We start from the raw sequence: 142,360 nt of genomic DNA, 5'->3' as shown, positions 1-142,360 counted from the left end.
GACGGGTCTTGCTTCAAATTGGAGAATGGTGATGTGACTGCTGCTTATGCAGTAACAACTTTGAGTACGATTGTGGAGACTGCAAGAGTGAGTCAGAATTCTGCCCAGGCTGCAGAATTGATCGCGCTAACAAGAGCGTGCGTTTTAGCTAAGGGAAAGAGAGTGAATGTGTTCACAGATAGTCAGTACGCGTTCGGCGTGGCCCATAGTTTTGGCCGTTTGTGGAAAGAAAGAGGTTTCATTACGTCCCATGGGACTAAGATTCAACATGGTCAGCTAGTTAATGACTTGTTGGAATCTCTAACCTTGCCGACTGAAGTTGCGATTGTGAAATGCAGTGCTCATAAAGCAATCACGGATGATGTTGGTCGTGGGAATGCTTTTGCTGATGAGATCGCAAAACAGACAGCTAGAAATATGATGAGTAGAATGTATGTTGCAACGTCTGCAAGATGGATTTCTGAGTCTGGAATGTGTGAGAACACAGTGGAAAGCGTGAAGGAAATTCAGAAAGAGGCGACTGAGGAGGAAAAACTTGCATGGAGAGAGAGCACGGGTAAATTGGACTCGAGTGGGTGTTGGATTGACTTGTCGGAACAACAGCGTTGGATGTTGCCTGATGCGTATGTGCTTGCAGTAGTAACGATGGCACATGGAACAGCGCACATCAGTTCAAAAGGGATTTGTAAGATGTTGGCCCCGGTCTGGAAGAATGACGGGATTAGTAAGTGTGCAGAGAGAGTGGTGAGAAATTGTATGGTATGCTTGATGCATAATCCTGGCAAGGGAATCCCCACACCTGCAGGTCACTTCGCTCCTCCTTCCTGCCCCTTTGAGGTGATCCAGCTAGACTTCATTCACATGGATCGTTGCAATAATCTGAAATACGTCCTAGTGGTAGTTTGTGCTTTCTCCAGATGGATCGAAGCATACCCACTGAAGGACAATACTGCCTTATCCACTGCCAAAATTCTTCTTAAAGAATACTTCCCCAGATACGGAATGCCACGGATTGTATGGTCAGACAACGGAAGTGAGTTCGTAGGGAAAGTTATGCAGAGTGTGTGTGCCGGCCTAGGGATTAGACAGAAATTTCATAGTGCGAATCATCCCCAGTCCGCGGGTTTAGTCGAGGGTTACAATGGCACCCTTAAACTGAAACTCGCTAAGATACAAGCATCCACGGGTTTGTCCTGGCCAGACGCATTGCCTCTGGCTTTGCTATCAACAAGAGCAACTGTACATTCTAGAGTAGGGCTTAGTCCTTACGAAATAGTTTTTGGCCGTCCTGCAAATGTTTGGGGGGTACCTAGACCGAAAGAATTTAAGCAGCTGGAATACCCAATGTTAATTGATTACCTTTTCGACTTGACTGCTAAATTGAGTCTTATTCACCAACAGGTTTTCGATGCATTGCCAAAGCCACCGGAGAGTCCAGGCCATCAGCTGAAACCGGGTGATCAGGTGGTCATCAGAAATTTTGCAAGAACAAAAAATCTTCAGCCCAGATTCATTGGCCCTTTCCAAGTCCTGCTAGCAACGAGAACTGCTATTCGTGTGGCCGGAAGGAAAAATTGGATCCATACGACACATGCTAAACGTGTGCCTCTGCCACTTCCTTACGACAACTGGGTAAAGAAAGGAATCGGTGCCTCTGAAACGGAACAAGTCCCCAGGTTCATACCTTTCAGCGATGCAGAACTGATCACGGATTCACCAAATTCTGACTCTCCTCCTGAAACTGCTCTTTTGAACCCTGAACATTTGTCATCCACACCCAATGAACATTTGCCATCTGCACCAAAAGAACATTTGCCATCTGCGAACGTGAACATTGCAACGTTAGCTGAAAATACATTGTTTCCAGATCAGACAGCTCCTGCAAAACTGAGATACAACTTACGTTCTCGCAATATGGACAAATAAAGCAGGAAACTGCCTATTTTCAGATTTGAATTTGCTATACATTGCCTCCAGCCGGGAAGTTTGCTAATACTTTGTATTGTTTCTTTTTGTTTTAAAATTGCCTTGCCGTCTGGGTAGCCGTAGGGTCGTGGCTGTGTGCCTAGTTGAATCTGCGGGGGTCAGACACAAGGTCGATCTTTCTGTTAGTTCTGGGAACTCCCAGGGCTGATAGAGGCATTTTCATCTACGTACACATCATCAGTGGTCGCGAACGGTCGTAGAAGATGGAGCTTCCTGAGCTACAACGAGAAAATGTAATTTATGTTCGCAGAAATAGACTGTACAGAATACTACACAGCAAATGCTTTCTAATGCAATGTGCAGTTACATTTTTAATTGTTTTGATAACGTTGGTGGGTGGAATCGTCTTTGGTGTACATTTGATTTTTATGCCAGTAACTACAGTACCTTCCCTTGATCCTACTACTTCTACGGTTTCTTCTATGCATTCTTTTCACTCATTTCCTGAACACGAACAAGCTCGACGCTCAGAATTTATTAACAATACATTTGTACAGCTCTTGCATCAACACCAACTGATAGTTAATACTACAGACTGCTGGGTGTGTGGCTTGATACCTCACACTATGGATAAAGGCATTCCCTATCTAGTCTTGCCTTTCAGCTATAATGGATCATTTCAGGCCTTTCAGACCATTTTTTCATATGCCCTTGAGACCTATCCTCCGCGTCCACCACGGTCCACTAAATACAACTCAGCCAACAAAGCTTTAGTCCAGGGAATTATTGATATGATTAAAGACGTCAATAATACTCCATCTTATCCTAGAGATGAATTACTGGTGTATTTGAGTTGGAACTCTACAGAGTATCGCCTTAGTTTGGGAGAAAGCAAGCGTAAAAGCTCCATTTCAGTTTGGGTCGTGCCTCACCGAGGTCAGGTCTGTTTGCAAGGAAATGGGAGAAATCCGAGAGCTCAGCTAGGGAGGAGTGAGTGCGTTGAGACTTACGTATTTCCGTCTAACTCCTCCCCTGCCTTTCTGACTGCTAGGGGTACCTACTTCATTTGTCAGGACAGAGCATATACATGGCTGCCTGCTGACTTTTCAGGTTCATGTTATATTGCTCGATTGTTACCCCCGACATACACTGCTTCTTCAGATTATCACAAAACCAGAGTAGCAAGAGGTGTCTTCAGCAAGGAAGATACCGCTGGTCAAGAAGCTGGAGACTTCTTCAAAGGTTTTCTTCCGTTTTGGGGGCCTATGGCCAATAGTAGAAACCTTCGTCAACTAACACGGGTAGTTGAATCTACAATTACAGAAACTGCTGGTGCCCTTAGTAACTTAACAGCTGAGCTTCAGGCGGATCGTCTCATGACGTTGCAGAACCGTATGGTTCTAGACGTAATACTTGCAGATCGAGGTGGGGTATGCAGAATGATCCAATCAAGCTGCTGTGTCTTTATTCCAAATAATGCTCCAACAGTCTATGAAGCAATCTCTAAGCTACATAAGATTTCCGACTCTATACACGTAGATAAGGGAAACTGGTCCTTCATGGAGTGGTTTTGGACTCTGGTATCAGCGTGGGGATGGAAGGTTCTGATGGTCATTGGTGTCATCCTAGTATTGCTGTTCTCGTGCTGTCTTATTATCCAATGTGGTCCCGCTCTGTGTAGCCTCTGTGCTGCAACCTGTTTCAGAAAACCACCTGCATTAGGAGAAAAGGCACGAGACAGGATGATGATACAACAACATGTCACTAACCTAATGAGCATAGAATTAGACTCTGGCTCTGATATAGACTGAGTAATTGCCTATGTAAGGGCAAAAGGAGGGTCTGAGGTTCCGTGACGATTTTACTCGTGTTTGTAACATTGTCGTAAATACATAATTTTGGTATCAGTGAACCGCAAATGATCCATTTAGTATATCCTGGTGTTTTCGCTATGCTACGAGCAAGAGCACTCCAGTTACAAACACATTTCTGTCTACCCGTGGCATCCATCTTAGAACACGGAAGCCATTTTGTATTCCTTGCCCTCACATAGTCAATAGGACACGCAATGACCTCTTTCTTTTGTTCATTTAAAGGACACGTAGGCTTTAACCGGCGATTCACCTTGCTAGTGACACGTGCACCTTAGGCCAGCAACGCTGTAGCAGCATGACTCGGCAGGAACTGCCTCCCCAGCCTGAGGCCAGTCCTGCTATTCTGGTTCTTGTGTTCGTTGGCCTGATCATGATTAGGCGGCCGAAGCTGGTAACCGTACCCATTTACGACCCACAAACATTTCTTATCCTGTCTTTCTTTCTTCTGCACCTGGCTCTGCTCCTTTCCTTCTGGGCCTTTATTAGGGGGAGGTAACGAAATTTACGATGAGGCGGTCCGGGTCTTGAATGAAGAATTGACATGGGATTATGATGGACTAGTGGGAACCCCTCATTTGTAATGTTTTGACATCAGATACTGTTGACGATCCCTGTGCAACGCCAAATATTTATTGTTTAAGACACGAATGTTTAGAACTGTGGTAACATGTAAAGAATTTGCCTGAAGCCCAATATTTAGTATATAAGGAGCAACCCTCTTTGTACAAATCGAACAGGCTCCTAGATACTGCCCATGTGTAGTTTCTGCGACTTCTGTGTCCCTGCAGTAATAAACCTTTGGTCTTTGACGCCACCATCGAGAAGTCCGTGTTTCTGTTTGTTTGTGCACCGAGACAGGTGGAACTCCGGGGTCTTCGGGTGTTATCCCTGACACCTCTGGACGGAACCAAAAAGTCCAGAACTCCATGAGGCGCTGGGACCCTTGCCGCACACGCAAGTCTGAGGGCTGGGTCATCCATGGATTCTCCAGTCTGAGGCGCTGGGACCCTTGCCGCACATGCAAGTCTGAGGGCTGGGTCATTCATGTATTCTCCAGTCTGAGGCGCTGGGGCCCTTTTCGCATACGCAAGTCTGAGGGCTGGGTCATTCATGTGTTCTCCAGTCTGAGGCGCTGGGGCCCTTGCCGCACACCCAAGTCTGGGTGCTTGTGTCATTCAAGGGTTCTCCAGTCTGAGGCGCTGGGGCCCTTGCCGCACACGCAAGTCTGAGGGCTTGGGTCATTCATGTGTTCTCCAGTCTGAGGCGCTGTGACTCTTGCTGCACACGCAAGTCTGAGGGCTTGGGTCATTCATGTGTTCTCCAATCTGAGGCGCTGTGACCCTTGCCGCACACGCAAGTCTGAGGGCTTGGGTCATTCATGTATTCTCCAGTATGAGGCGCTCTGACCATTGCCGCACACGTAAGTCTGAGGGCTTGGGTCATTCATGTATTCTCCAGTCTTAGGCGCTGTGACCCTTGCCGCACACGCAAATTTGAGGGCTTGGGTCATTCATGTATTCTCCAGTCTGAGGCGCTGTAACCCTTGCCACACACGCAAGTCTGAGGGCTTGGGTCATTCATGTATTCTCCAGTCTGAGGGGCTGTGACCCTTGCCGGACACGCAAGTCTGAGGGCTGGGTCATTCATGTATTCTCCAGTCTGAGGCGCTGTGACCCTTGCCGCACACGCAAGTCTGAGGGCTGGGTCATTCATGTATTCTCCCTTCTGAGGCGTTGTGACCCTTGCCGCACACGCAAGTCTGAGGGCTGGGTCATTCATGTATTCTCCCGTCTGAGGCACTGTGACCCTTGCCGCACATGCAAGTCTGAGGGCTTGGGTCATTCATGTATTATCCAGTCTGAGGCGCTGTGACCCTTGCCGCACACGCAAGTCTAAGGGCTGGGTCATTCATGTATTCTCCAGTCTGAGGCGCTGGGACCCTTGCAGCACAAGCAAGTCTGAGGGCTGGGTCATTCATGTATTCTCCAGTCTGAGGCGCTGGGACCCTTGCCGCATACGCAAGTCCGAGGGCTGGGTCATTCATGTAATCTCCCTTCTGAGGCGCTGTGACCCTTGCCGCACACGCAAGTCTGAGGGCTGGGTCATTCATGTATTATCCAGTCTGAGGCACTGTGACCCTTGCCGCGCGCGCAAGTCTGAGGGCTTGGGTTATTCATGTATTATCCAGTCTGAGGCGCTGTGACCCTTGCCGCACACGCAAGTCTGAGGGCTGGGTCATTCATGTATTCTCCCGTCTGAGGCGCTGTGAACCTTGCCGCACACGCAAGTCTGAGGGCTGGGTCATTCATGTATTCTCCCGTCTGAGGCGCTGTGACACTTGCCGCACACGCAAGTCTGAGGGCTGGGTCATTCATGCATTCTCCAGTCTGTGGCGCTGTGACCCTTGCCGCACACGCAAATCTGAGGGCTGCGTCATTCATGTATTCTCCCGTCTGAGGCGCTGTGACCCTTGCCGCACACGCAAGTCTGAGGGCTGGGTCATTCATGTATTCTCCTGTCTGAGGCGCTGGGCCCTTGCCGCACACGCAAGTCTGAGGGCTGGGTCATTCATGTATTCTCCTATCTGAGGCGCTGGGCCCTTGCCGCACACGCAAGTCTGAGGGCTGGGTCATTCATGTATTCTCCAGTCTGAGGCGCTGGGACCCTTGCCGCACGCAGGTCTGAGGGCTGGGTCATTCATGTATTCTCCAGTCTGAGGCGCTGGGACCCTTGCCGCACACGCAAGTCTGAGGGCTGAGTCATTCATGTATTCTCCAGTCTGAGGCGCTGGGACCCTTGCAGCACACGCAAGTCGGAGGGCTGGGTCATTCTTGTATTCTCCAGTCTGAGGCGCTGGGACCCTTGCCGCACACGCAAGTCTGAGGTCTGGGTCATTCATGTATTCTCCAGTCTGAGGCGCTGGGACCCTTGCCACACACGCAAGTCTGAGGGCTGGGTCATTCATGTGTTCTCCAGTCTGAGGCGCTGGGGCCCTTGCTGCACACGCAAGTCTGAGGGCTTGGGTCATTCATGTATTCTCCAGTCTTAGGCGCTGTGACCCTTGCCACACACGCAAATTTGAGGGCTTGGGTCATTCATGTATTCTCCAGTCTGAGGCGCTGTAACCCTTGCCGCACTTGCAAGTCTGAGGGCTTGGGTCATTCATGTATTCTCCAGTCTGAGGGGCTGTGACCCTTGCCGGACACGCAAGTCTGAGGGCTGGGTCATTCATGTATTCTCCAGTCTGAGGCACTGTGACCCTTGCCGCACACACAAGTCTGAGGGCTTGGGTCATTCATGTGTTCTCCAATCTGAGGCGCTGTGACCCTTGCCGCACACGCAAGTCTGAGGGCTTGGGTCATTCATGTATTCTCCAGTATGAGGCGCTCTGACCATTGCCGCACACGTAAGTCTGAGGGCTTGGGTCATTCATGTATTCTCCAGTCTTAGGCGCTGTGACCCTTGCCGCACACGCAAATTTGAGGGCTTGGGTCATTCATGTATTCTCCAGTCTGAGGCGCTGTAACCCTTGCCACACACGCAAGTCTGAGGGCTTGGGTCATTCATGTATTCTCCAGTCTGAGGGGCTGTGACCCTTGCCGGACACGCAAGTCTGAGGGCTGGGTCATTCATGTATTCTCCAGTCTGAGGCGCTGTGACCCTTGCCGCACACGCAAGTCTGAGGGCTGGGTCATTCATGTATTCTCCCTTCTGAGGCGTTGTGACCCTTGCCGCACACGCAAGTCTGAGGGCTGGGTCATTCATGTATTCTCCCGTCTGAGGCACTGTGACCCTTGCCGCACATGCAAGTCTGAGGGCTTGGGTCATTCATGTATTATCCAGTCTGAGGCGCTGTGACCCTTGCCGCACACGCAAGTCTAAGGGCTGGGTCATTCATGTATTCTCCAGTCTGAGGCGCTGGGACCCTTGCAGCACAAGCAAGTCTGAGGGCTGGGTCATTCATGTATTCTCCAGTCTGAGGCGCTGGGACCCTTGCCGCATACGCAAGTCCGAGGGCTGGGTCATTCATGTAATCTCCCTTCTGAGGCGCTGTGACCCTTGCCGCACACGCAAGTCTGAGGGCTGGGTCATTCATGTATTATCCAGTCTGAGGCACTGTGACCCTTGCCGCTCGCGCAAGTCTGAGGGCTTGGGTTATTCATGTATTATCCAGTCTGAGGCGCTGTGACCCTTGCCGCACACGCAAGTCTGAGGGCTGAGTCATTCATGTATTCTCCCGTCTGAGGCGCTGTGAACCTTGCCGCACACGCAAGTCTGAGGGCTGGGTCATTCATGTATTCTCCCGTCTGAGGCGCTGTGACACTTGCCGCACACGCAAGTCTGAGGGCTGGGTCATTCATGCATTCTCCAGTCTGTGGCGCTGTGACCCTTGCCGCACACGCAAATCTGAGGGCTGCGTCATTCATGTATTCTCCCGTCTGAGGCGCTGTGACCCTTGCCGCACACGCAAGTCTGAGGGCTGGGTCATTCATGTATTCTCCTGTCTGAGGCGCTGGGCCCTTGCCGCACACGCAAGTCTGAGGGCTGGGTCATTCATGTATTCTCCTATCTGAGGCGCTGGGCCCTTGCCGCACACGCAAGTCTGAGGGCTGGGTCATTCATGTATTCTCCAGTCTGAGGCGCTGGGACCCTTGCCGCACGCAGGTCTGAGGGCTGGGTCATTCATGTATTCTCCAGTCTGAGGCGCTGGGACCCTTGCCGCACACGCAAGTCTGAGGGCTGAGTCATTCATGTATTCTCCAGTCTGAGGCGCTGGGACCCTTGCAGCACACGCAAGTCGGAGGGCTGGGTCATTCTTGTATTCTCCAGTCTGAGGCGCTGGGACCCTTGCCGCACACGCAAGTCTGAGGTCTGGGTCATTCATGTATTCTCCAGTCTGAGGCGCTGGGACCCTTGCCACACACGCAAGTCTGAGGGCTGGGTCATTCATGTGTTCTCCAGTCTGAGGCGCTGGGGCCCTTGCTGCACACGCAAGTCTGAGGGCTTGGGTCATTCATGTATTCTCCAGTCTTAGGCGCTGTGACCCTTGCCACACACGCAAATTTGAGGGCTTGGGTCATTCATGTATTCTCCAGTCTGAGGCGCTGTAACCCTTGCCGCACTTGCAAGTCTGAGGGCTTGGGTCATTCATGTATTCTCCAGTCTGAGGGGCTGTGACCCTTGCCGGACACGCAAGTCTGAGGGCTGGGTCATTCATGTATTCTCCAGTCTGAGGCGCTGTGACCCTTGCCGCACACACAAGTCTGAGGGCTGGGACATTCATGTATTCTCCCTTCTGAGGCGTTGTGACCCTTGCCGCACACGCAAGTCTTAGGGCTGGGTAATTCATGTATTCTCCCGTCTGAGGCGCTGTGACCCTTGCCGCACACGCAAGTCTGAGGGCTGGGTCAATCATGTATTCTCCCGTCTGAGGCGCTGTGAACCTTGCCGCACACGCAAGTCTGAGGGCTGGGACATTCATGTATTCTCCCGTCTGAGGCGCTGTGACCCTTGCCGCACACGCAAGTCTGAGGGCTGGGTCATTCATGTATTCTCCCTTCTGAGGCTCTGTGACCCTTGCCGCACATGCAAGTCTGAGGGCTGGGTCATTCATGTATTCTCCCGTCTGAGGCACTGTGACCCTTGCACACATGCAAGTCTGAGGGCTGGGTCATTCATGTCTTCTCCAGTCTGAGGCGCTGTGACCCTTGCCGCACACGCAAGTCTGAGGGCTGTGTCATTCATGTATTCTCCAGTCTGAGGCGCTGGGACCCTTGCCGCACACGCAAGTCTGAGGGCTGGGTCATTCATGTATTCTCCAGTCTGAGGCGCTGGGACCCTTGCCGCACACGCAAGTCTGAGGGCTGGGTCATTCATGTATTCTCCAGTCTGAGGCGCTGGGACCCTTGCCGCACACGCAAGTCTGAGGGCTGGGTCGTTCATGTATTCTCCAGTCTGAGGCGCTGGGACCCTTGCCGCACACGCAAGTCTGAGGGCTGGGTCATCCATGGATTCTCCAGTCTGAGGCGCTGGGACCCTTGCCGCACACGCAAGTCTGAGGGCTGGGTCATTCATGTATTCTCCAGTCTGAGGCGCTGGGGCCCTTTTCGCATACGCAAGTCTGAGGGCTGGGTCATTCATGTGTTCTCCAGTCTGAGGCGCTGGGGCCCTTGCCGCACACCCAAGTCTGGGTGCTTGTGTCATTCAAGGGTTCTCCAGTCTGAGGCGCTGGGGCCCTTGCCGCACACGCAAGTCTGAGGGCTTGGGTCATTCATGTGTTCTCCAGTCTGAGGCGCTGTGACTCTTGCTGCACACGCAAGTCTGAGGGCTTGGGTCATTCATGTGTTCTCCAATCTGAGGCGCTGTGACCCTTGCCGCACACGCAAGTCTGAGGGCTTGGGTCATTCATGTATTCTCCAGTATGAGGCGCTGTGACCATTGCCGCACACGTAAGTCTGAGGGCTTGGGTCATTCATGTATTCTCCAGTCTTAGGCGCTGTGACCCTTGCCGCACACGCAAATTTGAGGGCTTGGGTCATTCATGTATTCTCCAGTCTGAGGCGCTGTAACCCTTGCCGCACACGCAAGTCTGAGGGCTTGGGTCATTCATGTATTCTCCAGTCTGAGGGGCTGTGACCCTTGCCGGACACGCAAGTCTGAGGGCTGGGTCATTCATGTATTCTCCAGTCTGAGGCGCTGTGACCCTTGCCGCACACGCAAGTCTGAGGGCTGGGTCATTCATGTATTCTCCCTTCTGAGGCGTTGTGACCCTTGCCGCACACGCAAGTCTGAGGGCTGGGTCATTCATTTATTCTCCCGTCTGAGGCACTGTGACCCTTGCCGCACATGCATGTCTGAGGGCTTGGGTCATTCATGTATTATCCAGTCTGAGGCGCTGTGACCCTTGCCGCACACGCAAGTCTGAGGGCTGGGTCATTCATGTATTCTCCAGTCTGAGGCGCTGGGACCCTTGCAGCACAAGCAAGTCTGAGGGCTGGGTCATTCATGTATTCTCCAGTCTGAGGCGCTGGGACCCTTGCCGCATACGCAAGTCCGAGGGCTGGGTCATTCATGTAATCTCCCTTCTGAGGCGCTGTGACCCTTGCCGCACACGCAAGTCTGAGGGCTGGGTCATTCATGTATTATCCAGTCTGAGGCACTGTGACCCTTGCCGTGCACGCAAGTCTGAGGGCTTGGGTCATTCATGTATTATCCAGTCTGAGGCGCTGTGACCCTTGCCGCACACGCAAGTCTGAGGGCTGGGTCATTCATGTATTCTCCCGTCTGAGGAGCTGTGAACCTTGCCGCACACGCAAGTCTGAGGGCTGGGTCATTCATGTATTCTTCCGTCTGAGGCGCTGTGACACTTGCCGCACACGCAAGTCTGAGGGCTGGGTCATTCATGCATTCTCCAGTCTGTGGCGCTGTGACCCTTGCCGCACACGCAAGTCTGAGGGCTGCGTCATTCATGTATTCTCCCGTCTGAGGCGCTGTGACCCTTGCCGCACACGCAAGTCTGAGGGCTGGGTCATTCATGTATTCTCCTGTCTGAGGCGCTGGGCCCTTGCCGCACACGCAAGTCTGAGGGCTGGGTCATTCATGTATTCTCCTATCTGAGGCGCTGGGCCCTTGCCGCACACGCAAGTCTGAGGGCTGGGTCATTCATGTATTCTCCAGTCTGAGGCGCTGGGACCCTTGCCGCACGCAGGTCTGAGGGCTGGGTCATTCATGTATTCTCCAGTCTGAGGCGCTGGGACCCTTGCCGCACACGCAAGTCTGAGGGCTGAGTCATTCATGTATTCTCCAGTCTGAGGCGCTGGGACCCTTGCAGCACACGCAAGTCGGAGGGCTGGGTCATTCTTGTATTCTCCAGTCTGAGGCGCTGGGACCCTTGCCGCACACGCAAGTCTGAGGTCTGGGTCATTCATGTATTCTCCAGTCTGAGGCGCTGGGACCCTTGCCACACACGCAAGTCTGAGGGCTGGGTCATTCATGTGTTCTCCAGTCTGAGGCGCTGGGGCCCTTGCTACACACGCAAGTCTGAGGGCTTGGGTCATTCATGTATTCTCCAGTCTTAGGCGCTGTGACCCTTGCCGCACACGCAAATTTGAGGGCTTGGGTCATTCATGTATTCTCCAGTCTGAGGCGCTGTAACCCTTGCCGCACACGCAAGTCTGAGGGCTTGGGTCATTCATGTATTCTCCAGTCTGAGGGGCTGTGACCCTTGCCGGACACGCAAGTCTGAGGGCTGGGTCATTCATGTATTCTCCAGTCTGAGGCACTGTGACCCTTGCCGCACACACAAGTCTGAGGGCTGGGACATTCATGTATTCTCCCTTCTGAGGCGTTGTGACCCTTGCCGCACATGCATGTCTGAGGGCTGGGTAATTCATGTATTCTCCCGTCTGAGGCGCTGTGACCCTTGCCGCACACGCAAGTCTGAGGGCTGGGTCAATCATGTATTCTCCCATCTGAGGCGCTGTGAACCTTGCCGCACACGCAAGTCTGAGGGCTGGGACATTCATGTATTCTCCTGTCTGAGGCGCTGTGACCCTTGCCGCACACGCAAGTCTGAGGGCTGGGTCATTCATGTATTCTCCCTTCTGAGGCTCTGTGACCCTTGCCGCACATGCAAGTCTGAGGGGTGGGTCATTCATGTTTTCTCCCGTCTGAGGCACTGTGACCCTTGCGCACATGCAAGTCTGAGGGCTGGGTCGTTCATGTATTCTCCAGTCTGAGGCGCTGGGACCCTTGCCGCACACGCAAGTCTGAGGGCTGGGTCATCCATGGATTCTCCAGTCTGAGGCGCTGGGACCCTTGCCGCACACGCAAGTCTGAGGGCTGGGTCATTCATGTATTCTCCAGTCTGAGGCGCTGGGGCCCTTTTCGCATACGCAAGTCTGAGGGCTGGGTCATTCATGTGTTCTCCAGTCTGAGGCGCTGGGGCCCTTGCCGCACACCCAAGTCTGGGTGCTTGTGTCATTCAAGGGTTCTCCAGTCTGAGGCGCTGGGGCCCTTGCCGCACACGCAAGTCTAAGGGCTTGGGTCATTCATGTGTTCTCCAGTCTGAGGCGCTGTGACTCTTGCTGCACACGCAAGTCTGAGGGCTTGGGTCATTCATGTGTTCTCCAATCTGAGGCGCTGTGACCCTTGCCGCACACGCAAGTCTGAGGGCTTGGGTCATTCATGTATTCTCCAGTATGAGGCGCTGTGACCATTGCCGCACACGTAAGTCTGAGGGCTTGGGTCATTCATGTATTCTCCAGTCTTAGGCGCTGTGACCCTTGCCGCACACGCAAATTTGAGGGCTTGGGTCATTCATGTATTCTCCAGTCTGAGGCGCTGTAACCCTTGCCGCACACGCAAGTCTGAGGGCTTGGGTCATTCATGTATTCTCCAGTCTGAGGGGCTGTGACCCTTGCCGGACACGCAAGTCTGAGGGCTGGGTCATTCATGTATTCTCCAGTCTGAGGCGCTGTGACCCTTGCCGCACACGCAAGTCTGAGGGCTGGGTCATTCATGTATTCTCCCTTCTGAGGCGTTGTGACCCTTGCCGCACACGCAAGTCTGAGGGCTGGGTCATTCATTTATTCTCCCGTCTGAGGCACTGTGACCCTTGCCGCACATGCATGTCTGAGGGCTTGGGTCATTCATGTATTATCCAGTCTGAGGCGCTGTGACCCTTGCCGCACACGCAAGTCTGAGGGCTGGGTCATTCATGTATTCTCCAGTCTGAGGCGCTGGGACCCTTGCAGCACAAGCAAGTCTGAGGGCTGGGTCATTCATGTATTCTCCAGTCTGAGGCGCTGGGACCCTTGCCGCATACGCAAGTCCGAGGGCTGGGTCATTCATGTAATCTCCCTTCTGAGGCGCTGTGACCCTTGCCGCACACGCAAGTCTGAGGGCTGGGTCATTCATGTATTATCCAGTCTGAGGCACTGTGACCCTTGCCGTGCACGCAAGTCTGAGGGCTTGGGTCATTCATGTATTATCCAGTCTGAGGCGCTGTGACCCTTGCCGCACACGCAAGTCTGAGGGCTGGGTCATTCATGTATTCTCCCGTCTGAGGCGCTGTGAACCTTGCCGCACACGCAAGTCTGAGGGCTGGGTCATTCATGTATTCTTCCGTCTGAGGCGCTGTGACACTTGCCGCACACGCAAGTCTGAGGGCTGGGTCATTCATGCATTCTCCAGTCTGTGGCGCTGTGACCCTTGCCGCACACGCAAGTCTGAGGGCTGCGTCATTCATGTATTCTCCCGTCTGAGGCGCTGTGACCCTTGCCGCACACGCAAGTCTGAGGGCTGGGTCATTCATGTATTCTCCTGTCTGAGGCGCTGGGCCCTTGCCGCACACGCAAGTCTGAGGGCTGGGTCATTCATGTATTCTCCTATCTGAGGCGCTGGGCCCTTGCCGCACACGCAAGTCTGAGGGCTGGGTCATTCATGTATTCTCCAGTCTGAGGCGCTGGGACCCTTGCCGCACGCAGGTCTGAGGGCTGGGTCATTCATGTATTCTCCAGTCTGAGGCGCTGGGACCCTTGCCGCACACGCAAGTCTGAGGGCTGAGTCATTCATGTATTCTCCAGTCTGAGGCGCTGGGACCCTTGCAGCACACGCAAGTCGGAGGGCTGGGTCATTCTTGTATTCTCCAGTCTGAGGCGCTGGGACCCTTGCCGCACACGCAAGTCTGAGGTCTGGGTCATTCATGTATTCTCCAGTCTGAGGCGCTGGGACCCTTGCCACACACGCAAGTCTGAGGGCTGGGTCATTCATGTGTTCTCCAGTCTGAGGCGCTGGGGCCCTTGCTACACACGCAAGTCTGAGGGCTTGGGTCATTCATGTATTCTCCAGTCTTAGGCGCTGTGACCCTTGCCGCACACGCAAATTTGAGGGCTTGGGTCATTCATGTATTCTCCAGTCTGAGGCGCTGTAACCCTTGCCGCACACGCAAGTCTGAGGGCTTGGGTCATTCATGTATTCTCCAGTCTGAGGGGCTGTGACCCTTGCCGGACACGCAAGTCTGAGGGCTGGGTCATTCATGTATTCTCCAGTCTGAGGCACTGTGACCCTTGCTGCACACACAAGTCTGAGGGCTGGGACATTCATGTATTCTCCCTTCTGAGGCGTTGTGACCCTTGCCGCACATGCATGTCTGAGGGCTGGGTAATTCATGTATTCTCCCGTCTGAGGCGCTGTGACCCTTGCCGCACACGCAAGTCTGAGGGCTGGGTCAATCATGTATTCTCCCATCTGAGGCGCTGTGAACCTTGCCGCACACGCAAGTCTGAGGGCTGGGACATTCATGTATTCTCCTGTCTGAGGCGCTGTGACCCTTGCCGCACACGCAAGTCTGAGGGCTGGGTCATTCATGTATTCTCCCTTCTGAGGCTCTGTGACCCTTGCCGCACATGCAAGTCTGAGGGCTGGGTCATTCATGTATTCTCCCGTCTGAGGCACTGTGACCCTTGCGCACATGCAAGTCTGAGGGCTGTGTCATTCATGTATTCTCCAGTCTGAGGCGCTGGGACCCTTGCCGCACACGCAAGTCTGAGGGCTGGGTCATTCATGTATTCTCCAGTCTGAGGCACTGGGACCCTTGCCGCACACGCAAGTCTGAGGGCTGGGTCATTCATGTATTCTCCAGTCTGAGGCGCTGGGACCCTTGCCGCACACGCAAGTCTGAGGGCTGGGTCGTTCATGTATTCTCCAGTCTGAGGCGCTGGGACCCTTGCCGCACACGCAAGTCTGAGGGCGGGGTCATCCATGGATTCTCCAGTCTGAGGCGCTGTGACCCTTGCCGCACACGCAAGTCTGAGGGCTGGGTCATTCATGTATTCTCCAGTCTCAGGCACTGGGGCCCTTTTCGCATACGCAAGTCTGAGGGCTGGGTCATTCATGTGTTCTCCAGTCTGAGGCGCTGGGGCCCTTGCCGCACACCCAAGTCTGGGTGCTTGTGTCATTCAAGGGTTCTCCAGTCTGAGGCGCTGGGGCCCTTGCCGCACACGCAAGTCTGAGGGCTTGGGTCATTCATGTGTTCTCCAGTCTGAGGCGCTGTGACTCTTGCTGCACACGCAAGTCTGAGGGCTTGGGTCATTCATGTGTTCTCCAATCTGAGGCGCTGTGACCCTTGCCGCATACGCAAGTCTGAGGGCTTGGGTCATTCATGTATTCTCCAGTATGAGGCGCTGTGACCATTGCCGCACACGTAAGTCTGAGGGCTTGGGTCATTCATGTATTCTCCAGTCTTAGGCGCTGTGACCCTTGCCGCACACGCAAATTTGAGGGCTTGGGTCATTCATGTATTCTCCAGTCTGAGGCGCTGTAACCCTTGCCGCACACGCAAGTCTGAGGGCTTGGGTTATTCATGTATTCTCCAGTCTGAGGGGCTGTGACCCTTGCCGGACACGCAAGTCTGAGGGCTGGGTCATTCATGTATTCTCCAGTCTGAGGCGCTGTGACCCTTGCCGCACACGCAAGTCTGAGGGCTGGGTCATTCATGTATTCTCCCTTCTGAGGCGTTGTGACCCTTGCCGCACACGCAAGTCTGAGGGCTGGGTCATTCATGTATTCTCCCGTCTGAGGCACTGTGACCCTTGCCGCACACGCAAGTCTGAGGGCTGGGTCATTCATGTATTCTCCCTTCTGAGGCTCTGTGACCCTTGCCGCACATGCAAGTCTGAGGGGTGGGTCATTCATGTTTTCTCCCGTCTGAGGCACTGTGACCCTTGCGCACATGCAAGTCTGAGGGCTGGGTCGTTCATGTATTCTCCAGTCTGAGGCGCTGGGACCCTTGCCGCACACGCAAGTCTGAGGGCTGGGTCATCCATGGATTCTCCAGTCTGAGGCGCTGGGACCCTTGCCGCACACGCAAGTCTGAGGGCTGGGTCATTCATGTATTCTCCAGTCTGAGGCGCTGGGGCCCTTTTCGCATACGCAAGTCTGAGGGCTGGGTCATTCATGTGTTCTCCAGTCTGAGGCGCTGGGGCCCTTGCCGCACACCCAAGTCTGGGTGCTTGTGTCATTCAAGGGTTCTCCAGTCTGAGGCGCTGGGGCCCTTGCCGCACACGCAAGTCTGAGGGCTTGGGTCATTCATGTGTTCTCCAGTCTGAGGCGCTGTGACTCTTGCTGCACACGCAAGTCTGAGGGCTTGGGTCATTCATGTGTTCTCCAATCTGAGGCGCTGTGACCCTTGCCGCACACGCAAGTCTGAGGGCTTGGGTCATTCATGTATTCTCCAGTATGAGGCGCTGTGACCATTGCCGCACACGTAAGTCTGAGGGCTTGGGTCATTCATGTATTCTCCAGTCTTAGGCGCTGTGACCCTTGCCGCACACGCAAATTTGAGGGCTTGGGTCATTCATGTATTCTCCAGTCTGAGGCGCTGTAACCCTTGCCGCACACGCAAGTCTGAGGGCTTGGGTCATTCATGTATTCTCCAGTCTGAGGGGCTGTGACCCTTGCCGGACACGCAAGTCTGAGGGCTGGGTCATTCATGTATTCTCCAGTCTGAGGCGCTGTGACCCTTGCCGCACACGCAAGTCTGAGGGCTGGGTCATTCATGTATTCTCCCTTCTGAGGCGTTGTGACCCTTGCCGCACACGCAAGTCTGAGGGCTGGGTCATTCATTTATTCTCCCGTCTGAGGCACTGTGACCCTTGCCGCACATGCATGTCTGAGGGCTTGGGTCATTCATGTATTATCCAGTCTGAGGCGCTGTGACCCTTGCCGCACACGCAAGTCTGAGGGCTGGGTCATTCATGTATTCTCCAGTCTGAGGCGCTGGGACCCTTGCAGCACAAGCAAGTCTGAGGGCTGGGTCATTCATGTATTCTCCAGTCTGAGGCGCTGGGACCCTTGCCGCATACGCAAGTCCGAGGGCTGGGTCATTCATGTAATCTCCCTTCTGAGGCGCTGTGACCCTTGCCGCACACGCAAGTCTGAGGGCTGGGTCATTCATGTATTATCCAGTCTGAGGCACTGTGACCCTTGCCGTGCACGCAAGTCTGAGGGCTTGGGTCATTCATGTATTATCCAGTCTGAGGCGCTGTGACCCTTGCCGCACACGCAAGTCTGAGGGCTGGGTCATTCATGTATTCTCCCGTCTGAGGCGCTGTGAACCTTGCCGCACACGCAAGTCTGAGGGCTGGGTCATTCATGTATTCTTCCGTCTGAGGCGCTGTGACACTTGCCGCACACGCAAGTCTGAGGGCTGGGTCATTCATGCATTCTCCAGTCTGTGGCGCTGTGACCCTTGCCGCACACGCAAGTCTGAGGGCTGCGTCATTCATGTATTCTCCCGTCTGAGGCACTGTGACCCTTGCCGCACACGCAAGTCTGAGGGCTGGGTCATTCATGTATTCTCCTGTCTGAGGCGCTGGGCCCTTGCCGCACACGCAAGTCTGAGGGCTGGGTCATTCATGTATTCTCCTATCTGAGGCGCTGGGCCCTTGCCGCACACGCAAGTCTGAGGGCTGGGTCATTCATGTATTCTCCAGTCTGAGGCGCTGGGACCCTTGCCGCACGCAGGTCTGAGGGCTGGGTCATTCATGTATTCTCCAGTCTGAGGCGCTGGGACCCTTGCCGCACACGCAAGTCTGAGGGCTGAGTCATTCATGTATTCTCCAGTCTGAGGCGCTGGGACCCTTGCAGCACACGCAAGTCGGAGGGCTGGGTCATTCTTGTATTCTCCAGTCTGAGGCGCTGGGACCCTTGCCGCACACGCAAGTCTGAGGTCTGGGTCATTCATGTATTCTCCAGTCTGAGGCGCTGGGACCCTTGCCACACACGCAAGTCTGAGGGCTGGGTCATTCATGTGTTCTCCAGTCTGAGGCGCTGGGGCCCTTGCTACACACGCAAGTCTGAGGGCTTGGGTCATTCATGTATTCTCCAGTCTTAGGCGCTGTGACCCTTGCCGCACACGCAAATTTGAGGGCTTGGGTCATTCATGTATTCTCCAGTCTGAGGCGCTGTAACCCTTGCCGCACACGCAAGTCTGAGGGCTTGGGTCATTCATGTATTCTCCAGTCTGAGGGGCTGTGACCCTTGCCGGACACGCAAGTCTGAGGGCTGGGTCATTCATGTATTCTCCAGTCTGAGGCACTGTGACCCTTGCTGCACACACAAGTCTGAGGGCTGGGACATTCATGTATTCTCCCTTCTGAGGCGTTGTGACCCTTGCCGCACATGCATGTCTGAGGGCTGGGTAATTCATGTATTCTCCCGTCTGAGGCGCTGTGACCCTTGCCGCACACGCAAGTCTGAGGGCTGGGTCAATCATGTATTCTCCCATCTGAGGCGCTGTGAACCTTGCCGCACACGCAAGTCTGAGGGCTGGGACATTCATGTATTCTCCTGTCTGAGGCGCTGTGACCCTTGCCGCACACGCAAGTCTGAGGGCTGGGTCATTCATGTATTCTCCCTTCTGAGGCTCTGTGACCCTTGCCGCACATGCAAGTCTGAGGGCTGGGTCATTCATGTATTCTCCCGTCTGAGGCACTGTGACCCTTGCGCACATGCAAGTCTGAGGGCTGGGTCATTCATGACTTCTCCAGTCTGAGGCGCTGTGACCCTTGCCGCACACGCAAGTCTGAGGGCTGTGTCATTCATGTATTCTCCAGTCTGAGGCGCTGGGACCCTTGCCGCACACGCAAGTCTGAGGGCTGGGTCATTCATGTATTCTCCAGTCTGAGGCGCTGGGACCCTTGCCGCACACGCAAGTCTGAGGGCTGGGTCATTCATGTATTCTCCAGTCTGAGGCGCTGGGACCCTTGCCGCACACGCAAGTCTGAGGGCTGGGTCGTTCATGTATTCTCCAGTCTGAGGCGCTGGGACCCTTGCCGCACACGCAAGTCTGAGGGCTGGGTCATCCATGGATTCTCCAGTCTGAGGCGCTGGGACCCTTGCCGCACACGCAAGTCTGAGGGCTGGGTCATTCATGTATTCTCCAGTCTGAGGCACTGGGGCCCTTTTCGCATACGCAAGTCTGAGGGCTGGGTCATTCATGTGTTCTCCAGTCTGAGGCGCTGGGGCCCTTGCCGCACACCCAAGTCTGGGTGCTTGTGTCATTCAAGGGTTCTCCAGTCTGAGGCGCTGGGGCCCTTGCCGCACACGCAAGTCTGAGGGCTTGGGTCATTCATGTGTTCTCCAGTCTGAGGCGCTGTGACTCTTGCTGCACACGCAAGTCTGAGGGCTTGGGTCATTCATGTGTTCTCCAATCTGAGGCGCTGTGACCCTTGCCGCACACGCAAGTCTGAGGGCTTGGGTCATTCATGTATTCTCCAGTATGAGGCGCTGTGACCATTGCCGCACACGTAAGTCTGAGGGCTTGGGTCATTCATGTATTCTCCAGTCTTAGGCGCTGTGACCCTTGCCGCACACGCAAATTTGAGGGCTTGGGTCATTCATGTATTCTCCAGTCTGAGGCGCTGTAACCCTTGCCGCACACGCAAGTCTGAGGGCTTGGGTTATTCATGTATTCTCCAGTCTGAGGGGCTGTGACCCTTGCCGGACACGCAAGTCTGAGGGCTGGGTCATTCATGTATTCTCCAGTCTGAGGCGCTGTGACCCTTGCCGCACACGCAAGTCTGAGGGCTGGGTCATTCATGTATTCTCCCTTCTGAGGCGTTGTGACCCTTGCCGCACACGCAAGTCTGAGGGCTGGGTCATTCATGTATTCTCCCGTCTGAGGCACTGTGACCCTTGCCGCACATGCAAGTCTGAGGGCTTGGGTCATTCATGTATTATCCAGTCTGAGGCGCTGTGACCCTTGCCGCACACGCAAGTCTGAGGGCTGGGTCATTCATGTATTCTCCAGTCTGAGGCGCTGGGACCCTTGCAGCACAAGCAAGTCTGAGGGCTGGGTCATTCATGTATTCTCCAGTCTGAGGCGCTGGGACCCTTGCCGCATACGCAAGTCCGAGGGCTGGGTCATTCATGTAATCTCCCTTCTGAGGCGCTGTGACCCTTGCCGCACACGCAAGTCTGAGGGCTGGGTCATTCATGTATTATCCAGTCTGAGGCACTGTGACCCTTGCCGCGCACGCAAGTCTGAGGGCTTGGGTCATTCCTGTATTATCCAGTCTGAGGCGCGGTGACCCTTGCCGCACACGCAAGTCTGAGGGCTGGGTCATTCATGTATTCTCCCGTCTGAGGCGCTGTGAACCTTGCCGCACACGCAAGTCTGAGGGCTGGGTCATTCATGTATTCTCCCGTCTGAGGCGCTGTGACACTTGCCGCACACGCAAGTCTGAGGGATGGGTCATTCATGCATTCTCCAGTCTGTGGCGCTGTGACCCTTGCCGCACACGCAAGTCTGAAGGCTGCGTCATTCATGTATTCTCCCGTCTGAGGCGCTGTGACCCTTGCCGCACACGCAAGTCTGAGGGATGGGTCATTCATGTATTCTCCTGTCTGAGGCGCTGGGCCCTTGCCGCACACGCAAGTCTGAGGGCTGGGTCATTCATGTATTCTCCTATCTGAGGCGCTGGGCCCTTGCCGCACACGCAAGTCTGAGGGCTGGGTCATTCATGTATTCTCCAGTCTGAGGCGCTGGGACCCTTGCCGCACGCAGGTCTGAGGGCTGGGTCATTCATGTATTCTCCAGTCTGAGGCGCTGGGACCCTTGCCGCACACGCAAGTCTGAGGGCTGAGTCATTCATGTATTCTCCAGTCTGAGGCGCTGGGACCCTTGCAGCACACGCAAGTCGGAGGGCTGGGTCATTCTTGTATTCTCCAGTCTGAGGCGCTGGGACCCTTGCCGCACACGCAAGTCTGAGGTCTGGGTCATTCATATATTCTCCAGTCTGAGGCGCTGGGACCCTTGCCACACACGCAAGTCTGAGGGCTGGGTCATTCATGTGTTCTCCAGTCTGAGGCGCTGGGGCCCTTGCTGCTCACGCAAGTCTGAGGGCTTGGGTCATTCATGTATTCTCCAGTCTTAGGCGCTGTGACCCTTGCCGCACACGCAAATTTGAGGGCTTGGGTCATTCATGTATTCTCCAGTCTGAGGCGCTGTAACCCTTGCCGCACACGCAAGTCTGAGGGCTTGGGTCATTCATGTATTCTCCAGTCTGAGGGGCTGTGACCCTTGCCGGACACGCAAGTCTGAGGGCTGGGTCATTCATGTATTCTCCAGTCTGAGGCGCTGTGACCCTTGCCGCACACACAAGTCTGAGGGCTGGGACATTCATGTATTCTCCCTTCTGAGGCGTTGTGACCCTTGCCGCACACGCAAGTCTGAGGGCTGGGTCATTCATGTATTCTCCCGTCTGAGGCACTGTGACCCTTGCCGCACATGCAAGTCTGAGGGCTTGGGTCATTCATGTATTATCCAGTCTGAGGCGCTGTGACCCTTGCCGCACACGCAAGTCTGAGGGCTGGGTCGATCATGTATTCTCCAGTCTGAGGCGCTGTGACCCTTGCCGCACACGCAAGTCTGAGGGCTGGGTCATTCATGTATTCTCCCGTCTGAGGCGCTGTGACCCTTGCCGCACACGCAAGTCTGAGGGCTGGGTCATTCATGTATTCTCCAGTCTGAGGCGCTGGGACCCTTGCCGCACACGCAAGTCTGAGGGCTGGGTCATTCATGTATTCTCCTGTCTGAGGCGCTGGACCCTTGCCGCACACGCAAGTCTGAGGGCTGGGTCATTCATGTATTCTCCAGTCTGAGGCACTGGGACCCTTGCCGCACACGCAGGTCTGAGGGCTGGGTCATTCATGTATTCTCCAGTCTGAGGCGCTGGGACCCTTGCCGCACACGCAAGTCTGAGGGCTGGGTCATTCATGTATTCTCCAGTCTGAGGCGCTGGGACCCTTGCCGCACACGCAAGTCTGAGGGCTGGGTCGTTCATGTATTCTCCAGTCTGAGGCGCTGGGACCCTTGCCGCACACGCAAGTCTGAGGGCTGGGTCATCCATGGATTCTCCAGTCTGAGGCGCTGGGACCCTTGCCGCACACGCAAGTCTGAGGGCTGGGTCATTCATGTATTCTCCAGTCTGAGGCACTGGGGCCCTTTTCGCATACGCAAGTCTGAGGGCTGGGTCATTCATGTGTTCTCCAGTCTGAGGCGCTGGGGCCCTTGCCGCACACCCAAGTCTGGGTGCTTGTGTCATTCAAGGGTTCTCCAGTCTGAGGCGCTGGGGCCCTTGCCGCACACGCAAGTCTGAGGGCTTGGGTCATTCATGTGTTCTCCAGTCTGAGGCGCTGTGACTCTTGCTGCACACGCAAGTCTGAGGGCTTGGGTCATTCATGTGTTCTCCAATCTGAGGCGCTGTGACCCTTGCCGCATACGCAAGTCTGAGGGCTTGGGTCATTCATGTATTCTCCAGTATGAGGCGCTGTGACCATTGCCGCACACGTAAGTCTGAGGGCTTGGGTCATTCATGTATTCTCCAGTCTTAGGCGCTGTGACCCTTGCCGCACACGCAAATTTGAGGGCTTGGGTCATTCATGTATTCTCCAGTCTGAGGCGCTGTAACCCTTGCCGCACACGCAAGTCTGAGGGCTTGGGTTATTCATGTATTCTCCAGTCTGAGGGGCTGTGACCCTTGCCGGACACGCAAGTCTGAGGGCTGGGTCATTCATGTATTCTCCAGTCTGAGGCGCTGTGACCCTTGCCGCACACGCAAGTCTGAGGGCTGGGTCATTCATGTATTCTCCCTTCTGAGGCGTTGTGACCCTTGCCGCACACGCAAGTCTGAGGGCTGGGTCATTCATGTATTCTCCCGTCTGAGGCACTGTGACCCTTGCCGCACATGCAAGTCTGAGGGCTTGGGTCATTCATGTATTATCCAGTCTGAGGCGCTGTGACCCTTGCCGCACACGCAAGTCTGAGGGCTGGGTCATTCATGTATTCTCCAGTCTGAGGCGCTGGGACCCTTGCAGCACAAGCAAGTCTGAGGGCTGGGTCATTCATGTATTCTCCAGTCTGAGGCGCTGGGACCCTTGCCGCATACGCAAGTCCGAGGGCTGGGTCATTCATGTAATCTCCCTTCTGAGGCGCTGTGACCCTTGCCGCACACGCAAGTCTGAGGGCTGGGTCATTCATGTATTATCCAGTCTGAGGCACTGTGACCCTTGCCGCGCACGCAAGTCTGAGGGCTTGGGTCATTCCTGTATTATCCAGTCTGAGGCGCGGTGACCCTTGCCGCACACGCAAGTCTGAGGGCTGGGTCATTCATGTATTCTCCCGTCTGAGGCGCTGTGAACCTTGCCGCACACGCAAGTCTGAGGGCTGGGTCATTCATGTATTCTCCCGTCTGAGGCGCTGTGACACTTGCCGCACACGCAAGTCTGAGGGATGGGTCATTCATGCATTCTCCAGTCTGTGGCGCTGTGACCCTTGCCGCACACGCAAGTCTGAAGGCTGCGTCATTCATGTATTCTCCCGTCTGAGGCGCTGTGACCCTTGCCGCACACGCAAGTCTGAGGGATGGGTCATTCATGTATTCTCCTGTCTGAGGCGCTGGGCCCTTGCCGCACACGCAAGTCTGAGGGCTGGGTCATTCATGTATTCTCCTATCTGAGGCGCTGGGCCCTTGCCGCACACGCAAGTCTGAGGGCTGGGTCATTCATGTATTCTCCAGTCTGAGGCGCTGGGACCCTTGCCGCACGCAGGTCTGAGGGCTGGGTCATTCATGTATTCTCCAGTCTGAGGCGCTGGGACCCTTGCCGCACACGCAAGTCTGAGGGCTGAGTCATTCATGTATTCTCCAGTCTGAGGCGCTGGGACCCTTGCAGCACACGCAAGTCGGAGGGCTGGGTCATTCTTGTATTCTCCAGTCTGAGGCGCTGGGACCCTTGCCGCACACGCAAGTCTGAGGTCTGGGTCATTCATATATTCTCCAGTCTGAGGCGCTGGGACCCTTGCCACACACGCAAGTCTGAGGGCTGGGTCATTCATGTGTTCTCCAGTCTGAGGCGCTGGGGCCCTTGCTGCTCACGCAAGTCTGAGGGCTTGGGTCATTCATGTATTCTCCAGTCTTAGGCGCTGTGACCCTTGCCGCACACGCAAATTTGAGGGCTTGGGTCATTCATGTATTCTCCAGTCTGAGGCGCTGTAACCCTTGCCGCACACGCAAGTCTGAGGGCTTGGGTCATTCATGTATTCTCCAGTCTGAGGGGCTGTGACCCTTGCCGGACACGCAAGTCTGAGGGCTGGGTCATTCATGTATTCTCCAGTCTGAGGCGCTGTGACCCTTGCCGCACACACAAGTCTGAGGGCTGGGACATTCATGTATTCTCCCTTCTGAGGCGTTGTGACCCTTGCCGCACACGCAAGTCTGAGGGCTGGGTCATTCATGTATTCTCCCGTCTGAGGCACTGTGACCCTTGCCGCACATGCAAGTCTGAGGGCTTGGGTCATTCATGTATTATCCAGTCTGAGGCGCTGTGACCCTTGCCGCACACGCAAGTCTGAGGGCTGGGTCGATCATGTATTCTCCAGTCTGAGGCGCTGTGACCCTTGCCGCACACGCAAGTCTGAGGGCTGGGTCATTCATGTATTCTCCCGTCTGAGGCGCTGTGACCCTTGCCGCACACGCAAGTCTGAGGGCTGGGTCATTCATGTATTCTCCAGTCTGAGGCGCTGGGACCCTTGCCGCACACGCAAGTCTGAGGGCTGGGTCATTCATGTATTCTCCTGTCTGAGGCGCTGGACCCTTGCCGCACACGCAAGTCTGAGGGCTGGGTCATTCATGTATTCTCCAGTCTGAGGCACTGGGACCCTTGCCGCACACGCAGGTCTGAGGGCTGGGTCATTCATGTATTCTCCAGTCTGAGGCGCTGGGACCCTTGCCGCACACGCAAGTCTGAGGGCTGAGTCATTCATGTATTCTCCAGTCTGAGGCGCTGGGACCCTTGCAGCACACGCAAGTCTGAGGGCTGGGTCATTCTTGTATTCTCCAGTCTGAGGCGCTGGGACCCTTGCCGCACACGTAAGTCTGAGGTCTGGGTCATTCATGTATTCTCCAGTCTGAGGCGCTGGGACCCTTGCCACACACGCAAGTCTGAGGGCTGGGTCATTCATGTGTTCTCCAGTCTGAGGCGCTGGGGCCCTTGCAGCACACGCAAGTCTGAGGGCTTGGGTCATTCATGTATTCTCCAGTCTGAGGCGCTGTGACCCTTGCCGCACACGCAAGTCTGAGGGCTGGGTCATTCATGTATTCTCCAGTCTGAGGCGCTGTGACCCTTGCCGCACACGCAAGTCTGAGGGCTGGGTCATTCATGTATTCTCCCGTCTGAGGCGCTGTGACCCTTGCCGCACACGCAAGTCTGAGGGCTGGGTCAATCATGTATTCTCCCGTCCGAGGCGCTGTTAGCCTTGCCGCACACGCAAGTCTGAGGGCTGGGACACTCATGTATTCTCCCGTCTGAGGCGCTGTGACCCTTGCCGCACACGCAAGTCTGAGGGCTGGGTCATTCATGTATTCTCCCTTCTGAGGCGCTGGGCCCTTGCCGCACACGCAAGTCTGAGGGCTGGGTCATTCATGTATTCTCCTATCTGAGGCGCTGGGACCCTTGCCGCACACGCAGGTCTGAGGGCTGGGTCATTCATGTATTCTCCAGTCTGAGGCGCTGGGACCCTTGCCGCACACGCAAGTCTGAGGGCTGAGTCATTCATGTATTCTCCAGTCTGAGGCGCTGGGACCCTTGCAGCACACGCAAGTCTGAGGGCTGGGTCATTCTTGTATTCTCCAGTCTGAGGCGCTGGGACCCTTGCCGCACACGTAAGTCTGAGGTCTGGGTCATTCATGTATTCTCCAGTCTGAGGCGCTGGGACCCTTGCCACACACGCAAGTCTGAGGGCTGGGTCATTCATGTGTTCTCCAGTCTGAGGCGCTGGGGCCCTTGCAGCACACGCAAGTCTGAGGGCTTGGGTCATTCATGTAGTCTCCAGTCTGAGGCGCTGTGACCCTTGCCGCACACGCAAGTCTGAGGGCTGGGTCATTCATGTATTCTTCAGTCTGAGGCGCTGTGACCCTTGCCGCACACGCAAGTCTGAGGGCTGGGTCATTCATGTATTCTCCCGTCTGAGGCGCTGTGACCCTTGCCGCACACGCAAGTCTGAGGGCTGGGTCAATCATGTATTCTCCAGTCTGAGGCGCTGTGAACCTTGCCGCACACGCAAGTCTGAGGGCTGGGACATTCATGTATTCTCCCGTCTGAGGCGCTGTGACCCTTGCCGCACACGCAAGTCTGAGGGCTGAGTCATTCATGTATTCTCCCTTCTGAGGCGCTGGGCCCTTGCCGCACACGCAAGTCTGAGGGCTGGGTCATTCATGTATTCTCCTATCTGAGGTGCTGGGCCCTTGCCGCACACGCAAGTCTGAGGGCTGGGTCATTCATGTATTCTCCAGTCTGAGGCGCTGGGACCCTTGCCGCACACGCAAGTCTGAGGGCTGAGTCATTCATGTATTCTCCAGTCTGAGGCGCTGGGACCCTTGCAGCACACGCAAGTCGGAGGGCTGGGTCATTCTTGTATTCTCCAGTCTGAGGCGCAGGGACCCTTGCCGCACACGCAAGTCTGAGGTCTGGGTCATTCATGTATTCTCCAGTCTGAGGCGCTGGGACCCTTGCCACACACGCAAGTCTGAGGGCTGGGTCATTCATGTGTTCTCCAGTCTGAGGCGCTGGGGCCCTTGCTGCACACGCAAGTCTGAGGGCTTGGGTCATTCATGTATTCTCCAGTCTTAGGCGCTGTGACCCTTGCCGCACACGCAAATTTGAGGGCTTGGGTCATTCATGTATTCTCCAGTCTGAGGCGCTGTAACCCTTGCCGCACACGCAAGTCTGAGGGCTTGGGTCATTCATGTATTCTCCAGTCTGAGGGGCTTTGACCCTTGCCGGACACGCAAGTCTGAGGGCTGGGTCATTCATGTATTCTCCAGTCTGAGGCGCTGTGACCCTTGCCGCACACGCAAGTCTGAGGGCTGGGACATTCATGTATTCTCCCTTCTGAGGCGTTGTGACCCTTGCCGCACACGCAAGTCTGAGGGCTGGGTCATTCATGTATTCTCCCGTCTGAGGCACTGTGACCCTTGCCGCACATGCAAGTCTGAGGGCTTGGGTCATTCATGTATTATCCAGTCTGAGGCGCTGTGACCCTTGCCGCACACGCAAGTCTGAGGGCTGGGTCATTCATGTATTCTCCAGTCTGAGGTGCTGGGACCCTTGCAGCACAAGCAAGTCTGAGGGCTGGGTCATTCATGTATTCTCCAGTCTGAGGCGCTGGGACCCTTGCCGCATACGCAAGTCTGAGTGCTGGGTCATTCATGTATTCTCCCTTCTGAGGCGCTGTGACCCTTGCCGCACACGCAAGTCTAAGGGCTGGGTCATTCATGTATTATCCAGTGTGAGGCACTGTGACCCTTGCCGCGCACGCAAGTCTGAGGGCTTGGGTCATTCATGTATTATCCAGTCTGAGGCGCTGTGACCCTTGCCGCACACGCAAGTCTGAGGGCTGGGTCATTCATGTATTCTCCCGTCTGAGGCGCTGTGAACCTTGCCGCACACGCAAGTCTGAGGCTGGGTCATTCATGTATTCTCCCGTCTGAGGCGCTGTGACACTTGCCGCACACGCAAGTCTGAGGGCTGGGTCATTCATGCATTCTCCAGTCTGTGGCGCTGTGACCCTTGCCGCACACGCAAGTCTGAGGGCTGCGTCATTCATGTATTCTCCCGTCTGAGGCACTGTGACCCTTGCCGCACACGCAAGTCTGAGGGCTGGGTCATTCATGTATTCTCCAGTCTGAGGCGCTGGGACCCTTGCCGCACACGCAGGTCTGAGGGCTGGGTCATTCATGTATTCTCCAGTCTGAGGCGCTGGGACCCTTGCCGCACACGCAAGTCTGAGGGCTGAGTCATTCATGTATTCTCCAGTCTGAGGCGCTGGGACCCTTGCAGCACACGCAAGTCTGAGGACTGGGTCATTCTTGTATTCTCCAGTCTGAGGCGCTGGGACCCTTGCCGCACAAGTACGTCTGAGGTCTGGGTCATTCATGTATTCTCCAGTCTGAGGCTCTGGGACCCTTGCCACACACGCAAGTCTGAGGGCTGGGTCATTCATGTGTTCTCCAGTCTGAGGTGCTGGGGCCCTTGCAGCACACGCAAGTCTGAGGGCTTGGGTCATTCATGTATTCTCCAGTCTGAGGCGCTGTGACCCTTGCCGCACACGCAAGTCTGAGGTCTGGGTCAATCATGTATTCTCCCGTCTGAGGCGCTGTGAACCTTGCCGCACACGCAAGTCTGAGGGCTGGGACATTCATGTATTCTCCCGTCTGAGGCGCTGTGACCCTTGCCGCACACACGCAAGTCTGAGGGCTGGGTCATTCATGTATTCTCCCTTCCGAGGCGCTGGGCCCTTGCCGCACACGCAAGTCTGAGGGCTGGGTCATTCATGTATTCTCCTATCTGAGGCGCTGGGCCCTTGCCGCACACGCAAGTCTGAGGGCTGGGTCATTCATGTATTCTCCAGTCTGAGGCACTGGGACCCTTGCCGCACGCAGGTCTGAGGGCTGGGTCATTCATGTATTCTCCAGTCTGAGGCGCTGGGACCCTTGCCGCACACGCAAGTCTGAGGGCTGAGTCATTCATGTATTCTCCCTTCTGAGGCGTTGTGACCCTTGCCGCACACGCAAGTCTGAGGGCTGGGTCATTCATGTATTCTCCCGTCTGAGGCACTGTGACCCTTGCCGCACATGCAAGTCTGAGGGCTTGGGTAATTCATGTATTATCCAGTCTGAGGCGCTGTGACCCTTGCCGCACCCGCAAGTCTGAGGGCTGGGTCGATCATGTATTCTCCAGTCTGAGGCGCTGTGACCCTTGCCGCACACGCAAGTCTGAGGGCTGGGTCATTCATGTATTCTCCCGTCTGAGGCGCTGTGACCCTTCCCGCACACGCAAGTCTGAGGGCTGGGTCATTCATGTATTCTCCAGTCTGAGGCGCTGGGACCCTTGCCGCACACGCAAGTCTGAGGGCTGGGTCATTCATGTATTCTCCTGTCTGAGGCACTGGACCCTTGCCGCACACGCAAGTCTGAGGGCTGGGTCATTCATGTATTCTCCAGTCTGAGGCGCTGGGACCCTTGCCGCACACGCAGGTCTGAGGGCTGGGTCATTCATGTATTCTCCAGTCTGAGGCGCTGGGACCCTTGCCGCACACGCAAGTCTGAGGGCTGAGTCATTCATGTATTCTCCAGTCTGAGGCGCTGGGACCCTTGCAGCACACGCAAGTCTGAGGGCTGGGTCATTCTTGTATTCTCCAGTCTGAGGCGCTGGGACCCTTGCCGCACATGTAAGTCTGAGGTCTGGGTCATTCATGTATTCTCCAGTCTGAGGCGCTGGGACCCTTGCCACACACGCAAGTCTGAGGGCTGGGTCATTCATGTGTTCTCCAATCTGAGGCGCTGGGGCCCTTGCAGCACACGCAAGTCTGAGGGCTTGGGTCATTCATGTATTCTCCAGTCTGAGGCGCTGTGACCCTTGCCGCACACGCAAGTCTGAGGGCTGGGTCATTCATGTATTCTCCAGTCTGAGGCGCTGTGACCCTTGCCGCACACGCAAGTCTGAGGGCTGGGTCATTCATGTATTCTCCCGTCTGAGGCGCTGTGAACCTTGCCGCACACGCAAGTCTGAGGGCTGGGACACTCATGTATTCTCCCGTCTGAGGCGCTGTGACCCTTGCCGCACACGCAAGTCTGAGGGCTGGGTCATTCATGTATTCTCCCTTCTGAGGCGCTGGGCCCTTGCCGCACACGCAAGTCTGAGGGCTGGGTCATTCATGTATTCTCCTATCTGAGGTGCTGGGACCCTTGCCGCACACGCAGGTCTGAGGGCTGGGTCATTCATGTATTCTCCAGTCTGAGGCGCTGGGACCCTTGCCGCACACGCAAGTCTGAGGGCTGAGTCATTCATGTATTCTCCAGTCTGAGGCGCTGGGACCCTTGCAGCACACGCAAGTCTGAGGGCTGGGTCATTCTTGTATTCTCCAGTCTGAGGCGCTGGGACCCTTGCCGCACACGTAAGTCTGAGGTCTGGGTCATTCATGTATTCTCCAGTCTGAGGCGCTGGGACCCTTGCCACACACGCAAGTCTGAGGGCTGGGTCATTCATGTGTTCTCCAGTCTGAGGCGCTGGGGCCCTTGCAGCACACGCAAGTCTGAGGGCTTGGGTCATTCATGTATTCTCCAGTCTGAGGCGCTGTGACCCTTGCCGCACACGCAAGTCTGAGGGCTGGGTCATTCATGTATTCTTCAGTCTGAGGCGCTGTGACCCTTGCCGCACACGCAAGTCTGAGGGCTGGGTCATTCATGTATTCTCCCGTCTGAGGCGCTGTGACCCTTGCCGCACACGCAAGTCTGAGGGCTGGGTCAATCATGTATTCTCCAGTCTGAGGCGCTGTGAACCTTGCCGCACACGCAAGTCTGAGGGCTGGGACATTCATGTATTCTCCCGTCTGAGGCGCTGTGACCCTTGCCGCACACGCAAGTCTGAGGGCTGAGTCATTCATGTATTCTCCCTTCTGAGGCGCTGGGCCCTTGCCGCACACGCAAGTCTGAGGGCTGGGTCATTCATGTATTCTCCTATCTGAGGCGCTGGGCCCTTGCCGCACACGCAAGTCTGAGGGCTGGGTCATTCATGTATTCTCCAGTCTGAGGCGCTGGGACCCTTGCCGCACACGCAAGTCTGAGGGCTGAGTCATTCATGTATTCTCCAGTCTGAGGCGCTGGGACCCTTGCAGCACACGCAAGTCGGAGGGCTGGGTCATTCTTGTATTCTCCAGTCTGAGGCGCAGGGACCCTTGCCGCACACGCAAGTCTGAGGTCTGGGTCATTCATGTATTCTCCAGTCTGAGGCGCTGGGACCCTTGCCACACACGCAAGTCTGAGGGCTGGGTCATTCATGTGTTCTCCAGTCTGAGGCGCTGGGGCCCTTGCTGCACACGCAAGTCTGAGGGCTTGGGTCATTCATGTATTCTCCAGTCTTAGGCGCTGTGACCCTTGCCGCACACGCAAATTTGAGGGCTTGGGTCATTCATGTATTCTCCAGTCTGAGGCGCTGTAACCCTTGCCGCACACGCAAGTCTGAGGGCTTGGGTCATTCATGTATTCTCCAGTCTGAGGGGCTTTGACCCTTGCCGGACACGCAAGTCTGAGGGCTGGGTCATTCATGTATTCTCCAGTCTGAGGCGCTGTGACCCTTGCCGCACACGCAAGTCTGAGGGCTGGGACATTCATGTATTCTCCCTTCTGAGGCGTTGTGACCCTTGCCGCACACGCAAGTCTGAGGGCTGGGTCATTCATGTATTCTCCCGTCTGAGGCACTGTGACCCTTGCCGCACATGCAAGTCTGAGGGCTTGGGTCATTCATGTATTATCCAGTCTGAGGCGCTGTGACCCTTGCCGCACACGCAAGTCTGAGGGCTGGGTCATTCATGTATTCTCCAGTCTGAGGTGCTGGGACCCTTGCAGCACAAGCAAGTCTGAGGGCTGGGTCATTCATGTATTCTCCAGTCTGAGGCGCTGGGACCCTTGCCGCATACGCAAGTCTGAGGGCTGGGTCATTCATGTATTCTCCCTTCTGAGGCGCTGTGACCCTTGCCGCACACGCAAGTCTGAGGGCTGGGTCATTCATGTATTATCCAGTGTGAGGCACTGTGACACTTGCCGCGCACGCAAGTCTGAGGGCTTGGGTCATTCATGTATTATCCAGTCGGAGGCGCTGTGACCCTTGCCGCACACGCAAGTCTGAGGGCTGGGTCATTCATGTATTCTCCCATCTGAGGCGCTGTGAACCTTGCCGCACACGCAAGTCTGAGGCTGGGTCATTCATGTATTCTCCCGTCTGAGGCGCTGTGACACTTGCCGCACACGCAAGTCTGAGGGCTGGGTCATTCATGCATTCTCCAGTCTGTGGCGCTGTGACCCTTGCCGCACACGCAAGTCTGAGGGCTGCGTCATTCATGTATTCTCCCGTCTGAGGCACTGTGACCCTTGCCGCACACGCAAGTCTGAGGGCTGGGTCATTCATGTATTCTCCAGTCTGAGGCGCTGGGACCCTTGCCGCACACGCAGGTCTGAGGGCTGGGTCATTCATGTATTCTCCAGTCTGAGGCGCTGGGACCCTTGCCGCACACGCAAGTCTGAGGGCTGAGTCATTCATGTATTCTCCAATCTGAGGCGCTGGGACCCTTGCAGCACACGCAAGTCTGAGGACTGGGTCATTCTTGTATTCTCCAGTCTGAGGCGCTGGGACCCTTGCCGCACACGTACGTCTGAGGTCTGGGTCATTCATGTATTCTCCAGTCTGAGGCTCTGGGACCCTTGCCACACACGCAAGTCTGAGGGCTGGGTCATTCATGTTTTCTCCAGTCTGAGGCGCTGGGGCCCTTGCAGCACACGCAAGTCTGAGGGCTTGGGTCATTCATGTATTCTCCAGTCTGAGGCGCTGTGACCCTTGCCGCACACGCAAGTCTGAGGGCTGGGTCATTCATGTATTCTCCAGTCTGAGGCGCTGTGACCCTTGCCGCACACGCAAGTCTGAGGGCTAGGTCATTCATGTATTCTCCCGTCTGAGGCGCTGTGACCCTTGCCGCACACGCAAGTCTGAGGGCTGGGTCAATCATGTATTCTCCCGTCTGAGGCGCTGTGAACCTTGCCGCACACGCAAGTCTGAGGGCTGGGACATTCATGTATTCTCCCGTCTGAGGCGCTGTGACCCTTGCCGCACACACGCAAGTCTGAGGGCTGGGTCATTCATGTATTCTCCCTTCCGAGGCGCTGGGCCCTTGCCGCACACGCAAGTCTGAGGGCTGGGTCATTCATGTATTCTCCTATCTGAGGCGCTGGGCCCTTGCCGCACACGCAAGTCTGAGGGCTGGGTCATTCATGTATTCTCCAGTCTGAGGCGCTGGGACCCTTGCCGCACGCAGGTCTGAGGGCTGGGTCATTCATGTATTCTCCAGTCTGAGGCGCTGGGACCCTTGCCGCACACGCAAGTCTGAGGGCTGAATCATTCATGTATTCTCCAGTCTGAGGTGCTGGGACCCTTGCAGCACACGCAAGTCGGAGGGCTGGGTCATTCTTGTATTCTCCAGTCTGAGGCGCTGGGACCCTTGCCGCACACGCAAGTCTGAGGTCTGGGTCATTCATGTATTCTCCAGTCTGAGGCGCTGGGACCCTTGCCACACACACAAGTCTGAGGGCTGGGTCATTCATGTGTTCTCCAGTCTGAGGCGCTGGGTACCTTGCTGCACACGCAAGTCTGAGGGCTTGGGTCATTCATGTATTCTCCAGTCTTAGGCGCTGTGACCCTTGCCGCACACGCAAATTTGAGGGCTTGGGTCATTCATGTATTCTCCAGTCTGAGGCGCTGTAACCCTTGCCGCACACGCAAGTCTGAGGGCTTGGGTCATTCATGTATTCTCCAGTCTGAGGGGCTGTGACCCTTGCCGGACACGCAAGTCTGAGGGCTGGGTCATTCATTTATTCTCCAGTCTGAGGCGCTGTGACCCTTGCCGCACACGCAAGTCTGAGGGCTGGGACATTCATGTATTCTCCCTTCTGAGGCGTTGTGACCCTTGCCGCACACGCAAGTCTGAGGGCTGGGTCATTCATGTATTCTCCCGTCTGAGGCACTGTGACCCTTGCCGCACATGCAAGTCTGAGGGCTTGGGTCATTCATGTATTATCCAGTCTGAGGCGCTGTGACCCTTGCCGCACACGCAAGTCTGAGGGCTGGGTCATTCATGTATTCTCCAGTCTGAGGCGCTGGGACCCTTGCAGCACAAGCAAGTCTGAGGGCTGGGTCATTCATGTATTCTCCAGTCTGAGGCGCTGGGACCCTTGCCGCATACGCAAGTCTGAGGGCTGGGTCATTCATGTATTCTCCCTTCTGAGGCGCTGTGACCCTTGCCGCACACGCAAGTCTGAGGGCTGGGTCATTCATGTATTATCCAGTCTGAGGCACTGTGACCCTTGCCGCGCACGCAAGTCTGAGGGCTTGGGTCATTCATGTATTATCCAGTCTGAGGCGCTGTGACCCTTGCCGCACACGCAAGTCTGAGGGCTGGGTCATTCATGTATTCTCCCGTCTGAGGCGCTGTGAACCTTGCCGCACACGCAAGTCTGAGGCTGGGTCATTCATGTATTCTCCCGTCTGAGGCGCTGTGACACTTGCCGCACACGCAAGTCTGAGGGCTGGGTCATTCATGCATTCTCCAGTCTGTGGCGCTGTGACCCTTGCCGCACACGCAAGTCTGAGGGCTGCGTCATTCATGTATTCTCCCGTCTGAGGCGCTGTGACCCTTGCCGCACACGCAAGTCTGAGGGCTGGGTCATTCTTGTATTCTCCAGTCTGAGGCGCTGGGACCCTTGCCGCACACGCAAGTCTGAGGTCTGGGTCATTCATGTATTCTCCAGTCTGAGGCGCTGGGACCCTTGCCACACACGCAAGTCTGAGGGCTGGGTCATTCATGTGTTCTCCAGTCTGAGGCGCTGGGGCCCTTGCTGCACACGCAAGTCTGAGGGCTTGGGTCATTCATGTATTCTCCAGTCTGAGGCGCTGTGACCCTTGCCGCACACGCAAGTCTGAGGGCTGGGTCATTCATGTATTCTCCCGTCTGAGGCGCTGTGACCCTTGCCGCACACGCAAGTCTGAGGGCTGGATCATTCATGTATTCTCCCTTCTGAGGCGCTGTGACCCTTGCCGCACACGGAAGTCTGAGGGCTGGGTCATTCATGTATTCTCCGGTCTGAGGCACTGTGACCCTTGCCGCACATGCAAGTCTGAGGGCTGGGTCATTCATGTCTTCTCCAGTCTGAGGCGCTGTGACCCATGCCGCACACGCAAGTCTGAGGGCTGTGTCATTCATGTATTCTCCAGTCTGAGGCGCTGGGACCCTTGCCGCACACGCAAGTCTGAGGGCTGGGTCATTCATGTATTCTCCAGTCTGAGGCGCTGGGACCCTTGCCGCACACGCAAGTCTGAGGACTGGGTCGTTCATGTATTCTCCAGTCTGAGGCGCTGGGACCCTTGCAGCACACGCAAGTCTGAGGGCTGGGTCATTCATGTGTTCTCCAGTCTGAAGCGCTGGGGCCCTTGCTGCACACGCAAGTCTGAGGGCTTGGGTCATTCATGTATTCTCCAGTCTGAGGCGCTGTGACCCTTGCCGCACACGCAAGTCTGAGGGCTGGGTCATTCATGTATTCTCCAGTCTGAGGCACTGTGACCCTTGCCGCGCACGCAAGTCTGAGGGCTTGGGTCATTCCTGTATTATCCAGTCTGAGGCGCTGTGACCCTTGCCGCACACGCAAGTCTGAGGGCTGGGTCATTCATGTATTCTCCCGTCTGAGGCGCTGTGAACCTTGCCGCACACGCAAGTCTGAGGGCTGGGTCATTCATGTATTCTCCCGTCTGAGGCGCTGTGACACTTGCCGCACACGCAAGTCTGAGGGCTGGGTCATTCATGCATTCTCCAGTCTGTGGCGCTGTGACCCTTGCCGCACACGCAAGTCTGAAGGCTGCGTCATTCATGTATTCTCCCGTCTGAGGCGCTGTGACCCTTGCCGCACACGCAAGTCTGAGGGTTGGGTCATTCATGTATTCTCCTGTCTGAGGCGCTGGGCCCTTGCCGCACACGCAAGTCTGAGGGCTGGGTCATTCATGTATTCTCCTATCTGAGGCGCTGGGCCCTTGCCGCACACGCAAGTCTGAGGGCTGGGTCATTCATGTATTCTCGAGTCTGAGGCGCTGGGACCCTTGCCGCACACGCAAGTCTGAGGGCTGGGTCATTCATGTATTCTCCAGTCTGAGGCGCTGGGACCCTTGCCGCACACGCAAGTCTGAGGGCTGGGTAGTTCATGTATTCTCCAGTCTGAGGCGCTGTGACTCTTGCTGCACACGCAAGTCTGAGGGCTTGGGTCATTCATGTGTTCTCCAATCTGAGGCGCTGTGACCCTTGCCGCACACGCAAGTCGGAGGGCTTGGGTCATTCATGTATTCTCCAGTATGAGGCGCTGTGACCATTGCCGCACACATAAGTCTGAGGGCTTGGGTCATTCATGTATTCTCCAGTCTGAATCGCTGTGACCCTTGCCGCACATGCAAGTCTGAGGGCTTGGGTCATTGATGTATTCTCCAGTCTGAGGCGCTGTAACCCTTGCCGCACACGCAAGACTGAGGGCTTGGGTCATTCATGTATTCTCCAGTCTGAGGGGCTGTGACCCTTGCCGGACACGCAAGTCTGAGGGCTGGGTCATTCATGTATTCTCCCATCTGAGGCGCTGTGACCCTTGCCGCACACGCAAGTCTGAGGGCTGGGTCATTCATGTATTCTCCAGTCTGAGGCGCTGTGACCCTTGCCGCACACCCAAGTCTGAGGGCTGGGTCATTCATGTATTCTCCAGTCTGAGGCGCTGGGACCTTTGCCGCACACGCAAGTCTGAGGGCTGGGTCATTCATGTATTCTCGAGTCTGAGGCGCTGGGACCCTTGCCGCACACGCAAGTCTGAGGGCTGGGTCATTCATGTATTCTCCAGTCTGAGGCGCTGGGACCCTTGCCGCACACGCAAGTCTGAGGGCTGGGTCGTTCATGTATTCTCCAGTCTGAGGCGCTGGGACCCTTGCCGCACACGCAAGTCTGAGGGCTGGGTCATTCATGTGTTCTCCAGTCTGAGGCGCTGGGGCCCTTGCCGCACATGCAAGTCTGAGGGCTGGGTCATTCATGTATTCTCCAGTCTGAGGCGCTGGGACCCTTGCCGCACGCGCAAGTCTTTGGGCTGGGTCATTCATGTATTCTCCAGTCTGAGGCGCTGGGACCCTTGCCGCACACGCAAGTCTGAGGGCTGGGTCATTCATGTGTTCTCCAGTCTGAGGCGCTGGGACCCTTGCCGTAAACGCAATTCTGAGGGCTGGGTTATTCATGTATTCTCCAGTCTGAGGCGCTGGGACCCTTGCCGCACACGCAAGTCTGAGGGCTGGGTCATTCATGTATTCTACAGTCTGAGGCGCTGGGACCCTTGCCACACACGCAAGTCTGAGGGCTGGGTCATTCATGTATACTCCAGTCTGAGGCGCTGGGGCCCTTTCCGCATATGCAAGTCTGAGGGCTGGGTCATTCATGTGTTCTCCAGTCTGAGGCGCTGGGGCCCTTGCCGCACACCCAAGTCTGAGTGTTTGTGTCATTCAAGGGTTCTCCAGTCTGAGGCGCTGGGGCCCTTGCCGCACACGCAAGTCTGAGGGCTGGGTCATTCATGTATTCTCCAGTCTGAGGCGCTGGGACCCTTGCCGCACACGCATGTCTGAGGGCTGGGTCGTTCATGTATTTTCCAGTCTGAGGCGCTGGGACCCTTGCCGCACACGCAAGTCTGAGGGCTGGGTCATCCATGGATTCTCCAGTCTGAGGCGCTGGGACCCTTGCCGCACACGCAAGTCTGAGGGCGGGTCATTCATGTATTCTCCAGTCTGAGGCGCTGGGGCCCTTTCCGCATACGCAAGTCTGAGGGCTGGGTCATTCATGTGTTCTCCAGTCTGAGGCGCTGGGGCCCTTGCCGCACACCCAAGTCTGGGTTCTTGTGTCATTCAAGGGTTTTCCAGTCTGAGGCGCTGGGGCCCTTGCCGCACACGCAAGTCTGAGGGCTTGGGTCATTCATGTATTCTCAAGTATGAGGAGCTGTGACCATTGCCGCACACGTAAGTCTGAGGGCTTGGGTCATTCATGTATTCTCCAGTCTGAGGCGCTGAGACCCTTGCCTCACACGCAAGTCTGAGGGCTTGGGTCATTCATGTATTCTCCAGTCTGAGGCGCTGTAACCCTTGCCGCACACGCAAGTCTGAGGGCTTGGGTCATTCATGTATTCTCCAGTCTGAGGGGCTGTGACCCTTGCTGGACACGCAAGTCTGAGGGCTGGGTCATTCATGTATTCTCCAGTCTGAGGCGCTGTGACCCTTGCCGCACACGCAAGTCTGAGGGCTGGGTCATTCATGTATTCTACCTTCTGAGGCATTGTGACCGTTGCCGCACACACAAGTCTGAGGGCTGGGTCATTCATGTATTCTCCCATCTGAGGCACTGTGACCCTTGCCGCACATGCAAGTCTGAGGGCTTGGGTCATTCATGTATTATCCAGTCTGAGGCGCTATGACCCTTGCCGCACACGCAAATCTGAGGGCTGGGTCATTCATGTATTCTCCAGTTTAAGGTGCTGGGACCCTTGCAGCACAAGCAAGTCTGAGGGCTGGGTCATTCATGTATTCTCCAGTCTGAGGCGCTGGGACCCTTGCCGCATACGCAAGTCTGAGGGCTGGGTCATTCATGTATTCTCCCTTCTGAGGCGCTGTGACCCTTGCCGCACACGCAAGTCTGAGGGCTGGGTAATTCATGTATTATCCAGTCTGAGGCACTGTGACCCTTGCCGCGCACGCAAGTCTGAGGGCTTGGGTCATTCATGTATTATCCAGTCTGAGGCGCTGTGACCCTTGCCGCACACGCAAGTCTGAGGGCTGGGTCATTCATGTATTCTCCCGTCTGAGGCGCTGTGATTCTTGCCGCAAACGCAAGTCTGAGGGCTGGGTCATTCATGTATTCTCCCGTCTGAGGCGCTGTGACACTTGCCGCACATGCAAGTCTGAGGGCTGGGTCATTCATGTCTTCTCCAGTCTGAGGCGCTGTGACCCTTGCCGCACACGCAAGTCTGAGGGCTGTGTCATTCATGTATTCTCCAGTCTGAGGCGCTGGGACCCTTGCCGCACACGCAAGTCTGAGGGCTGGGTCATTCATGTATTCTCCAGTCTGAGGCGCTGGGACCCTTGCCGCACACGCAAGTCTGAGGGCTGGGTCATTCATGTATTCTCCAGTCTGAGGCGCTGGGACCCTTGCCGCACACGCAAGTCTGAGGGCTGGGTCGTTCATGTATTCTCCAGTCTGAGGCGCTGGGACCCTTGCCGCACACGCAAGTCTGAGGGCTGGGTCATCCATGGATTCTCCAGTCTGAGGCGCTGGGACCCTTGCCGCACACGCAAGTCTGAGGGCTGGGTCATTCATGTATTCTCCAGTCTGAGGCGCTGGGGCCCTTTTCGCATACGCAAGTCTGAGGGCTGGGTCATTCATGTGTTCTCCAGTCTGAGGCGCTGGGGCCCTTGCCGCACACCCAAGTCTGGGTGCTACTGTCATTCAAGGGTTCTCCAGTCTGAGGCGCTGGGGCCCTTGCCGCACACGCAAGTCTGAGGGCTTGGGTCATTCATGTGTTCTCCAGTCTGAGGCGCTGTGACTCTTGCTGCACACGCAAGTCTGAGGGCTTGGGTCATTCATGTATTCTCCAGTCTGAGGCGCTGTGACCCTTGCCGCACACGCAAGTCTGAGGGCTGGGTCATTCATGTATTCTCCCGTCTGAGGCGCTGTGACCCTTGCCGCACACGCAAGTCTGAGGGCTGGATCATTCATGTATTCTCCCTTCTGAGGCGCTGTGACCCTTGCCGCACACGGAAGTCTGAGGGCTGGGTCATTCATGTATTCTCCGGTCTGAGGCACTGTGACCCTTGCCGCACATGCAAGTCTGAGGGCTGGGTCATTCATGTCTTCTCCAGTCTGAGGCGCTGTGACCCTTGCCGCACACGCAAGTCTGAGGGCTGTGTCATTCATGTATTCTCCAGTCTGAGGCGCTGGGACCCTTGCCGCACACGCAAGTCTGAGGGCTGGGTCATTCATGTATTCTCCAGTCTGAGGCGCTGGGACCCTTGCCGCACACGCAAGTCTGAGGGCTGGGTCGTTCATGTATTCTCCAGTCTGAGGCGCTGGGACCCTTGCAGCACACGCAAGTCTGAGGGCTGGGTCATTCATGTGTTCTCCAGTCTGAAGCGCTGGGGCCCTTGCTGCACACGCAAGTCTGAGGGCTTGGGTCATTCATGTATTCTCCAGTCTGAGGCGCTGTGACCCTTGCCGCACACGCAAGTCTGAGGGCTGGGTCATTCATGTATTCTCCAGTCTGAGGCACTGTGACCCTTGCCGCGCACGCAAGTCTGAGGGCTTGGGTCATTCCTGTATTATCCAGTCTGAGGCGCTGTGACCCTTGCCGCACACGCAAGTCTGAGGGCTGGGTCATTCATGTATTCTCCCGTCTGAGGCGCTGTGAACCTTGCCGCACACGCAAGTCTGAGGGCTGGGTCATTCATGTATTCTCCCGTCTGAGGCGCTGTGACACTTGCCGCACACGCAAGTCTGAGGGCTGGGTCATTCATGCATTCTCCAGTCTGTGGCGCTGTGACCCTTGCCGCACACGCAAGTCTGAAGGCTGCGTCATTCATGTATTCTCCCGTCTGAGGCGCTGTGACCCTTGCCGCACACGCAAGTCTGAGGGCTGGGTCATTCATGTATTCTCCTGTCTGAGGCGCTGGGCCCTTGCCGCACACGCAAGTCTGAGGGCTGGGTCATTCATGTATTCTCCTATCTGAGGCGCTGGGCCCTTGCCGCACACGCAAGTCTGAGGGCTGGGTCATTCATGTATTCTCGAGTCTGAGGCGCTGGGACCCTTGCCGCACACGCAAGTCTGAGGGCTGGGTCATTCATGTATTCTCCAGTCTGAGGCGCTGGGACCCTTGCCGCACACGCAAGTCTGAGGGCTGGGTAGTTCATGTATTCTCCAGTCTGAGGCGCTGTGACTCTTGCTGCACACGCAAGTCTGAGGGCTTGGGTCATTCATGTGTTCTCCAATCTGAGGCGCTGTGACCCTTGCCGCACACGCAAGTCGGAGGGCTTGGGTCATTCATGTATTCTCCAGTATGAGGCGCTGTGACCATTGCCGCACACATAAGTCTGAGGGCTTGGGTCATTCATGTATTCTCCAGTCTGAATCGCTGTGACCCTTGCCGCACATGCAAGTCTGAGGGCTTGGGTCATTGATGTATTCTCCAGTCTGAGGCGCTGTAACCCTTGCCGCACACGCAAGACTGAGGGCTTGGGTCATTCATGTATTCTCCAGTCTGAGGGGCTGTGACCCTTGCCGGACACGCAAGTCTGAGGGCTGGGTCATTCATGTATTCTCCCGTCTGAGGCGCTGTGACCCTTGCCGCACACGCAAGTCTGAGGGCTGGGTCATTCATGTATTCTCCAGTCTGAGGCGCTGTGACCCTTGCCGCACACCCAAGTCTGAGGGCTGGGTCATTCATGTATTCTCCAGTCTGAGGCGCTGGGACCTTTGCCGCACACGCAAGTCTGAGGGCTGGGTCATTCATGTATTCTCGAGTCTGAGGCGCTGGGACCCTTGCCGCACACGCAAGTCTGAGGGCTGGGTCATTCATGTATTCTCCAGTCTGAGGCGCTGGGACCCTTGCCGCACACGCAAGTCTGAGGGCTGGGTCGTTCATGTATTCTCCAGTCTGAGGCGCTGGGACCCTTGCCGCACACGCAAGTCTGAGGGCTGGGTCATTCATGTGTTCTCCAGTCTGAGGCGCTGGGGCCCTTGCCGCACACGCAAGTCTGAGGGCTGGGTCATTCATGTATTCTCCAGTCTGAGGCGCTGGGACCCTTGCCGCACGCGCAAGTCTTTGGGCTGGGTCATTCATGTATTCTCCAGTCTGAGGCGCTGGGACCCTTGCCGCACACGCAAGTCCGAGGGCTGGGTCATTCGTGTGTTCTCCAGTCTGAGGCGCTGGGACCCTTGCCGTAAACGCAATTCTGAGGGCTGGGTTATTCATGTATTCTCCAGTCTGAGGCACTGGGACCCTTGCCGCACACACAAGTCTGAGGGCTGGGTCATTCATGTATTCTACAGTCTGAGGCGCTGGGACCCTTGCCACACACGCAAGTCTGAGGGCTGGGTCATTCATGTATACTCCAGTCTGAGGCGCTGGGGCCCTTTCCGCATATGCAAGTCTGAGGGCTGGGTCATTCATGTGTTCTCCAGTCTGAGGCGCTGGGGCCCTTGCCGCACACCCAAGTCTGAGTGTTTGTGTCATTCAAGGGTTTTCCAGTCTGAGGCGCTGGGGCCCTTGCCGCACACGCAAGTCTGAGGGCTGGGTCATTCATGTATTCTCCAGTCTGAGGCGCTGGGACCCTTGCCGCACACGCATGTCTGAGGGCTGGGTCGTTCATGTATTTTCCAGTCTGAGGCGCTGGGACCCTTGCCGCACACGCAAGTCTGAGGGCTGGGTCATCCATGGATTCTCCAGTCTGAGGCGCTGGGACCCTTGCCGCACACGCAAGTCTGAGGGTGGGTCATTCATGTATTCTCCAGTCTGAGGCGCTGGGGCCCTTTCCGCATACGCAAGTCTGAGGGCTGGGTCATTCATGTGTTCTCCAGTCTGAGGCGCTGGGGCCCTTGCCGCACACCCAAGTCTGGGTTCTTGTGTCATTCAAGGGTTTTCCAGTCTGAGGCGCTGGGGCCCTTGCCGCACACGCAAGTCTGAGGGCTTGGGTCATTCATGTATTCTCCAGTATGAGGAGCTGTGACCATTGCCGCACACGTAAGTCTGAGGGCTTGGGTCATTCATGTATTCTCCAGTCTGAGGCGCTGTGACCCTTGCCTCACACGCAAGTCTGAGGGTTTGGGTCATTCATGTATTCTCCAGTCTGAGGCGCTGTAACCCTTGCCGCACACGCAAGTCTGAGGGCTTGGGTCATTCATGTATTCTCCAGTCTGAGGGGCTGTGACCCTTGCTGGACACGCAAGTCTGAGGGCTGGGTCATTCATGTATTCTCCAGTCTGAGGCGCTGTGACCCTTGCCGCACACGCAAGTCTGAGGGCTGGGTCATTCATGTATTCTACCTTCTGAGGCATTGTGACCGTTGCCGCACACACAAGTCTGAGGGCTGGGTCATTCATGTATTCTCCCATCTGAGGCACTGTGACCCTTGCCGCACATGCAAGTCTGAGGGCTTGGGTCATTCATGTATTATCCAGTCTGAGGCGCTATGACCCTTGCCGCACACGCAAGTCTGAGGGCTGGGTCATTCATGTATTCTCCAGTTTAAGGTGCTGGGACCCTTGCAGCACAAGCAAGTCTGAGGGCTGGGTCATTCATGTATTCTCCAGTCTGAGGCGCTGGGACCCTTGCCGCATACGCAAGTCTGAGGGCTGGGTCATTCATGTATTCTCCCTTCTGAGGCGCTGTGACCCTTGCCGCACACGCAAGTCTGAGGGCTGGGTAATTCATGTATTATCCAGTCTGAGGCACTGTGACCCTTGCCGCGCACGCAAGTCTGAGGGCTTGGGTCATTCATGTATTATCCAGTCTGAGGCGCTGTGACCCTTGCCGCACACGCAAGTCTGAGGGCTGGGTCATTCATGTATTCTCCCGTCTGAGGCGCTGTGATTCTTGCCGCACACGCAAGTCTGAGGGCTGGGTCATTCATGTATTCTCCCGTCTGAGGCGCTGTGACACTTGCCGCACACGCAAGTCTGAGGGCTGGGTCATTCATGTCTTCTCCAGTCTGAGGCGCTGTGACCCTTGCCGCACACGCAAGTCTGAGGGCTGTGTCATTCATGTATTCTCCAGTCTGAGGCGCTGGGACCCTTGCCGCACACGCAAGTCTGAGGGCTGGGTCATTCATGTATTCTCCAGTCTGAGGCGCTGGGACCCTTGCCGCACACGCAAGTCTGAGGGCTGGGTCATTCATGTATTCTACCTTCTGAGGCATTGTGACCGTTGCCGCACACACAAGTCTGAGGGCTGGGTCATTCATGTATTCTCCCATCTGAGGCACTGTGACCCTTGCCGCACATGCAAGTCTGAGGGCTTGGGTCATTCATGTATTATCCAGTCTGAGGCGCTATGACCCTTGCCGCACACGCAAATCTGAGGGCTGGGTCATTCATGTATTCTCCAGTTTAAGGTGCTGGGACCCTTGCAGCACAAGCAAGTCTGAGGGCTGGGTCATTCATGTATTCTCCAGTCTGAGGCGCTGGGACCCTTGCCGCATACGCAAGTCTGAGGGCTGGGTCATTCATGTATTCTCCCTTCTGAGGCGCTGTGACCCTTGCCGCACACGCAAGTCTGAGGGCTGGGTAATTCATGTATTATCCAGTCTGAGGCACTGTGACCCTTGCCGCGCACGCAAGTCTGAGGGCTTGGGTCATTCATGTATTATCCAGTCTGAGGCGCTGTGACCCTTGCCGCACACGCAAGTCTGAGGGCTGGGTCATTCATGTATTCTCCCGTCTGAGGCGCTGTGATTCTTGCCGCAAACGCAAGTCTGAGGGCTGGGTCATTCATGTATTCTCCCGTCTGAGGCGCTGTGACACTTGCCGCACATGCAAGTCTGAGGGCTGGGTCATTCATGTCTTCTCCAGTCTGAGGCGCTGTGACCCTTGCCGCACACGCAAGTCTGAGGGCTGTGTCATTCATGTATTCTCCAGTCTGAGGCGCTGGGACCCTTGCCGCACACGCAAGTCTGAGGGCTGGGTCATTCATGTATTCTCCAGTCTGAGGCGCTGGGACCCTTGCCGCACACGCAAGTCTGAGGGCTGGGTCATTCATGTATTCTCCAGTCTGAGGCGCTGGGACCCTTGCCGCACACGCAAGTCTGAGGGCTGGGTCGTTCATGTATTCTCCAGTCTGAGGCGCTGGGACCCTTGCCGCACACGCAAGTCTGAGGGCTGGGTCATCCATGGATTCTCCAGTCTGAGGCGCTGGGACCCTTGCCGCACACGCAAGTCTGAGGGCTGGGTCATTCATGTATTCTCCAGTCTGAGGCGCTGGGGCCCTTTTCGCATACGCAAGTCTGAGGGCTGGGTCATTCATGTGTTCTCCAGTCTGAGGCGCTGGGGCCCTTGCCGCACACCCAAGTCTGGGTGCTACTGTCATTCAAGGGTTCTCCAGTCTGAGGCGCTGGGGCCCTTGCCGCACACGCAAGTCTGAGGGCTTGGGTCATTCATGTGTTCTCCAGTCTGAGGCGCTGTGACTCTTGCTGCACACGCAAGTCTGAGGGCTTGGGTCATTCATGTATTCTCCAGTCTGAGGCGCTGTGACCCTTGCCGCACACGCAAGTCTGAGGGCTGGGTCATTCATGTATTCTCCCGTCTGAGGCGCTGTGACCCTTGCCGCACACGCAAGTCTGAGGGCTGGATCATTCATGTATTCTCCCTTCTGAGGCGCTGTGACCCTTGCCGCACACGGAAGTCTGAGGGCTGGGTCATTCATGTATTCTCCGGTCTGAGGCACTGTGACCCTTGCCGCACATGCAAGTCTGAGGGCTGGGTCATTCATGTCTTCTCCAGTCTGAGGCGCTGTGACCCTTGCCGCACACGCAAGTCTGAGGGCTGTGTCATTCATGTATTCTCCAGTCTGAGGCGCTGGGACCCTTGCCGCACACGCAAGTCTGAGGGCTGGGTCATTCATGTATTCTCCAGTCTGAGGCGCTGGGACCCTTGCCGCACACGCAAGTCTGAGGGCTGGGTCGTTCATGTATTCTCCAGTCTGAGGCGCTGGGACCCTTGCAGCACACGCAAGTCTGAGGGCTGGGTCATTCATGTGTTCTCCAGTCTGAAGCGCTGGGGCCCTTGCTGCACACGCAAGTCTGAGGGCTTGGGTCATTCATGTATTCTCCAGTCTGAGGCGCTGTGACCCTTGCCGCACACGCAAGTCTGAGGGCTGGGTCATTCATGTATTCTCCAGTCTGAGGCACTGTGACCCTTGCCGCGCACGCAAGTCTGAGGGCTTGGGTCATTCCTGTATTATCCAGTCTGAGGCGCTGTGACCCTTGCCGCACACGCAAGTCTGAGGGCTGGGTCATTCATGTATTCTCCCGTCTGAGGCGCTGTGAACCTTGCCGCACACGCAAGTCTGAGGGCTGGGTCATTCATGTATTCTCCCGTCTGAGGCGCTGTGACACTTGCCGCACACGCAAGTCTGAGGGCTGGGTCATTCATGCATTCTCCAGTCTGTGGCGCTGTGACCCTTGCCGCACACGCAAGTCTGAAGGCTGCGTCATTCATGTATTCTCCCGTCTGAGGCGCTGTGACCCTTGCCGCACACGCAAGTCTGAGGGCTGGGTCATTCATGTATTCTCCTGTCTGAGGCGCTGGGCCCTTGCCGCACACGCAAGTCTGAGGGCTGGGTCATTCATGTATTCTCCTATCTGAGGCGCTGGGCCCTTGCCGCACACGCAAGTCTGAGGGCTGGGTCATTCATGTATTCTCGAGTCTGAGGCGCTGGGACCCTTGCCGCACACGCAAGTCTGAGGGCTGGGTCATTCATGTATTCTCCAGTCTGAGGCGCTGGGACCCTTGCCGCACACGCAAGTCTGAGGGCTGGGTAGTTCATGTATTCTCCAGTCTGAGGCGCTGTGACTCTTGCTGCACACGCAAGTCTGAGGGCTTGGGTCATTCATGTGTTCTCCAATCTGAGGCGCTGTGACCCTTGCCGCACACGCAAGTCGGAGGGCTTGGGTCATTCATGTATTCTCCAGTATGAGGCGCTGTGACCATTGCCGCACACATAAGTCTGAGGGCTTGGGTCATTCATGTATTCTCCAGTCTGAATCGCTGTGACCCTTGCCGCACATGCAAGTCTGAGGGCTTGGGTCATTGATGTATTCTCCAGTCTGAGGCGCTGTAACCCTTGCCGCACACGCAAGACTGAGGGCTTGGGTCATTCATGTATTCTCCAGTCTGAGGGGCTGTGACCCTTGCCGGACACGCAAGTCTGAGGGCTGGGTCATTCATGTATTCTCCCGTCTGAGGCGCTGTGACCCTTGCCGCACACGCAAGTCTGAGGGCTGGGTCATTCATGTATTCTCCAGTCTGAGGCGCTGTGACCCTTGCCGCACACCCAAGTCTGAGGGCTGGGTCATTCATGTATTCTCCAGTCTGAGGCGCTGGGACCTTTGCCGCACACGCAAGTCTGAGGGCTGGGTCATTCATGTATTCTCGAGTCTGAGGCGCTGGGACCCTTGCCGCACACGCAAGTCTGAGGGCTGGGTCATTCATGTATTCTCCAGTCTGAGGCGCTGGGACCCTTGCCGCACACGCAAGTCTGAGGGCTGGGTCGTTCATGTATTCTCCAGTCTGAGGCGCTGGGACCCTTGCCGCACACGCAAGTCTGAGGGCTGGGTCATTCATGTGTTCTCCAGTCTGAGGCGCTGGGGCCCTTGCCGCACACGCAAGTCTGAGGGCTGGGTCATTCATGTATTCTCCAGTCTGAGGCGCTGGGACCCTTGCCGCACGCGCAAGTCTTTGGGCTGGGTCATTCATGTATTCTCCAGTCTGAGGCGCTGGGACCCTTGCCGCACACGCAAGTCCGAGGGCTGGGTCATTCATGTGTTCTCCAGTCTGAGGCGCTGGGACCCTTGCCGTAAACGCAATTCTGAGGGCTGGGTTATTCATGTATTCTCCAGTCTGAGGCACTGGGACCCTTGCCGCACACGCAAGTCTGAGGGCTGGGTCATTCATGTATTCTACAGTCTGAGGCGCTGGGACCCTTGCCACACACGCAAGTCTGAGGGCTGGGTCATTCATGTATACTCCAGTCTGAGGCGCTGGGGCCCTTTCCGCATATGCAAGTCTGAGGGCTGGGTCATTCATGTGTTCTCCAGTCTGAGGCGCTGGGGCCCTTGCCGCACACCCAAGTCTGAGTGTTTGTGTCATTCAAGGGTTTTCCAGTCTGAGGCGCTGGGGCCCTTGCCGCACACGCAAGTCTGAGGGCTGGGTCATTCATGTATTCTCCAGTCTGAGGCGCTGGGACCCTTGCCGCACACGCATGTCTGAGGGCTGGGTCGTTCATGTATTTTCCAGTCTGAGGCGCTGGGACCCTTGCCGCACACGCAAGTCTGAGGGCTGGGTCATCCATGGATTCTCCAGTCTGAGGCGCTGGGACCCTTGCCGCACACGCAAGTCTGAGGGTGGGTCATTCATGTATTCTCCAGTCTGAGGCGCTGGGGCCCTTTCCGCATACGCAAGTCTGAGGGCTGGGTCATTCATGTGTTCTCCAGTCTGAGGCGCTGGGGCCCTTGCCGCACACCCAAGTCTGGGTTCTTGTGTCATTCAAGGGTTTTCCAGTCTGAGGCGCTGGGGCCCTTGCCGCACACGCAAGTCTGAGGGCTTGGGTCATTCATGTATTCTCCAGTATGAGGAGCTGTGACCATTGCCGCACACGTAAGTCTGAGGGCTTGGGTCATTCATGTATTCTCCAGTCTGAGGCGCTGTGACCCTTGCCTCACACGCAAGTCTGAGGGCTTGGGTCATTCATGTATTCTCCAGTCTGAGGCGCTGTAACCCTTGCCGCACACGCAAGTCTGAGGGCTTGGGTCATTCATGTATTCTCCAGTCTGAGGGGCTGTGACCCTTGCTGGACACGCAAGTCTGAGGGCTGGGTCATTCATGTATTCTCCAGTCTGAGGCGCTGTGACCCTTGCCGCACACGCAAGTCTGAGGGCTGGGTCATTCATGTATTCTACCTTCTGAGGCATTGTGACCGTTGCCGCACACACAAGTCTGAGGGCTGGGTCATTCATGTATTCTCCCATCTGAGGCACTGTGACCCTTGCCGCACATGCAAGTCTGAGGGCTTGGGTCATTCATGTATTATCCAGTCTGAGGCGCTATGACCCTTGCCGCACACGCAAGTCTGAGGGCTGGGTCATTCATGTATTCTCCAGTTTAAGGTGCTGGGACCCTTGCAGCACAAGCAAGTCTGAGGGCTGGGTCATTCATGTATTCTCCAGTCTGAGGCGCTGGGACCCTTGCCGCATACGCAAGTCTGAGGGCTGGGTCATTCATGTATTCTCCCTTCTGAGGCGCTGTGACCCTTGCCGCACACGCAAGTCTGAGGGCTGGGTAATTCATGTATTATCCAGTCTGAGGCACTGTGACCCTTGCCGCGCACGCAAGTCTGAGGGCTTGGGTCATTCATGTATTATCCAGTCTGAGGCGCTGTGACCCTTGCCGCACACGCAAGTCTGAGGGCTGGGTCATTCATGTATTCTCCCGTCTGAGGCGCTGTGATTCTTGCCGCACACGCAAGTCTGAGGGCTGGGTCATTCATGTATTCTCCCGTCTGAGGCGCTGTGACACTTGCCGCACACGCAAGTCTGAGGGCTGGGTCATTCATGTCTTCTCCAGTCTGAGGCGCTGTGACCCTTGCCGCACACGCAAGTCTGAGGGCTGTGTCATTCATGTATTCTCCAGTCTGAGGCGCTGGGACCCTTGCCGCACACGCAAGTCTGAGGGCTGGGTCATTCATGTATTCTCCAGTCTGAGGCGCTGGGACCCTTGCCGCACACGCAAGTCTGAGGGCTGGGTCATCCATGTATTCTCCAGTCTGAGGCGCTGGGACCCTTGCCGCACACGCAAGTCTGAGGGCTGGGTCGTTCATGTATTCTCCAGTCTGAGGCGCTGGGACCCTTGCCGCACACGCAAGTCTGAGGGCTGGGTCATCCATGGATTCTCCAGTCTGAGGCGCTGGGACCCTTGCCGCACACGCAAGTCTGAGGGCTGGGTCATTCATGTATTCTCCAGTCTGAGGCGCTGGGGCCCTTTTCGCATACGCAAGTCTGAGGGCTGGTCATTCATGTGTTCTCCAGTCTGAGGCGCTGGGGCCCTTGCCGCACACCCAAGTCTGGGTGCTAGTGTCATTCAAGGGTTCTCCAGTCTGAGGCGCTGGGGCCCTTGCCGCACACGCAAGTCTGAGGGCTTGGGTCATTCATGTGTTCTCCAGTCTGAGGCGCTGTGACTCTTGCTGCACACGCAAGTCTGAGGGCTTGGGTCATTCATGTGTTCTCCAATCTGAGGCGCTGTGACCCTTGCCGCACACGCAAGTCTGAGGGCTTGGGTCATTCATGTATTCTCCAGTATGAGGCGCTCTGACCATTGCCGCACACGTAAGTCTGAGGGCTTGGGTCATTCATGTATTCTCCAGTCTTAGGCGCTGTGACTCTTGCTGCACACGCAAATTTGAGGGCTTGGGTCATTCATGTATTCTCCAGTCTGAGGCGCTGTAACCCTTGCCACACACGCAAGTCTGAGGGCTTGGGTCATTCATGTATTCTCCAGTCTGAGGGGCTGTGACCCTTGCCGGACACGCAAGTCTGAGGGCTGGGTCATTCATGTATTCTCCAGTCTGAGGCGCTGTGACCCTTGCCGCACACGCAAGTCTGAGGGCTGGGTCATTTATGTATTCTCCCTTCTGAGGCGTTGTGACCCTTGCCGCACACGCAAGTCTGAGGGCTGGGTCATTCATGTATTCTCCCGTCTGAGGCACTGTGACCCTTGCCGCACATGCAAGTCTGAGGGCTTGGGTCATTCATGTATTATCCAGTCTGAGGCGCTGTGACCCTTGCCGCACACGCAAGTCTAAGGGCTGGGTCATTCATGTATTCTCCAGTCTGAGGCGCTGGGACCCTTGCAGCACAAGCAAGTCTGAGGGCTGGGTCATTCATGTATTCTCCAGTCTGAGGCGCTGGGACCCTTGCCGCATACGCAAGTCCGAGGGCTGGGTCATTCATGTAATCTCCCTTCTGAGGCGCTGTGACCCTTGCCGCACACGCAAGTCTGAGGGCTGGGTCATTCATGTATTATCCAGTCTGAGGCACTGTGACCCTTGCCGCGCGCGCAAGTCTGAGGGCTTTGGTTATTCATGTATTATCCAGTCTGAGGCGCTGTGACCCTTGCCGCACACGCAAGTCTGAGGTCTGGGTCATTCATGTATTCTCCAGTCTGAGGCGCTGGGACCCTTGCCACACACGCAAGTCTGAGGGCTGGGTCATTCATGTGTTCTCCAGTCTGAGGCGCTGGGGCCCTTGCTGCACACGCAAGTCTGAGGGCTTGGGTCATTCATGTATTCTCCAGTCTTAGGCGCTGTGACACTTGCCGCACACGCAAATTTGAGGGCTTGGGTCATTCATGTATTCTCCAGTCTGAGGCGCTGTAACCCTTGCCGCACACGCAAGTCTGAGGGCTTGGGTCATTCATGTATTCTCCAGTCTGAGGGGCTGTGACCCTTGCTGGACACGCAAGTCTGAGGGCTGGGTCATTCATGTATTCTCCAGTCTGAGGCGCTGTGACCCTTGCCGCACACGCAAGTCTGAGGGCTGGGTCATTCATGTATTCTACCTTCTGAGGCATTGTGACCGTTGCCGCACACACAAGTCTGAGGGCTGGGTCATTCATGTATTCTCCCATCTGAGGCACTGTGACCCTTGCCGCACATGCAAGTCTGAGGGCTTGGGTCATTCATGTATTATCCAGTCTGAGGCGCTATGACCCTTGCCGCACACGCAAGTCTGAGGGCTGGGTCATTCATGTATTCTCCAGTTTAAGGTGCTGGGACCCTTGCAGCACAAGCAAGTCTGAGGGCTGGGTCATTCATGTATTCTCCAGTCTGAGGCGCTGGGACCCTTGCCGCATACGCAAGTCTGAGGGCTGGGTCATTCATGTATTCTCCCTTCTGAGGCGCTGTGACCCTTGCCGCACACGCAAGTCTGAGGGCTGGGTAATTCATGTATTATCCAGTCTGAGGCACTGTGACCCTTGCCGCGCACGCAAGTCTGAGGGCTTGGGTCATTCATGTATTATCCAGTCTGAGGCGCTGTGACCCTTGCCGCACACGCAAGTCTGAGGGCTGGGTCATTCATGTATTCTCCCGTCTGAGGCGCTGTGATTCTTGCCGCACACGCAAGTCTGAGGGCTGGGTCATTCATGTATTCTCCCGTCTGAGGCGCTGTGACACTTGCCGCACACGCAAGTCTGAGGGCTGGGTCATTCATGTCTTCTCCAGTCTGAGGCGCTGTGACCCTTGCCGCACACGCAAGTCTGAGGGCTGTGTCATTCATGTATTCTCCAGTCTGAGGCGCTGGGACCCTTGCCGCACACGCAAGTCTGAGGGCTGGGTCATTCATGTATTCTCCAGTCTGAGGCGCTGGGACCCTTGCCGCACACGCAAGTCTGAGGGCTGGGTCATTCATGTATTCTCCAGTCTGAGGCGCTGGGACCCTTGCCGCACACGCAAGTCTGAGGGCTGGGTCGTTCATGTATTCTCCAGTCTGAGGCGCTGGGACCCTTGCCGCACACGCAAGTCTGAGGGCTGGGTCATCCATGGATTCTCCAGTCTGAGGCGCTGGGACCCTTGCCGCACACGCAAGTCTGAGGGCTGGGTCATTCATGTATTCTCCAGTCTGAGGCGCTGGGGCCCTTTTCGCATACGCAAGTCTGAGGGCTGGGTCATTCATGTGTTCTCCAGTCTGAGGCGCTGGGGCCCTTGCCGCACACCCAAGTCTGGGTGCTAGTGTCATTCAAGGGTTCTCCAGTCTGAGGCGCTGGGGCCCTTGCCGCACACGCAAGTCTGAGGGCTTGGGTCATTCATGTGTTCTCCAGTCTGAGGCGCTGTGACTCTTGCTGCACACGCAAGTCTGAGGGCTTGGGTCATTCATGTGTTCTCCAATCTGAGGCGCTGTGACCCTTGCCGCACACGCAAGTCTGAGGGCTTGGGTCATTCATGTATTCTCCAGTATGAGGCGCTCTGACCATTGCCGCACACGTAAGTCTGAGGGCTTGGGTCATTCATGTATTCTCCAGTCTTAGGCGCTGTGACTCTTGCTGCACACGCAAATTTGAGGGCTTGGGTCATTCATGTATTCTCCAGTCTGAGGCGCTGTAACCCTTGCCACACACGCAAGTCTGAGGGCTTGGGTCATTCATGTATTCTCCAGTCTGAGGGGCTGTGACCCTTGCCGGACACGCAAGTCTGAGGGCTGGGTCATTCATGTATTCTCCAGTCTGAGGCGCTGTGACCCTTGCCGCACACGCAAGTCTGAGGGCTGGGTCATGCATGTATTCTCCCTTCTGAGGCGTTGTGACCCTTGCCGCACACGCAAGTCTGAGGGCTGGGTCATTCATGTATTCTCCCGTCTGAGGCACTGTGACCCTTGCCGCACATGCAAGTCTGAGGGCTTGGGTCATTCATGTATTATCCAGTCTGAGGCGCTGTGACCCTTGCCGCACACGCAAGTCTAAGGGCTGGGTCATTCATGTATTCTCCAGTCTGAGGCGCTGGGACCCTTGCAGCACAAGCAAGTCTGAGGGCTGGGTCATTCATGTATTCTCCAGTCTGAGGCGCTGGGACCCTTGCCGCATACGCAAGTCCGAGGGCTGGGTCATTCATGTAATCTCCCTTCTGAGGCGCTGTGACCCTTGCCGCACACGCAAGTCTGAGGGCTGGGTCATTCATGTATTATCCAGTCTGAGGCACTGTGACCCTTGCCGCGCGCGCAAGTCTGAGGGCTTGGGTTATTCATGTATTATCCAGTCTGAGGCGCTGTGACCCTTGCCGCACACGCAAGTCTGAGGTCTGGGTCATTCATGTATTCTCCAGTCTGAGGCGCTGGGACCCTTGCCACACACGCAAGTCTGAGGGCTGGGTCATTCATGTGTTCTCCAGTCTGAGGCGCTGGGGCCCTTGCTGCACACGCAAGTCTGAGGGCTTGGGTCATTCATGTATTCTCCAGTCTTAGGCGCTGTGACACTTGCCGCACACGCAAATTTGAGGGCTTGGGTCATTCATGTATTCTCCAGTCTGAGGCGCTGTAACCCTTGCCGCACTTGCAAGTCTGAGGGCTTGGGTCATTCATGTATTCTCCAGTCTGAGGGGCTGTGACCCTTGCCGGACACGCAAGTCTGAGGGCTGGGTCATTCATGTATTCTCCAGTCTGAGGCGCTGTGACCCTTGCCGCACACACAAGTCTGAGGGCTGGGACATTCATGTATTCTCCCTTCTGAGGCGTTGTGACCCTTGCCGCACACGCAAGTCTGAGGGCTGGGTAATTCATGTATTCTCCCGTCTGAGGCGCTGTGACCCTTGCCGCACACGCAAGTCTGAGGGCTGGGTCAATCATGTATTCTCCCGTCTGAGGCGCTGTGAACCTTGCCGCACACGCAAGTCTGAGGGCTGGGACATTCATGTATTCTCCCGTCTGAGGCGCTGTGACCCTTGCCGCACACGCAAGTCTGAGGGCTGGGTCATTCATGTATTCTCCCTTCTGAGGCTCTGTGACCCTTGCCGCACATGCAAGTCTGAGGGCTGGGTCATTCATGTATTCTCCCGTCTGAGGCACTGAGACCCTTGCGCACATGCAAGTCTGAGGGCTGGGTCATTCATGTCTTCTCCAGTCTGAGGCGCTGTGACCCTTGCCGCACACGCAAGTCTGAGGGCTGTGTCATTCATGTATTCTCCAGTCTGAGGCGCTGGGACCCTTGCCGCACACGCAAGTCTGAGGGCTGGGTCATTCATGTATTCTCCAGTCTGAGGCGCTGGGACCCTTGCCGCACACGCAAGTCTGAGGGCTGGGTCATTCATGTATTCTCCAGTCTGAGGCGCTGGGACCCTTGCCGCACACGCAAGTCTGAGGGCTGGGTCGTTCATGTATTCTCCAGTCTGAGGCGCTGGGACCCTTGCCGCACACGCAAGTCTGAGGGCTGGGTCATCCATGGATTCTCCTGTCTGAGGCGCTGGGAACCTTGCCGCACACGCAAGTCTGAGGGCTGGGTCATTCATGTATTCTCCAGTCTGAGGCGCTGGGGCCCTTTTCGCATACGCAAGTCTGAGGGCTGGGTCATTCATGTGTTCTCCAGTCTGAGGCGCTGGGGCCCTTGCCGCACACCCAAGTCTGGGTGCTTGTGTCATTCAAGGGTTCTCCAGTCTGAGGCGCTGGGGCCCTTGCCGCACACGCAAGTCTGAGGGCTTGGGTCATTCATGTGTTCTCCAGTCTGAGGCGCTGTGACTCTTGCTGCACACGCAAGTCTGAGGGCTTGGGTCATTCATGTGTTCTCCAATCTGAGGCGCTGTGACCCTTGCCGCACACGCAAGTCTGAGGGCTTGGGTCATTCATGTATTCTCCAGTATGAGGCGCTGTGACCATTGCCGCACACGTAAGTCTGAGGGCTTGGGTCATTCATGTATTCTCCAGTCTTAGGCGCTGTGACCCTTGCCGCACACGCAAATTTGAGGGCTTGGGTCATTCATGTATTCTCCAGTCTGAGGCGCTGTAACCCTTGCCGCACACGCAAGTCTGAGGGCTTGGGTCATTCATGTATTCTCCAGTCTGAGGGGCTGTGACCCTTGCCGGACACGCAAGTCTGAGGGCTGGGTCATTCATGTATTCTCCAGTCTGAGGCGCTGTGACCCTTGCCGCACACGCAAGTCTGAGGGCTGGGTCATTCATGTATTCTCCCTTCTGAGGCGTTGTGACCCTTGCCGCACACGCAAGTCTGAGGGCTGGGTCATTCATTTATTCTCCCGTCTGAGGCACTGTGACCCTTGCCGCACATGCATGTCTGAGGGCTTGGGTCATTCATGTATTATCCAGTCTGAGGCGCTGTGACCCTTGCCGCACACGCAAGTCTGAGGGCTGGCTCATTCATGTATTCTCCAGTCTGAGGCGCTGGGACCCTTGCAGCACAAGCAAGTCTGAGGGCTGGGTCATTCATGTATTCTCCAGTCTGAGGCGCTGGGACCCTTGCCGCATACGCAAGTCCGAGGGCTGGGTCATTCATGTAATCTCCCTTCTGAGGCGCTGTGACCCTTGCCACACACGCAAGTCTGAGGGCTGGGTCATTCATGTATTATCCAGTCTGAGGCACTGTGACCCTTGCCGTGCACGCAAGTCTGAGGGCTTGGGTCATTCATGTATTATCCAGTCTGAGGCGCTGTGACCCTTGCCGCACACGCAAGTCTGAGGGCTGGGTCATTCATGTATTCTCCCGTCTGAGGCGCTGTGAACCTTGCCGCACACGCAAGTCTGAGGGCTGGGTCATTCATGTATTCTCCCGTCTGAGGCGCTGTGACACTTGCCGCACACGCAAGTCTGAGGGCTGGGTCATTCATGCATTCTCCAGTCTGTGGCGCTGTGACCCTTGCCGCACACGCAAGTCTGAGGGCTGCGTCATTCATGTATTCTCCCGTCTGAGGCGCTGTGACCCTTGCCGCACACGCAAGTCTGAGGGCTGGGTCATTCATGTATTCTCCTGTCTGAGGCGCTGAGCCCTTGCCGCACACGCAAGTCTGAGGGCTGGGTCATTCATGTATTCTCCTATCTGAGGCGCTGGGCCCTTGCCGCACACGCAAGTCTGAGGGCTGGGTCATTCATTTATTCTCCAGTCTGAGGCGCTGGGACCCTTGCCGCACGCAGGTCTGAGGGCTGGGTCATTCATGTATTCTCCAGTCTGAGGCGCTGGGACCCTTGCCGCACACGCAAGTCTGAGGGCTGAGTCATTCATGTATTCTCCAGTCTGAGGCGCTGGGACCCTTGCAGCACACGCAAGTCGGAGGGCTGGGTCATTCTTGTATTCTCCAGTCTGAGGCGCTGGGACCCTTGCCGCACACGCAAGTCTGAGGTCTGGGTCATTCATGTATTCTCCAGTCTGAGGCGCTGGGACCCTTGCCACACACGCAAGTCTGAGGGCTGGGTCATTCATGTGTTCTCCAGTCTGAGGCGCTGGGGCCCTTGCTGCACAGGCAAGTCTGAGGGCTTAGGTCATTCATGTATTCTCCAGTCTTAGGCGCTGTGACCCTTGCCGCACACGCAAATTTGAGGGCTTGGGTCATTCATGTATTCTCCAGTCTGAGGCGCTGTAACCCTTGCCGCACACGCAAGTCTGAGGGCTTGGGTCATTCATGTATTCTCCAGTCTGAGGGGCTGTGACCCTTGCCGGACACGCAAGTCTGAGGGCTGGGTCATTCATGTATTCTCCAGTCTGAGGCACTGTGACCCTTGCCGCACACACAAGTCTGAGGGCTGGGACATTCATGTATTCTCCCTTCTGAGGCGTTGTGACCCTTGCCGCACATGCAAGTCTGAGGGCTGGGTAATTCATGTATTCTCCCGTCTGAGGCGCTGTGACCCTTGCCGCACACGCAAGTCTGAGGGCTGGGTCAATCATGTATTCTCCCGTCTGAGGCGCTGTGAACCTTGCCGCACACGCAAGTCTGAGGGCTGGGACATTCATGTATTCTCCTGTCTGAGGCGCTGTGACCCTTGCCGCACACGCAAGTCTGAGGGCTGGGTCATTCATGTATTCTCCCTTCTGAGGCTCTGTGACCCTTGCCGCACATGCAAGTCTGAGGGCTGGGTCATTCATGTATTCTCCCGTCTGAGGCACTGTGACCCTTGCGCACATGCAAGTCTGAGGGCTGGGTCATTCATGACTTCTCCAGTCTGAGGCGCTGTGACCCTTGCCGCACACGCAAGTCTGAGGGCTGTGTCATTCATGTATTCTCCAGTCTGAGGCGCTGGGACCCTTGCCGCACACGCAAGTCTGAGGGCTGGGTCATTCATGTATTCTCCAGTCTGAGGCGCTGGGACCCTTGCCGCACACGCAAGTCTGAGGGCTGGGTCATTCATGTATTCTCCAGTCTGAGGCGCTGGGACCCTTGCCGCACACGCAAGTCTGAGGGCTGGGTCGTTCATGTATTCTCCAGTCTGAGGCGCTGGGACCCTTGCCGCACACGCAAGTCTGAGGGCTGGGTCATCCATGGATTCTCCAGTCTGAGGCGCTGGGACCCTTGCCGCACACGCAAGTCTGAGGGCTGGGTCATTCATGTATTCTCCAGTCTGAGGCGCTGGGGCCCTTTTCGCATACGCAAGTCTGAGGGCTGGGTCATTCATGTGTTCTCCAGTCTGAGGCGCTGGGGCCCTTGCCGCACACCCAAGTCTGGGTGCTTGTGTCATTCAAGGGTTCTCCAGTCTGAGGCGCTGGGGCCCTTGCCGCACACGCAAGTCTGAGGGCTTGGGTCATTCATGTGTTCTCCAGTCTGAGGCGCTGTGACTCTTGCTGCACACGCAAGTCTGAGGGCTTGGGTCATTCATGTGTTCTCCAATCTGAGGCGCTGTGACCCTTGCCGCATACGCAAGTCTGAGGGCTTGGGTCATTCATGTATTCTCCAGTATGAGGCGCTGTGACCATTGCCGCACACGTAAGTCTGAGGGCTTGGGTCATTCATGTATTCTCCAGTCTTAGGCGCTGTGACCCTTGCCGCACACGCAAATTTGAGGGCTTGGGTCATTCATGTATTCTCCAGTCTGAGGCGCTGTAACCCTTGCCGCACACGCAAGTCTGAGGGCTTGGGTTATTCATGTATTCTCCAGTCTGAGGGGCTGTGACCCTTGCCGGACACGCAAGTCTGAGGGCTGGGTCATTCATGTATTCTCCAGTCTGAGGCGCTGTGACCCTTGCCGCACATGCAAGTCTGAGGGCTGGGTCATTCATGTATTCTCCCTTCTGAGGCGTTGTGACCCTTGCCGCACACGCAAGTCTGAGGGCTGGGTCATTCATGTATTCTCCCGTCTGAGGCACTGTGACCCTTGCCGCACATGCAAGTCTGAGGGCTTGGGTCATTCATGTATTATCCAGTCTGAGGCGCTGTGACCCTTGCCGCACACGCAAGTCTGAGGGCTGGGTCATTCATGTATTCTCCAGTCTGAGGCGCTGGGACCCTTGCAGCACAAGCAAGTCTGAGGGCTGGGTCATTCATGTATTCTCCAGTCTGAGGCGCTGGGACCCTTGCCGCATACGCAAGTCCGAGGGCTGGGTCATTCATGTAATCTCCCTTCTGAGGCGCTGTGACCCTTGCCGCACACGCAAGTCTGAGGGCTGGGTCATTCATGTATTATCCAGTCTGAGGCACTGTGACCCTTGCCGCGCACGCAAGTCTGAGGGCTTGGGTCATTCCTGTATTATCCAGTCTGAGGCGCGGTGACCCTTGCCGCACACGCAAGTCTGAGGGCTGGGTCATTCATGTATTCTCCCGTCTGAGGCGCTGTGAACCTTGCCGCACACGCAAGTCTGAGGGCTGGGTCATTCATTTATTCTCCCGTCTGAGGCGCTGTGACACTTGCCGCACACGCAAGTCTGAGGGCTGGGTCATTCATGCATTCTCCAGTCTGTGGCGCTGTGACCCTTGCCGCACACGCAAGTCTGAAGGCTGCGTCATTCATGTATTCTCCCGTCTGAGGCGCTGTGACCCTTGCCGCACACGCAAGTCTGAGGGCTGGGTCATTCATGTATTCTCCTGTCTGAGGCGCTGGGCCCTTGCCGCACACGCAAATCTGAGGGCTGGGTCATTCATGTATTCTCCTATCTGAGGCGCTGGGCCCTTGCCGCACACGCAAGTCTGAGGGCTGGGTCATTCATGTATTCTCCAGTCTGAGGCGCTGGGACCCTTGCCGCACGCAGGTCTGAGGGCTGGGTCATTCATGTATTCTCCAGTCTGAGGCGCTGGGACCCTTGCCGCACACGCAAGTCTGAGGGCTGAGTCATTCATGTATTCTCCAGTCTGAGGCGCTGGGACCCTTGCAGCACACGCAAGTCGGAGGGCTGGGTCATTCTTGTATTCTCCAGTCTGAGGCGCTGGGACCCTTGCCGCACACGCAAGTCTGAGGTCTGGGTCATTCATGTATTCTCCAGTCTGAGGCGCTGGGACCCTTGCCACACACGCAAGTCTGAGGGCTGGGTCATTCATGTGTTCTCCAGTCTGAGGCGCTGGGGCCCTTGCTGCTCACGCAAGTCTGAGGGCTTGGGTCATTCATGTATTCTCCAGTCTTAGGCGCTGTGACCCTTGCCGCACACGCAAATTTGAGGGCTTGGGTCATTCATGTATTCTCCAGTCTGAAGCGCTGTAACCCTTGCCGCACACGCAAGTCTGAGGGCTTGGGTCATTCATGTATTCTCCAGTCTGAGGGGCTGTGACCCTTGCCGGACACGCAAGTCTGAGGGCTGGGTCATTCATGTATTCTCCAGTCTGAGGCGCTGTGACCCTTGCCGCACACACAAGTCTGAGGGCTGGGACATTCATGTATTCTCCCTTCTGAGGCGTTGTGACCCTTGCCGCACATGCAAGTCTGAGGGCTGGGTCATTCATGTATTCTCCCGTCTGAGGCACTGTGACCCTTGCCGCACATGCAAGTCTGAGGGCTTGGGTCATTCATGTATTATCCAGTCTGAGGCGCTGTGACCCTTGCCGCACACGCAAGTCTGAGGGCTGGGTCGATCATGTATTCTCCAGTCTGAGGCGCTTTGACCCTTGCCGCACACGCAAGTCTGAGGGCTGGGTCATTCATGTATTCTCCCGTCTGAGGCGCTGTGACCCTTGCCGCACACGCAAGTCTGAGGGCTGGGTCATTCATGTATTCTCCAGTCTGAGGCGCTGGGACCCTTGCCGCACACGCAAGTCTGAAGGCTGGGTCATTCATGTATTCTCCTGTCTGAGGCGCTGGACCCTTGCCGCACACGCAAGTCTGAGGGCTGGGTCATTCTTGTATTCTCCAGTCTGAGGCGCTGGGACCCTTGCCGCACACGTAAGTCTGAGGTCTGGGTCATTCATGTATTCTCCAGTCTGAGGCGCTGGGACCCTTGCCACACACGCAAGTCTGAGGGCTGGGTCATTCATGTGTTCTCCAGTCTGAGGCGCTGGGGCCCTTGCAGCACACGCAAGTCTGAGGGCTGGGTCATTCATGTATTCTCCTATCTGAGGCGCTGGGCCCTTGCCGCACACGCAAGTCTGAGGGCTGGGTCATTCATGTATTCTCGAGTCTGAGGCGCTGGGACCCTTGCCGCACACGCAAGTATGAGGGCTGGGTCATTCATGTATTCTCCAGTCTGAGGCGCTGGGACCCTTGCCGCACACGCAAGTCTGAGGGCTGGGTAGTTCATGTATTCTCCAGTCTGAGGCGCTGTGACTCTTGCTGCACACGCAAGTCTGAGGGCTTGGGTCATTCATGTGTTCTCCAATCTGAGGCGCTGTGACCCTTGCCGCACACGCAAGTCGGAGGGCTTGGGTCATTCATGTATTCTCCAGTATGAGGCGCTGTGATCATTGCCGCACACATAAGTCTGAGGGCTTGGGTCATTCATGTATTCTCCAGTATGAGGCGCTGTGACCATTGCCGCACACATAAGTCTGAGGGCTTGGGTCATTTATGTATTCTCCAGTCTGAATCGCTGTGACCCTTGCCGCACATGCAAGTCTGAGGGCTTGGGTCATTGATGTATTCTCCAGTCTGAGGCGCTGTAACCCTTGCCGCACACGCAAGACTGAGGGCTTGGGTCATTCATGTATTCTCCAGTCTGAGGGGCTGTGACCCTTGCCGGACACGCAAGTCTGAGGGCTGGGTCATTCATGTATTCTCCCGTCTGAGGCGCTGTGACCCTTGCCGCACACGCAAGTCTGAGGGCTGGGTCATTCATGTATTCTCCAGTCTGAGGCGCTGTGACTCTTGCCGCACACCCAAGTCCGAGGGCTGGGTCATTCATGTATTCTCCAGTCTGAGGCGCTGGGACCTTTGCCGCACACGCAAGTCTGAGGGCTGGGTCATTCATGTATTCTCGAGTCTGAGGTGCTGGGACCCTTGCCGCACACGCAAGTCTGAGGGCTGGGTCATTCATGTATTCTCCAGTCTGAGGCGCTGGGACCCTTGCCGCACACGCAAGTCTGAGGGCTGGGTCGTTCATGTATTCTCCAGTCTGAGGCGCTGGGACCCTTGCCGCACACGCAAGTCTGAGGGCTGGGTCATTCATGTGTTCTCCAGTCTGAGGCGCTGGGACCCTTGCCGCACACGCAAGTCTGAGGGCTGGGTCATTCATGTGTTCTCCAGTCTGAGGCGCTGGGACCCTTGCCGTAAACGCAATTCTGAGGGCTGGGTTATTCATGTATTCTCCAGTCTGAGGCGCTGGGACCCTTGCCGCACACGCAAGTCTGAGGGCTGGGTCATTCATGTATTCTACAGTCTGAGGCGCTGGGACCCTTGCCACACACGCAAGTCTGAGGGCTGGGTCATTCATGTATACTCCAGTCTGAGGCGCTGGGGCCCTTTCCGCATATGCAAGTCTGAGGGCTGGGTCATTCATGTGTTCTCCAGTCTGAGGCGCTGGGGCCCTTGCCGCACACCCAAGTCTGAGTGTTTGTGTCATTCAAGGGTTCTCCAGTCTGAGGCGCTGGGGCCCTTGCCGCACACGCAAGTCTGAGGGCTGGGTCATTCATGTATTCTCCAGTCTGAGGCGCTGGGACCCTTGCCGCACACGCATGTCTGAGGGCTGGGTCGTTCATGTATTCTCCAGTCTGAGGCGCTGGGACCCTTGCCGCACACGCAAGTCTGAGGGCTGGGTCATCCATGGATTCTCCAGTCTGAGGCGCTGGGACCCTTGCCGCACACGCAAGTCTGAGGGCGGGTCATTCATGTATTCTCCAGTCTGAGGCGCTGGGGCCCTTTCCGCATACGCAAGTCTGAGGGCTGGGTCATTCATGTGTTCTCCAGTCTGAGGCGCTGGGGCCCTTGCCGCACACCCAAGTCTGGGTTCTTGTGTCATTCAAGGGTTTTCCAGTCTGAGGCGCTGGGGCCCTTGCCGCACACGCAAGTCTGAGGGCTTGGGTCATTCATGTATTCTCCAGTATGAGGAGCTGTGACCATTGCCGCACACGTAAGTCTGAGGGCTCGGGTCATTCATGTATTCTCTAGTCTGAGGCGCTGTGACCCTTGCCTCACACGCAAGTCTGAGGGCTTGTGTCATTCATGTATTCTCCAGTCTGAGGCGCTGTAACCCTTGCCGCACACGCAAGTCTGAGGGCTTGGGTCATTCATGTATTCTCCAGTCTGAGGGGCTGGGACCCTTGCCGCACAAGTACGTCTGAGGTCTGGGTCATTCATGTATTCTCCAGTCTGAGGCTCTGGGACCCTTGCCACACACGCAAGTCTGAGGGCTGGGTCATTCATGTGTTCTCCAGTCTGAGGTGCTGGGGCCCTTGCAGCACACGCAAGTCTGAGGGCTTGGGTCATTCATGTATTCTCCAGTCTGAGGCGCTGTGACCCTTGCCGCACACGCAAGTCTGAGGGCTGGGTCATTCATGTATTCTACCTTCTGAGGCATTGTGACCGTTGCCGCACACACAAGTCTGAGGGCTGGGTCATTCATGTATTCTCCCTTCTGAGGCGCTGTGACCCTTGCCGCACACGCAAGTCTGAGGGCTGGGTAATTCATGTATTATCCAGTCTGAGGCACTGTGACCCTTGCCGCGCACGCAAGTCTGAGGGCTTGGGTCATTCATGTATTATCCAGTCTGAGGCGCTGTGACCCTTGCCGCACACGCAAGTCTGAGGGCTGGGTCATTCATGTATTCTCCCGTCTGAGGCGCTGTGATTCTTGCCGCACACGCAAGTCTGAGGGCTGGGTCATTCATGTATTCTCCCGTCTGAGGCGCTGTGACACTTGCCGCACACGCAAGTCTGAGGGCTGGGTCATTCATGTCTTCTCCAGTCTGAGGCGCTGTGACCCTTGCCGCACACGCAAGTCTGAGGGCTGTGTCATTCATGTATTCTCCAGTCTGAGGCGCTGGGACCCTTGCCGCACACGCAAGTCCGAGGGCTGGGTCATTCATGTATTCTCCAGTCTGAGGCGCTGGGACCCTTGCCGCACACGCAAGTCTGAGGGCTGGGTCATTCATGTATTCTCCAGTCTGAGGCGCTGGGACCCTTGCCGCACACGCAAGTCTGAGGGCTGGGTCATCCATGGATTCTCCAGTCTGAGGCGCTGGGACCCTTGCCGCACACGCAAGTCTGAGGGCTGGGTCATTCATGTATTCTCCAGTCTGAGGCGCTGGGGCCCTTTTCGCATACGCAAGTCTGAGGGCTGGGTCATTCATGTGTTCTCCAGTCTGAGGCGCTGGGGCCCTTGCCGCACACCCAAGTCTGGGTGCTTGTGTCATTCAAGGGTTCTCCAGTCTGAGGCGCTGGGGCCCTTGCCGCACACGCAAGTCGGAGGGCTTGTGTCATTCATGTATTCTCCAGTATGAGGCGCTGTGACCATTGCCGCACATATAAGTCTGAGGGCTTGGGTCATTCATGTATTCTCCAGTATGAGGCGCTGTGACCATTGCCGCACACATAAGTCTGAGGGCTTGGGTCATTCATGTATTCTCCAGTCTGAATCGCTGTGACCCTTGCCGCACATGCAAGTCTGAGGGCTTGGGTCATTGATGTATTCTCCAGTCTGAGGCGCTGTAACCCTTGCCGCACACGCAAGACTGAGGGCTTGGGTCATTCATGTATTATCCAGTCTGAGGCGCTGTGACCCTTGCCGCACACGCAAGTCTGAGGGCTGGGTCATTCATGTATTCTCCCGTCTGAGGCGCTGTGATTCTTGCCGCACACGCAAGTCTGAGGGCTGGGTCATTCATGTATTCTCCCGTCTGAGGCGCTGTGACACTTGCCGCACACGCAAGTCTGAGGGCTGGGTCATTCATGTCTTCTCCAGTCTGAGGCGCTGTGACCCTTGCCGCACACGCAAGTCTGAGGGCTGTGTCATTCATGTATTCTCCAGTCTGAGGCGCTGGGACCCTTGCCGCACACGCAAGTCTGAGGGCTGGGTCATCCATGGATTCTCCAGTCTGAGGCGCTGGGACCCTTGCCGCACACGCAAGTCTGAGGGCTGGGTCATTCATGTATTCTCCAGTCTGAGGCGCTGGGGCCCTTTTCGCATACGCAAGTCTGAGGGCTGGGTCATTCATGTGTTCTCCAGTCTGAGGCGCTGGGGCCCTTGCCGCACACCCAAGTCTGGGTGCTTGTGTCATTCAAGGGTTCTCCAGTCTGAGGCGCTGGGGCCCTTGCCGCACACGCAAGTCTGAGGGCTTGGGTCATTCATGTGTTCTCCAGTCTGAGGCGCTGTGACTCTTGCTGCACACGCAAGTCTGAGGGCTTGGGTCATTCATGTGTTCTCCAATCTGAGGCGCTGTGACCCTTGCCGCATACGCAAGTCTGAGGGCTTGGGTCATTCATGTATTCTCCAGTATGAGGCGCTGTGACCATTGCCGCACACGTAAGTCTGAGGGCTTGGGTCATTCATGTATTCTCCAGTCTTAGGCGCTGTGACCCTTGCCGCACACGCAAATTTGAGGGCTTGGGTCATTCATGTATTCTCCAGTCTGAGGCGCTGTAACCCTTGCCGCACACGCAAGTCTGAGGGCTTGGGTTATTCATGTATTCTCCAGTCTGAGGGGCTGTGACCCTTGCCGGACACGCAAGTCTGAGGGCTGGGTCATTCATGTATTCTCCAGTCTGAGGCGCTGTGACCCTTGCCGCACATGCAAGTCTGAGGGCTGGGTCATTCATGTATTCTCCCTTCTGAGGCGTTGTGACCCTTGCCGCACACGCAAGTCTGAGGGCTGGGTCATTCATGTATTCTCCCGTCTGAGGCACTGTGACCCTTGCCGCACATGCAAGTCTGAGGGCTTGGGTCATTCATGTATTATCCAGTCTGAGGCGCTGTGACCCTTGCCGCACACGCAAGTCTGAGGGCTGGGTCATTCATGTATTCTCCAGTCTGAGGCGCTGGGACCCTTGCAGCACAAGCAAGTCTGAGGGCTGGGTCATTCATGTATTCTCCAGTCTGAGGCGCTGGGACCCTTGCCGCATACGCAAGTCCGAGGGCTGGGTCATTCATGTAATCTCCCTTCTGAGGCGCTGTGACCCTTGCCGCACACGCAAGTCTGAGGGCTGGGTCATTCATGTATTATCCAGTCTGAGGCACTGTGACCCTTGCCGCGCACGCAAGTCTGAGGGCTTGGGTCATTCCTGTATTATCCAGTCTGAGGCGCGGTGACCCTTGCCGCACACGCAAGTCTGAGGGCTGGGTCATTCATGTATTCTCCCGTCTGAGACGCTGTGAACCTTGCCGCACACGCAAGTCTGAGGGCTGGGTCATTCATTTATTCTCCCGTCTGAGGCGCTGTGACACTTGCCGCACACGCAAGTCTGAGGGCTGGGTCATTCATGCATTCTCCAGTCTGTGGCGCTGTGACCCTTGCCGCACACGCAAGTCTGAAGGCTGCGTCATTCATGTATTCTCCCGTCTGAGGCGCTGTGACCCTTGCCGCACACGCAAGTCTGAGGGCTGGGTCATTCATGTATTCTCCTGTCTGAGGCGCTGGGCCCTTGCCGCACACGCAAGTCTGAGGGCTGGGTCATTCATGTATTCTCCTATCTGAGGCGCTGGGCCCTTGCCGCACACGCAAGTCTGAGGGCTGGGTCATTCATGTATTCTCCAGTCTGAGGCGCTGGGACCCTTGCCGCACGCAGGTCTGAGGGCTGGGTCATTCATGTATTCTCCAGTCTGAGGCGCTGGGACCCTTGCCGCACACGCAAGTCTGAGGGCTGAGTCATTCATGTATTCTCCAGTCTGAGGCGCTGGGACCCTTGCAGCACACGCAAGTCGGAGGGCTGGGTCATTCTTGTATTCTCCAGTCTGAGGCGCTGGGACCCTTGCCGCACACGCAAGTCTGAGGTCTGGGTCATTCATGTATTCTCCAGTCTGAGGCGCTGGGACCCTTGCCACACACGCAAGTCTGAGGGCTGGGTCATTCATGTGTTCTCCAGTCTGAGGCGCTGGGGCCCTTGCTGCTCACGCAAGTCTGAGGGCTTGGGTCATTCATGTATTCTCCAGTCTTAGGCGCTGTGACCCTTGCCGCACACGCAAATTTGAGGGCTTGGGTCATTCATGTATTCTCCAGTCTGAGGCGCTGTAACCCTTGCCGCACACGCAAGTCTGAGGGCTTGGGTCATTCATGTATTCTCCAGTCTGAGGGGCTGTGACCCTTGCCGGACACGCAAGTCTGAGGGCTGGGTCATTCATGTATTCTCCAGTCTGAGGCGCTGTGACCCTTGCCGCACACACAAGTCTGAGGGCTGGGACATTCATGTATTCTCCCTTCTGAGGCGTTGTGACCCTTGCCGCACATGCAAGTCTGAGGGCTGGGTCATTCATGTATTCTCCCGTCTGAGGCACTGTGACCCTTGCCGCACATGCAAGTCTGAGGGCTTGGGTCATTCATGTATTATCCAGTCTGAGGCGCTGTGACCCTTGCCGCACACGCAAGTCTGAGGGCTGGGTCGATCATGTATTCTCCAGTCTGAGGCGCTTTGACCCTTGCCGCACACGCAAGTCTGAGGGCTGGGTCATTCATGTATTCTCCCGTCTGAGGCGCTGTGACCCTTGCCGCACACGCAAGTCTGAGGGCTGGGTCATTCATGTATTCTCCAGTCTGAGGCGCTGGGACCCTTGCCGCACACGCAAGTCTGAGGGCTGGGTCATTCATGTATTCTCCTGTCTGAGGCGCTGGACCCTTGCCGCACACGCAAGTCTGAGGGCTGGGTCATTCTTGTATTCTCCAGTCTGAGGCGCTGGGACCCTTGCCGCACACGTAAGTCTGAGGTCTGGGTCATTCATGTATTCTCCAGTCTGAGGCGCTGGGACCCTTGCCACACACGCAAGTCTGAGGGCTGGGTCATTCATGTGTTCTCCAGTCTGAGGCGCTGGGGCCCTTGCAGCACACGCAAGTCTGAGGGCTGGGTCATTCATGTATTCTCCTATCTGAGGCGCTGGGCCCTTGCCGCACACGCAAGTCTGAGGGCTGGGTCATTCATGTATTCTCGAGTCTGAGGCGCTGGGACCCTTGCCGCACACGCAAGTATGAGGGCTGGGTCATTCATGTATTCTCCAGTCTGAGGCGCTGGGACCCTTGCCGCACACGCAAGTCTGAGGGCTGGGTAGTTCATGTATTCTCCAGTCTGAGGCGCTGTGACTCTTGCTGCACACGCAAGTCTGAGGGCTTGGGTCATTCATGTGTTCTCCAATCTGAGGCGCTGTGACCCTTGCCGCACACGCAAGTCGGAGGGCTTGGGTCATTCATGTATTCTCCAGTATGAGGCGCTGTGACCATTGCCGCACATATAAGTCTGAGGGCTTGGGTCATTCATGTATTCTCCAGTATGAGGCGCTGTGACCATTGCCGCACACATAAGTCTGAGGGCTTGGGTCATTCATGTATTCTCCAGTCTGAATCGCTGTGACCCTTGCCGCACATGCAAGTCTGAGGGCTTGGGTCATTGATGTATTCTCCAGTCTGAGGCGCTGTAACCCTTGCCGCACACGCAAGACTGAGGGCTTGGGTCATTCATGTATTCTCCAGTCTGAGGGGCTGTGACCCTTGCCGGACACGCAAGTCTGAGGGCTGGGTCATTCATGTATTCTCCCGTCTGAGGCGCTGTGACCCTTGCCGCACACGCAAGTCTGAGGGCTGGGTCATTCATGTATTCTCCAGTCTGAGGCGCTGTGACTCTTGCCGCACACCCAAGTCTGAGGGCTGGGTCATTCATGTATTCTCCAGTCTGAGGCGCTGGGACCTTTGCCGCACACGCAAGTCTGAGGGCTGGGTCATTCATGTATTCTCGAGTCTGAGGTGCTGGGACCCTTGCCGCACACGCAAGTCTGAGGGCTGGGTCATTCATGTATTCTCCAGTCTGAGGCGCTGGGACCCTTGCCGCACACGCAAGTCTGAGGGCTGGGTCGTTCATGTATTCTCCAGTCTGAGGCGCTGGGACCCTTGCCGCACACGCAAGTCTGAGGGCTGGGTCATTCATGTGTTCTCCAGTCTGAGGCGCTGGGACCCTTGCCGCACACGCAAGTCTGAGGGCTGGGTCATTCATGTGTTCTCCAGTCTGAGGCGCTGGGACCCTTGCCGTAAACGCAATTCTGAGGGCTGGGTTATTCATGTATTCTCCAGTCTGAGGTGCTGGGACCCTTGCCGCACACGCAAGTCTGAGGGCTGGGTCATTCATGTATTCTACAGTCTGAGGCGCTGGGACCCTTGCCACACACGCAAGTCTGAGGGCTGGGTCATTCATGTATACTCCAGTCTGAGGCGCTGGGGCCCTTTCCGCATATGCAAGTCTGAGGGCTGGGTCATTCATGTGTTCTCCAGTCTGAGGCGCTGGGGCCCTTGCCGCACACCCAAGTCTGAGTGTTTGTGTCATTCAAGGGTTCTCCAGTCTGAGGCGCTGGGGCCCTTGCCGCACACGCAAGTCTGAGGGCTGGGTCATTCATGTATTCTCCAGTCTGAGGCGCTGGGACCCTTGCCGCACACGCATGTCTGAGGGCTGGGTCGTTCATGTATTCTCCAGTCTGAGGCGCTGGGACCCTTGCCGCACACGCAAGTCTGAGGGCTGGGTCATCCATGGATTCTCCAGTCTGAGGCGCTGGGACCCTTGCCGCACACGCAAGTCTGAGGGCGGGTCATTCATGTATTCTCCAGTCTGAGGCGCTGGGGCCCTTTCCGCATACGCAAGTCTGAGGGCTGGGTCATTCATGTGTTCTCCAGTCTGAGGCGCTGGGGCCCTTGCCGCACACCCAAGTCTGGGTTCTTGTGTCATTCAAGGGTTTTCCAGTCTGAGGCGCTGGGGCCCTTGCCGCACACGCAAGTCTGAGGGCTTGGGTCATTCATGTATTCTCCAGTATGAGGAGCTGTGACCATTGCCGCACACGTAAGTCTGAGGGCTCGGGTCATTCATGTATTCTCCAGTCTGAGGCGCTGTGACCCTTGCCTCACACGCAAGTCTGAGGGCTTGTGTCATTCATGTATTCTCCAGTCTGAGGCGCTGTAACCCTTGCCGCACACGCAAGTCTGAGGGCTTGGGTCATTCATGTATTCTCCAGTCTGAGGGGCTGTGACCCTTGCTGGACACGCAAGTCTGAGGGCTGGGTCATTCATGTATTCTCCAGTCTGAGGCGCTGTGACCCTTGCCGCACACGCAAGTCTGAGGGCTGGGTCATTCATGTATTCTACCTTCTGAGGCATTGTGACCGTTGCCGCACACACAAGTCTGAGGGCTGGGTCATTCATGTATTCTCCCATCTGAGGCACTGTGACCCTTGCCGCACATGCAAGTCTGAGGGCTTGGGTCATTCATGTATTATCCAGTCTGAGGCGCTATGACCCTTGCCGCACACGCAAGTCTGAGGGCTGGGTCATTCATGTATTCTCCAGTTTGAGGTGCTGGGACTCTTGCAGCACAAGCAAGTCTGAGGGCTGGGTCATTCATGTATTCTCCAGTCTGAGGCGCTGGGACCCTTGCCGCATACGCAAGTCTGAGGGCTGGGTCATTCATGTATTCTCCCTTCTGAGGCGCTGTGACCCTTGCCGCACACGCAAGTCTGAGGGCTGGGTAATTCATGTATTATCCAGTCTGAGGCACTGTGACCCTTGCCGCGCACGCAAGTCTGAGGGCTTGGGTCATTCATGTATTATCCAGTCTGAGGCGCTGTGACCCTTGCCGCACACGCAAGTCTGAGGGCTGGGTCATTCATGTATTCTCCCGTCTGAGGCGCTGTGATTCTTGCCGCACACGCAAGTCTGAGGGCTGGGTCATTCATGTATTCTCCCGTCTGAGGCGCTGTGACACTTGCCGCACACGCAAGTCTGAGGGCTGGGTCATTCATGTCTTCTCCAGTCTGAGGCGCTGTGACCCTTGCCGCACACGCAAGTCTGAGGGCTGTGTCATTCATGTATTCTCCAGTCTGAGGCGCTGGGACCCTTGCCGCACACGCAAGTCTGAGGGCTGGGTCATTCATGTATTCTCCAGTCTGAGGCGCTGGGACCCTTGCCGCACACGCAAGTCTGAGGGCTGGGTCATTCATGTATTCTCCAGTCTGAGGCGCTGGGACCCTTGCCGCACACGCAAGTCTGAGGGCTGGGTCGTTCATGTATTCTCCAGTCTGAGGCGCTGGGACCCTTGCCGCACACGCAAGTCTGAGGGCTGGGTCATCCATGGATTCTCCAGTCTGAGGCGCTGGGACCCTTGCCGCATACGCAAGTCTGAGGGCTGGGTCATTCATGTATTCTCCAGTCTGAGGCGCTGGGGCCCTTTTCGCATACGCAAGTCTGAGGGCTGGGTCATTCATGTGTTCTCCAGTCTGAGGCGCTGGGGCCCTTGCCGCACACCCAAGTCTGGGTGCTTGTGTCATTCAAGGGTTCTCCAGTCTGAGGCGCTGGGGCCCTTGCCGCACACGCAAGTCTGAGGGCTTGGGTCATTCATGTGTTCTCCAGTCTGAGGCGCTGTGACTCTTGCTGCACACGCAAGTCTGAGGGCTTGGGTCATTCATGTGTTCTCCAATCTGAGGCGCTGTGACCCTTGCCGCACACGCAAGTCTGAGGGCTTGGGTCATTCATGTATTCTCCAGTATGAGGCGCTCTGACCATTGCCGCACACGTAAGTCTGAGGGCTTGGGTCATTCATGTATTCTCCAGTCTTAGGTGCTGTGACCCTTGCCGCACACGCAAATTTGAGGGCTTGGGTCATTCATGTATTCTCCAGTCTGAGGCGCTGTAACCCTTGCCACACACGCAAGTCTGAGGGCTTGGGTCATTCATGTATTCTCCAGTCTGAGGGGCTGTGACCCTTGCCGGACACGCAAGTCTGAGGGCTGGGTCATTCATGTATTCTCCAGTCTGAGGCGCTGTGACCCTTGCCGCACACGCAAGTCTGAGGGCTGGGTCATTCATGTATTCTCCCTTCTGAGGCGTTGTGACCCTTGCCGCACACGCAAGTCTGAGGGCTGGGTCATTCATGTATTCTCCCGTCTGAGGCACTGTGACCCTTGCCGCACATGCAAGTCTGAGGGCTTGGGTCATTCATGTATTATCCAGTCTGAGGCGCTGTGACCCTTGCCGCACACGCAAGTCTAAGGGCTGGGTCATTCATGTATTCTCCAGTCTGAGGCGCTGGGACCCTTGCAGCACAAGCAAGTCTGAGGGCTGGGTCATTCATGTATTCTCCAGTCTGAGGCGCTGGGACCCTTGCCGCATACGCAAGTCCGAGGGCTGGGTCATTCATGTAATCTCCCTTCTGAGGCGCTGTGACCCTTGCCGCACACGCAAGTCTGAGGGCTGGGTCATTCATGTATTATCCAGTCTGAGGCACTGTGACCCTTGCCGCGCGCGCAAGTCTGAGGGCTTGGGTTATTCATGTATTATCCAGTCTGAGGCGCTGTGACCCTTGCCGCACACGCAAGTCTGAGGGCTGGGTCATTCATGTATTCTCCCGTCTGAGGCGCTGTGAACCTTGCCGCACACGCAAGTCTGAGGGCTGGGTCATTCATGTATTCTCCCGTCTGAGGCGCTGTGACACTTGCCGCACACGCAAGTCTGAGGGCTGGGTCATTCATGTATTCTCCTGTCTGAGGCGCTGGGCCCTTGCCGCACACGCAAGTCTGAGGGCTGGGTCATTCATGTATTCTCCTATCTGAGGCGCTGGGCCCTTGCCGCACACGCAAGTCTGAGGGCTGGGTCATTCATGTATTCTCCAGTCTGAGGCGCTGGGACCCTTGCCGCACGCAGGTCTGAGGGCTGGGTCATTCATGTATTCTCCAGTCTGAGGCGCTGGGACCCTTGCCGCACACGCAAGTCTGAGGGCTGAGTCATTCATGTATTCTCCAGTCTGAGGCGCTGGGACCCTTGCAGCACACGCAAGTCGGAGGGCTGGGTCATTCTTGTATTCTCCAGTCTGAGGCGCTGGGACCCTTGCCGCACACGCAAGTCTGAGGTCTGGGTCATTCATGTATTCTCCAGTCTGAGGCACTTGGACCCTTGCCACACACGCAAGTCTGAGGGCTGGGTCATTCATGTGTTCTCCAGTCTGAGGCGCTGGGGCCCTTGCTGCACACGCAAGTCTGAGGGCTTGGGTCATTCATGTATTCTCCAGTCTTAGGCGCTGTGACCCTTGCCGCACACGCAAATTTGAGGGCTTGGGTCATTCATGTATTCTCCAGTCTGAGGCGCTGTAACCCTTGCCGCACTTGCAAGTCTGAGGGCTTGGGTCATTCATGTATTCTCCAGTCTGAGGGGCTGTGACCCTTGCCGGACACGCAAGTCTGAGGGCTGGGTCATTCATGTATTCTCCAGTCTGAGGCGCTGTGACCCTTGCCGCACACACAAGTCTGAGGGCTGGGACATTCATGTATTCTCCCTTCTGAGGCGTTGTGACCCTTGCCGCACACGCAAGTCTTAGGGCTGGGTAATTCATGTATTCTCCTGTCTGAGGCGCTGTGACCCTTGCCGCACACGCAAGTCTGAGGGCTGGGTCAATCATGTATTCTCCCGTCTGAGGCGCTGTGAACCTTGCCGCACACGCAAGTCTGAGGGCTGGGACATTCATGTATTCTCCCGTCTGAGGCGCTGTGACCCTTGCCGCACACGCAAGTCTGAGGGCTGGGTCATTCATGTATTCTCCCTTCTGAGGCTCTGTGACCCTTGCCGCACATGCAAGTCTGAGGGCTGGGTCATTCATGTATTCTCCCGTCTGAGGCACTGTGACCCTTGCGCACATGCAAGTCTGAGGGCTGGGTCATTCATGTCTTCTCCAGTCTGAGGCGCTGTGACCCTTGCCGCACACGCAAGTCTGAGGGCTGTGTCATTCATGTATTCTCCAGTCTGAGGCGCTGGGACCCTTGCCGCACACGCAAGTCTGAGGGCTGGGTCATTCATGTATTCTCCAGTCTGAGGCGCTGGGACCCTTGCCGCACACGCAAGTCTGAGGGCTGGGTCGTTCACGTATTCTCCAGTCTGAGGCGCTGGGACCCTTGCCGCACACGCAAGTCTGAGGGCTGGGTCATCCATGGATTCTCCAGTCTGAGGCGCTGGGACCCTTGCCGCACACGCAAGTCTGAGGGCTGGGTCATTCATGTATTCTCCAGTCTGAGGCGCTGGGGCCCTTTTCGCATACGCAAGTCTGAGGGCTGGGTCATTCATGTGTTCTCCAGTCTGAGGCGCTGGGGCCCTTGCCGCACACCCAAGTCTGGGTGCTTGTGTCATTCAAGGGTTCTCCAGTCTGAGGCGCTGGGGCCCTTGCCGCACACGCAAGTCTGAGGGCTTGGGTCATTCATGTGTTCTCCAGTCTGAGGCGCTGTGACTCTTGCTGCACACGCAAGTCTGAGGGCTTGGGTCATTCATGTGTTCTCCAATCTGAGGCGCTGTGACCCTTGCCGCACACGCAAGTCTGAGGGCTTGGGTCATTCATGTATTCTCCAGTATGAGGCGCTGTGACCATTGCCGCACACGTAAGTCTGAGGGCTTGGGTCATTCATGTATTCTCCAGTCTTAGGCGCTGTGACCCTTGCCGCACACGCAAATTTGAGGGCTTGGGTCATTCATGTATTCTCCAGTCTGAGGCGCTGTAACCCTTGCCGCACACGCAAGTCTGAGGGCTTGGGTCATTCATGTATTCTCCAGTCTGAGGGGCTGTGACCCTTGCCGGACACGCAAGTCTGAGGGCTGGGTCATTCATGTATTCTCCAGTCTGAGGCGCTGTGACCCTTGCCGCACACGCAAGTCTGAGGGCTGGGTCATTCATGTATTCTCCCTTCTGAGGCGTTGTGACCCTTGCCGCACACGCAAGTCTGAGGGCTCGGTCATTCATTTATTCTCCCGTCTGAGGCACTGTGACCCTTGCCGCACATGCATGTCTGAGGGCTTGGGTCATTCATGTATTATCCAGTCTGAGGCGCTGTGACCCTTGCCGCACACGCAAGTCTGAGGGCTGGGTCATTCATGTATTCTCCAGTCTGAGGCGCTGGGACCCTTGCAGCACAAGCAAGTCTGAGGGCTGGGTCATTCATGTATTCTCCAGTCTGAGGCGCTGGGACCCTTGCCGCATACGCAAGTCCGAGGGCTGGGTCATTCATGTATTCTCCCTTCTGAGGCGCTGTGACCCTTGCCGCACACGCAAGTCTGAGGGCTGGGTCATTCATGTATTATCCAGTCTGAGGCACTGTGACCCTTGCCGTGCACGCAAGTCTGAGGGCTTGGGTCATTCATGTATTATCCAGTCTGAGGCGCTGTGACCCTTGCCGCACACGCAAGTCTGAGGGCTGGGTCATTCATGTATTCTCCCGTCTGAGGCGCTGTGAACCTTGCCGCACACGCAAGTCTGAGGGCTGGGTCATTCATGTATTCTCCCGTCTGAGGCGCTGTGACACTTGCCGCACACGCAAGTCTGAGGGCTGGGTCATTCATGCATTCTCCAGTCTGTGACGCTGTGACCCTTGCCGCACACGCAAGTCTGAGGGCTGCGTCATTCATGTATTCTCCCGTCTGAGGCGCTGTGACCCTTGCCGCACACGCAAGTCTGAGGGCTGGGTCATTCATGTATTCTCCTGTCTGAGGCGCTGGGCCCTTGCCGCACACGCAAGTCTGAGGGCTGGGTCATTCATGTATTCTCCTATCTGAGGCGCTGGGCCCTTGCCGCACACGCAAGTCTGAGGGCTGGGTCATTCATGTATTCTCCAGTCTGAGGCGCTGGGACCCTTGCCGCACGCAGGTCTGAGGGCTGGGTCATTCATGTATTCTCCAGTCTGAGGCGCTGGGACCCTTGCCGCACACGCAAGTCTGAGGGCTGAGTCATTCATGTATTCTCCAGTCTGAGGCGCTGGGACCCTTGCAGCACACGCAAGTCGGAGGGCTGGGTCATTCTTGTATTCTCCAGTCTGAGGCGCTGGGACCCTTGCCGCACACGCAAGTCTGAGGTCTGGGTCATTCATGTATTCTCCAGTCTGAGGCGCTGGGACCCTTCCCACACACGCAAGTCTGAGGGCTGGGTCATTCATGTGTTCTCCAGTCTGAGGCGCTGGGGCCCTTGCTACACACGCAAGTCTGAGGGCTTGGGTCATTCATGTATTCTCCAGTCTTAGGCGCTGGGGCCCTTGCCGCACACCCAAGTCTGGGTGCTTGTGTCATTCAAGGGTTCTCCAGTCTGAGGCGCTGGGGCCCTTGCCGCACACGCAAGTCTGAGGGCTTGGGTCATTCATGTGTTCTCCAGTCTGAGGCGCTGTGACTCTTGCTGCACACGCAAGTCTGAGGGCTTGGGTCATTCATGTGTTCTCCAATCTGAGGCGCTGTGACCCTTGCCGCACACGCAAGTCTGAGGGCTTGGGTCATTCATGTATTCTCCAGTATGAGGCGCTGTGACCATTGCCGCACACGTAAGTCTGAGGGCTTGGGTCATTCATGTATTCTCCAGTCTTAGGCGCTGTGACCCTTGCCGCACACGCAAATTTGAGGGCTTGGGTCATTCATGTATTCTCCAGTCTGAGGCGCTGTAACCCTTGCCGCACACGCAAGTCTGAGGGCTTGGGTCATTCATGTATTCTCCAGTCTGAGGGGCTGTGACCCTTGCCGGACACGCAAGTCTGAGGGCTGGGTCATTCATGTATTCTCCAGTCTGAGGCGCTGTGACCCTTGCCGCACACGCAAGTCTGAGGGCTGGGTCATTCATGTATTCTCCCTTCTGAGGCGTTGTGACCCTTGCCGCACACGCAAGTCTGAGGGCTCGGTCATTCATTTATTCTCCCGTCTGAGGCACTGTGACCCTTGCCGCACATGCATGTCTGAGGGCTTGGGTCATTCATGTATTATCCAGTCTGAGGCGCTGTGACCCTTGCCGCACACGCAAGTCTGAGGGCTGGGTCATTCATGTATTCTCCAGTCTGAGGCGCTGGGACCCTTGCAGCACAAGCAAGTCTGAGGGCTGGGTCATTCATGTATTCTCCAGTCTGAGGCGCTGGGACCCTTGCCGCATACGCAAGTCCGAGGGCTGGGTCATTCATGTATTCTCCCTTCTGAGGCGCTGTGACCCTTGCCGCACACGCAAGTCTGAGGGCTGGGTCATTCATGTATTATCCAGTCTGAGGCACTGTGACCCTTGCCGTGCACGCAAGTCTGAGGGCTTGGGTCATTCATGTATTATCCAGTCTGAGGCGCTGTGACCCTTGCCGCACACGCAAGTCTGAGGGCTGGGTCATTCATGTATTCTCCCGTCTGAGGCGCTGTGAACCTTGCCGCACACGCAAGTCTGAGGGCTGGGTCATTCATGTATTCTCCCGTCTGAGGCGCTGTGACACTTGCCGCACACGCAAGTCTGAGGGCTGGGTCATTCATGCATTCTCCAGTCTGTGGCGCTGTGACCCTTGCCGCACACGCAAGTCTGAGGGCTGCGTCATTCATGTATTCTCCCGTCTGAGGCGCTGTGACCCTTGCCGCACACGCAAGTCTGAGGGCTGGGTCATTCATGTATTCTCCTGTCTGAGGCGCTGGGCCCTTGCCGCACACGCAAGTCTGAGGGCTGGGTCATTCATGTATTCTCCTATCTGAGGCGCTGGGCCCTTGCCGCACACGCAAGTCTGAGGGCTGGGTCATTCATGTATTCTCCAGTCTGAGGCGCTGGGACCCTTGCCGCACGCAGGTCTGAGGGCTGGGTCATTCATGTATTCTCCAGTCTGAGGCGCTGGGACCCTTGCCGCACACGCAAGTCTGAGGGCTGAGTCATTCATGTATTCTCCAGTCTGAGGCGCTGGGACCCTTGCAGCACACGCAAGTCGGAGGGCTGGGTCATTCTTGTATTCTCCAGTCTGAGGCGCTGGGACCCTTGCCGCACACGCAAGTCTGAGGTCTGGGTCATTCATGTATTCTCCAGTCTGAGGCGCTGGGACCCTTCCCACACACGCAAGTCTGAGGGCTGGGTCATTCATGTGTTCTCCAGTCTGAGGCGCTGGGGCCCTTGCTACACACGCAAGTCTGAGGGCTTGGGTCATTCATGTATTCTCCAGTCTTAGGCGCTGTGACCCTTGCCGCACACGCAAATTTGAGGGCTTGGGTCATTCATGTATTCTCCAGTCTGAGGCGCTGTAACCCTTGCCGCACACGCAAGTCTGAGGGCTTGGGTCATTCATGTATTCTCCAGTCTGAGGGGCTGTGACCCTTGCCGGACACGCAAGTCTGAGGGCTGGGTCATTCATGTATTCTCCAGTCTGAGGCACTGTGACCCTTGCCGCACACACAAGTCTGAGGGCTGGGACATTCATGTATTCTCCCTTCTGAGGCGTTGTGACCCTTGCCGCACATGCATGTCTGAGGGCTGGGTAATTCATGTATTCTCCCGTCTGAGGCGCTGTGACCCTTGCCGCACACGCAAGTCTGAGGGCTGGGTCAATCATGTATTCTCCCATCTGAGGCGCTGTGAACCTTGCCGCACACGCAAGTCTGAGGGCTGGGACATTCATGTATTCTCCTGTCTGAGGCGCTGTGACCCTTGCCGCACACGCAAGTCTGAGGGCTGGGTCATTCATGTATTCTCCCTTCTGAGGCTCTGTGACCCTTGCCGCACATGCAAGTCTGAGGGCTGGGTCATTCATGTATTCTCCCGTCTGAGGCACTGTGACCCTTGCGCACATGCAAGTCTGAGGGCTGGGTCATTCATGACTTCTCCAGTCTGAGGCGCTGTGACCCTTGCCGCACACGCAAGTCTGAGGGCTGTGTCATTCATGTATTCTCCAGTCTGAGGCGCTGGGACCCTTGCCGCACACGCAAGTCTGAGGGCTGGGTCATTCATGTATTCTCCAGTCTGAGGCGCTGGGACCCTTGCTGCACACGCAAGTCTGAGGGCTGGGTCATTCATGTATTCTCCAGTCTGAGGCGCTGGGACCCTTGCCGCACACGCAAGTCTGAGGGCTGGGTCGTTCATGTATTCTCCAGTCTGAGGCGCTGGGACCCTTGCCGCACACGCAAGTCTGAGGGCTGGGTCATCCATGGATTCTCCAGTCTGAGGCGCTGGGACCCTTGCCGCACACGCAAGTCTGAGGGCTGGGTCATTCATGTATTCTCCAGTCTGAGGCACTGGGGCCCTTTTCGCATACGCAAGTCTGAGGGCTGGGTCATTCATGTGTTCTCCAGTCTGAGGCGCTGGGGCCCTTGCCGCACACCCAAGTCTGGGTGCTTGTGTCATTCAAGGGTTCTCCAGTCTGAGGCGCTGGGGCCCTTGCCGCACACGCAAGTCTGAGGGCTTGGGTCATTCATGTGTTCTCCAGTCTGAGGCGCTGTGACTCTTGCTGCACACGCAAGTCTGAGGGCTTGGGTCATTCATGTGTTCTCCAATCTGAGGCGCTGTGACCCTTGCCGCATACGCAAGTCTGAGGGCTTGGGTCATTCATGTATTCTCCAGTATGAGGCGCTGTGACCATTGCCGCACACGTAAGTCTGAGGGCTTGGGTCATTCATGTATTCTCCAGTCTTAGGCGCTGTGACCCTTGCCGCACACGCAAATTTGAGGGCTTGGGTCATTCATGTATTCTCCAGTCTGAGGCGCTGTAACCCTTGCCGCACACGCAAGTCTGAGGGCTTGGGTTATTCATGTATTCTCCAGTCTGAGGGGCTGTGACCCTTGCCGGACACGCAAGTCTGAGGGCTGGGTAATTCATGTATTCTCCAGTCTGAGGCGCTGTGACCCTTGCCGCACACGCAAGTCTGAGGGCTGGGTCATTCATGTATTCTCCCTTCTGAGGCGTTGTGACCCTTGCCGCACACGCAAGTCTGAGGGCTGGGTCATTCATGTATTCTCCCGTCTGAGGCACTGTGACCCTTGCCGCACATGCAAGTCTGAGGGCTTGGGTCATTCATGTATTATCCAGTCTGAGGCGCTGTGACCCTTGCCGCACACGCAAGTCTGAGGGCTGGGTCATTCATGTATTCTCCAGTCTGAGGCGCTGGGACCCTTGCAGCACAAGCAAGTCTGAGGGCTGGGTCATTCATGTATTCTCCAGTCTGAGGCGCTGGGACCCTTGCCGCATACGCAAGTCCGAGGGCTGGGTCATTCATGTAATCTCCCTTCTGAGGCGCTGTGACCCTTGCCGCACACGCAAGTCTGAGGGCTGGGTCATTCATGTATTATCCAGTCTGAGGCACTGTGACCCTTGCCGCGCACGCAAGTCTGAGGGCTTGGGTCATTCCTGTATTATCCAGTCTGAGGCGCGGTGACCCTTGCCGCACACGCAAGTCTGAGGGCTGGGTCATTCATGTATTCTCCCGTCTGAGGCGCTGTGAACCTTGCCGCACACGCAAGTCTGAGGGCTGGGTCATTCATGTATTCTCCCGTCTGAGGCGCTGTGACACTTGCCGCACACGCAAGTCTGAGGGATGGGTCATTCATCCATTCTCCAGTCTGTGGCGCTGTGACCCTTGCCGCACACGCAAGTCTGAAGGCTGCGTCATTCATGTATTCTCCCGTCTGAGGCGCTGTGACCCTTGCCGCACACGCAAGTCTGAGGGCTGGGTCATTCATGTATTCTCCTGTCTGAGGCGCTGGGCCCTTGCCGCACACGCAAGTCTGAGGGCTGGGTCATTCATGTATTCTCCTATCTGAGGCGCTGGGCCCTTGCCGCACACGCAAGTCTGAGGGCTGGGTCATTCATGTATTCTCCAGTCTGAGGCGCTGGGACCCTTGCCGCACGCAGGTCTGAGGGCTGGGTCATTCATGTATTCTCCAGTCTGAGGCGCTGGGACCCTTGCCGCACACGCAAGTCTGAGGGCTGAGTCATTCATGTATTCTCCAGTCTGAGGCGCTGGGACCCTTGCAGCACACGCAAGTCGGAGGGCTGGGTCATTCTTGTATTCTCCAGTCTGAGGCGCTGGGACCCTTGCCGCACACGCAAGTCTGAGGTCTGGGTCATTCATGTATTCTCCAGTCTGAGGCGCTGGGACCCTTGCCACACACGCAAGTCTGAGGGCTGGGTCATTCATGTGTTCTCCAGTCTGAGGCGCTGGGGCCCTTGCTGCTCACGCAAGTCTGAGGGCTTGGGTCATTCATGTATTCTCCAGTCTTAGGCGCTGTGACCCTTGCCACACACGCAAATTTGAGGGCTTGGGTCATTCATGTATTCTCCAGTCTGAGGCGCTGTAACCCTTGCCGCACACGCAAGTCTGAGGGCTTGGGTCATTCATGTATTCTCCAGTCTGAGGGGCTGTGACCCTTGCCGGACACGCAAGTCTGAGGGCTGGGTCATTCATGTATTCTCCAGTCTGAGGCGCTGTGACCCTTGCCGCACACACAAGTCTGAGGGCTGGGTCATTCATGTATTCTCCCGTCTGAGGCGCTGTGACCCTTGCCGCACACGCAAGTCTGAGGGCTGGGTCATTCATGTATTCTCCAGTCTGAGGCGCTGGGACCCTTGCCGCACACGCAAGTCTGAGGGCTGGGTCATTCATGTATTCTCCTGTCTGAGGCGCTGGACCCTTGCCGCACACGCAAGTCTGAGGGCTGGGTCATTCATGTATTCTCCAGTCTGAGGCGCTGGGACCCTTGCCGCACACGCAGGTCTGAGGGCTGGGTCATTCATGTATTCTCCAGTCTGAGGCGCTGGGACCCTTGCCGCACACGCAAGTCTGAGGGCTGAGTCATTCATGTATTCTCCAGTCTGAGGCGCTGGGACCCTTGCAGCACACGCAAGTCTGAGGGCTGGGTCATTCTTGTATTCTCCAGTCTGAGGCGCTGGGACCCTTGCCGCACACGTAAGTCTGAGGTCTGGGTCATTCATGTATTCTCCAGTCTGAGGCGCTGGGACCCTTGCCACACACACAAGTCTGAGGGCTGGGTCATTCATGTGTTCTCCAGTCTGAGGCGCTGGGGCCCTTGCAGCACATGCAAGTCTGAGGGCTTGGGTCATTCATGTATTCTCCAGTCTGAGGCGCTGTGACCCTTGCCGCACACGCAAGTCTGAGGGCTGGGTCATTCATGTATTCTCCCGTCTGAGGCGCTGTGACCCTTGCCGCACACGCAAGTCTGAGGGCTGGGTCAATCATGTATTCTCCCGTCCGAGGCGCTGTGAACCTTGCCGCACACGCAAGTCTGAGGGCTGGGACACTCATGTATTCTCCCGTCTGAGGCGCTGTGACCCTTGCCGCACACGCAAGTCTGAGGGCTGGGTCATTCATGTATTCTCCCTTCTGAGGCGCTGGGCCCTTGCCGCACACGCAAGTCTGAGGGCTGGGTCATTCATGTATTCTCCTATCTGAGGCGCTGGGACCCTTGCCGCACACGCAGGTCTGAGGGCTGGGTCATTCATGTATTCTCCAGTCTGAGGCGCTGGGACCCTTGCCGCACACGCAAGTCTGAGGGCTGAGTCATTCATGTATTCTCCAGTCTGAGGCGCTGGGACCCTTGCAGCACACGCAAGTCTGAGGGCTGGGTCATTCTTGTATTCTCCAGTCTGAGGCGCTGGGACCCTTGCCGCACACGTAAGTCTGAGGTCTGGGTCATTCATGTATTCTCCAGTCTGAGGCGCTGGGACCCTTGCCACACACGCAAGTCTGAGGGCTGGGTCATTCATGTGTTCTCCAGTCTGAGGTGCTGGGGCCCTTGCAGCACACGCAAGTCTGAGGGCTTGGGTCATTCATGTATTCTCCAGTCTGAGGCGCTGTGACCCTTGCCGCACACGCAAGTCTGAGGGCTGGGTCATTCATGTATTCTTCAGTCTGAGGCGCTGTGACCCTTGCCGCACACGCAAGTCTGAGGGCTGGGTCATTCATGTATTCTCCCGTCTGAGGCGCTGTGACCCTTGCCGCACACGCAAGTCTGAGGGCTGGGTCAATCATGTATTCTCCAGTCTGAGGCGCTGTGAACCTTGCCGCACACGCAAGTCTGAGGGCTGGGACATTCATGTATTCTCCCGTCTGAGGCGCTGTGACCCTTGCCGCACACGCAAGTCTGAGGGCTGAGTCATTCATGTATTCTCCCTTCTGAGGCGCTGGGCCCTTGCCGCACACGCAAGTCTGAGGGCTGGGTCATTCATGTATTCTCCTATCTGAGGCGCTGGGCCCTTGCCGCACACGCAAGTCTGAGGGCTGGGTCATTCATGTATTCTCCAGTCTGAGGCGCTGGGACCCTTGCCGCACACGCAAGTCTGAGGGCTGAGTCATTCATGTATTCTCCAGTCTGAGGCGCTGGGACCCTTGCAGCACACGCAAGTCGGAGGGCTGGGTCATTCTTGTATTCTCCAGTCTGAGGCGCAGGGACCCTTGCCGCACACGCAAGTCTGAGGTCTGGGTCATTCATGTATTCTCCAGTCTGAGGCGCTGGGACCCTTGCCACACACGCAAGTCTGAGGGCTGGGTCATTCATGTGTTCTCCAGTCTGAGGCGCTGGGGCCCTTGCTGCACACGCAAGTCTGAGGGCTTGGGTCATTCATGTATTCTCCAGTCTTAGGCGCTGTGACCCTTGCCGCACACGCAAATTTGAGGGCTTGGGTCATTCATGTATTCTCCAGTCTGAGGCGCTGGGGCCCTTTTCGCATACGCAAGTCTGAGGGCTGGGTCATTCATGTGTTCTCCAGTCTGAGGCGCTGGGGCCCTTGCCGCACACCCAAGTCTGGGTGCTTGTGTCATTCAAGGGTTCTCCAGTCTGAGGCGCTGGGGCCCTTGCCGCACACGCAAGTCTGAGGGCTTGGGTCATTCATGTGTTCTCCAGTCTGAGGCGCTGTGACTCTTGCTGCACACGCAAGTCTGAGGGCTTGGGTCATTCATGTGTTCTCCAATCTGAGGCGCTGTGACCCTTGCCGCACACGCAAGTCTGAGGGCTTGGGTCATTCATGTATTCTCCAGTATGAGGCGCTGTGACCATTGCCGCACACGTAAGTCTGAGGGCTTGGGTCATTCATGTATTCTCCAGTCTTAGGCGCTGTGACCCTTGCCGCACACGCAAATTTGAGGGCTTGGGTCATTCATGTATTCTCCAGTCTGAGGCGCTGTAACCCTTGCCGCACACGCAAGTCTGAGGGCTTGGGTCATTCATGTATTCTCCAGTCTGAGGGGCTGTGACCCTTGCCGGACACGCAAGTCTGAGGGCTGGGTCATTCATGTATTCTCCAGTCTGAGGCGCTGTGACCCTTGCCGCACACGCAAGTCTGAGGGCTGGGTCATTCATGTATTCTCCCTTCTGAGGCGTTGTGACCCTTGCCGCACACGCAAGTCTGAGGGCTGGGTCATTCATTTATTCTCCCGTCTGAGGCACTGTGACCCTTGCCGCACATGCATGTCTGAGGGCTTGGGTCATTCATGTATCATCCAGTCTGAGGCGCTGTGACCCTTGCCGCACACGCAAGTCTGAGGGCTGGGTCATTCATGTATTCTCCAGTCTGAGGCGCTGGGACCCTTGCAGCACAAGCAAGTCTGAGGGCTGGGTCATTCATGTATTCTCCAGTCTGAGGCGCTGGGACCCTTGCCGCATACGCAAGTCCGAGGGCTGGGTCATTCATGTAATCTCCCTTCTGAGGCGCTGTGACCCTTGCCGCACACGCAAGTCTGAGGGCTGGGTCATTCATGTATTATCCAGTCTGAGGCACTGTGACCCTTGCCGTGCACGCAAGTCTGAGGGCTTGGGTCATTCATGTATTATCCAGTCTGAGGCGCTGTGACCCTTGCCGCACACGCAAGTCTGAGGGCTGGGTCATTCATGTATTCTCCCGTCTGAGGCGCTGTGAACCTTGCCGCACACGCAAGTCTGAGGGCTGGGTCATTCATGTATTCTCCCGTCTGAGGCGCTGTGACACTTGCCGCACACGCAAGTCTGAGGGCTGGGTCATTCATGCATTCTCCAGTCTGTGGCGCTGTGACCCTTGCCGCACACGCAAGTCTGAGGGCTGCGTCATTCATGTATTCTCCCGTCTGAGGCGCTGTGACCCTTGCCGCACACGCAAGTCTGAGGGCTGGGTCATTCATGTATTCTCCTGTCTGAGGCGCTGGGCCCTTGCCGCACACGCAAGTCTGAGGGCTGGGTCATTCATGTATTCTCCTATCTGAGGCGCTGGGCCCTTGCCGCACACGCAAGTCTGAGGGCTGGGTCATTCATGTATTCTCCAGTCTGAGGCGCTGGGACCCTTGCCGCACGCAGGTCTGAGGGCTGGGTCATTCATGTATTCTCCAGTCTGAGGCGCTGGGACCCTTGCCGCACACGCAAGTCTGAGGGCTGAGTCATTCATGTATTCTCCAGTCTGAGGCGCTGGGACCCTTGCAGCACACGCAAGTCGGAGGGCTGGGTCATTCTTGTATTCTCCAGTCTGAGGCGCTGGGACCCTTGCCGCACACGCAAGTCTGAGGTCTGGGTCATTCATGTATTCTCCAGTCTGAGGCGCTGGGACCCTTGCCACACACGCAAGTCTGAGGGCTGGGTCATTCATGTGTTCTCCAGTCTGAGGCGCTGGGGCCCTTGCTACACACGCAAGTCTGAGGGCTTGGGTCATTCATGTATTCTCCAGTCTTAGGCCCTGTGACCCTTGCCGCACACGCAAATTTGAGGGCTTGGGTCATTCATGTATTCTCCAGTCTGAGGCGCTGTAACCCTTGCCGCACATACAAGTCTCAGGGCTTGGGTCATTCATGTATTCTCCAGTCTGAGGGGCTGTGACCCTTGCCGGACACGCAAGTCTGAGGGCTGGGTCATTCATGTATTCTCCAGTCTGAGGCACTGTGACCCTTGCCGCACACACAAGTCTGAGGGCTGGGACATTCATGTATTCTCCCTTCTGAGACGTTGTGACCCTTGCCGCACATGCATGTCTGAGGGCTGGGTAATTCATGTATTCTCCCGTCTGAGGCGCTGTGACCCTTGCCGCACACGCAAGTCTGAGGGCTGGGTCAATCATGTATTCTCCCATCTGAGGCGCTGTGAACCTTGCCGCACACGCAAGTCTGAGGGCTGGGACATTCATGTATTCTCCTGTCTGAGGCGCTGTGACCCTTGCCGCACACGCAAGTCTGAGGGCTGGGTCATTCATGTATTCTCCCTTCTGAGGCTCTGTGACCCTTGCCGCACATGCAAGTCTGAGGGCTGGGTCATTCATGTATTCTCCCGTCTGAGGCACTGTGACCCTTGTGCACATGCAAGTCTGAGGGCTGGGTCATTCATGACTTCTCCAGTCTGAGGCGCTGTGACCCTTGCCGCACACGCAAGTCTGAGGGCTGTGTCATTCATGTATTCTCCAGTCTGAGGCGCTGGGACCCTTGCCGCACACGCAAGTCTGAGGGCTGGGTCATTCATGTATTCTCCAGTCTGAGGCGCTGGGACCCTTGCCGCACACGCAAGTCTGAGGGCTGGGACATTCATGTATTCTCCAGTCTGAGGCGCTGGGACCCTTGACGCACACGCAAGTCTGAGGGCTGGGTCGTTCATGTATTCTCCAGTCTGAGGCGCTGGGACCCTTGCCGCACACGCAAGTCTGAGGGCTGGGTCATCCATGGATTCTCCAGTCTGAGGCGCTGGGACCCTTGCCGCACACGCAAGTCTGAGGGCTGGGTCATTCATGTATTCTCCAGTCTGAGGCACTGGGGCCCTTTTCGCATACGCAAGTCTGAGGGCTGGGTCATTCATGTGTTCTCCAGTCTGAGGCGCTGGGGCCCTTGCCGCACACCCAAGTCTGGGTGCTTGTGTCATTCAAGGGTTCTCCAGTCTGAGGCGCTGGGGCCCTTGCCGCACACGCAAGTCTGAGGGCTTGGGTCATTCATGTGTTCTCCAGTGTGAGGCGCTGTGACTCTTGCTGCACACGCAAGTCTTAGGGCTTGGGTCATTCATGTGTTCTCCAATCTGAGGCGCTGTGACCCTTGCCGCATACGCAAGTCTGAGGGCTTGGGTCATTCATGTATTCTCCAGTATGAGGCGCTGTGACCATTGCCGCACACGGAAGTCTGAGGGCTTGGGTCATTCATGTATTCTCCAGTCTTAGGCGCTGTGACCCTTGCCGCACACGCAAATTTGAGGGCTTGGGTCATTCATGTATTCTCCAGTCTGAGGCGCTGTAACCCTTGCCGCACACGCAAGTCTGAGGGCTTGGGTTATTCATGTATTCTCCAGTCTGAGGGGCTGTGACCCTTGCCGGACACGCAAGTCTGAGGGCTGGGTCATTCATGTATTCTCCAGTCTGAGGCGCTGTGACCCTTGCCGCACACGCAAGTCTGAGGGCTGGGTCATTCATGTATTCTCCCTTCTGAGGCGTTGTGACCCTTGCCGCACAGGCAAGTCTGAGGGCTGGGTCATTCATGTATTCTCCCGTCTGAGGCACTGTGACCCTTGCCGCACATGCAAGTCTGAGGGCTTGGGTCATTCATGTATTATCCAGTCTGAGGTGCTGTGACCCTTGCCGCACACGCAAGTCTGAGGGCTGGGTCATTCATGTATTCTCCAGTCTGAGGCGCTGGGACCCTTGCAGCACAAGCAAGTCTGAGGGCTGGGTCATTCATGTATTCTCCAGTCTGAGGCGCTGGGACCCTTGCCGCATACGCAAGTCCGAGGGCTGGGTCATTCATGTAATCTCCCTTCTGAGGCGCTGTGACCCTTGCCGCACACGCAAGTCTGAGGGCTGGGTCATTCATGTATTATCCAGTCTGAGGCACTGTGACCTTTGCTGCGCACGCAAGTCTGAGGGCTTGGGTCATTCCTGTATTATCCAGTCTGAGGCGCGGTGACCCTTGCCGCACACGCAAGTCTGAGGGCTGGGTCATTCATGTATTCTCCCGTCTGAGGCGCTGTGAACCTTGCCGCACACGCAAGTCTGAGGGCTGGGTCATTCATGTATTCTCCCGTCTGAGGCGCTGTGACACTTGCCGCACACGCAAGTCTGAGGGATGGGTCATTCATGCATTCTCCAGTCTGTGGCGCTGTGACCCTTGCCGCACACGCAAGTCTGAAGGCTGCGTCATTCATGTATTCTCCCGTCTGAGGCGCTGTGACCCTTGCCGCACACGCAAGTCTGAGGGCTGGGTCATTCATGTATTCTCCTGTCTGAGGCGCTGGGCCCTTGCCGCACACGCAAGTCTGAGGGCTGGGTCATTCATGTATTCTCCTATCTGAGGCGCTGGGCCCTTGCCGCACACGCAAGTCTGAGGGCTGGGTCATTCATGTATTCTCCAGTCTGAGGCGCTGGGACCCTTGCCGCACGCAGGTCTGAGGGCTGGGTCATTCATGTATTCTCCAGTCTGAGGCGCTGGGACCCTTGCCGCACACGCAAGTCTGAGGGCTGAGTCATTCATGTATTCTCCAGTCTGAGGCGCTGGGACCCTTGCAGCACACGCAAGTCGGAGGGCTGGGTCATTCTTGTATTCTCCAGTCTGAGGCGCTGTACCCTTGCCGCACACGCAAGTCTGAGGTCTGGGTCATTCATGTATTCTCCAGTCTGAGGCGCTGGGACCCTTGCCACACACGCAAGTCTGAGGGCTGGGTCATTCATGTGTTCTCCAGTCTGAGGCGCTGGGGCCCTTGCTGCTCACGCAAGTCTGAGGGCTTGGGTCATTCATGTATTCTCCAGTCTTAGGCGCTGTGACCCTTGCCGCACACGCAAATTTGAGGGCTTGGGTCATTCATGTATTCTCCAGTCTGAGGCGCTGTAACCCTTGCCGCACACGCAAGTCTGAGGGCTTGGGTCATTCATGTATTCTCCAGTCTGAGGGGCTGTGACCCTTGCCGGACACGCAAGTCTGAGGGCTGGGTCATTCATGTATTCTCCAGTCTGAGGCGCTGTGACCCTTGCCGCACACACAAGTCTGAGGGCTGGGTCATTCATGTATTCTCCCGTCTGAGGCGCTGTGACCCTTGCCGCACACGCAAGTCTGAGGGCTGGGTCATTCATGTATTCTCCAGTCTGAGGCGCTGGGACCCTTGCCGCACACGCAAGTCTGAGGGCTGGGTCATTCATGTATTCTCCTGTCTGAGGCGCTGGACCCTTGCCGCACACGCAAGTCTGAGGGCTGGGTCATTCATGTATTCTCCAGTCTGAGGCGCTGGGACCCTTGCCGCACACGCAGGTCTGAGGGCTGGGTCATTCATGTATTCTCCAGTCTGAGGCGCTGGGACCCTTGCCGCACACGCAAGTCTGAGGGCTGAGTCATTCATGTATTCTCCAGTCTGAGGCGCTGGGACCCTTGCAGCACACGCAAGTCTGAGGGCTGGGTCATTCTTGTATTCTCCAGTCTGAGGCGCTGGGACCCTTGCCGCACACATAAGTCTGAGGTCTGGGTCATTCATGTATTCTCCAGTCTGAGGCGCTGGGACCCTTGCCACACACACAAGTCTGAGGGCTGGGTCATTCATGTGTTCTCCAGTCTGAGGCGCTGGGGCCCTTGCAGCACACGCAAGTCTGAGGGCTTGGGTCATTCATGTATTCTCCAGTCTGAGGCGCTGTGACCCTTGCCGCACACGCAAGTCTGAGGGCTGGGTCATTCATGTATTCTCCAGTCTGAGGCGCTGTGACCCTTGCCGCACACGCAAGTCTGAGGGCTGGGTCATTCATGTATTCTCCCGTCTGAGGCGCTGTGACCCTTGCCGCACACGCAAGTCTGAGGGCTGGGTCAATCATGTATTCTCCCGTCCGAGGCGCTGTGAACCTTGCCGCACACGCAAGTCTGAGGGCTGGGACACTCATGTATTCTCCCGTCTGAGGCGCTGTGACCCTTGCCGCACACGCAAGTCTGAGGGCTGGGTCATTCATGTATTCTCCCTTCTGAGGCGCTGGGCCCTTGCCGCACACGCAAGTCTGAGGGCTGGGTCATTCATGTATTCTCCTATCTGAGGCGCTGGGACCCTTGCCGCACACGCAGGTCTGAGGGCTGGGTCATTCATGTATTCTCCAGTCTGAGGCGCTGGGACCCTTGCCGCACACGCAAGTCTGAGGGCTGAGTCATTCATGTATTCTCCAGTCTGAGGCGCTGGGACCCTTGCAGCACACGCAAGTCTGAGGGCTGGGTCATTCTTGTATTCTCCAGTCTGAGGCGCTGGGACCCTTGCCGCACACGTAAGTCTGAGGTCTGGGTCATTCATGTATTCTCCAGTCTGAGGCGCTGGGACCCTTGCCACACACGCAAGTCTGAGGGCTGGGTCATTCATGTGTTCTCCAGTCTGAGGCGCTGGGGCCCTTGCAGCACACGCAAGTCTGAGGGCTTGGGTCATTCATGTATTCTCCAGTCTGAGGCGCTGTGACCCTTGCCGCACACGCAAGTCTGAGGGCTGGGTCATTCATGTATTCTTCAGTCTGAGGCGCTGTGACCCTTGCCGCACACGCAAGTCTGAGGGCTGGGTCATTCATGTATTCTCCCGTCTGAGGCGCTGTGACCCTTGCCGCACACGCAAGTCTGAGGGCTGGGTCAATCATGTATTCTCCAGTCTGAGGCGCTGTGAACCTTGCCGCACACGCAAGTCTGAGGGCTGGGACATTGATGTATTCTCCCGTCTGAGGCGCTGTGACCCTTGCCGCACACGCAAGTCTGAGGGCTGAGTCATTCATGTATTCTCCCTTCTGAGGCGCTGGGCCCTTGCCGCACACGCAAGTCTGAGGGCTGGGTCATTCATGTATTCTCCTATCTGAGGCGCTGGGCCCTTGCCGCACACGCAAGTCTGAGGGCTGGGTCATTCATGTATTCTCCAGTCTGAGGCGCTGGGACCCTTGCCGCACACGCAAGTCTGAGGGCTGAGTCATTCATGTATTCTCCAGTCTGAGGCGCTGGGACCCTTGCAGCACACGCAAGTCGGAGGGCTGGGTCATTCTTGTATTCTCCAGTCTGAGGCGCAGGGACCCTTGCCGCACACGCAAGTCTGAGGTCTGGGTCATTCATGTATTCTCCAGTCTGAGGCGCTGGGACCCTTGCCACACACGCAAGTCTGAGGGCTGGGTCATTCATGTGTTCTCCAGTCTGAGGCGCTGGGGCCCTTGCTGCACACGCAAGTCTGAAGGCTTGGGTCATTCATGTATTCTCCAGTCTTAGGCGCTGTGACCCTTGCCGCACACGCAAATTTGAGGGCTTGGGTCATTCATGTATTCTCCAGTCTGAGGCGCTGTAACCCTTGCCGCACACGCAAGTCTGAGGGCTTGGGTCATTCATGTATTCTCCAGTCTGAGGGGCTGTGACCCTTGCCGGACACGCAAGTCTGAGGGCTGGGTCATTCATGTATTCTCCAGTCTGAGGCGCTGTGACCCTTGCCGCACACGCAAGTCTGAGGGCTGGGACATTCATGTATTCTCCCTTCTGAGGCGTTGTGACCCTTGCCGCACACGCAAGTCTGAGGGCTGGGTCATTCATGTATTCTCCCGTCTGAGGCACTGTGACCCTTGCCGCACATGCAAGTCTGAGGGCTTGGGTCATTCATGTATTATCCAGTCTGAGGCGCTGTGACCCTTGCCGCACACGCAAGTCTGAGGGCTGGGTCATTCATGTATTCTCCAGTCTGAGGTGCTGGGACCCTTGCAGCACAAGCAAGTCTGAGGGCTGGGTCATTCATGTATTCTCCAGTCTGAGGCGCTGGGACCCTTGCCGCATACGCAAGTCTGAGGGCTGGGTCATTCATGTATTCTCCCTTCTGAGGCGCTGTGACCCTTGCCGCACACGCAAGTCTGAGGGCTGGGTCATTCATGTATTATCCAGTGTGAGGCACTGTGACCCTTGCCGCGCACGCAAGTCTGAGGGCTTGGGTCATTCATGTATTATCCAGTCTGAGGCGCTGTGACCCTTGCCGCACACGCAAGTCTGAGGGCTGGGTCATTCATGTATTCTCCCGTCTGAGGCGCTGTGAACCTTGCCACACACGCAAGTCTGAGGCTGGGTCATTCATGTATTCTCCCGTCTGAGGCGCTGTGACACTTGCCGCACACGCAAGTCTGAGGGCTGGGTCATTCATGCATTCTCCAGTCTGTGGCGCTGTGACCCTTGCCGCACACGCAAGTCTGAGGGCTGCGTCATTCATGTATTCTCCCGTCTGAGGCACTGTGACCCTTGCCGCACACGCAAGTCTGAGGGCTGGGTCATTCATGTATTCTCCAGTCTGAGGCGCTGGGACCCTTGCCGCACACGCAGGTCTGAGGGCTGGGTCATTCATGTATTCTCCAGTCTGAGGCGCTGGGACCCTTGCCGCACACGCAAGTCTGAGGGCTGAGTCATTCATGTATTCTCCAGTCTGAGGCGCTGGGACCCTTGCAGCACACGCAAGTCTGAGGACTGGGTCATTCTTGTATTCTCCAGTCTGAGGCGCTGGGACCCTTGCCGCACAAGTACGTCTGAGGTCTGGGTCATTCATGTATTCTCCAGTCTGAGGCTCTGGGACCCTTGCCACACACGCAAGTCTGAGGGCTGGGTCATTCATGTGTTCTCCAGTCTGAGGCGCTGGGGCCCTTGCAGCACACGCAAGTCTGAGGGCTTGGGTCATTCATGTATTCTCCAGTCTGAGGCGCTGTGACCCTTGCCGCACACGCAAGTCTGAGGTCTGGGTCAATCATGTATTCTCCCGTCTGAGGCGCTGTGAACCTTGCCGCACACGCAAGTCTGAGGGCTGGGACATTCATGTATTCTCCCGTCTGAGGCGCTGTGACCCTTGCCGCACACACGCAAGTCTGAGGGCTGGGTCATTCATGTATTCTCCCTTCCGAGGCGCTGGGCCCTTGCCGCACACGCAAGTCTGAGGGCTGGGTCATTCATGTATTCTCCTATCTGAGGCGCTGGGCCCTTGCCGCACACGCAAGTCTGAGGGCTGGGTCATTCATGTATTCTCCAGTCTGAGGCGCTGGGACCCTTGCCGCACGCAGGTCTGAGGGCTGGGTCATTCATGTATTCTCCAGTCTGAGGCGCTGGGACCCTTGCCGCACACGCAAGTCTGAGGGCTGAGTCATTCATGTATTCTCCCTTCTGAGGCGTTGTGACCCTTGCCGCACACGCAAGTCTGAGGGCTGGGTCATTCATGTATTCTCCCGTCTGAGGCACTGTGACCCTTGCCGCACATGCAAGTCTGAGGGCTTGGGTAATTCATGTATTATCCAGTCTGAGGCGCTGTGACCCTTGCCGCACACGCAAGTCTGAGGGCTGGGTCGATCATGTATTCTCCAGTCTGAGGCGCTGTGACCCTTGCCGCACACGCAAGTCTAAGGGCTGGGTCATTCATGTATTCTCCCGTCTGAGGCGCTGTGACCCTTGCCGCACACGCAAGTCTGAGGGCTGGGTCATTCATGTATTCTCCAGTCTGAGGCGCTGGGACCCTTGCCGCACACGCAAGTCTGAGGGCTGGGTCATTCATGTATTCTCCTGTCTGAGGCGCTGGACCCTTGCCGCACACGCAAGTCTGAGGGCTGGGTCATTCATGTATTCTCCAGTCTGAGGCGCTGGGACCCTTGCCGCACACGCAGGTCTGAGGGCTGGGTCATTCATGTATTCTCCAGTCTGAGGCGCTGGGACCCTTGCCGCACACGCAAGTCTGAGGGCTGAGTCATTCATGTATTCTCCAGTCTGAGGCGCTGGGACCCTTGCAGCACACGCAAGTCTGAGGGCTGGGTCATTCTTGTATTCTCCAGTCTGAGGCGCTGGGACCCTTGCCGCACATGTAAGTCTGAGGTCTGGGTCATTCATGTATTCTCCAGTCTGAGGCGCTGGGACCCTTGCCACACACGCAAGTCTGAGGGCTGGGTCATTCATGTGTTCTCCAGTCTGAGGCGCTGGGGCCCTTGCAGCACACGCAAGTCTGAGGGCTTGGGTCATTCATGTATTCTCCAGTCTGAGGCGCTGTGACCCTTGCCGCACACGCAAGTCTGAGGGCTGGGTCATTCATGTATTCTCCAGTCTGAGGCGCTGTGACCCTTGCCGCACACGCAAGTCTGAGGGCTGGGTCATTCATGTATTCTCCCGTCTGAGGCGCTGTGACCCTTGCCGCACACGCAAGTCTGAGGGCTGGGTCAATCATGTATTCTCCCGTCCGAGGCGCTGTGAACCTTGCCGCACACGCAAGTCTGAGGGCTGGGACACTCATGTATTCTCCCGTCTGAGGCGCTGTGACCCTTGCCGCACACGCAAGTCTGAGGGCTGGGTCATTCATGTATTCTCCCTTCTGAGGCGCTGGGCCCTTGCCGCACACGCAAGTCTGAGGGCTGGGTCATTCATGTATTCTCCTATCTGAGGCGCTGGGACCCTTGCCGCACACGCAGGTCTGAGGGCTGGGTCATTCATGTATTCTCCAGTCTGAGGCGCTGGGACCCTTGCCGCACACGCAAGTCTGAGGGCTGAGTCATTCATGTATTCTCCAGTCTGAGGCGCTGGGACCCTTGCAGCACACGCAAGTCTGAGGGCTGGGTCATTCTTGTATTCTCCAGTCTGAGGCGCTGGGACCCTTGCCGCACACGTAAGTCTGAGGTCTGGGTCATTCATGTATTCTCCAGTCTGAGGCGCTGGGACCCTTGCCACACACGCAAGTCTGAGGGCTGGGTCATTCATGTGTTCTCCAGTCTGAGGCGCTGGGGCCCTTGCAGCACACGCAAGTCTGAGGGCTTGGGTCATTCATGTATTCTCCAGTCTGAGGCGCTGTGACCCTTGCCGCACACGCAAGTCTGAGGGCTGGGTCATTCATGTATTCTTCAGTCTGAGGCGCTGTGACCCTTGCCGCACACGCAAGTCTGAGGGCTGGGTCATTCATGTATTCTCCCGTCTGAGGCGCTGTGACCCTTGCCGCACACGCAAGTCTGAGGGCTGGGTCAATCATGTATTCTCCAGTCTGAGGCGCTGTGAACCTTGCCGCACACGCAAGTCTGAGGGCTGGGACATTCATGTATTCTCCCTTCTGAGGCGCTGGGCCCTTGCCGCACACGCAAGTCTGAGGGCTGGGTCATTCATGTATTCTCCTATCTGAGGCGCTGGGCCCTTGCCGCACACGCAAGTCTGAGGGCTGGGTCATTCATGTATTCTCCAGTCTGAGGCGCTGGGACCCTTGCCGCACACGCAAGTCTGAGGGCTGAGTCATTCATGTATTCTCCAGTCTGAGGCGCTGGGACCCTTGCAGCACACGCAAGTCGGAGGGCTGGGTCATTCTTGTATTCTCCAGTCTGAGGCGCAGGGACCCTTGCCGCACACGCAAGTCTGAGGTCTGGGTCATTCATGTATTCTCCAGTCTGAGGCGCTGGGACCCTTGCCACACACGCAAGTCTGAGGGCTGGGTCATTCATGTGTTCTCCAGTCTGAGGCGCTGGGGCCCTTGCTGCACACGCAAGTCTGAAGGCTTGGGTCATTCATGTATTCTCCAGTCTTAGGCGCTGTGACCCTTGCCGCACACGCAAATTTGAGGGCTTGGGTCATTCATGTATTCTCCAGTCTGAGGCGCTGTAACCCTTGCCGCACACGCAAGTCTGAGGGCTTGGGTCATTCATGTATTCTCCAGTCTGAGGGGCTGTGACCCTTGCCGGACACGCAAGTCTGAGGGCTGGGTCATTCATGTATTCTCCAGTCTGAGGCGCTGTGACCCTTGCCGCACACGCAAGTCTGAGGGCTGGGACATTCATGTATTCTCCCTTCTGAGGCGTTGTGACCCTTGCCGCACACGCAAGTCTGAGGGCTGGGTCATTCATGTATTCTCCCGTCTGAGGCACTGTGACCCTTGCCGCACATGCAAGTCTGAGGGCTTGGGTCATTCATGTATTATCCAGTCTGAGGCGCTGTGACCCTTGCCGCACACGCAAGTCTGAGGGCTGGGTCATTCATGTATTCTCCAGTCTGAGGTGCTGGGACCCTTGCAGCACAAGCAAGTCTGAGGGCTGGGTCATTCATGTATTCTCCAGTCTGAGGCGCTGGGACCCTTGCCGCATACGCAAGTCTGAGGGCTGGGTCATTCATGTATTCTCCCTTCTGAGGCGCTGTGACCCTTGCCGCACACGCAAGTCTGAGGGCTGGGTCATTCATGTATTATCCAGTGTGAGGCACTGTGACCCTTGCCGCGCACGCAAGTCTGAGGGCTTGGGTCATTCATGTATTATCCAGTCTGAGGCGCTGTGACCCTTGCCGCACACGCAAGTCTGAGGGCTGGGTCATTCATGTATTCTCCCGTCTGAGGCGCTGTGAACCTTGCCACACACGCAAGTCTGAGGCTGGGTCATTCATGTATTCTCCCGTCTGAGGCGCTGTGACACTTGCCGCACACGCAAGTCTGAGGGCTGGGTCATTCATGCATTCTCCAGTCTGTGGCGCTGTGACCCTTGCCGCACACGCAAGTCTGAGGGCTGCGTCATTCATGTATTCTCCCGTCTGAGGCACTGTGACCCTTGCCGCACACGCAAGTCTGAGGGCTGGGTCATTCATGTATTCTCCAGTCTGAGGCGCTGGGACCCTTGCCGCACACGCAGGTCTGAGGGCTGGGTCATTCATGTATTCTCCAGTCTGAGGCGCTGGGACCCTTGCCGCACACGCAAGTCTGAGGGCTGAGTCATTCATGTATTCTCCAGTCTGAGGCGCTGGGACCCTTGCAGCACACGCAAGTCTGAGGACTGGGTCATTCTTGTATTCTCCAGTCTGAGGCGCTGGGACCCTTGCCGCACAAGTACGTCTGAGGTCTGGGTCATTCATGTATTCTCCAGTCTGAGGCTCTGGGACCCTTGCCACACACGCAAGTCTGAGGGCTGGGTCATTCATGTGTTCTCCAGTCTGAGGCGCTGGGGCCCTTGCAGCACACGCAAGTCTGAGGGCTTGGGTCATTCATGTATTCTCCAGTCTGAGGCGCTGTGACCCTTGCCGCACACGCAAGTCTGAGGTCTGGGTCAATCATGTATTCTCCCGTCTGAGGCGCTGTGAACCTTGCCGCACACGCAAGTCTGAGGGCTGGGACATTCATGTATTCTCCCGTCTGAGGCGCTGTGACCCTTGCCGCACACACGCAAGTCTGAGGGCTGGGTCATTCATGTATTCTCCCTTCCGAGGCGCTGGGCCCTTGCCGCACACGCAAGTCTGAGGGCTGGGTCATTCATGTATTCTCCTATCTGAGGCGCTGGGCCCTTGCCGCACACGCAAGTCTGAGGGCTGGGTCATTCATGTATTCTCCAGTCTGAGGCGCTGGGACCCTTGCCGCACGCAGGTCTGAGGGCTGGGTCATTCATGTATTCTCCAGTCTGAGGCGCTGGGACCCTTGCCGCACACGCAAGTCTGAGGGCTGAGTCATTCATGTATTCTCCCTTCTGAGGCGTTGTGACCCTTGCCGCACACGCAAGTCTGAGGGCTGGGTCATTCATGTATTCTCCCGTCTGAGGCACTGTGACCCTTGCCGCACATGCAAGTCTGAGGGCTTGGGTAATTCATGTATTATCCAGTCTGAGGCGCTGTGACCCTTGCCGCACACGCAAGTCTGAGGGCTGGGTCGATCATGTATTCTCCAGTCTGAGGCGCTGTGACCCTTGCCGCACACGCAAGTCTGAGGGCTGGGTCATTCATGTATTCTCCCGTCTGAGGCGCTGTGACCCTTGCCGCACACGCAAGTCTGAGGGCTGGGTCATTCATGTATTCTCCAGTCTGAGGCGCTGGGACCCTTGCCGCACACGCAAGTCTGAGGGCTGGGTCATTCATGTATTCTCCTGTCTGAGGCGCTGGACCCTTGCCGCACACGCAAGTCTGAGGGCTGGGTCATTCATGTATTCTCCAGTCTGAGGCGCTGGGACCCTTGCCGCACACGCAGGTCTGAGGGCTGGGTCATTCATGTATTCTCCAGTCTGAGGCGCTGGGACCCTTGCCGCACACGCAAGTCTGAGGGCTGAGTCATTCATGTATTCTCCAGTCTGAGGCGCTGGGACCCTTGCAGCACACGCAAGTCTGAGGGCTGGGTCATTCTTGTATTCTCCAGTCTGAGGCGCTGGGACCCTTGCCGCACATGTAAGTCTGAGGTCTGGGTCATTCATGTATTCTCCAGTCTGAGGCGCTGGGACCCTTGCCACACACGCAAGTCTGAGGGCTGGGTCATTCATGTGTTCTCCAGTCTGAGGCGCTGGGGCCCTTGCAGCACACGCAAGTCTGAGGGCTTGGGTCATTCATGTATTCTCCAGTCTGAGGCGCTGTGACCCTTGCCGCACACGCAAGTCTGAGGGCTGGGTCATTCATGTATTCTCCAGTCTGAGGCGCTGTGACCCTTGCCGCACACGCAAGTCTGAGGGCTGGGTCATTCATGACTTCTCCAGTCTGAGGCGCTGTGACCCTTGCCGCACACGCAAGTCTGAGGGCTGTGTCATTCATGTATTCTCCAGTCTGAGGCGCTGGGACCCTTGCCGCACACGCAAGTCTGAGGGCTGGGTCATTCATGTATTCTCCAGTCTGAGGCGCTGGGACCCTTGCCGCACACGCAAGTCTGAGGGCTGGGACATTCATGTATTCTCCAGTCTGAGGCGCTGTGACCCTTGCCGCACACGCAAGTCTGAGGGCTGGGTCGTTCATGTATTCTCCAGTCTGAGGCGCTGGGACCCTTGCCGCACACGCAAGTCTGAGGGCTGGGTCATCCATGGATTCTCCAGTCTGAGGCGCTGGGACCCTTGCCGCACACGCAAGTCTGAGGGCTGGGTCATTCATGTATTCTCCAGTCTGAGGCACTGGGGCCCTTTTCGCATACGCAAGTCTGAGGGCTGGGTCATTCATGTGTTCTCCAGTCTGAGGCGCTGGGGCCCTTGCCGCACACCCAAGTCTGGGTGCTTGTGTCATTCAAGGGTTCTCCAGTCTGAGGCGCTGGGGCCCTTGCCGCACACGCAAGTCTGAGGGCTTGGGTCATTCATGTGTTCTCCAGTCTGAGGCGCTGTGACTCTTGCTGCACACGCAAGTCTGAGGGCTTGGGTCATTCATGTGTTCTCCAATCTGAGGCGCTGTGACCCTTGCCGCATACGCAAGTCTGAGGGCTTGGGTCATTCATGTATTCTCCAGTATAAGGCGCTGTGACCCTTGCCGCGCACGCAAGTCTGAGGGCTTGGGTCATTCATGTATTATCCAGTCTGAGGCGCTGTGACCCTTGCCGCACACGCAAGTCTGAGGGCTGGGTCATTCATGTATTCTCCCGTCTGAGGCGCTGTGAACCTTGCCGCACACGCAAGTCTGAGGCTGGGTCATTCATGTATTCTCCCGTCTGAGGCGCTGTGACACTTGCCGCACACGCAAGTCTGAGGGCTGGGTCATTCATGCATTCTCCAGTCTGTGGCGCTGTGACCCTTGCCGCACACGCAAGTCTGAGGGCTGCGTCATTCATGTATTCTCCCGTCTGAGGCACTGTGACCCTTGCCGCACACGCAAGTCTGAGGGCTGGGTCATTCATGTATTCTCCAGTCTGAGGCTCTGGGACCCTTGCCACACACGCAAGTCTGAGGGCTGGGTCATTCATGTGTTCTCCAGTCTGAGGCGCTGGGGCCCTTGCAGCACACGCAAGTCTGAGGGCTTGGGTCATTCATGTATTCTCCAGTCTGAGGCGCTGTGACCCTTGCCGCACACGCAAGTCTGAGGTCTGGGTCAATCATGTATTCTCCCGTCTGAGGCGCTGTGAACCTTGCCGCACACGCAAGTCTGAGGGCTGGGACATTCATGTATTCTCCCGTCTGAGGCGCTGTGACCCTTGCCGCACACACGCAAGTCTGAGGGCTGGGTCATTCATGTATTCTCCCTTCCGAGGCGCTGGGCCCTTGCCGCACACGCAAGTCTGAGGGCTGGGTCATTCATGTATTCTCCTATCTGAGGCGCTGGGCCCTTGCCGCACACGCAAGTCTGAGGGCTGGGTCATTCATGTATTCTCCAGTCTGAGGCGCTGGGACCCTTGCCGCACGCAGGTCTGAGGGCTGGGTCATTCATGTATTCTCCAGTCTGAGGCGCTGGGACCCTTGCCGCACACGCAAGTCTGAGGGCTGAGTCATTCATGTATTCTCCCTTCTGAGGCGTTGTGACCCTTGCCGCACACGCAAGTCTGAGGGCTGGGTCATTCATGTATTCTCCCGTCTGAGGCACTGTGACCCTTGCCGCACATGCAAGTCTGAGGGCTTGGGTAATTCATGTATTATCCAGTCTGAGGCGCTGTGACCCTTGCCGCACACGCAAGTCTGAGGGCTGGGTCGATCATGTATTCTCCAGTCTGAGGCGCTGTGACCCTTGCCGCACACGCAAGTCTGAGGGCTGGGTCATTCATGTATTCTCCCGTCTGAGGCGCTGTGACCCTTGCCGCACACGCAAGTCTGAGGGCTGGGTCATTCATGTATTCTCCAGTCTGAGGCGCTGGGACCCTTGCCGCACACGCAAGTCTGAGGGCTGGGTCATTCATGTATTCTCCTGTCTGAGGCGCTGGACCCTTGCCGCACACGCAAGTCTGAGGGCTGGGTCATTCATGTATTCTCCAGTCTGAGGCGCTGGGACCCTTGCCGCACACGCAGGTCTGAGGGCTGGGTCATTCATGTATTCTCCAGTCTGAGGCGCTGGGACCCTTGCCGCACACGCAAGTCTGAGGGCTGAGTCATTCATGTATTCTCCAGTCTGAGGCGCTGGGACCCTTGCAGCACACGCAAGTCTGAGGGCTGGGTCATTCTTGTATTCTCCAGTCTGAGGCGCTGGGACCCTTGCCGCACATGTAAGTCTGAGGTCTGGGTCATTCATGTATTCTCCAGTCTGAGGCGCTGGGACCCTTGCCACACACGCAAGTCTGAGGGCTGGGTCATTCATGTGTTCTCCAGTCTGAGGCGCTGGGGCCCTTGCAGCACACGCAAGTCTGAGGGCTTGGGTCATTCATGTATTCTCCAGTCTGAGGCGCTGTGACCCTTGCCGCACACGCAAGTCTGAGGGCTGGGTCATTCATGTATTCTCCAGTCTGAGGCGCTGTGACCCTTGCCGCACACGCAAGTCTGAGGGCTGGGTCATTCATGTATTCTCCCGTCTGAGGCGCTGTGACCCTTGCCGCACACGCAAGTCTGAGGGCTGGGTCAATCATGTATTCTCCCGTCCGAGGCGCTGTGAACCTTGCCGCACACGCAAGTCTGAGGGCTGGGACACTCATGTATTCTCCCGTCTGAGGCGCTGTGACCCTTGCCGCACACGCAAGTCTGAGGGCTGGGTCATTCATGTATTCTCCCTTCTGAGGCGCTGGGCCCTTGCCGCACACGCAAGTCTGAGGGCTGGGTCATTCATGTATTCTCCTATCTGAGGCGCTGGGACCCTTGCCGCACACGCAGGTCTGAGGGCTGGGTCATTCATGTATTCTCCAGTCTGAGGCGCTGGGACCCTTGCCGCACACGCAAGTCTGAGGGCTGAGTCATTCATGTATTCTCCAGTCTGAGGCGCTGGGACCCTTGCAGCACACGCAAGTCTGAGGGCTGGGTCATTCTTGTATTCTCCAGTCTGAGGCGCTGGGACCCTTGCCGCACACGTAAGTCTGAGGTCTGGGTCATTCATGTATTCTCCAGTCTGAGGCGCTGGGACCCTTGCCACACACGCAAGTCTGAGGGCTGGGTCATTCATGTGTTCTCCAGTCTGAGGCGCTGGGGCCCTTGCAGCACACGCAAGTCTGAGGGCTTGGGTCATTCATGTATTCTCCAGTCTGAGGCGCTGTGACCCTTGCCGCACACGCAAGTCTGAGGGCTGGGTCATTCATGTATTCTTCAGTCTGAGGCGCTGTGACCCTTGCCGCACACGCAAGTCTGAGGGCTGGGTCATTCATGTATTCTCCCGTCTGAGGCGCTGTGACCCTTGCCGCACACGCAAGTCTGAGGGCTGGGTCAATCATGTATTCTCCAGTCTGAGGCGCTGTGAACCTTGCCGCACACGCAAGTCTGAGGGCTGGGACATTCATGTATTCTCCCTTCTGAGGCGCTGGGCCCTTGCCGCACACGCAAGTCTGAGGGCTGGGTCATTCATGTATTCTCCTATCTGAGGCGCTGGGCCCTTGCCGCACACGCAAGTCTGAGGGCTGGGTCATTCATGTATTCTCCAGTCTGAGGCGCTGGGACCCTTGCCGCACACGCAAGTCTGAGGGCTGAGTCATTCATGTATTCTCCAGTCTGAGGCGCTGGGACCCTTGCAGCACACGCAAGTCGGAGGGCTGGGTCATTCTTGTATTCTCCAGTCTGAGGCGCAGGGACCCTTGCCGCACACGCAAGTCTGAGGTCTGGGTCATTCATGTATTCTCCAGTCTGAGGCGCTGGGACCCTTGCCACACACGCAAGTCTGAGGGCTGGGTCATTCATGTGTTCTCCAGTCTGAGGCGCTGGGGCCCTTGCTGCACACGCAAGTCTGAAGGCTTGGGTCATTCATGTATTCTCCAGTCTTAGGCGCTGTGACCCTTGCCGCACACGCAAATTTGAGGGCTTGGGTCATTCATGTATTCTCCAGTCTGAGGCGCTGTAACCCTTGCCGCACACGCAAGTCTGAGGGCTTGGGTCATTCATGTATTCTCCAGTCTGAGGGGCTGTGACCCTTGCCGGACACGCAAGTCTGAGGGCTGGGTCATTCATGTATTCTCCAGTCTGAGGCGCTGTGACCCTTGCCGCACACGCAAGTCTGAGGGCTGGGACATTCATGTATTCTCCCTTCTGAGGCGTTGTGACCCTTGCCGCACACGCAAGTCTGAGGGCTGGGTCATTCATGTATTCTCCCGTCTGAGGCACTGTGACCCTTGCCGCACATGCAAGTCTGAGGGCTTGGGTCATTCATGTATTATCCAGTCTGAGGCGCTGTGACCCTTGCCGCACACGCAAGTCTGAGGGCTGGGTCATTCATGTATTCTCCAGTCTGAGGTGCTGGGACCCTTGCAGCACAAGCAAGTCTGAGGGCTGGGTCATTCATGTATTCTCCAGTCTGAGGCGCTGGGACCCTTGCCGCATACGCAAGTCTGAGGGCTGGGTCATTCATGTATTCTCCCTTCTGAGGCGCTGTGACCCTTGCCGCACACGCAAGTCTGAGGGCTGGGTCATTCATGTATTATCCAGTGTGAGGCACTGTGACCCTTGCCGCGCACGCAAGTCTGAGGGCTTGGGTCATTCATGTATTATCCAGTCTGAGGCGCTGTGACCCTTGCCGCACACGCAAGTCTGAGGGCTGGGTCATTCATGTATTCTCCCGTCTGAGGCGCTGTGAACCTTGCCACACACGCAAGTCTGAGGCTGGGTCATTCATGTATTCTCCCGTCTGAGGCGCTGTGACACTTGCCGCACACGCAAGTCTGAGGGCTGGGTCATTCATGCATTCTCCAGTCTGTGGCGCTGTGACCCTTGCCGCACACGCAAGTCTGAGGGCTGCGTCATTCATGTATTCTCCCGTCTGAGGCACTGTGACCCTTGCCGCACACGCAAGTCTGAGGGCTGGGTCATTCATGTATTCTCCAGTCTGAGGCGCTGGGACCCTTGCCGCACACGCAGGTCTGAGGGCTGGGTCATTCATGTATTCTCCAGTCTGAGGCGCTGGGACCCTTGCCGCACACGCAAGTCTGAGGGCTGAGTCATTCATGTATTCTCCAGTCTGAGGCGCTGGGACCCTTGCAGCACACGCAAGTCTGAGGACTGGGTCATTCTTGTATTCTCCAGTCTGAGGCGCTGGGACCCTTGCCGCACAAGTACGTCTGAGGTCTGGGTCATTCATGTATTCTCCAGTCTGAGGCTCTGGGACCCTTGCCACACACGCAAGTCTGAGGGCTGGGTCATTCATGTGTTCTCCAGTCTGAGGCGCTGGGGCCCTTGCAGCACACGCAAGTCTGAGGGCTTGGGTCATTCATGTATTCTCCAGTCTGAGGCGCTGTGACCCTTGCCGCACACGCAAGTCTGAGGTCTGGGTCAATCATGTATTCTCCCGTCTGAGGCGCTGTGAACCTTGCCGCACACGCAAGTCTGAGGGCTGGGACATTCATGTATTCTCCCGTCTGAGGCGCTGTGACCCTTGCCGCACACACGCAAGTCTGAGGGCTGGGTCATTCATGTATTCTCCCTTCCGAGGCGCTGGGCCCTTGCCGCACACGCAAGTCTGAGGGCTGGGTCATTCATGTATTCTCCTATCTGAGGCGCTGGGCCCTTGCCGCACACGCAAGTCTGAGGGCTGGGTCATTCATGTATTCTCCAGTCTGAGGCGCTGGGACCCTTGCCGCACGCAGGTCTGAGGGCTGGGTCATTCATGTATTCTCCAGTCTGAGGCGCTGGGACCCTTGCCGCACACGCAAGTCTGAGGGCTGAGTCATTCATGTATTCTCCCTTCTGAGGCGTTGTGACCCTTGCCGCACACGCAAGTCTGAGGGCTGGGTCATTCATGTATTCTCCCGTCTGAGGCACTGTGACCCTTGCCGCACATGCAAGTCTGAGGGCTTGGGTAATTCATGTATTATCCAGTCTGAGGCGCTGTGACCCTTGCCGCACACGCAAGTCTGAGGGCTGGGTCGATCATGTATTCTCCAGTCTGAGGCGCTGTGACCCTTGCCGCACACGCAAGTCTGAGGGCTGGGTCATTCATGTATTCTCCCGTCTGAGGCGCTGTGACCCTTGCCGCACACGCAAGTCTGAGGGCTGGGTCATTCATGTATTCTCCAGTCTGAGGCGCTGGGACCCTTGCCGCACACGCAAGTCTGAGGGCTGGGTCATTCATGTATTCTCCTGTCTGAGGCGCTGGACCCTTGCCGCACACGCAAGTCTGAGGGCTGGGTCATTCATGTATTCTCCAGTCTGAGGCGCTGGGACCCTTGCCGCACACGCAGGTCTGAGGGCTGGGTCATTCATGTATTCTCCAGTCTGAGGCGCTGGGACCCTTGCCGCACACGCAAGTCTGAGGGCTGAGTCATTCATGTATTCTCCAGTCTGAGGCGCTGGGACCCTTGCAGCACACGCAAGTCTGAGGGCTGGGTCATTCTTGTATTCTCCAGTCTGAGGCGCTGGGACCCTTGCCGCACATGTAAGTCTGAGGTCTGGGTCATTCATGTATTCTCCAGTCTGAGGCGCTGGGACCCTTGCCACACACGCAAGTCTGAGGGCTGGGTCATTCATGTGTTCTCCAGTCTGAGGCGCTGGGGCCCTTGCAGCACACGCAAGTCTGAGGGCTTGGGTCATTCATGTATTCTCCAGTCTGAGGCGCTGTGACCCTTGCCGCACACGCAAGTCTGAGGGCTGGGTCATTCATGTATTCTCCAGTCTGAGGCGCTGTGACCCTTGCCGCACACGCAAGTCTGAGGGCTGGGTCATTCATGACTTCTCCAGTCTGAGGCGCTGTGACCCTTGCCGCACACGCAAGTCTGAGGGCTGTGTCATTCATGTATTCTCCAGTCTGAGGCGCTGGGACCCTTGCCGCACACGCAAGTCTGAGGGCTGGGTCATTCATGTATTCTCCAGTCTGAGGCGCTGGGACCCTTGCCGCACACGCAAGTCTGAGGGCTGGGACATTCATGTATTCTCCAGTCTGAGGCGCTGGGACCCTTGACGCACACGCAAGTCTGAGGGCTGGGTCGTTCATGTATTCTCCAGTCTGAGGCGCTGGGACCCTTGCCGCACACGCAAGTCTGAGGGCTGGGTCATCCATGGATTCTCCAGTCTGAGGCGCTGGGACCCTTGCCGCACACGCAAGTCTGAGGGCTGGGTCATTCATGTATTCTCCAGTCTGAGGCACTGGGGCCCTTTTCGCATACGCAAGTCTGAGGGCTGGGTCATTCATGTGTTCTCCAGTCTGAGGCGCTGGGGCCCTTGCCGCACACCCAAGTCTGGGTGCTTGTGTCATTCAAGGGTTCTCCAGTCTGAGGCGCTGGGGCCCTTGCCGCACACGCAAGTCTGAGGGCTTGGGTCATTCATGTGTTCTCCAGTCTGAGGCGCTGTGACTCTTGCTGCACACGCAAGTCTGAGGGCTTGGGTCATTCATGTGTTCTCCAATCTGAGGCGCTGTGACCCTTGCCGCATACGCAAGTCTGAGGGCTTGGGTCATTCATGTATTCTCCAGTATGAGGCGCTGTGACCATTGCCGCACACGGAAGTCTGAGGGCTTGGGTCATTCATGTATTCTCCAGTCTTAGGCGCTGTGACCCTTGCCGCACACGCAAATTTGAGGGCTTGGGTCATTCATGTATTCTCCAGTCTGAGGCGCTGTAACCCTTGCCGCACACGCAAGTCTGAGGGCTTGGGTTATTCATGTATTCTCCAGTCTGAGGGGCTGTGACCCTTGCCGGACACGCAAGTCTGAGGGCTGGGTCATTCATGTATTCTCCAGTCTGAGGCGCTGTGACCCTTGCCGCACACGCAAGTCTGAGGGCTGGGTCATTCATGTATTCTCCCTTCTGAGGCGTTGTGACCCTTGCCGCACACGCAAGTCTGAGGGCTGGGTCATTCATGTATTCTCCCGTCTGAGGCACTGTGACCCTTGCCGCACATGCAAGTCTGAGGGCTTGGGTCATTCATGTATTATCCAGTCTGAGGCGCTGTGACCCTTGCCGCACACGCAAGTCTGAGGGCTGGGTCATTCATGTATTCTCCAGTCTGAGGCGCTGGGACCCTTGCAGCACAAGCAAGTCTGAGGGCTGGGTCATTCATGTATTCTCCAGTCTGAGGCGCTGGGACCCTTGCCGCATACGCAAGTCCGAGGGCTGGGTCATTCATGTAATCTCCCTTCTGAGGCGCTGTGACCCTTGCCGCACACGCAAGTCTGAGGGCTGGGTCATTCATGTATTATCCAGTCTGAGGCACTGTGACCCTTGCTGCGCACGCAAGTCTGAGGGCTTGGGTCATTCCTGTATTATCCAGTCTGAGGCGCGGTGACCCTTGCCGCACACGCAAGTCTGAGGGCTGGGTCATTCATGTATTCTCCCGTCTGAGGCGCTGTGAACCTTGCCGCACACGCAAGTCTGAGGGCTGGGTCATTCATGTATTCTCCCGTCTGAGGCGCTGTGACACTTGCCGCACACGCAAGTCTGAGGGATGGGTCATTCATGCATTCTCCAGTCTGTGGCGCTGTGACCCTTGCCGCACACGCAAGTCTGAAGGCTGCGTCATTCATGTATTCTCCCGTCTGAGGCGCTGTGACCCTTGCCGCACACGCAAGTCTGAGGGCTGGGTCATTCATGTATTCTCCTGTCTGAGGCGCTGGGCCCTTGCCGCACACGCAAGTCTGAGGGCTGGGTCATTCATGTATTCTCCTATCTGAGGCGCTGGGCCCTTGCCGCACACGCAAGTCTGAGGGCTGGGTCATTCATGTATTCTCCAGTCTGAGGCGCTGGGACCCTTGCCGCACGCAGGTCTGAGGGCTGGGTCATTCATGTATTCTCCAGTCTGAGGCGCTGGGACCCTTGCCGCACACGCAAGTCTGAGGGCTGAGTCATTCATGTATTCTCCAGTCTGAGGCGCTGGGACCCTTGCAGCACACGCAAGTCGGAGGGCTGGGTCATTCTTGTATTCTCCAGTCTGAGGCGCTGTACCCTTGCCGCACACGCAAGTCTGAGGTCTGGGTCATTCATGTATTCTCCAGTCTGAGGCGCTGGGACCCTTGCCACACACGCAAGTCTGAGGGCTGGGTCATTCATGTGTTCTCCAGTCTGAGGCGCTGGGGCCCTTGCTGCTCACGCAAGTCTGAGGGCTTGGGTCATTCATGTATTCTCCAGTCTTAGGCGCTGTGACCCTTGCCGCACACGCAAATTTGAGGGCTTGGGTCATTCATGTATTCTCCAGTCTGAGGCGCTGTAACCCTTGCCGCACACGCAAGTCTGAGGGCTTGGGTCATTCATGTATTCTCCAGTCTGAGGGGCTGTGACCCTTGCCGGACACGCAAGTCTGAGGGCTGGGTCATTCATGTATTCTCCAGTCTGAGGCGCTGTGACCCTTGCCGCACACACAAGTCTGAGGGCTGGGTCATTCATGTATTCTCCCGTCTGAGGCGCTGTGACCCTTGCCGCACACGCAAGTCTGAGGGCTGGGTCATTCATGTATTCTCCAGTCTGAGGCGCTGGGACCCTTGCCGCACACGCAAGTCTGAGGGCTGGGTCATTCATGTATTCTCCTGTCTGAGGCGCTGGACCCTTGCCGCACACGCAAGTCTGAGGGCTGGGTCATTCATGTATTCTCCAGTCTGAGGCGCTGGGACCCTTGCCGCACACGCAGGTCTGAGGGCTGGGTCATTCATGTATTCTCCAGTCTGAGGCGCTGGGACCCTTGCCGCACACGCAAGTCTGAGGGCTGAGTCATTCATGTATTCTCCAGTCTGAGGCGCTGGGACCCTTGCAGCACACGCAAGTCTGAGGGCTGGGTCATTCTTGTATTCTCCAGTCTGAGGCGCTGGGACCCTTGCCGCACACATAAGTCTGAGGTCTGGGTCATTCATGTATTCTCCAGTCTGAGGCGCTGGGACCCTTGCCACACACACAAGTCTGAGGGCTGGGTCATTCATGTGTTCTCCAGTCTGAGGCGCTGGGGCCCTTGCAGCACACGCAAGTCTGAGGGCTTGGGTCATTCATGTATTCTCCAGTCTGAGGCGCTGTGACCCTTGCCGCACACGCAAGTCTGAGGGCTGGGTCATTCATGTATTCTCCAGTCTGAGGCGCTGTGACCCTTGCCGCACACGCAAGTCTGAGGGCTGGGTCATTCATGTATTCTCCCGTCTGAGGCGCTGTGACCCTTGCCGCACACGCAAGTCTGAGGGCTGGGTCAATCATGTATTCTCCCGTCCGAGGCGCTGTGAACCTTGCCGCACACGCAAGTCTGAGGGCTGGGACACTCATGTATTCTCCCGTCTGAGGCGCTGTGACCCTTGCCGCACACGCAAGTCTGAGGGCTGGGTCATTCATGTATTCTCCAGTCTGAGGCGCTGGGACCCTTGCCGCACACGCAGGTCTGAGGGCTGGGTCATTCATGTATTCTCCAGTCTGAGGCGCTGGGACCCTTGCCGCACACGCAAGTCTGAGGGCTGAGTCATTCATGTATTCTCCAGTCTGAGGCGCTGGGACCCTTGCAGCACACGCAAGTCTGAGGACTGGGTCATTCTTGTATTCTCCAGTCTGAGGCGCTGGGACCCTTGCCGCACAAGTACGTCTGAGGTCTGGGTCATTCATGTATTCTCCAGTCTGAGGCTCTGGGACCCTTGCCACACACGCAAGTCTGAGGGCTGGGTCATTCATGTGTTCTCCAGTCTGAGGCGCTGGGGCCCTTGCAGCACACGCAAGTCTGAGGGCTTGGGTCATTCATGTATTCTCCAGTCTGAGGCGCTGTGACCCTTGCCGCACACGCAAGTCTGAGGTCTGGGTCAATCATGTATTCTCCCGTCTGAGGCGCTGTGAACCTTGCCGCACACGCAAGTCTGAGGGCTGGGACATTCATGTATTCTCCCGTCTGAGGCGCTGTGACCCTTGCCGCACACACGCAAGTCTGAGGGCTGGGTCATTCATGTATTCTCCCTTCCGAGGCGCTGGGCCCTTGCCGCACACGCAAGTCTGAGGGCTGGGTCATTCATGTATTCTCCTATCTGAGGCGCTGGGCCCTTGCCGCACACGCAAGTCTGAGGGCTGGGTCATTCATGTATTCTCCAGTCTGAGGCGCTGGGACCCTTGCCGCACGCAGGTCTGAGGGCTGGGTCATTCATGTATTCTCCAGTCTGAGGCGCTGGGACCCTTGCCGCACACGCAAGTCTGAGGGCTGAGTCATTCATGTATTCTCCCTTCTGAGGCGTTGTGACCCTTGCCGCACACGCAAGTCTGAGGGCTGGGTCATTCATGTATTCTCCCGTCTGAGGCACTGTGACCCTTGCCGCACATGCAAGTCTGAGGGCTTGGGTAATGCATGTATTATCCAGTCTGAGGCGCTGTGACCCTTGCCGCACACGCAAGTCTGAGGGCTGGGTCGATCATGTATTCTCCAGTCTGAGGCGCTGTGACCCTTGCCGCACACGCAAGTCTGAGGGCTGGGTCATTCATGTATTCTCCCGTCTGAGGCGCTGTGACCCTTGCCGCACACGCAAGTCTGAGGGCTGGGTCATTCATGTATTCTCCAGTCTGAGGCGCTGGGACCCTTGCCGCACACGCAAGTCTGAGGGCTGGGTCATTCATGTATTCTCCTGTCTGAGGCGCTGGACCCTTGCCGCACACGCAAGTCTGAGGGCTGGGTCATTCATGTATTCTCCAGTCTGAGGCGCTGGGACCCTTGCCGCACACGCAGGTCTGAGGGCTGGGTCATTCATGTATTCTCCAGTCTGAGGCGCTGGGACCCTTGCCGCACACGCAAGTCTGAGGGCTGAGTCATTCATGTATTCTCCAGTCTGAGGCGCTGGGACCCTTGCAGCACACGCAAGTCTGAGGGCTGGGTCATTCTTGTATTCTCCAGTCTGAGGCGCTGGGACCCTTGCCGCACATGTAAGTCTGAGGTCTGGGTCATTCATGTATTCTCCAGTCTGAGGCGCTGGGACCCTTGCCACACACGCAAGTCTGAGGGCTGGGTCATTCATGTGTTCTCCAGTCTGAGGCGCTGGGGCCCTTGCAGCACACGCAAGTCTGAGGGCTTGGGTCATTCATGTATTCTCCAGTCTGAGGCGCTGTGACCCTTGCCGCACACGCAAGTCTGAGGGCTGGGTCATTCATGTATTCTCCAGTCTGAGGCGCTGTGACCCTTGCCGCACACGCAAGTCTGAGGGCTGGGTCATTCATGACTTCTCCAGTCTGAGGCGCTGTGACCCTTGCCGCACACGCAAGTCTGAGGGCTGTGTCATTCATGTATTCTCCAGTCTGAGGCGCTGGGACCCTTGCCGCACACGCAAGTCTGAGGGCTGGGTCATTCATGTATTCTCCAGTCTGAGGCGCTGGGACCCTTGCCGCACACGCAAGTCTGAGGGCTGGGACATTCATGTATTCTCCAGTCTGAGGCGCTGGGACCCTTGACGCACACGCAAGTCTGAGGGCTGGGTCGTTCATGTATTCTCCAGTCTGAGGCGCTGGGACCCTTGCCGCACACGCAAGTCTGAGGGCTGGGTCATCCATGGATTCTCCAGTCTGAGGCGCTGGGACCCTTGCCGCACACGCAAGTCTGAGGGCTGGGTCATTCATGTATTCTCCAGTCTGAGGCACTGGGGCCCTTTTCGCATACGCAAGTCTGAGGGCTGGGTCATTCATGTGTTCTCCAGTCTGAGGCGCTGGGGCCCTTGCCGCACACCCAAGTCTGGGTGCTTGTGTCATTCAAGGGTTCTCCAGTCTGAGGCGCTGGGGCCCTTGCCGCACACGCAAGTCTGAGGGCTTGGGTCATTCATGTGTTCTCCAGTCTGAGGCGCTGTGACTCTTGCTGCACACGCAAGTCTGAGGGCTTGGGTCATTCATGTGTTCTCCAATCTGAGGCGCTGTGACCCTTGCCGCATACGCAAGTCTGAGGGCTTGGGTCATTCATGTATTCTCCCTTCTGAGGCGCTGGGCCCTTGCCGCACACGCAAGTCTGAGGGCTGGGTCATTCATGTATTCTCCTATCTGAGGCGCTGGGACCCTTGCCGCACACGCAGGTCTGAGGGCTGGGTCATTCATGTATTCTCCAGTCTGAGGCGCTGGGACCCTTGCCGCACACGCAAGTCTGAGGGCTGAGTCATTCATGTATTCTCCAGTCTGAGGCGCTGGGACCCTTGCAGCACACGCAAGTCTGAGGGCTGGGTCATTCTTGTATTCTCCAGTCTGAGGCGCTGGGACCCTTGCCGCACACGTAAGTCTGAGGTCTGGGTCATTCATGTATTCTCCAGTCTGAGGCGCTGGGACCCTTGCCACACACGCAAGTCTGAGGGCTGGGTCATTCATGTGTTCTCCAGTCTGAGGCGCTGGGGCCCTTGCAGCACACGCAAGTCTGAGGGCTTGGGTCATTCATGTATTCTCCAGTCTTAGGCGCTGTGACCCTTGCCGCACACGCAAATTTGAGGGCTTGGGTCATTCATGTATTCTCCAGTCTGAGGCGCTGTAACCCTTGCCGCACACGCAAGTCTGAGGGCTTGGGTCATTCATGTATTCTCCAGTCTGAGGGGCTTTGACCCTTGCCGGACACGCAAGTCTGAGGGCTGGGTCATTCATGTATTCTCCAGTCTGAGGCGCTATGACCCTTGCCGCACACGCAAGTCTGAGGGCTGGGACATTCATGTATTCTCCCTTCTGAGGCGTTGTGACCCTTGCCGCACACGCAAGTCTGAGGGCTGGGTCATTCATGTATTCTCCCGTCTGAGGCACTGTGACCCTTGCCGCACATGCAAGTCTGAGGGCTTGGGTCATTCATGTATTATCCAGTCTGAGGCGCTGTGACCCATGCAGCACACGCAAGTCTGAGGGCTGGGTCATTCATGTATTCTCCAGTCTGAGGTGCTGGGACCCTTGCAGCACAAGCAAGTCTGAGGGCTGGGTCATTCATGTATTCTCCAGTCTGAGGCGCTGGGACCCTTGCCGCATACGCAAGTCTGAGGGCTGGGTCATTCATGTATTCTCCCTTCTGAGGCGCTGTGACCCTTGCCGCACACGCAGGTCTGAGGGCTGGGTCATTCATGTATTATCCAGTGTGAGGCACTGTGACCCTTGCCGCGCACGCAAGTCTGAGGGCTTGGGTCATTCATGTATTATCCAGTCGGAGGCGCTGTGACCCTTGCCGCACACGCAAGTCTGAGGGCTGGGTCATTCATGTATTCTCCCGTCTGAGGCGCTGTGAACCTTGCCGCACACGCAAGTCTGAGGCTGGGTCATTCATGTATTCTCCCGTCTGAGGCGCTGTGACACTTGCCGCACACGCAAGTCTGAGGACTGGGTCATTCTTGTATTCTCCAGTCTGAGGCGCTGGGACCCTTGCCGCACACGTACGTCTGAGGTCTGGGTCATTCATGTATTCTCCAGTCTGAGGCTCTGGGACCCTTGCCACACACGCAAGTCTGAGGGCTGGGTCATTCATGTGTTCTCCAGTCTGAGGCGCTGGGGCCCTTGCAGCACACGCAAGTCTGAGGGCTTGGGTCATTCATGTATTCTCCAGTCTGAGGCGCTGTGACCCTTGCCGCACACGCAAGTCTGAGGGCTGGGTCATTCATGTATTCTCCAGTCTGAGGCGCTGTGACCCTTGCCGCACACGCAAGTCTGAGGGCTGGGTCATTCATGTATTCTCCCGTCTGAGGCGCTGTGACCCTTGCCGCACACGCAAGTCTGAGGGCTGGGTCAATCATGTATTCTCCCGTCTGAGGCACTGTGAACCTTGCCGCACACGCAAGTCTGAGGGCTGGGACATTCATGTATTCTCCCGTCTGAGGCGCTGTGACCCTTGCCGCACACACGCAAGTCTGAGGGCTGGGTCATTCATGTATTCTCCCTTCCGAGGCGCTGGGCCCTTGCCGCACACGCAAGTCTGAGGGCTGGGTCATTCATGTATTCTCCTATCTGAGGCGCTGGGCCCTTGCCGCACACGCAAGTCTGAGGGCTGGGTCATTCATGTATTCTCCAGTCTGAGGTGCTGGGACCCTTGCCGCACGCAGGTCTGAGGGCTGGGTCATTCATGTATTCTCCAGTCTGAGGCGCTGGGACCCTTGCCGCACACGCAAGTCTGAGGGCTGAGTCATTCATGTATTCTCCAGTCTGAGGTGCTGGGACCCTTGCAGCACACGCAAGTCGGAGGGCTGGGTCATTCTTGTATTCTCCAGTCTGAGGCGCTGGGACCCTTGCCGCACACGCAAGTCTGAGGTCTGGGTCATTCATGTATTCTCCAGTCTGAGGCGCTGGGACCCTTGCCACACACGCAAGTCTGAGGGCTGGGTCATTCATGTGTTCTCCAGTCTGAGGCGCTGGGGACCTTGCTGCACACGCAAGTCTGAGGGCTTGGGTCATTCATGTATTCTCCAGTCTTAGGTGCTGTGACCCTTGCCGCACACGCAAATTTGAGGGCTTGGGTCATTCATGTATTCTCCAGTCTGAGGCGCTGTAACCCTTGCCGCACACGCAAGTCTGAGGGCTTGGGTCATTCATGTATTCTCCAGTCTGAGGGGCTGTGACCCTTGCCGGACACGCAAGTCTGAGGGCTGGGTCATTCATGTATTCTCCAGTCTGAGGCGCTGTGACCCTTGCCGCACACGCAAGTCTGAGGGCTGGGACATTCATGTATTCTCCCTTCTGAGGCGTTGTGACCCTTGCCGCACACGCAAGTCTGAGGGCTGGGTCATTCATGTATTCTCCCGTCTGAGGCACTGTGACCCTTGCCGCACATGCAAGTCTGAGGGCTTGGGTCATTCATGTATTATCCAGTCTGAGGCACTGTGACCCTTGCCGCACACGCAAGTCTGAGGGCTGGGTCATTCATGTATTCTCCAGTCTGAGGCGCTGGGACCCTTGCCGCACACGCAAGTCTGAGGGCTGGGACATTCATGTATTCTCCCTTCTGAGGCGTTGTGACCCTTGCCGCACACGCAAGTCTGAGGGCTGGGTCATTCATGTATTCTCCCGTCTGAGGCACTGTGACCCTTGCCGCACATGCAAGTCTGAGGGCTTGGGTCATTCATGTATTATCCAGTCTGAGGCGCTGTGACCCATGCAGCACACGCAAGTCTGAGGGCTGGGTCATTCATGTATTCTCCAGTCTGAGGTGCTGGGACCCTTGCAGCACAAGCAAGTCTGAGGGCTGGGTCATTCATGTATTCTCCAGTCTGAGGCGCTGGGACCCTTGCCGCATACGCAAGTCTGAGGGCTGGGTCATTCATGTATTCTCCCTTCTGAGGCGCTGTGACCCTTGCCGCACACGCAGGTCTGAGGGCTGGGTCATTCATGTATTATCCAGTGTGAGGCACTGTGACCCTTGCCGCGCACGCAAGTCTGAGGGCTTGGGTCATTCATGTATTATCCAGTCGGAGGCGCTGTGACCCTTGCCGCACACGCAAGTCTGAGGGCTGGGTCATTCATGTATTCTCCCGTCTGAGGCGCTGTGAACCTTGCCGCACACGCAAGTCTGAGGCTGGGTCATTCATGTATTCTCCCGTCTGAGGCGCTGTGACACTTGCCGCACACGCAAGTCTGAGGACTGGGTCATTCTTGTATTCTCCAGTCTGAGGCGCTGGGACCCTTGCCGCACACGTACGTCTGAGGTCTGGGTCATTCATGTATTCTCCAGTCTGAGGCTCTGGGACCCTTGCCACACACGCAAGTCTGAGGGCTGGGTCATTCATGTGTTCTCCAGTCTGAGGCGCTGGGGCCCTTGCAGCACACGCAAGTCTGAGGGCTTGGGTCATTCATGTATTCTCCAGTCTGAGGCGCTGTGACCCTTGCCGCACACGCAAGTCTGAGGGCTGGGTCATTCATGTATTCTCCAGTCTGAGGCGCTGTGACCCTTGCCGCACACGCAAGTCTGAGGGCTGGGTCATTCATGTATTCTCCCGTCTGAGGCGCTGTGACCCTTGCCGCACACGCAAGTCTGAGGGCTGGGTCAATCATGTATTCTCCCGTCTGAGGCACTGTGAACCTTGCCGCACACGCAAGTCTGAGGGCTGGGACATTCATGTATTCTCCCGTCTGAGGCGCTGTGACCCTTGCCGCACACACGCAAGTCTGAGGGCTGGGTCATTCATGTATTCTCCCTTCCGAGGCGCTGGGCCCTTGCCGCACACGCAAGTCTGAGGGCTGGGTCATTCATGTATTCTCCTATCTGAGGCGCTGGGCCCTTGCCGCACACGCAAGTCTGAGGGCTGGGTCATTCATGTATTCTCCAGTCTGAGGCGCTGGGACCCTTGCCGCACGCAGGTCTGAGGGCTGGGTCATTCATGTATTCTCCAGTCTGAGGCGCTGGGACCCTTGCCGCACACGCAAGTCTGAGGGCTGAGTCATTCATGTATTCTCCAGTCTGAGGTGCTGGGACCCTTGCAGCACACGCAAGTCGGAGGGCTGGGTCATTCTTGTATTCTCCAGTCTGAGGCGCTGGGACCCTTGCCGCACACGCAAGTCTGAGGTCTGGGTCATTCATGTATTCTCCAGTCTGAGGCGCTGGGACCCTTGCCACACACGCAAGTCTGAGGGCTGGGTCATTCATGTGTTCTCCAGTCTGAGGCGCTGGGGACCTTGCTGCACACGCAAGTCTGAGGGCTTGGGTCATTCATGTATTCTCCAGTCTTAGGTGCTGTGACCCTTGCCGCACACGCAAATTTGAGGGCTTGGGTCATTCATGTATTCTCCAGTCTGAGGCGCTGTAACCCTTGCCGCACACGCAAGTCTGAGGGCTTGGGTCATTCATGTATTCTCCAGTCTGAGGGGCTGTGACCCTTGCCGGACACGCAAGTCTGAGGGCTGGGTCATTCATGTATTCTCCAGTCTGAGGCGCTGTGACCCTTGCCGCACACGCAAGTCTGAGGGCTGGGACATTCATGTATTCTCCCTTCTGAGGCGTTGTGACCCTTGCCGCACACGCAAGTCTGAGGGCTGGGTCATTCATGTATTCTCCCGTCTGAGGCACTGTGACCCTTGCCGCACATGCAAGTCTGAGGGCTTGGGTCATTCATGTATTATCCAGTCTGAGGCACTGTGACCCTTGCCGCACACGCAAGTCTGAGGGCTGGGTCATTCATGTATTCTCCAGTCTGAGGCGCTGGGACCCTTGCAGCACAAGCAAGTCTGAGGGCTGGGTCATTCATGTATTCTCCAGTCTGAGGCGCTGGGACCCTTGCCGCATACGCAAGTCTGAGGGCTGGGTCATTCATGTATTCTCCCTTCTGAGGCGCTGTGACCCTTGCCGCACACGCAAGTCTGAGGGCTGGGTCATTCATGTATTATCCAGTCTGAGGCACTGTGACCCTTGCCGCGCACGCAAGTCTGAGGGCTTGGGTCATTCATGTATTATCCAGTCTGAGGCGCTGTGACCCTTGCCGCACACGCAAGTCTGAGGGCTGGGTCATTCATGTATTCTCCCGTCTGAGGCGCTGTGAACCTTGCCGCACACGCAAGTCTGAGGCTGGGTCATTCATGTATTCTCCCGTCTGAGGCGCTGTGACACTTGCCGCACACGCAAGTCTGAGGGCTGGGTCATTCATGCATTCTCCAGTCTGTGGCGCTGTGACCCTTGCCGCACACGCAAGTCTGAGGGCTGCGTCATTCATGTATTCTCCCGTCTGAGGCGCTGTGACCCTTGCCGCACACGCAAGTCTGAGGGCTGGGTCATTCTTGTATTCTCCAGTCTGAGGCGCTGGGACCCTTGCCGCACACGCAAGTCTGAGGTCTGGGTCATTCATGTATTCTCCAGTCTGAGGTGCTGGGACCCTTGCCACACACGCAAGTCTGAGGGCTGGGTCATTCATGTGTTCTCCAGTCTGAGGCGCTGGGGCCCTTGCTGCACATGCAAGTCTGAGGGCTTGGGTCATTCATGTATTCTCCAGTCTGAGGCGCTGTGACCCTTGCCGCACACGCAAGTCTGAGGGCTGGGTCATTCATGTATTCTCCCGTCTGAGGCGCTGTGACCCTTGCCGCACACGCAAGTCTGAGGGCTGGGTCATTCATGTATTCTCCGGTCTGAGGCACTGTGACCCTTGCCGCACATGCAAGTCTGAGGGCTGGGTCATTCATGTCTTCTCCAGTCTGAGGCGCTGGGACCCTTGCCACACACGCAAGTCTGAGGGCTGGGTCATTCATGTGTTCTCCAGTCTGAGGCGCTGGGGCCCTTGCTGCACACGCAAGTCTGAGGGCTTGGGTCATTCATGTATTCTCCAGTCTGAGGCGCTGTGACCCTTGCCGCACACGCAAGTCTGAGGGCTGGGTCATTCATGTATTCTCCCGTCTGAGGCGCTGTGACCCTTGCCGCACACGCAAGTCTGAGGGCTGGGTCATTCATGTATTCTCCGGTCTGAGGCACTGTGACCCTTGCCGCACATGCAAGTCTGAGGGCTGGGTCATTCATGTCTTCTCCAGTCTGAGGCGCTGTGACCCTTGCCGCACACGCAAGTCTGAGGGCTGTGTCATTCATGTATTCTCCAGTCTGAGGCGCTGGGACCCTTGCCGCACACGCAAGTCTGAGGGCTGGGTCATTCATGTATTCTCCAGTCTGAGGCGCTGGGACCCTTGCCGCACACGCAAGTCTGAGGGCTGGGTCGTTCATGTATTCTCCAGTCTGAGGCGCTGGGACCCTTGCAGCACACGCAAGTCTGAGGGCTGGGTCATTCATGTGTTCTCCAGTCTGAAGCGCTGGGGCCCTTGCTGCACACGCAAGTCTGAGGGCTTGGGTCATTCATGTATTCTCCAGTCTGAGGCGCTGTGACCCTTGCCGCACACGCAAGTCTGAGGGCTGGGTCATTCATGTATTCTCCAGTCTGAGGCGCTGTGACCCTTGCCGCACACGCAAGTCTGAGGGCTGGGTCATTCATGTATTCTCCCGTCTGAGGCGCTGTGACCCTTGCCGCACACGCAAGTCTGAGGGCTGGGTCAATCATGTATTCTCCCGTCTGAGGCGCTGTGAACCTTGCCGCACACGCATGTCTGAGGGCTGGGTCATTCATGTATTTTCCCGTCTGAGGCGCTGTGACCCTTGCCGCACACGCAAGTCTGAGGGATGGATCATTCATGTATTCTCCCTTCTGAGGCGCTGTGACCCTTGCCGCACACGCAAGTCTGAGGGCTGGGTTATTCATGTATTCTCCCGTCTGAGGCACTGTAACCCTTGCCGCACATGCAAGTCTGAGGGCTGGGTCATTCATGTCTTCTCCAGTCTGAGGCGCTGTGACCCTTGCCGCACACGCAAGTCTGAGGGCTGTGTCATTCATGTATTCTCCAGTCTGAGGCGCTGGGACCCTTGCCGCACACGCAAGTCTGAGGGCTGGGTCATTCATGTATTCTCCAGTCTGAGGCGCTGGGACCCTTGCCGCACACGCAAGTCTGAGGGCCAGGTGATTCATGTATTCTCCAGTCTGAGGCGCTGGGACCCTTGCCGCACACGCAAGTCTGAGGGCTGGGTCGTTCATGTATTCTCCAGTCTGAGGCACTGGGACCCTTGCCGTACACGCAAGTCTGAGGGCTGGGTCATCCATGGATTCTCCAGTCTGAGGCGCTGGGACCCTTGCCGCACACGCAAGTCTGAGGGCTGGGTCATTCATGTATTCTCCAGTCTGAGGCGCTGGGGCCCTTTCCGCATACGCAATTCTGAGGGCTGGGTCATTCATGTGTTCTCCAGTCTGAGGCGCTGGGGCCCTTGCCGCACACCCAAGTCTGGGTGCTTGTGTCATTCAAGGGTTCTCCAGTCTGAGGCGCTGGGGCCCTTGCCGCACACGCAAGTCTGAGGGCTTGGGTCATTCATGTGTTCTCCAGTCTGAGGTGCTGTGACTCTTGCTGCACACGCAAGTCTGAGGGCTTGGGTCATTCATGTGTTCCCCAATCTGAGGCGCTGTGACCCTTGCCGCACACGCAAGTCTGAGGGCTTGGGTCATTCATGTATTCTCCAGTATGAGGCGCTGTGACCATTGCCGCACACGTAAGTCTGAGGGCTGGGTCATTCATGTATTTTCCCGTCTGAGGCGCTGTGACCCTTGCCGCACACGCAAGTCTGAGGGATGGATCATTCATGTATTCTCCCTTCTGAGGCGCTGTGACCCTTGCCGCACACGCAAGTCTGAGGGCTGGGTTATTCATGTATTCTCCCGTCTGAGGCACTGTAACCCTTGCCGCACATGCAAGTCTGAGGGCTGGGTCATTCATGTCTTCTCCAGTCTGAGGCGCTGTGACCCTTGCCGCACACGCAAGTCTGAGGGCTGTGTCATTCATGTATTCTCCAGTCTGAGGCGCTGGGACCCTTGCCGCACACGCAAGTCTGAGGGCTGGGTCATTCATGTATTCTCCAGTCTGAGGCGCTGGGACCCTTGCCGCACACGCAAGTCTGAGGGCCAGGTGATTCATGTATTCTCCAGTCTGAGGCGCTGGGACCCTTGCCGCACACGCAAGTCTGAGGGCTGGGTCGTTCATGTATTCTCCAGTCTGAGGCACTGGGACCCTTGCCGTACACGCAAGTCTGAGGGCTGGGTCATCCATGGATTCTCCAGTCTGAGGCGCTGGGACCCTTGCCGCACACGCAAGTCTGAGGGCTGGGTCATTCATGTATTCTCCAGTCTGAGGCGCTGGGGCCCTTTCCGCATACGCAATTCTGAGGGCTGGGTCATTCATGTGTTCTCCAGTCTGAGGCGCTGGGGCCCTTGCCGCACACCCAAGTCTGGGTGCTTGTGTCATTCAAGGGTTCTCCAGTCTGAGGCGCTGGGGCCCTTGCCGCACACGCAAGTCTGAGGGCTTGGGTCATTCATGTGTTCTCCAGTCTGAGGTGCTGTGACTCTTGCTGCACACGCAAGTCTGAGGGCTTGGGTCATTCATGTGTTCCCCAATCTGAGGCGCTGTGACCCTTGCCGCACACGCAAGTCTGAGGGCTTGGGTCATTCATGTATTCTCCAGTATGAGGCGCTGTGACCATTGCCGCACACGTAAGTCTGAGGGCTTGGGTCATTCATGTTTTTTCCCCAGTCTGAGGCGCTGTGACCCTTGCCGCACACGCAAGTCTGAGGGCTTGGGTCATTCATGTATTCTCCAGTCTGAGGCGCTGTAACCCTTGCCGCACACGCAAGTCTGAGGGCTTGGGTCATTCATGTATTCTCCAGTCTGAGGGGCTGTGACCCTTGCCGGACACGCAAGTCTGAGGGCTGGGTCATTCGTGTATTCTCCCCTCTGAGGCGCTGTGACCCTTGCCGCACACGCAAGTCTGATGGCTGGGTCATTCATGTATTCTCCAGTCTGAGGCGCTGTGACCCTTGCCGCACACGCAAGTCTGAGGGCTGGGTCATTCATGTATTCTCCCTTCTGAGGCGCTGTGACCCTTGCCGCACACGCAAGTCTGAGGGCTGGGTCATTCATGTATTCTCCCGTCTGAGGCACTGTGACCCTTGCCGCACATGCAAGTCTGAGGGCTGGGTCATTCATGTCTTCTCCAGTCTGAGGCGCTGTGACCCTTGCCGCACACGCAAGTCTGAGGGCTGTGTCATTCAAGGGTTCTCCAGTCTGAGGCGCTGGGGCCCTTGCCGCACACGCAAGTCTGAGGGCTTGGGTCATTCATGTGTTCTCCAGTCTGAGGCGCTGTGACTCTTGCTGCACACGCAAGTCTGAGGGCTTGGGTCATTCATGTGTTCTCCAATCTGAGGCGCTGTGACCCTTGCCGCACACGCAAGTCTGAGGGCTTGGGTCATTCATGTATTCTCCAGTCTGAGTCGCTGTGACCCTTGCCGCACATGCAAGTCTGAGGGCTTGGGTCATTGATGTATTCTCCAGTCTGAGGCGCTGTAACCCTTGCCGCACACGCAAGACTGAGGGCTTGGGTCATTCATGTATTCTCCAGTCTGAGGGGCTGTGACCCTTGCCGGACACGCAAGTCTGAGGGCTGGGTCATTCATGTATTCTCACGTCTGAGGCGCTGTGACCCTTGCCGCACACACAAGTCTGAGGGCTGGGTCATTCATGTATTCTCCAGTCTGAGGCGCTGTGACCCTTGCCGCACACCCAAGTCTGAGGGCTGGGTCATTCATGTATTCTCCCTTCTGAGGCGCTGTGACCCTTGCCGCACACGCAAGTCTGAGGGCTGGGTCATTCATGTATTCTCCCGTCTGAGGCGCTGGGGCCCTTGCCGCACACCCAAGTCTGGGTGCTTGTGTCATTCAAGGGTTCTCCAGTCTGAGGCGCTGGGGCCCTTGCCGCACACGCAAGTCTGAGGGCTTGGGTCATTCATGTGTTCTCCAGTCTGAGGCGCTGTGACTCTTGCTGCACACGCAAGTCTGAGGGCTTGGGTCATTCATGTGTTCCCCAATCTGAGGCGCTGTGACCCTTGCCGCACACGCAAGTCTGAGGGCTTGGGTCATTCATGTATTCTCCAGTATGAGGCGCTGTGACCATTGCCGCACACGTAAGTCTGAGGGCTTGGGTCATTCATGTTTTTTCCCCAGTCTGAGGCGCTGTGACCCTTGCCGCACACGCAAGTCTGAGGGCTTGGGTCATTCATGTATTCTCCAGTCTGAGGCGCTGTAACCCTTGCCGCACACGCAAGTCTGAGGGCTTGGGTCATTCATGTATTCTCCAGTCTGAGGGGCTGTGACCCTTGCCGGACACGCAAGTCTGAGGGCTGGGTCATTCGTGTATTCTCCCGTCTGAGGCGCTGTGACCCTTGCCGCACACGCAAGTCTGATGGCTGGGTCATTCATGTATTCTCCAGTCTGAGGCGCTGTGACCCTTGCCGCACACGCAAGTCTGAGGGCTGGGTCATTCATGTATTCTCCCTTCTGAGGCGCTGTGACCCTTGCCGCACACGCAAGTCTGAGGGCTGGGTCATTCATGTATTCTCCCGTCTGAGGCACTGTGACCCTTGCCGCACATGCAAGTCTGAGGGCTGGGTCATTCATGTCTTCTCCAGTCTGAGGCGCTGTGACCCTTGCCGCACACACAAGTCTGAGGGCTGTGTCATTCAAGGGTTCTCCAGTCTGAGGCGCTGGGGCCCTTGCCGCACACGCAAGTCTGAGGGCTTGGGTCATTCATGTGTTCTCCAGTCTGAGGCGCTGTGACTCTTGCTGCACACGCAAGTCTGAGGGCTTGGGTCATTCATGTGTTCTCCAATCTGAGGCGCTGTGACCCTTGCCGCACACGCAAGTCTGAGGGCTTGGGTCATTCATGTATTCTCCAGTATGAGGCGCTGTGACCATTGCCGCACACATAAGTCTGAGGGCTTGGGTCATTCATGTATTCTCCAGTCTGAGTCGCTGTGACCCTTGCCACACATGCAAGTCTGAGGGCTTGGGTCATTGATGTATTCTCCAGTCTGAGGCGCTGTAACCCTTGCCGCACACGCAAGTCTGAGGGCTTGGGTCATTCATGTATTCTCACGTCTGAGGCGCTGTGACCCTTGCCGCACACACAAGTCTGAGGGCTGGGTCATTCATGTATTCTCCAGTCTGAGGCGCTGTGACCCTTGCCGCACACCCAAGTCTGAGGGCTGGGTCATTCATGTATTCTCCCTTCTGAGGCGCTGTGACCCTTGCCGCACACGCAAGTCTGAGGGCTGGGTCATTCATGTATTCTCCCATCTGAGGCACTGTGACCCTTGCCGCACATGCAAGTCTGAGGGCTGGGTCATTCATGTCTTCTCCAGTCTGAGGCGCTGTGACCCTTGCCGCACACGCAAGTCTGAGGGCTGTGTCATTCATGTATTCTCCAGTCTGAGGCGCTGGGACCTTTGCCGCACACGCAAGTCTGAGGGCTGGGTCATTCATGTATTCTCGAGTCTGAGGCGCTGGGACCCTTGCCGCACACGCAAGTCTGAGGGCTGGGTCATTCATGTATTCTCCAGTCTGAGGCGCTGGGACCCTTGCCGCACACGCAAGTCTGAGGGCTGGGTCGTTCATGTATTCTCCAGTCTGAGGCGCTGTGACTCTTGCTGCACACGCAAGTCTGAGGGCTTGGGTCATTCATGTGTTCTCCAATCTGAGGCGCTGTGACCCTTGCCGCACACGCAAGTCTGAGGGCTTGGGTCATTCATGTATTCTCCAGTATGAGGCGCTGTGACCATTGCCGCACACATAAGTCTGAGGGCTTGGGTCATTCATGTATTCTCCAGTCTGAGTCGCTGTGACCCTTGCCGCACATGCAAGTCTGAGGGCTTGGGTCATTGATGTATTCTCCAGTCTGAGGCGCTGTAACCCTTGCCGCACACGCAAGACTGAGGGCTTGGGTCATTCATGTATTCTCCAGTCTGAGGGGCTGTGACCCTTGTCGGACACGCAAGTCTGAGGGCTGGGTCATTCATGTATTCTCCCGTCTGAGGCGCTGTGACCCTTGCCGCACACGCAAGTCTGAGGGCTGGGTCATTCATGTATTCTCCAGTCTGAGGCGCTGTGACCCTTGCCGCACACCCAAGTCTGAGGGCTGGGTCATTCATGTATTCTCCCTTCTGAGGCGCTGTGACCCTTGCCGCACACGCAAGTCTGAGGGCTGGGTCATTCATGTATTCTCCCGTCTGAGGCACTGTGACCCTTGCCGCACATGCAAGTCTGAGGGCTGGGTCATTCATGTCTTCTCCAGTCTGAGGCGCTGTGACCCTTGCCGCACACGCAAGTCTGAGGGCTGTGTCATTCATGTATTCTCCAGTCTGAGGCGCTGGGACCTTTGCCGCACACGCAAGTCTGAGGGCTGGGTCATTCATGTATTCTCGAGTCTGAGGCGCTGGGACCCTTGCCGCACACGCAAGTCTGAGGGCTGGGTCATTCATGTATTCTCCAGTCTGAGGCGCTGGGACCCTTGCCGCACACGCAAGTCTGAGGGCTGGGTCGTTCATGTATTCTCCAGTCTGAGGCGCTGGGACCCTTGGCGCACACGCAAGTCTGAGGGCTGGGTCATTCATGTGTTCTCCAGTCTGAGGCGCTGGGGCCCTTGCCGCACACGCAAGTCTGAGGGCCGGGTCATTCATGTATTCTCCAGTCTGAGGCGCTGGGACCCTTGCCGCACACGCAAGTCTTTGGGCTGGGTCATTCATGTATTCTCCAGTCTGAGGCGCTGGGACCCTTGCCGCACACACAAGTCTGAGGGCTGGGTCATTCATGTGTTCTCCAGTCTGAGGCGGTGGGACCCTTGCCGTAAACGCAATTCTGAGGGCTGGGTTATTCATGTATTCTCCAGTCTGAGGCGCTGGGACCCTTGCCGCACACGCGAATCTGAGGGCTGGGTCATTCATGTATTCTACAGTCTGAGGCGCTGGGACCCTTGCCACACACGCAAGTCTGAGGTCTGGGTCATTCATGTATTCTCCAGTCTGAGGCGCTGGGGCCCTTTCCGCATATGCAAGTCTGAGGGCTGGGTCATTCATGTGTTCTCCAGTCTGAGGCGCTGGGGCCCTTGCCGCACACCCAAGTCTGAGTGTTTGTGTCATTCAAGGGTTCTCCAGTCTGAGGCGCTGGGGCCCTTGCCGCACACGCAAGTCTGAGGGCTGGGTCATTCATGTATTCTCCAGTCTGAGGCGCTGGGACCCTTGCCGCACACGCATGTCTGAGGGCTGGGTCGTTCATGTATTCTCCAGTCTGAGGCGCTGGGACCCTTGCCGCACACGCAAGTCTGAGGGCTGGGTCATCCATGGATTCTCCAGTCTGAGGCGCTGGGACCCTTGCCGCACACGCAAGTCTGAGGGCGGGTCATTCATGTATTCTCCAGTCTGAGGCGCTGGGGCCCTTTCCGCATACGCAAGTCTGAGGGCTGGGTCATTCATGTGTTCTCCAGTCTGAGGCGCTGGGGCCCTTGCCGCACACCCAAGTCTGGGTTCTTGTGTCATTCAAGGGTTTTCCAGTCTGAGGCGCTGGGGCCCTTGCCGCACACGCAAGTCTGAGGGCTTGGGTCATTCATGTATTCTCCAGTATGAGGAGCTGTGACCATTGCCGCACACGTAAGTCTGAGGGCTTGGGTCATTCATGTATTCTCCAGTCTGAGGCGCTGTGACCCTTGCCTCACACGCAAGTCTGAGGGCTTGGGTCATTCATGTATTCTCCAGTCTGAGGCACTGTAACACTTGCCGCACACGCAAGTCTGAGGGCTTGGGTCATTCATGTATTCTCCAGTCTGAGGGGCTGTGACCCTTGCTGGACACGCAAGTCTGAGGGCTGGGTCATTCATGTATTCTCCAGTCTGAGGCGCTGTGACCCTTGCCGCACACGCAAGTCTGAGGGCTGGGTCATTCATGTATTCTACCTTCTGAGGCATTGTGACCGTTGCCGCACACGCAAGTCTGAGGGCTGGGTCATTCATGTATTCTCCCGTCTGAGGCACTGTGACCCTTGCCGCACATGCAAGTCTGAGGGCTTGGGTCATTCATGTATTATCCAGTCTGAGGCGCTATGACCCTTGCCGCACACGCAAGTCTGAGGGCTGGGTCATTCATGTATTCTCCAGTCTGAGGTGCTGGGACCCTTGCAGCACAAGCAAGTCTGAGGGCTGGGTCATTCATGTATTCTCCAGTCTGAGGCGCTGGGACCCTTGCCGCATACGCAAGTCTGAGGGCTGGGTCATTCATGTATTCTCCCTTCTGAGGCGCTGTGACCCTTGCCGCACACGCAAGTCTGAGGGCTGGGTAATTCATGTATTATCCAGTCTGAGGCACTGTGACCCTTGCCGCGCACGCAAGTCTGAGGGCTTGGGTCATTCATGTATTATCCAGTCTGAGGCGCTGTGACCCTTGCCGCACACGCAAGTCTGAGGGCTGGGTCATTCATGTATTCTCCCGTCTGAGGCGCTGTGAACCTTGCCGCACACGCAAGTCTGAGGGCTGGGTCATTCATGTATTCTCCCATCTGAGGCGCTGTGACACTTGCCGCACACGCAAGTCTGAGGGCTGGGTCATTCATGCATTCTCCAGTCTGAGGCGCTGTGACCCTTGCCGCACACGCAAGTCTGAGGGCTCCGTCATTCATGTATTCTCCCGTGTGAGGCGCTGTGACCCTTGCCGCACACGCAAGTCTGAGGGCTGGGTCATTCATGTATTCTCCAGTCTGAGGCGCTGTGACCCTTGCCGCACACGCAAGTCTGAGGGCTTGGTCATTCATGTATTCTCCCGTCTGAGGCGATGTGACCCTTGCCGCACACACAAGTCTGAGGGCTGGGTCATTCATGTATTCTCCAGTCTGAGGCGCTGGGACCCTTGCCGCACACGCAAGTCTGAGGGCTGGGTCATTCATGTATTCTCCTGTCTGAGGCGCTGGACCCTTGCCGCACACACAAGTCTGAGGGCTGGGTCATTCATGTATTCTCCAGTCTGAGGCGCTGGGACCCTTGCCGCACACGCAGGTCTGAGGGCTGGGTCATTCATGTATTCTCCAGTCTGAGGCGCTGGGACCCTTGCCGCACACGCAAGTCTGAGGGCTGAGTCATTCATGTATTCTCCAGTCTGAGGCGCTGGGACCCTTGCAGCACACGCAAGTCTGAGGGCTGGGTCATTCATGTATTCTCCAGTCTGAGGCGCTGGGGCCCTTTCCGCATACGCAAGTCTGAGGGCCCGGTCATTCATGTGTTCCCCAGTCTGAGGCGCTGGGGCCCTTGCAGCACACCCAAGTCTGGGTGCTTGTGTCATTCAAGGGTTCTCCAGTCTGAGGCGCTGGGGCCCTTGCCGCACACGCAAGTCTGAGGGCTGGGTCATTCATGTATTCTCCTGTCTGAGGCGCTGTGACCCTTGCCGCACACGCAAGTCTGAGGGCTGGGTCATTCATGTATTCTCCCTTCTGAGGCTCTGTGACCCTTGCCGCACATGCAAGTCTGAGGGCTGGGTCATTCATGTATTCTCCCGTCTGAGGCACTGTGACCCTTGTGCACATGCAAGTCTGAGGGCTGGGTCATTCATGACTTCTCCAGTCTGAGGCGCTGTGACCCTTGCCGCACACGCAAGTCTGAGGGCTGTGTCATTCATGTATTCTCCAGTCTGAGGCGCTGGGACCCTTGCCGCACACGCAAGTCTGAGGGCCGGGTCATTCATGTATTCTCCAGTCTGAGGCGCTGGGACCCTTGCCGCACACGCAAGTCTGAGGGCTGGGTCATTCATGTATTCTCCAGTCTGAGGCGCTGGGACCCTTGACGCACACGCAAGTCTGAGGGCTGGGTCGTTCATGTATTCTCCAGTCTGAGGCGCTGGGACCCTTGCCGCACACGCAAGTCTGAGGGCTGGGTCATCCATGGATTCTCCAGTCTGAGGCGCTGGGACCCTTGCCGCACACGCAAGTCTGAGGGCTGGGTCATTCATGTATTCTCCAGTCTGAGGCACTGGGGCCCTTTTCGCATACGCAAGTCTGAGGGCTGGGTCATTCATGTGTTCTCCAGTCTGAGGCGCTGGGGCCCTTGCCGCACACCCAAGTCTGGGTGCTTGTGTCATTCAAGGGTTCTCCAGTCTGAGGCGCTGGGGCCCTTGCCGCACACGCAAGTCTGAGGGCTTGGGTCATTCATGTGTTCTCCAGTCTGAGGCGCTGTGACTCTTGCTGCACACGCAAGTCTAAGGGCTTAGGGCATTCATGTGTTCTCCAATCTGAGGCGCTGTGACCCTTGCCGCACACGCAAGTCTGAGGGCTTGGGTCATTCATGTATTCTTCAGTATGAGGCGCTGTGACCATTGCCGCACACGTAAGTCTGAGGGCTTGGGTAATTCATGTATTCTCCAGTCTGAGGCGCTGTGACCCTTGCCGCACACGCAAGTCTGAGGGCTTGGGTCATTCATGTATTCTCCAGTCTGAGGGCCTGTGACCCTTGCCAGACACGCAAGTCTGAGGGCTGGGTCATTCATGTATTCTCCCGTCTGAGGCGCTGTGACCCTTGCCGCACACGCAAGTCTGAGGGCTGGGTCATTCATGTATTCTCCAGTCTGAGGCGCTGTGACCCTTGCCGCACACGCAAGTCTGAGGGCTGGGTCATTCATGTATTCTCCCTTCTGAGGCGCTGTGACCCATGCCGCACACGCAAGTCTGAGGGCTGGGTCATTCATGTATTCTCCCGTCTGAGGCACTGTGACCCTTGCCGCACATGCAAGTCTGAGGGCTGGGTCATTCATGTCTTCTCCAGTCTGAGGCGCTGTGACCCTTGCCGCACACGCAAGTCTGAGGGCTGCGTCATTCAAGGGTTCTCCAGTCTGAGGCGCTGGGGCCCTTGCCGCACACGCAAGTCTGAGGGCTGTGTCATTCAAGGGTTTTCCAGTCTGAGGCGCTGTGACCCTTGCCGCACACGCAAGTCTGAGGGCTGGGTCATTCATGTATTCTCCCGTCTGAGGCGCTGTGACCCTTGCCGCACACGCAAGTCTGAGGGCTGGGTCAATCATGTATTCTCCCGTCTGAGGCGCTGTGAACCTTGCCGCACACGCAAGTCTGAGGGCTGGGTCATTCATGTATTCTCCCGTCTGAGGCGCTGTGACCCTTGCCGCACACGCAAGTCTGAGGGCTGGGTCATTCATGTATTCTCCCTTCTGAGGCGCTGTGACCCTTGCCGCACACGCAAGTCTGAGGGCTGGGTCATTCATGTATTCTCCCGTCTGAGGCACTGTGACCCTTGCCGCACATGCAAGTCTGAGGGCTGGGTCATTCATGTCTTCTCCAGTCTGAGGCGCTGTGACCCTTGCCGCACACGCAAGTCTGAGGGCTGTGTCATTCATGTATTCTCCAGTCTGAGGTGCTGGGACCCTTGCCGCACACGCAAGTCTGAGGGCTGGGTCATTCATGTATTCTCCAGTCTGAGGCGCTGGGACCCTTGCCGCACATGCAAGTCTGAGGGCTGGGTCGTTCATGTATTCTCCAGTCTGAGGCGCTGGGACCCTTGCCGCACACGCAAGTCTGAGGGCTGGGTCATCCATGGATTCTCCAGTCTGAGGCGCTGGGACCCTTGCCGCACACGCAAGTCTGAGGGCTGGGTCATTCATGTATTTTCCAGTCTAAGGCGCTGGGGCCCTTTCCGCATACGCAAGTCTGAGGGCTGGGTCATTCATGTGTTCTCCAGTCTGAGGCACTGGGGCCCTTGCCGCACACCCAAGTCTGGGTGCTTGTGTCATTCAAGGGTTCTCCAGTCTGAGGCGCTGGGGCCCTTGCCGCACACGCAAGTCTGGGGGCTTGGGTCATTCATGTGTTCTCCAGTCTGAGGCGCTGTGACTCTTGCTGCACACGCAAGTCTGAGGGCTTAGGTCATTCATGTGTTCTCCAATCTGAGGCGCTGTGACCCTTGCCGCACACGCAAGTCTGAGGGCTTGGGTCATTCATGTATTCTCCAGTATGAGGCGCTGTGACCATTGCCGCACACGTTAGTCTGAGGGCTTGGGTCATTCATGTATTCTCCAGTCTGAGGCGCTGTGACCCTTGCCGCACACGCAAGTCTGAGGGCTTGGGTCATTCATGTATTCTCCAGTCTGAGGGGCTGTGACCCTTGCCGGACACGCAAGTCTGAGGGCTGGGTCATTCATGTATTCTCCCGTCTGAGGCGCTGTGACCCTTGCCGCACACGCAAGTCTGAGGGCTGGGTCATTCATGTATTCTCCAGTCTGAGGCGCTGTGACCCTTGCCGCACATGCAAGTCTGAGGGCTGGGTCATTCATGTATTCTCCCTTCTGAGGCGCTGTGACCCATGCCGCACACGCAAGTCTGAGGGCTGGGTCATTCATGTATTCTCCCGTCTGAGGCACTGTGACCCTTGCCGCACATGCAAGTCTGAGGGCTGGGTCATTCATGTCTTCTCCAGTCTGAGGCGCTGTGACCCTTGCCGCACACGCAAGTCTGAGGGCTGTGTCATTCAAGGGTTCTCCAGTCTGAGGCGCTGGGGCTCTTGCCGCACACGCAAGTCTGAGGGCTGTGTCATTCAAGGGTTCTCCAGTCTGAGGCGCTGTGACCCTTGCCGCACACGCAAGTCTGAGGGCTGGGTCATTCATGTATTCTCCCGTCTGAGGCGCTGTGACCCTTGCCGCACACGCAAGTCTGAGGGCTGGGTCAATCATGTATTCTCCCGTCTGAGGCGCTGTGAACCTTGCCGCACACGCAAGTCTGAGGGCTGGGTCATTCATGTTTTCTCCCGTCTGAGGCGCTGTGACCCTTGCCGCACTCGCAAGTCTGAGGGCTGGGTCATTCATGTATTCTCCCTTCTGAGGCGCTGTGACCCTTGCCGCACACGCAAGTCTGAGGGCTGGGTCATTCATGTATTCTCCAGTCTGAGGCGCTGGGACCCTTGCCGCACACACAAGTCTGAGGGCTGGGTCATTCATATATTCTCCAGTCTGAGGCGCTGGGGCCCTTTCCGCATACGCAAGTCTGAGGGCTGGGTCATTCATGTGTTCTCCAGTCTGAGGCGCTGGGGCCCTTGCCGCACACCCAAGTCTGGGTGCTTGTGTCATTCAAGGGTTCTCCAGTCTGAGGCGCTGGGGCCCTTGCCGCACACGCAAGTCTGAGGGCTTGGGTCATTCATGTGTTCTCCAGTCTGAGGCGCTGTGACTCTTGCTGCACACGCAAGTCCGAGGGCTTAGGTCATTCATGTGTTCTCCAATCTGAGGCGCTGTGACCCTTGCCGCACATGCAAGTCTGAGGGCTTGGGTCATTCATGCATTCTCCAGTATGAGGCGCTGTGACCATTGCCGCACACGTAAGTCTGAGGGCTTGGGTTCATTCATGTATTCTCCAGTCTGAGGCGCTGGGACCCTTGCCGCACATGCAAGTCTGAGGGCTGGGTCGTTCATGTATTCTCCAGTCTGAGGCGCTGGGACCCTTGCCGCACACGCAAGTCTGAGGGCTGAGTCATCCATGGATTCTCCAGTCTGAGGCGCTGGGACCCTTGCTGCACACACAAGTCTGGGTGCTTGTGTCATTCAAGGGTTCTCCAGTCTGAGGCGCTGGGGCCCTTGCCGCACACGCAAGTCTGAGGGCTTGGGTCATTCATGTGTTCTCCAGTCTGAGGCGCTGTGACTCTTGCTGCACACGCAAGTCTGAGGGCTTGGGTCATTCATGTGTTCTCCAATCTGAGACGCTGTGACCCTTGCCGCACACACAAGTCTGAGGGCTTGGGTCATTCATGTATTCTCCAGTATGAGACGCTGTGACCATTGCCGCACACGTAAGTCTGAGGGCTTGGGTCATTCATGTATTCTCCAGTCTGAGGCGCTGTGACCCTTGCCGCACACGCAAGTCTGAGGGCTTGGGTCATTCATGTATTCTCCAGTCTGAGGCGCTGTAACCCTTGCCGCACACGCAAGTCTGAGGGCTTGGGTCATTCATGTATTCTCCAGTCTGAGGGGCTGTGACCCTTGCCGGACACGCAAGTCTGAGGGCTGGGTCATTCATGTATTCTCCTGTCTGAGGCACTGTGACCCTTGCCGCACATGCAAGTCTGAGGTCTGGGTCATTCATGTCTTCTCCAGTCTGAGGTGCTGTGACCCTTGCCGCACACGCAAGTCTGAGGGCTGTGTCACTCAAGGGTTCTCCAGTCTGAGGCGCTGGGGCCCTTGCCGCACACGCAAGTCTGAGGGCTTGGGTCATTCATGTGTTCTCCAGTCTGAGGCGCTGTGACTCTTGCTGCACACGCAAGTCTGAGGGCTTGCGTCATTCACGTGTTCTCCAATCTGAGGCGCTGTGACCCTTGCCGCATATGCAAGTCTGAGGGCTTGGGTCATTCATGTATTCTCCAGTATGAGGCGCTGTGATCATTGCCGCACACGTAAGTCTGAGGGCTTGGGTCATTCATGTATTCTCCAGTCTGAGGCGCTGTGACCCTTGCCGCACACGCAAGTCTGAGAGCTTGGGTCATTCATGTATTCTCCAGTCTGAGGCGCTGTAACCCTTGCCGCACACGCAAGTCTGAGGGCTTGGGTCATTCATGTATTCTCCAGTCTGAGGGGCTGTGACCCTTGCCGGACACGCAAGTCTGAGGGCTGGGTCATTCATGTATTCTCCCGTCTGAGGCGCTGTGACCCTTGCCGCACACGCAAGTCTAAGGGCTGGGTCATTCATGTATTCTCCAGTCTGAGGCGCTGTGACCCTTGCTGCACACCCAAGTCTGAGGGCTGGGTCATTCATGTATTCTCCCTTCTGAGGCGCTGTGACCCTTGCCGCACACGCAAGTCTGAGGGCTGGGTCATTCATGTATTCTCCCGTCTGAGGCACTGTGACCCTTGCCGCACATGCAAGTCTGAGGGCTGGGTCATTCATGTCTTCTCCAGTCTGAGGCGCTGTGACCCTTGCCGCACACGCAAGTCTGAGGGCTGTGTCATTCATGTATTCTCGAGTCTGAGGCGCTGGGACCCTTGCCGCACACGCAAGTCTGAGGGCTGGGTCATTCATGTATTCTCCAGTCTGAGGCGCTGGGACCCTTGCCGCACATGCAAGTCTGAGGGCTGGGTCGTTCAGGTATTCTCCAGTCTGAGGCGCTGGGACCCTTGCCGCACACGCAAGTCTGAGGGCTGGGTCATTCATGTGTTCTCCAGTGTGAGGCGCTGGGGCCCTTGCCGCACACGCAAGTCTGAGGGCTGGGTCATTCATGTATTCTCCAGTCTGAGGCGCTGGGACCCTTGCCGCACACGCAAGTCTGAGGGCTGGGTCATTCATGTATTCTCCAGTCTGAGGCGCTGGGGCCCTTTCCGCATACGCAAGTCTGAGGGCTGGGTCATTCATGTGTTCTCCAGTCTGAGGCGCTGGGGCCCTTGCTGCACACCCAAGTCTGAGTGTTTTTGTCATTCAAGGGTTCTCCAGTCTGAGGCGCTGGGGCCCTTGCCGCACACGCAAGTCTGAGGGCTGGGTCATTCATGTATTCTCCAGTCTGAGGCGCTGGGACCCTTGTCGCACACGCAAGTCTGAGGGCTGGGTCATTCATGTATTCTCCAGTCTGAGGTGCTGGGACCCTTGCCGCACACACAAGTCTGAGGGCTGGGTCATCCATGGATTCTCCAGTCTGAGGCGCTAGGACCCTTGCCGCACACGCAAGTCTGAGGGCTGGGTCATTCATGTATTCTCCAGTCTGAGGCGCTGGGGCCCTTTTCGCATACGCAAGTCTGAGGGCTGGGTCATTCATGTGTTCTCCAGTCTGAGGCGCTGGGGCCCTTGCCGCACACCCAAGTCTGGATGCTTGTGTCATTCAAGGGTTCTCCAGTCTGAGGCGCTGGGGCCCTTGCCGCACACGCAAGTCTGAGGGCTTGGGTCATTCATGTGTTCTCCAGTCTGAGGCGCTGTGACTCTTGCTGCACACGCAAGTCTGAGGGATTGGGTCATTCATGTGTTCTCCAATCTGAGGCGCTGTGACCCTTGCCGCACATGCAAGTCTGAGGTCTGGGTCATTCATGTCTTCTCCAGTCTGAGGTGCTGTGACCCTTGCCGCACACGCAAGTCTGAGGGCTGTGTCACTCAAGGGTTCTCCAGTCTGAGGCGCTGGGGCCCTTGCCGCACACGCAAGTCTGAGGGCTTGGGTCATTCATGTGTTCTCCAGTCTGAGGCGCTGTGACTCTTGCTGCACACGCAAGTCTGAGGGCTTGCGTCATTCACGTGTTCTCCAATCTGAGGCGCTGTGACCCTTGCCGCATATGCAAGTCTGAGGGCTTGGGTCATTCATGTATTCTCCAGTATGAGGCGCTGTGATCATTGCCGCACACGTAAGTCTGAGGGCTTGGGTCATTCATGTATTCTCCAGTCTGAGGCGCTGTGACCCTTGCCGCACACGCAAGTCTGAGAGCTTGGGTCATTCATGTATTCTCCAGTCTGAGGCGCTGTAACCCTTGCCGCACACGCAAGTCTGAGGGCTTGGGTCATTCATGTATTCTCCAGTCTGAGGGGCTGTGACCCTTGCCGGACACGCAAGTCTGAGGGCTGGGTCATTCATGTATTCTCCCGTCTGAGGCGCTGTGACCCTTGCCGCACACGCAAGTCTAAGGGCTGGGTCATTCATGTATTCTCCAGTCTGAGGCGCTGTGACCCTTGCTGCACACCCAAGTCTGAGGGCTGGGTCATTCATGTATTCTCCCTTCTGAGGCGCTGTGACCCTTGCCGCACACGCAAGTCTGAGGGCTGGGTCATTCATGTATTCTCCCGTCTGAGGCACTGTGACCCTTGCCGCACATGCAAGTCTGAGGGCTGGGTCATTCATGTCTTCTCCAGTCTGAGGCGCTGTGACCCTTGCCGCACACGCAAGTCTGAGGGCTGTGTCATTCATGTATTCTCCAGTCTGAGGTGCTGGGACCCTTGCCGCACACGCAAGTCTGAGGGCTGGGTCATTCATGTATTCTCCAGTCTGAGGCGCTGGGACCCTTGCCGCACATGCAAGTCTGAGGGCTGGGTCGTTCATGTATTCTCCAGTCTGAGGCGCTGGGACCCTTGCCGCACACGCAAGTCTGAGGGCTGGGTCATCCATGGATTCTCCAGTCTGAGGCGCTGGGACCCTTGCCGCACACGCAAGTCTGAGGGCTGGGTCATTCATGTATTTTCCAGTCTAAGGCGCTGGGGCCCTTTCCGCATACGCAAGTCTGAGGGCTGGGTCATTCATGTGTTCTCCAGTCTGAGGCACTGGGGCCCTTGCCGCACACCCAAGTCTGGGTGCTTGTGTCATTCAAGGGTTCTCCAGTCTGAGGCGCTGGGGCCCTTGCCGCACACGCAAGTCTGGGGGCTTGGGTCATTCATGTGTTCTCCAGTCTGAGGCGCTGTGACTCTTGCTGCACACGCAAGTCTGAGGGCTTAGGTCATTCATGTGTTCTCCAATCTGAGGCGCTGTGACCCTTGCCGCACACGCAAGTCTGAGGGCTTGGGTCATTCATGTATTCTCCAGTATGAGGCGCTGTGACCATTGCCGCACACGTTAGTCTGAGGGCTTGGGTCATTCATGTATTCTCCAGTCTGAGGCGCTGTGACCCTTGCCGCACACGCAAGTCTGAGGGCTTGGGTCATTCATGTATTCTCCAGTCTGAGGGGCTGTGACCCTTGCCGGACACGCAAGTCTGAGGGCTGGGTCATTCATGTATTCTCCCGTCTGAGGCGCTGTGACCCTTGCCGCACACGCAAGTCTGAGGGCTGGGTCATTCATGTATTCTCCAGTCTGAGGCGCTGTGACCCTTGCCGCACATGCAAGTCTGAGGGCTGGGTCATTCATGTATTCTCCCTTCTGAGGCGCTGTGACCCATGCCGCACACGCAAGTCTGAGGGCTGGGTCATTCATGTATTCTCCCGTCTGAGGCACTGTGACCCTTGCCGCACATGCAAGTCTGAGGGCTGGGTCATTCATGTCTTCTCCAGTCTGAGGCGCTGTGACCCTTGCCGCACACGCAAGTCTGAGGGCTGTGTCATTCAAGGGTTCTCCAGTCTGAGGCGCTGGGGCTCTTGCCGCACACGCAAGTCTGAGGGCTGTGTCATTCAAGGGTTCTCCAGTCTGAGGCGCTGTGACCCTTGCCGCACACGCAAGTCTGAGGGCTGGGTCATTCATGTATTCTCCCGTCTGAGGCGCTGTGACCCTTGCCGCACACGCAAGTCTGAGGGCTGGGTCAATCATGTATTCTCCCGTCTGAGGCGCTGTGAACCTTGCCGCACACGCAAGTCTGAGGGCTGGGTCATTCATGTTTTCTCCCGTCTGAGGCGCTGTGACCCTTGCCGCACTCGCAAGTCTGAGGGCTGGGTCATTCATGTATTCTCCCTTCTGAGGCGCTGTGACCCTTGCCGCACACGCAAGTCTGAGGGCTGGGTCATTCATGTATTCTCCAGTCTGAGGCGCTGGGACCCTTGCCGCACACACAAGTCTGAGGGCTGGGTCATTCATATATTCTCCAGTCTGAGGCGCTGGGGCCCTTTCCGCATACGCAAGTCTGAGGGCTGGGTCATTCATGTGTTCTCCAGTCTGAGGCGCTGGGGCCCTTGCCGCACACCCAAGTCTGGGTGCTTGTGTCATTCAAGGGTTCTCCAGTCTGAGGCGCTGGGGCCCTTGCCGCACACGCAAGTCTGAGGGCTTGGGTCATTCATGTGTTCTCCAGTCTGAGGCGCTGTGACTCTTGCTGCACACGCAAGTCCGAGGGCTTAGGTCATTCATGTGTTCTCCAATCTGAGGCGCTGTGACCCTTGCCGCACATGCAAGTCTGAGGGCTTGGGTCATTCATGCATTCTCCAGTATGAGGCGCTGTGACCATTGCCGCACACGTAAGTCTGAGGGCTTGGGTTCATTCATGTATTCTCCAGTCTGAGGCGCTGGGACCCTTGCCGCACATGCAAGTCTGAGGGCTGGGTCGTTCATGTATTCTCCAGTCTGAGGCGCTGGGACCCTTGCCGCACACGCAAGTCTGAGGGCTGAGTCATCCATGGATTCTCCAGTCTGAGGCGCTGGGACCCTTGCTGCACACACAAGTCTGGGTGCTTGTGTCATTCAAGGGTTCTCCAGTCTGAGGCGCTGGGGCCCTTGCCGCACACGCAAGTCTGAGGGCTTGGGTCATTCATGTGTTCTCCAGTCTGAGGCGCTGTGACTCTTGCTGCACACGCAAGTCTGAGGGCTTGGGTCATTCATGTGTTCTCCAATCTGAGACGCTGTGACCCTTGCCGCACACACAAGTCTGAGGGCTTGGGTCATTCATGTATTCTCCAGTATGAGACGCTGTGACCATTGCCGCACACGTAAGTCTGAGGGCTTGGGTCATTCATGTATTCTCCAGTCTGAGGCGCTGTGACCCTTGCCGCACACGCAAGTCTGAGGGCTTGGGTCATTCATGTATTCTCCAGTCTGAGGCGCTGTAACCCTTGCCGCACACGCAAGTCTGAGGGCTTGGGTCATTCATGTATTCTCCAGTCTGAGGGGCTGTGACCCTTGCCGGACACGCAAGTCTGAGGGCTGGGTCATTCATGTATTCTCCTGTCTGAGGCACTGTGACCCTTGCCGCACATGCAAGTCTGAGGTCTGGGTCATTCATGTCTTCTCCAGTCTGAGGTGCTGTGACCCTTGCCGCACACGCAAGTCTGAGGGCTGTGTCACTCAAGGGTTCTCCAGTCTGAGGCGCTGGGGCCCTTGCCGCACACGCAAGTCTGAGGGCTTGGGTCATTCATGTGTTCTCCAGTCTGAGGCGCTGTGACTCTTGCTGCACACGCAAGTCTGAGGGCTTGCGTCATTCACGTGTTCTCCAATCTGAGGCGCTGTGACCCTTGCCGCATATGCAAGTCTGAGGGCTTGGGTCATTCATGTATTCTCCAGTATGAGGCGCTGTGATCATTGCCGCACACGTAAGTCTGAGGGCTTGGGTCATTCATGTATTCTCCAGTCTGAGGCGCTGTGACCCTTGCCGCACACGCAAGTCTGAGAGCTTGGGTCATTCATGTATTCTCCAGTCTGAGGCGCTGTAACCCTTGCCGCACACGCAAGTCTGAGGGCTTGGGTCATTCATGTATTCTCCAGTCTGAGGGGCTGTGACCCTTGCCGGACACGCAAGTCTGAGGGCTGGGTCATTCATGTATTCTCCCGTCTGAGGCGCTGTGACCCTTGCCGCACACGCAAGTCTAAGGGCTGGGTCATTCATGTATTCTCCAGTCTGAGGCGCTGTGACCCTTGCTGCACACCCAAGTCTGAGGGCTGGGTCATTCATGTATTCTCCCTTCTGAGGCGCTGTGACCCTTGCCGCACACGCAAGTCTGAGGGCTGGGTCATTCATGTATTCTCCCGTCTGAGGCACTGTGACCCTTGCCGCACATGCAAGTCTGAGGGCTGGGTCATTCATGTCTTCTCCAGTCTGAGGCGCTGTGACCCTTGCCGCACACGCAAGTCTGAGGGCTGTGTCATTCATGTATTCTCGAGTCTGAGGCGCTGGGACCCTTGCCGCACACGCAAGTCTGAGGGCTGGGTCATTCATGTATTCTCCAGTCTGAGGCGCTGGGACCCTTGCCGCACATGCAAGTCTGAGGGCTGGGTCGTTCAGGTATTCTCCAGTCTGAGGCGCTGGGACCCTTGCCGCACACGCAAGTCTGAGGGCTGGGTCATTCATGTGTTCTCCAGTGTGAGGCGCTGGGGCCCTTGCCGCACACGCAAGTCTGAGGGCTGGGTCATTCATGTATTCTCCAGTCTGAGGCGCTGGGACCCTTGCCGCACACGCAAGTCTGAGGGCTGGGTCATTCATGTATTCTCCAGTCTGAGGCGCTGGGGCCCTTTCCGCATACGCAAGTCTGAGGGCTGGGTCATTCATGTGTTCTCCAGTCTGAGGCGCTGGGGCCCTTGCTGCACACCCAAGTCTGAGTGTTTTTGTCATTCAAGGGTTCTCCAGTCTGAGGCGCTGGGGCCCTTGCCGCACACGCAAGTCTGAGGGCTGGGTCATTCATGTATTCTCCAGTCTGAGGCGCTGGGACCCTTGTCGCACACGCAAGTCTGAGGGCTGGGTCATTCATGTATTCTCCAGTCTGAGGTGCTGGGACCCTTGCCGCACACACAAGTCTGAGGGCTGGGTCATCCATGGATTCTCCAGTCTGAGGCGCTAGGACCCTTGCCGCACACGCAAGTCTGAGGGCTGGGTCATTCATGTATTCTCCAGTCTGAGGCGCTGGGGCCCTTTTCGCATACGCAAGTCTGAGGGCTGGGTCATTCATGTGTTCTCCAGTCTGAGGCGCTGGGGCCCTTGCCGCACACCCAAGTCTGGATGCTTGTGTCATTCAAGGGTTCTCCAGTCTGAGGCGCTGGGGCCCTTGCCGCACACGCAAGTCTGAGGGCTTGGGTCATTCATGTGTTCTCCAGTCTGAGGCGCTGTGACTCTTGCTGCACACGCAAGTCTGAGGGATTGGGTCATTCATGTGTTCTCCAATCTGAGGCGCTGTGACCCTTGCTGCACACGCAAGTCTGAGGGCTTGGGTCATTCATGTATTCTCCAGTATGAGGCGCTGTGACCATTGCCGCACACGTAAGTCTGAGGGCTTGGGTCATTCATGTATTCTCCAGTCTGAGGCACTGTGACCCTTGCCGCACACGCAAGTCTGAGGGCTTGGATCATTCATGTATTCTCCAGTCTGAGGCGCTGTAACCCTTGCCGCACACGCAAGTCTGAGGGCTTGGGTCATTCATGTATTCTCCAGTCTGAGGGGCTGTGACCCTTGCCGGACACGCAAGTCTGAGGGCTTGGGTCATTCATGTATTCTCCAGTCTGAGGCGCTGTAACCCTTGCCGCACACGCAAGTCTGAGGGCTTGGGTCATTCATGTATTCTCCAGTCTGATGGGCTGTGACCCTTGCCGGACACGCAAGTTTGAGGGCTGGGTCATTCATGTATTCTCCTGTCTGAGGCGCTATGACCCTTTCTTCACACGCAATTCTGAGGGCTGGGTCATTCATGTATTCTCCAGTCTGAGGCGCTGTGACCCTTGCCGCACACGCAAGTCTGAGGGCTGGGTCATTCATGTATTCTCCCTTCTGAGGCGCTGTGACCCTTGCCGCACACGCAAGTCTGAGGGCTGGGCCATTCATGTATTCTCCCGTCTGAGGCACTGTGACCCTTGCCGCACATGCAAGTCTGAGGGCTGGGTCATTCATGTCTTCTCCAGTCTGAGGCGCTGTGACCCTTGTCGCACACGCAAGTCTGAGGGCTGTGTCATTCAAGGGTTCTCCAGTCTGAGGCGCTGGGGCCCTTGCCGCACACGCAAGTCTGAGGGCTTGGGTCATTCATGTGTTCTCCAGTCTGTGGCGCTGTGACTCTTGCTGCACACGCAAGTCTGAGGGCTTGGGTCATTCATGTGTTCTCCAATCTGAGGCGTTGTGACCCTTGCCGCACACGCAAGTCTGAGGGCTTGGGTCATTCATGTATTCTCCAGTTAGAGGCGCAGTGACCATTGCCGCACACGTAAGTCTGAGGGCTTGGGTCATTCATGTATTCTCCAGTCTGAGGCGCTGTGACCCTTGCCGCACACGCAAGTCTGAGGGCTTGGGTCATTCATGTATTCTCCAGTCTGAGGCGCTGTAACCCTTGCCGCACACGCAAGTCAGAGGGCTTGGGTCATTCATGTATTCTCCAGTCTGAGGGGCTGTGACCCTTGCCGGACACGCAAGTCTGAGGGCTGGGTCATTCATGTATTCTCCCGTCTGAGGCGCTGTGACCCTTGCCGCACACGCAAGTCTGAGGGCTGGGTCAATCATGTATTCTCCAGTCTGAGGCGCTGTGACCCTTGCCGCACACGCAAGTCTGAGGGCTGGGTCATTCATGTATTCTCCCTTCTGAGGCGCTGTGACCCTTGCCGCACACGCAAGTCTGAGGGCTGTGTCATTCATGTATTTTCCAGTCTGAGGCGCTGGGACCCTTGCCGCACATGCAAGTCTGAGGGCTGGGTCATTCATGTATTCTCCAGTCTGAGGCGCTGGGACCCTTGCCGCACACGCAAGTCTGAGGGCTGGGTCGTTCATGTATTCTCCAGTCTGAGGCGCTGGGACCCTTGCCGCACACGCAAGTCTGAGGGCTGGGTCGTTCATGTATTCTCCAGTGTGATGCGCTGGGACCCTTGCCACACACGCAAGTCTGAGGGCTGGGTCATTCATGTGTTCTCCAGTCTGAGGCGCTGGGGCCCTTGCCGCACACGCAAGTCTAAGGGCTGGGTCATTCATGTGTTCTTCAGTCTGAGGCGCTGGGACCCTTGCCGCACACGCAAGTCTGAGGGCTGGGTCATTCATGTATTCTCCAGTCTGAGGCGCTGGGACCCTTGCCGCACACGCAAGTCTAAGGGCTGGGTCATTCATGTGTTCTTCAGTCTGAGGCGCTGGAACCCTTGCAGCAAACGCAATTCTGAGGGCTGGGTTATTCATGTATTCTCCAGTCTGAGGCGCTGGGACCCTTGCCGCACACGCAAGTCTGAGGGCTGGATCATTCATGTATTCTCCAGTCTGAGGAGCTGGGACCCTTGCCACACATGCAAGTCTGAGGGCTGGGTCATTCATGTATTCTCCAGTCTGAGGCGCTGGGGCCCTTTCCGCATACGCTAGTCTGAGGGCTGGGTTATTCATGTGTTCTCCAGTCTGAGGCGCTGGGGCCCTTGACGCACACCCAAGTCTGAGTGTTTGTGTCATTCAAGGGTTCTCCAGTCTGAGGCGCTGGGGCCCTTGCCGCACACGCAAGTCTGAGGGCTTGGGTCATTCATGTGTTCTCCAGTCTGAGGCGCTGTGACCCTTGCCGCACACGCAAGCCTGGGGGCTTGGGTCATTCATGTATTCTCCAGTCTGAGGCGCTGTGACCATTGCCGCACACGCAAGTCTGAGGGCTTGGATCATTCATGTATTCTCCAGTCTGAGGCGCTGTGACCCTTGCCGCACACGCAAGTCTGAGGGCTTGGGTCATTCATGTATTCTCCAGTCTGAGGCGCTGTAACCCTTGCCGCACACGCAAGTCTGAGGGCTTGGGTCATTCATGTATTCTCCAGTCTGAGGGGCTGTGACCCTTGCCGCACACGCAAGTCTGAGGGCTGGGTCATTCATGTATTCTCCCGTCTGAGGCGCTGTGACCCTTGCCGCACACGCAAGTCTGAGGGCTGGGTCATTCATGTATTCTCCAGTCTGAGGCGCTGGGACCCTTGCCGCACACGCAAGTCTGAGGGCTGGGTCATTCATGTATTCTCCAGTCTGAGGCGCTGGACCCTTGCCGCACACGCAAGTCCGAGGGCTGGGTCATTCATGTATTATCCAGTCTGAGGCACTGTGACCCTTGCCGCGCACGCAAGTCAGAGGGCTTGGGATATTCATGTATTATCCAGTCTGAGGCGCTGTGACCCTTGCCACACACGCAAGTCTGAGGGCTGGGTCATTCATGTATTCTCCCGTCTGAGGCGCTGTGAACCTTGCCGCAC

Source organism: Lissotriton helveticus, chromosome 1_1 (genome assembly GCF_964261635.1).
Source record: "Lissotriton helveticus chromosome 1_1, aLisHel1.1, whole genome shotgun sequence".
Lineage (NCBI taxonomy): Eukaryota > Metazoa > Chordata > Amphibia > Caudata > Salamandridae > Lissotriton > Lissotriton helveticus.
This window is presented reverse-complemented; position numbering follows the sequence as displayed.